This window comes from Phaseolus vulgaris, chromosome 11 (assembly GCF_000499845.2).
Source record: "Phaseolus vulgaris cultivar G19833 chromosome 11, P. vulgaris v2.0, whole genome shotgun sequence".
NCBI classification, from domain to species: Eukaryota; Viridiplantae; Streptophyta; class Magnoliopsida; order Fabales; family Fabaceae; genus Phaseolus; species Phaseolus vulgaris.
Genome location: NC_023749.2, coordinates 35,928,922 through 36,073,100, shown reverse-complemented (window position 1 = coordinate 36,073,100; position 144,179 = coordinate 35,928,922). Strand labels below are relative to the sequence as shown.

Below are 144,179 nucleotides of genomic sequence, written 5' to 3'. Positions count from 1 at the left end.
AACATTTTGTCCAAAACACAACAAGGCAAGGCAAAACCAAAAAGTGGAAACACACCAACACTGCCCGGAGTCCCTCCTCTTCAACCAGTAGTTTTAGTTCTTTTCATTTGACAATATTCACCGTCTGATCAATGACAGTGTTGAAAAAACTTGAAGATCCCACGTCAGGTTATTCTGCAAAAGGAAGGTTTTTGTTGGTGCTCAAGGTTGCTGTCTTCACCTAACCTTGCTTAGCATTTGGGACAGGCAGCATGTCAATGGGGGTGTTTGAGGCTTTTAATGTAGTTGTGGAGAGGTATGAGAGGAGGAGGTTGTTAAGGAGAAAGAGACATAAGACTGAGAAGGACCATGTTGTTTGTTTCAAGTTTTAGTCTATTGACTTGGTTCTGAAGGAGGCAAGTTAAGGCAAAAAGAGTAGAGAATTGAATGCAGAAGAAAAGAAAAAAAATGCTTTGGCGTGTGCTTGGTTTTGCCTCCACACGAAGTTCTTGTGTTTGTTATGTAGAGTTTGGAGTTTGGAGACTATGACACAACGGAACTTCTACATGGAAAATGACTTCCACTCTTTCTCTCTCTGGTGTGTGGGGTTCAAGATGTGGTTGTTGGAGTAAAACTTCAAAAAACATTAATTCCATTCCTTGGAAGAACAATCAATTTTTAAAAGGGTGGCTCATTCTTACTGGTTCTAGGATATTGATCTCTTGCTGAATCTGATAAACTTTTATTACTAACCTTTTTCAATTCTTCTCCCCCTCACTCAATTTTTCTTTAACAATTATTGATACAAATAATAATTTCATATTTAAATAAAATAATAACATTAAAAAAATCATTAAATAAAAATTAATTTTAAATATAAAAAATAATTACTAAATATATTCATTAAGTTATATGTTATTTTAGAAAAAAAATTATTGATTATATTTTATTTTATAAAAATATTATTAATTTAAAACAGATTCTATTATTAATAAATAATTTTTAAATTAATATTTAATTAACAGGCAAGATTTTACCTACTAATTTTAGAATATAATATAGTTAACAATTAACATTTTAATAAATAATTTAATATCAATTTAAAAATTATTTATTAATAATATAAACTATTTTAAATATTAATAATTTTTTAATATTTTAAAATAATATTTAATTTAATAAATATAATAGCTAATATTTTTTATGTAATAATTATGTTTTAGTCTAATGTTTTACAAACTTTTATCAAAATACAAGAAAAAAATGGTTATTTATTCATTTGTTTGTCATTAAAAAAAAACTAACAAAGCAGTTACATAGAATTTATTATTTACAGCTAAAAGTTGTTGGTATACTCATAATCCAGTAGTGAGTAGTGTAGCTGTTTCGATATTATCAATGGTTACATCAATCTTTAGTGACAGAAAGTTATCAGTATTGTTTTCAGTCACTAAGATTAAAATATGTGCGGAACTAGTTAAATTAAACTTGCCTTTATTTAATTCAAAATTTTCTCCAACTTAACTAATTAAACTTAAATTCGATCTGAAATATGTAACATGATATTTTAAGATATAAGGTACATATATTAACATAATCTAAAATTAATTTATAGAATAAAAGAAATATACAAATACAATTTAGACTGAAGATACATTTTATCATCCTTAAAAAACTACATGTTAAATGAAATAATATAGTGTCATAATAATACTAATCATAACCTGAATTTATCTTAATTTTACATTAAATCTAATTCAAAACTATTCAGAGTTCAAGTTGGATCCATGAACAAACATTTAACAATACTGTATAATTATAATTAATTTAAATTTATTACATTCTTGTTAAGCATGATTATGAACTATGAAATCTCAGTTAGTTAGGTTGATATATGATGTCTGTCATCATATAAAAGAAATAATATTAAAAAATAAAAAACACAAGACCAACTTAAACTTAAAAAAGAACTCTATTAACAAAAATTAAATCAAACAAGAAGAAAGTTATATCCTATTAAAAAAACTGTAAGCTAATAAAAGCACGAAGAGAATAAATAACTTAAAATCTATTTTTTCAATCCTAAAATTAACAAACTTATATGAAGAATGATTTGGTATTAATTGATAACTCTTAAGTATTAATTTCAATTATATTATGTAACACCCCATAATTTACATATAACTATTACAATACCGGTTCTACATATTTTCGTACAAATTTACAACATATGGAAATGCAAATATAAAAAAAAAATGATTTTAACGAAGGCTTTCATAACCTCCGTAAAATAACAAAAGATAAGACTGAAACCCAAGCACCCCCCAATTAAAATTGCAAGGAAAGCGCACAGCCAGGATTCAAACGCAATTCCTTCCAAAAACTAGGAAAGGGCTAACCACTAGACCGGAGAACTCCTTTAGTCATATTATCATTTTCATTTAACTTATTATTATTAAGATAATTTATACATATTAATATCATATTAACATCATATTAATATCATATTAACATCATATTAATATCATATTAACATTATATTATATTAATATCATATTAACATTATATTAACAACATTATTAACATTATATTAACATTATTATTATTATAATTAATATTATATTAACATTATTATTATTATAATTAATATTACATTAACATTATTATTATTATAATTAATATTATATTAACATTATTATTATTATAATTAATATTATATTAACATTATTATTATTATTATAATTAATATTATATTCATATTATTATATTATTCATATTATTAATATTTATTAATATTATTACTATTATTATTATTATTATTATTAATATTATTACTATTATTATTATTAATATTATTAATATTATTATTAATATTATTAATATTATTATTAATATTATTATAAATATTATTATTAATATTATTATAAATATTATTATTAATATTATTATAAATATTATTATTAATATTATTATTAATATTATTATAAATATTATTCAAAATTTGATACTGCAAATGTAACCAAAAAATAAACCAAAAAATAAATTATGATGATGTATATATGTGATAAGTTAATGTCACTTCACACACAACTTATTTTTACTTATTGAAATTCATAAAAACAATCTTTAAGAATTGAATAATAATTTCAATTAATGAAGTGCCTTCTAACTTCAATTAATGAATCAACCTCTAAGACCTAAGTTCAAAACATATTTAAATATGTATACCAGTTTAGGCTAAATCACTAAAAAATTTAATTATATCTATTTATTAAGAATTGAGAAAATATAAAATATTTTATTGATGTTTTACAATAAACTTTTGACACTTAAAAAAAATAAAAAACTCTATTATTTTGATGAGATTTTAGAATAAATATTTAGAATTTAACGAAGGTTTTAAAATAAACCTTTGGAAATTAACGAAGGTTAAAAAAATCTTCGTTATTTTATGGAGGTTTTAAAATAAACCTTTGTAAATTAACAAAGGTTAAAAAAACCTTCGTTATTTTGTGGAGGTTTTAAAATAAACCTTTGAAAATTAACGAAGGTTAAAAAAATCTCTGTTATTTTGCGGAGGTTTTAAAATAAACCTTTGTAAATTAACAAAGGTTAAAAAAACCTTCGTTATTTTGTGGAGGTTTTAGAATAAACCTTTAGAATTTAGCTAAGGTTAAAAAACCTCCGTTATTTTGTTGAGGTTTTAGAAAAAACCTTCATTAATTAAATCAATTCCTAAGGTTATATTAACCTCCACTAAATAACCTCTATTAAAATCTTTTTTTCTTGTAGTGTCCTCAGACACCTGTAAGATCATCTGCTCGTGTACGTAGTACAATCATCGCAGTTCAAACACAGCAAGAAAAGCAAGGGTAAGCTAGTGAAAATAGAATTTTATAATATACGCAATTAAATCAAAAGAGAAAACCAAGTTACATGATCAATTTCTCAAATTATACAATCTTCTTCAAATCCCAACATTAAAACAATCACATAGATCTCACATGGATCTACACATCCAAGATATTCAACAAACGTCTTCCGGAAGACCCGTATTAAGTAAGTCCTACTAGAGACTAACACCTGATCCAAAGATTACCAACAAATCCAACAGAAAGGATCATGGTAAGTTCAGTACAACCCAAGCCGTGCATCTCATATGTCACGGTGTGCATGAACTCCCCCATCAGCTTCTCACCACCTGATATCTTAGTCTATGTGACATAGATCATCAGTGAAGCTTAGAGATCTCTGTTACCACATAGACATCAATACTTAATACACAACAAACATCAGTCCATACATTATCCCGACATCAATACTTAACACACAACAAACATCAGACCATACATTATCCCAAATGTATGAATTCAATTTCATACCATTTCGTCATACAATATCATTCAAAAAGTTATCCACAATATTCAAAAGTTTATTTGACATAAAAAAATACACTTTAATACTAAATCATCAAAACCCAATATTTCCACAAATTTAAATAATATATAAACAAACAACCCAATATAAATAAACACACAACATCCCTGCAAGAGAAATTGAATATTGGGACCACGTCCCTTCTGCATTCAGATCTTCTATCCTAGGGTGTTATTAAAAATTAAATTTAGCTTCCCTTACCTCAATTGCTTGCTTTTCAAGCAACTTTTAGAATTTTATTCCCCACTGTTTGGATAAGCTTCAAGATTTACGGGCCTAATGCAAATTATCCAAATAGAACAAAAATTCAGTATATAATAGAATAAGTTGAGAGGATTAAAGTTCTCAACTGACCCCACCAAGATTGATGATTAAATCCTAAGGAAAAACAGAGAACAAAGGATATTTAGAGTAAAAATGAACTTACTTTGTTTAAAAATCTGATCGGGTTCCTTAACTCCTCTGCTACAGCGTGGTATGATCAGATTCTAAAATAGATGAAGTGTGAGAGAGAAAATTAAGAAAGAGGGAGAGAAGAGAATATGGAGAGAGAGAGAGAGAGAGAAAGAGGAAAAATGGTACTGTGGTGGTGGGAAGAATGTTTCTGTTGCTTTTAAAAAAAGCACGCTGTTACATTATCTCCAACTACAAAAAATTTCGTCCTCGAAAATGAACTTACCAATATAGAGATTAGGGTATGATGCTCGTATCTCCTCTTCAATTTCCCAAGTGGAGTCTCCAGATATGAGATCCCACAGTACTTTCACCATGGGAATACTCCTTCCACGAAGTTGTTTCACTTTTGAATCTAAAATTCTGATTGGCTTCACTTCAAATGACAGATTTTCTTTCACTTGGATGGAATCAGACTCTAGAATGTGGTTGGGATCAGGTACATACTTTCGTAGCTGGGATACATGGAAAATATTGTGAATGTTAGCTAAAGGAGGAGGCAAAGCAATTTCATAAGCCACAAGGCCTATTCTCCTGAGAATTTGATAAGGTCCTATGAACTTAGGAGTCAATTTCTTGGATTTGAGTGCTCTTCCTACACCAGTGAACGGTGTAACTCTCAAAAAGACATGCTCACCCGCAGAGAATTCTAAAGGTCTTCTTCTTTGATCTGCATAAGATTTTTGCCTGCTAAGAGATGTTTTCAATCTTTCATGAATCATTTTGACTTTCTCATTGGTTTGTTGTATTAATTCTGGTCCAATTAACACAGTTTCACCATCCTGAAACCAACACAGAGGTGTCCTGCACTTTCTTCCATACAATGCCTCGAAAGGAGCCATTCCTATGCTAGCTTGGTAACTGTTATTGTAAGTGAACTCTACCAATGGTAGAATTTCATCTCAACTGCCCAAATGATCTAACACACAAGTCCTAAGCAAATCTTCTAAGGACTGGATAGTTCTCTCTGATTGTCCATCAGTTTGAGGATGGTATGCTGAACTAAGTCCGAGTTTAGTCCCCAAAGCTTCTTGAAGTGTTTTCCAGAATCTGGAGGTGAATCTAGGATCTCTATCTGAAACTATGCTGGAGGGTACACCATGCAATCTGACTATTTCATCTATGTAAATTTGGGCCAACTTCCGCATAGAGATTCTCAAGTCTATAGGTAGGAAGTGTGTCGTCTTTGTCAACCTGTCCACTATGACCCAAACAGAGTCATGTTTCCTCAAAGTACGTGGTAAGTGGGTAACAAAATCCATTGAGATACTATCCCACTTCCACACTGGAATGTCTAACTGAGTTAACAAGCCTCCAGGTCGTTGATGTTCAATCTTTGATTTCTGACAAGTCAAGCAAGCAGCTACAAACTTGGCTACATCATTCTTCATGCCATGCCACCAATAAGACTTCTTGAGATCTTGATACATCTTGGTCATCCCTGGGTGTAAACTGAGTTTGCTTTTATGACCTTCAGATAACACTGTTTGCTTTAGTTCATTATCCTCTGGTATGCATATTCTATTTTTGAATCTCAAAATACCATCCACTCCTAAAGAGAAGTCTTTGGCTTTGTCAGTATTTAATAAGCCCATGATGTTCTTCAATTTTGAATCTTCCAACTGCTTCTCCTTCACCTTCTCCAGAAATTCATTAGTTATAACAAGGGTATTACAACTGATGCAATTTGAAGACATGGAAACCTCCAAATTCATACTCCTGAAATCTTCAATCAATGCTAACTCTTTAATCATAAGCGAAGACATTTGTATCTTTTTACGACTCAAAGCCTCTGCATCAACATTTGCCTTCCTAGGATGGTATATTAGTTGGAAATCATAGTCTTTTAAAAATTCAATCCATCTCCTCTGCCTCATATTTAACTCCTTCTGATCAAACAAATACTTCAAGCTTTTATGATCACTGAACACATTAAAACTAACTCCGTAAAGAAAATGTCTCCATATTTTTAAAGCAAAGACAACTGCTGCCAATTCTAGATCATGAGTTGGATAATTTCTTTCACGCACCTTTAACTGACGAGAACCGTAGGCAACAACTTTCTTATTCTGCATCAAAACACAACCCAGTCCCTGATAGGAAGCATCACAGAAAACTTCAAAAGACTGATTGGTATCAGGGATTGTCAATACAGGAGCATTAGTCAACCTTCTTTTCAACTCTTCAAAGCTTTTCTCACATTTTTCAGTCCATGCAAAAGGATGATCCTTTCTAGTCAATTGGGTCAAAGGAGCCACTATTTTAGAAAAGCCTTCTATAAATCTCCTGTAATATCCTGCTAACCCGACAAAACTTCTAATTTCTGTAACTGTTTTAGGACGTTCCCACTGAAGTACAACCTCCACTTTAGAGGGATCTACTGATATTCCCTGTGCAAAGATGACATGTCCTAAAAATTGTATTTCTGACATCCAGAAGTCACATTTTGAAAGTTTAGCATATAACTGTTTTTCTCTCAAAATGTTCAGGACGGTTCTAAGATGTTCTGCATGTTCTTCCCTTGTACGAGAATAGATCAAGATATCATCTATGAACACTACCACAAACTTATCAAGAAAAGGTCTGAATATTCGATTCATATAATCCATGAAAATAGCTGGAGCATTAGTCACCCCAAATGGCATAACCAGAAATTCATAGTGACCATACCTTGATCTAAAAGCAGTCTTCTGAACATCTTCTGCTTTCACTGAAATTTGGTGATAACCTGAGCGCAAATCTATCTTAGAAAAGACAACTGCCCCATGCAACTGATCCATCAAGTCATCAATTCTAGGAAGAGGATATTTATTCTTTATTGTTAACTTGTTTAATTGTCTATAATCTATGCATAGACGTGACGAACCATCCTTCTTCTTCACTAATAGCACTGGAGCTCCCCATGGAGAAACACTAGGTCGAATGAATTGCTTCTCCAATAAGTCTTCTAGTTGTTTCTTCAATTCAGCTAACTCTGCTTGTGCCATTTGGTATGGAGAAATTGACACTGGGCCTGCTCCAGGAATCAAGTCTATTGCAAACTCTATCTCTCTTTTAGGTGGAAGTCCAGGAATCTCATCAGGAAATACATCCATAAACTCCTGAACTACAAACATATTTTTTTGTACTTTATCAGTAACTATAGAACAAGCCAAGAGCATAAAACATTTTGCACCTTATTGTATCTCTCTCTCAAACTGATGAGCTGAGATAACCTGCATTCTTTCTAATTTAGGGAAAATTAACTTCTTCCGACCACAATCTATAAGGATATGATTAGCAGACAACCAGTCCATTCCCAAGATAACCTCCAAATCTTTTAGAGGTATACAAATCATGTTGATCTTGTATCTCTGCCCATCTATAATTATTGGACACTCAGCACACATGGAAGAAGTTACTATAATACCTTCTGTTGGTGTAGATACCACCAACTCAAATTCTAATTCTCAGACTGGCAACTTAAGTTTCTTAGCACAATCAAAAGATATAAAAGAATGGGTTGCCCCAGAATCAAACAATACAGATAATTGTGTTCCAAGGATAGAACAAATACCTCTAACAAGGCTATCAGACTGTGAAGCTTCAACTCCACTAATAGCAAAAACTCTGCCAGCAGCTTTGGGTTTTTGATTACTATTTTGTTGTACTTGCTGCACTCCGCCAGAATTTGGAGCTCCCCATTGGACACAACAGTCTTTTGTTGCATGACCATACCTGTGACATCTATCACATGTCACATTTGACACTGGATGAGGGCAAAATCTAACAACACGTGGCCCACCGCATCGAAAACATCTGAAACTAGGTGGTGATTGAGAACTGGGTCTTCCACTGCTATAAGATTGAGGTCTGAAATAAGGTTTCTTTCTATCTTCATATTTAGGCATGCTTTTAGAAGGTCCTCCCACTTGAGGCTTAGCAAGTCTGCTACTACTTTTCAAACTCTCCACTACTTTTGCTTTCTCCACTAGAGCAGTGAAATCTCTAATGGACATAGGAATCACCACTTCTTTAAGTTCTTGCTTCAATCCAAACTCAAATTTTCTACATCTCCAAGCCTCAGTCATGGTCTGGGTGTAGAATCTAGCTAGGTGTTTGAACCTAGTAGCATATTCAGTGACTGAAAGATTTCCTTGTTCCAGCTGCATGAATTCAATTTCTTTTGCATACCTGACACTATCAGGAAAATACTCCTCTAGGAATTTTACTTTGAAGTTCTCCCAAGTAGCTTCTTCACCTTTGTCTTCCATCATTTGCTTCATGCCTATCCACCAGAATTCAGCTTCTTCAGTTAGTACATAAATGGCATAGGATAACTTTCTCTCTTCAGGGCATTGAGTAGCTTCAAAGATTCTTTCTATGTCTCTCACCCACTGGTCTGCTCCATCTGGATTTAGCTTGCCACTAAATTTGGGTGGATTGTGTCTCAGAAAATCCTCCAGACTAAAGGTATGGGGTTGTTGATGAAGCTGAGATGCTTTTGTTGCTAATCTAGCTGTTTCTAATTGATGAAAGGCGGCCTGATGCTGTTGTGCCATAGTAGCACTCTGTTGTTGCAAGGCTGTTGCCATCATCTCTATTGCCCGAGCTAAGTTGGGCATATCTACTGGTGGAGGAGGAGTAGGTGGTCTACGTGCCATCTACTAAGCACATAAAGAATTGGATTAGAAATTACTAAAAATTTTCAACTACATCTTTAAGACAAATTAGCTTCAAAGAAATAATCATACAAAACAAGTAAAAACCAATCAAAACTTATCCCTAAAATGTACTCTAGCGACTTAGAATTAAGATAGAAAATAATCTTGATCTAGTCATGAGTGTGCACCCTCATCACTCTATCAAGATTTTTTTCATTCTTAATACTTTCATCTTTATTCATAACAATTAACTTGACTCGAACACAAACAAGATTTCAAGAAAAACAACTTTGTCAAACATCTTATTAGAAACTTTTAACTAAGTCTTGAGGCTAGACGTAACCAAAAATCTACACGCAGGAGAAACAGAATAAACCCACTACCCTCAGGTTATCCTAAGGATGAACCGCTCTGATACTATTAAATGTAACACCCCATAATTTACATATAACTATTACAATACCGGTTCTACATATTTCCGTACAAGCTTACAGTTTTTCAAAACATTCCTAATACGTGATTAGGACATATGGAAATACAAATATTTACAATATAAGTTTCAAAATCAACGCCTTAAAACTATTCTGATCCTCAGACACCTGTAAGATCATCTGCTCGTGTACGTAGTACAGTCATCGCAGTTCAAACACAGCAAGAAAAGCAAGGGTAAGCTAGTGAAAATAGAATTTTATAATATACGCAATTAAATCAAAAGAGAAAACCAAGTTACATGATCAATTTCTCAAATTATACAATCTTCTTCAAATCCCAACATTAAAATAATCACATAGATATCACATGGATCTACACATCCAAGATATTCAACAAACAACGTCTTCCGGAAGACCCGTATTAAGTAAGTCCTACCAGAGACTAACACCTGATCGAAAGATTACCAGCGAATCCAACTGAAAGGATCAGGGTAAGTTCAATACAACCCAAGCTGTGCATCTCATATGTCACGGTGTGCATGAACTCCCCCATCAGCTTCTCACCACCTGATATCTTAGTCTATGTGACTTAGATCATTAGTGAAGCTCGGAGATCTCTGTTACCACATAGGCATTAATACTTAATACACAGCAAACATCAGTCCATACATTATCCCGACATCAATACTTAATACACAACAAACATCAGACCATACATTATCCCAAATGTATGAATTCAATTTCAAACCATTTCGTCATACAATATCATTCAAAAAGTTATCCACAATATTCAAAAATTTATTTGACATAAAAAAATACACTTTAATACTAAATCATCAAAATCCAATATTTCCACAAATTTAAATAATATATAAACAAACAACCCAATATAAATAAACACACAACATCCCTACAAGAGAAATTGAATATTGGGACCACGTCCCTTCCGCATTCAGATCTTCTATCCTAGGGTGCTATTAAAAATTAAATTTAGCTTCCCTTACCTCAATTGCTTGCTTTTCAAGCAACTTTTGGAATTTTATTCCCCACCGTTTGGATAAGCTTCAAGATTTACGGGCCTAATGTAAATTATCCAAAGAGAACAAAAATTCAGTATATAATAGAATAAGTTGAGAGGATTAAACTTCTCAACTGACCCCACCAAGATTGATGATTAAATCCTAAGGAAAAACAGATAACAAAGGATATTTAGAGTAAAAATGAACTTACTCAGTTTAAAAATCTGATCGGGTAGAAATGTTCCTTAACTCCTTTGCTACAGCGTGATATGATCAGATTCTAAAATAGATGAAGTTTGAGAGAGAAAATTAGGAGAGAGAGAGAGAAGAGAATATGGAGAGAGAGAAAGAAGAAAAATGGTACTATGGTGGTGGAAAGAATGTTTCTGTTGCTTTTAAAAAAAGCACGCTGTTACATATTATTATTAACTATTTATCAATACTAATTAAAGCATTATTATAAAAAATAAGCTAAATAAAATAATTGTCCTCTTAAAATTTTCTTAAGAAATTTATTTGATTATTTCATATCTAGCAGTGTGGTTAGTGATAATCTTGGAGAGGTAGGTAAAAGCCACCATTGATAGATATCCTCTGTTCTTGGTTGACCCATGGATTATAAATATATAGAGCATCTACCATTAGTAATTAAGAAATTTAAGTTTTACTCTTTAATATTTTATGTGGTTCAACATCTATTTAAATTTTATGGGACTTAATGCACATTATAATTAAGTTCAGATTTTTAATTTATTTAAATTTTCGTTATTTCAAGCTAGTGTTTTTTAATCAACTTTTTATTTCATTATTTATGTGTAGTTAACTTTTACATTTATAATAAAATTACTTAAAAGTTGTTTTTTTTTTTGTAATTTTTTGTTAATATAATTCTAACTATATCTATATTTTAATCATTTCTAAATTTTAACCATTACTTTATTTTAATATTAAAAATGTTGCTAATTATATTTTATTTATTAATCATAAAATGAACTGCTAATTAGTAAAAAATAATTATTAATAAGTAATTTCTTTTGAAAAACTAATAAGTGCTAAAACTTTGATAAAATCTTTATATTAACAAAATTAATTTTAACTTATAGAAAGAAATGTATTGTTTTCTTATAATTTATTTTTGGAAGAACTAATAAAAAAATTACCAAAACAAATTTATTATTACACTTTCCTAGAATGGAATAAAAGATTTTGTTATTTCAGACATTATATTGCCATAATTTTAAACATTTGAGAACTAAAATAATTATTTATGAAAAATAAAACCATCTGTTAGTGGCTAAAAGAAATACAATTAATAATAATGAAGTCGTCAATATCTTCAGTCAAAATTTTATTTAAATAAATATAAAAATCATCAATGTCCCAATTCTAATTTTGTATATTTAGAAATCTGCATAAAATTTGCATTTTTCACCAACGACCCTTCTAATGCATAATTGTGATGGCTAAAATAATACTCTTTTTTTTTTCTATTAAAGTAAAATTATGGTAGGATACCTTCATAAAAACATAATTTTGCAATAGTAAAGTTTTGATGTCTTTCACATTCTTTCTTAGGATAAAAGGAAAGATTTTGAAAGTTTACCAAAAAATTAAATGCTACATAATTGGAAATGGGTTGGTGGTGATTTGGGACTTTGAGTTATGTGTTTAAATATTGAATTAATATATGATATAGTTTTTGAGTTTTCAGAAATATTTCAGAATGAAATTACAATATTATTGAGTATAGATGTTAAATTGACTTATTTAATTCCCTATGTTTGGAGAAGAATAAGAAATTATAATATATACAACATTATTAGTTATAAGATTTTATAAATCCAGTAAAGAAAAACTAAGCATTAAATATTAGAAGAATATATCCTTTATGATAAAATTGTCTAAATATAAGCAAGTACTAATATAATATTAACTTATTAAATAAAATTTAAGAATATTTGTAGTACTAATTTTCTTATTATGTAAACAAAAATTCTCAAATAGTTAGTAATATAAGATTTTATTTTTGGTAAGATGTATTATATTGAACATTTATTATTAAATAAAAAATTATGACTACTAGTTTAATTATAATTTGTTTTACTTAAAAATCACTACAGCATAATTAATGCAACTTACTAGAAAATATTAAATTACATATACTTGGTACACAAATTTTACATATAGGATGGGGAAAAAACAATGAACTAGCATATCTTTAATGCAGTCTCTTTACCTACCTCTACTATGAGATTCAACTACTAATGTTGAACAAAATTAAAAATGATTGATGTGTCATTTGCACACATTTTCATGTTAAATAAACAATCCAACATAAGTACTTATCCTACATAGACATCACACCTTAGAAGTCAAAAATAAACAACTACTTTTTTTATTTATAAGGAATGGTTAAGCTGAATTTATAATTCCTTATTATTATTTTTAGTATGACTTTTCAAGTGTAAAAATTAATTAAGTATTAATTTAAAAATTATTTATAAATAATATAAATTGATTTAGTTATTAATAATTTTTTAGTCTTTCAAATAATATTAATTTAACAATTAATTATTTTTTATCTTTAAAATTAATTTTATAATTTTCTAGTAGTAAATTATTTGAGTTTGATTTTTAGTAAAAATATTTCTTAATCAAATTTTACTCTTATCTTAAATAAACTAGATTAGGATAACACGAAAATCTTAGGAAGTATGTCCATAGATAAATTATTTAATACGTTATCTTTGAAAGTTAGTCATGTAATCAAATTCATTAAATATAATGCAATAAATTATAGAAAAAAGAGGCTACTTTAGTATAACACGAATGTTTTAAAATAAAACTTTTTAAAAGGCTAAAAATCTATTTTAATATTAAAACATTTATGATGATCAGATAGGTAAATTTATTGAGATATAATAATTTTCTAAATGTTGATTCATAAACCTATAAATAATTCTAATGAACTTAACTATATCATCTTAATAAAAATTTATGCTTAACTTAATTTTAAAAAACTAATATGTAAGTGAAGTTTACAATTTTTACTTATATACTACAATTTAATATTATTTTTAACTTATATGTGTGATCTAATATAAATAAAATTAGAAAAGATTAAGATGATGATCATATAATAAATTAAAAAGATTTAAGTAACTCTAGAATATTAATTGTTGATTAATGATGTGAATATTTACGTGGGATATTAAAAAAATGTTGCTTGAGGATTGCTATGCTTTAATGTGTTGATGTGCTAACTGAACTGAAAAACATGGATTGCTACTACTAATGAAAATTACAAGACACAAAGTAATTGTACTTTATGAGATTCATCTTCTTCTTACACTTCTTCCTCTTCACTTTACAGGTATCAATATTACATAAATGCTTGACATTTGACACGCAGTAGGACAAAAGTATATATAAATAAAATATAAAATAAATTTAAATTAACATAAAAAATTCTGTTTGCATGATATATTTAATGCTTTTAATCAAATAGAGTGAAAAAACATGATTCAGTTGGACATTATACTAAGAAAACATGACTTATTAGTGCAGTTTAATCTTTAAAAATCATATATATATATATATATATATATATATATATATATATATATATATATATATATATATATATACACACACACACATTTAATTTTAATCTTAACTATTTAAAAATTTATAATATCTACCATTCTACTTCTCACAATAAAAAATATTCTCCCATAATATAATCTCTTTTAACAACTTTCATTGACATAAAATAAAAACTTTTTAGGGCTTAGGATATGCATATGCACACGTGTGATATAGAATCAAAATCTTAAATTGGAACTTTCATTGTAATGAGCCAACCTTTGAAGTCTTTAAAGACACTCCTGAATAAGAGTGTGAATTTGTGGTAAATTGAATTTGCATCCAAGAAATGGTACATAAGGTAAAATGTCCAAAACATATAATTCTTAGACTAGTTTGACCTTGTAAACCACCAATTCTAGAAACACTCATTATTATGACTTCTTTCAAATGATTTATAGACACGTCTACATACCTCCACCAAAAAAAAAAGAGAAAACATAATTTGGGTTATGGCTTTATAAACGGGTGAGTTTTTCAAAGTTTTTCTTATTAAAATAGAAATAGAGAGACTTTATTAAGTGTCTTTAATTAGACAATAGTTCTATTACATTATATTCATACAAGTAATACGATTTGATTGATAATGCACACACATGAAATTAAGTGGATGGAATCATACATATTTTCCCTCACTACTTGATACCAAAAGACCAAAAAACTTGAATGTTAATTAACCTTTAGAGAGTATCTACATTCCTCATCTTTTATTGTTACATTTTTCACCCTCCATTGTTGCACTTATCACTACCATATTGAAATTGGGTCTCATTTGCAATATTTTCCTTTCCTTATCTTCACAAATTCATTTACAAATTTGAGTGAGTGTTTTGGTTTGGAATGAATTGCAAATTGTATGTATAAAAAAATTACAATTCTCTACTCATTTAACTATTTCAATGCTTAAACATAGGAATCATTATTAAAGCTTGTTATGAAAAAGTTCAACCTTCATAATTTTGATTGAGTGATAAAAATAAAAAAGTATAAAACATGGTTATGTTTCATCTGTAAGATGATAATTGTTTCTAAAATAATAGATATGTAAGACGTAAGTATTTCATTTGTTAGATGATATAACACCGTGTTATCTTGTTTTTTGTCTGGTAAGCATTTGTTCATGCTCAGATGATATGCACACAATCTTAAGTTAACATCATACTTCATGAATATCTGTATGCTTATTATATGTTGTAGGGAATGCTTGTTCCTATGTTTAACCAAGAGGATTCGCTTAAAACTTCTATCACAATCAATGTTCTTTTGGAACTTGAGATAAATTTGTTTTTGCTTCACCCAAATCCCTGTCACCAGGTTTGTCATCAAACTTGGAAAAGTATATTTATTTCGTATGTCTGACTCTATGTTTTACACAACTTTAAGTAAATTCACTTTGTCCTAGAAGAGATAAGTATATTCAACTATTGAGATATTACTTAAAAAAGAGAAGAACATTTAATTCATGCTGATTAGGGGTTATTTTTATTTTAATTCTCGACAAGCGGACCGAATCAACTGTAGTACAATTGATAAGAGACATTGAATGCACAAGGACTAAAGATAATCAAAATAGAAATATCGTTCAAAGTGAAGTAAGGATATGATGATTTTGGCTGCATATAATACATTTAATAGATATAATAAATAATTATAAGTAATATATGTAGTGAGATTGAAACTAGATGCAAAAACGAGAATTTTAGATATTCAGAACAAATATTGGGATTGAATCACTTCATAAATCTCTTTTGTTGTTATTACTTACAAATACTTTGTTATTCAAGTTCACTATTTCTTATGACCATACCAAGTTAATCCCTTAATCATGGTTATCTAGAACAACATACTATCATAGTCAATTTCTTGACTTACAATTAGCCTGCTTCTGCATTAAGATGGAACAATTCAATCTAAAAACTCAATTTGGTTACAGACATTGACATACTTGGTTGATTTGAAAGAGTTCAAAATATGAACGTGTTTTCCAACATCATCCAAGTTCTAAAGTCACGATGATTCCTTACATATCAAGCATTAAGCATTCAATCAAATCATATGAATTGAATTTAAAGAAGCATTCATAAATAAACAACTAAGAAATAATACATTGTTCTTCAATCCCGACAACATAAATTTAGCTACTCATGAAAAAGCTTACACAATAACTCATGCATATGAGCAACTTGCAACAAAGGACATGGAGTCTTGAATGTTGATTTCCAGGTGAGGTTGTTCTCTTATGTCATCAATACACCTACATTTCAACCTCCCAATTATGAATCATGACCTCTCTATTTATAGAGTTTAGTGAAGAGTTCCTTGAGATTTTCCATCCACTCAACGCTTAGCCAATCCGCTCAACAGATTGGCTTTCTTCACCTTGAAGAAACCTTTTTAGCTCAAAACCCATGCTAAACTCAACATAATCTTAGATGTATTAACCTTGAAGTATTCTTCTTAGCTTTGCTTCAAGCTTGACTAAGTGAAATCATCTTTATTAAGCATGAAGAAATCTTTTGGCTTTGAATCCTCTCTAAGCCACGCTCAAGCCATTTTGGAATTTTCCTGCTCTTGAAGAAGCTTTTTTCCCTCTATATTAGCTTAAATCCAAGATGCATTGAATTTAAGATTTCTTGTACTTGAAGGAGTTTTTTTGCTTGAATCCTCTTAAATTCGCCCAGCCTCGTAAACTCTACAACTTGATCTTTCTCTAGTTTAGATTCACTCAATGAATTCCTTGTTGCTCAGGGCTTTAGAGTTTCATTAATTCATTTATCTATATTGCCAATTCACTTAGTGTTGGATGCCTACGCTGAAAGAATTGGTCATTCAACTACTCTTTTGTTTTGTTGTTAGTTTCTTCATTTTCCTGCAAGTTTCCATCAATTTTTGCATACCTTTATCTCTTTTTGGGTCAAGCATTTTTTAATGAGAAGTGTTAACTCATGATGTGATTGGTAAAATTTTAAGCACCCTTCCACCTAAATGGAGGGCTTAAGAAATCATGTTAAGAGCGTCTAAGGACCTAGAGGTGACGTCTTTGGAAGAGTTTGTTGGAATCCTTATTGTCTATTAACATCTGTTGCAAAGAGATGCTTAGAAAAAATGAACGAATCTTACCCTTAAGATGGAATAGAAGACAAAGAAGGTGACTCCTACAAAAGCCTATGAAGTAGTAGAAAATGAAGAAGAAAGTTCAATGTTTGATGATGATGAAAGGCTATCCTTCCTTACAAGCAAGTACAAAAGGATGTTGAAGAAGCACGTAAAATATGGAAAGGAGAAGTTTAGGCCTAGAGCATGAAGAGACTACAAGGAGAAGATAATCTGTTATGACTACAAAAATTAAAGACATTTCATATCAGAGTGTCCTAAACAAGAGAACAAAGAAAAGGAAAAGAATAAAAATAAGAAGTTCTTCAAGAAGAAAAGTTTCATGTCTAGGGAAGATCTAGACTCATATAGTTCTTACTTAGATAAGGAAGAAACTCATATAGATCTCATGGCAGATACCACCTACAACTCAGTGTCTAACGAATTAGACTCACACTTTGTCAAATTAGTAGCATACTATGAAATTATTTCCAATACTTCAAGAATTGCACAAGCTTATAAGTTTATGATAAAGAACTTTCAAAGTGAATATAAAGAGATTGAAACTCTTAACAAAACTACTGCATCCTTTGATGATGTTTTGAAGGAAAATGTTAAGCTTGTTCAAACCAACAAAGTTTTGTGTGAAGAAAACAAGGGTATGAAATAGAACCTTGAGAGACAAAACATAAACTTTGAAAAGATAAACACATAAATGTTTTTGTTAAAAGAAAGTCTTAGGAAAAGACATGTTGAATTAGAACATATAAAGACCATAGACGATATGATATTTGAAAATGATGCTTTAAGAAAAGTCCTACCCAATCTAGTATAGGTGGGAAATTCTTGGATATCCTTGTAAGAAATTATAGGAATCCCCATGATAAACAGGTATTGGATATGAAGAAAATGAGTTATATGAAAAGACAAACAAAACTCATGCTTATTTAACTAGAATGCCTTTAGGTGTATTGTCTAGTGGCATTCCTAAGAAACAAACACAAAAGACAACTAATAGCAAATGACCCAAACATGTGTGGGTACCTAAAAAGAATAATTTTGCTTGCGTATATAGTCAATGCCAACAAAAAGACCTCAATCTTGGTACCTATGCTCACGTCACATGACGAGAGAAAGGTATATGTTCCAAGACCTCAAGAGCAAGAAAGGAGGTAGGGTCATACTTGAAGGAAATCAACATGGAAGGATCGTTGGAGTTGGTTGTATAGTTATGAAACCTTTAGTTTCTATCAACAAAATTCTTTAAGTAGACACTCTAAAACACAATTTATTGAGCATAAGTCATTTGTATGACAATGAATGCAATGTTATCTTTAGTAAAGACTAACGTATAGTCAATATAATAAATAAAAAAAATGGGGCCAAAGTATTTACTACAAATAGACAATGCAATCTTTACAAAATTGATAAGTACGAGTTTTCAACTCAAAAGGTCTAATGCCTCATGACTATTAAAAGATAATTGAACTTTGCATAAAAAGAGTGGTCATGCCCTTTTGACGACTATTTTACGGCAAGTATACCGAGTCAGAAGTAATAAATTATCCCTAAGGACGGATATCGAACTCAGAAGAAACAATTATGATATTTCAAGTATAATATTTACTAAATATAAGAATATGTAAAAGTTTGTTTGAAAGATTTTTTGTGTATGAATTTGTAAGAAATTAAATTAAAGCAAAGTAAATGATTTGGGTGAGTCAATTGGGATTGGGGTTCATCTTTCTCACTTGTTTTGTATTTTCAATGAATAAAAACATATAACATTACATTTTGATTGACATTGATGCACATATAAAAATCATTCATATCAATTCCACACCTACAAAATTATTAAGGTAGTCTCCTAAATATTGATTCCTCACATATTTATAAAAACTTCTTATCATTACAAATAGATGTTATAAAGCAATTAATATTTCAGATCTATTCCTAGCATTCAAATTTGTTAAGCATTATAATTTAGGTCAGATTCTCAGAAGTACTTTCCAGTCAAATCTAAGGATCAAAATAATGAATAAAGATTCAAACTTTAATAATAAAATGACAATACTAGTCATCAATCAAGAACAAAATATTATAAATAAATATCACCTCAATACATAAGAGTTTGAACAAATTACTCCCAATCCCAAAGGGAAGAATTAGCCATTCATATTTGTTGAACAAGATGCTTTGATGTTTCCAAATCCAAGAGGAAAGCTTGAAGACCTTGCTGTTGGGTGTGTGTGCGTTGTCTAGTTGTTTGAAACTTGTTAATTCACTCCTTAAGATGATCCAAGTTCATTTGAATCTTTAACCTTTTAAAAAGATGTGTTTTCTAAAAAGCTGTCAAAATTTCAACAGGCTGTTTTTCAAAACAATAGGTTGTTTTACCTTAGCAGTTTTTGAAAAGGTTTTGAAAAACTTGGTTGACTTTGCTGTCAAACCAAAACAATCGATTGTTTTGACAAAACAACTGATTGTTTTCCTGTAAACCTTAACAAAATTCTGTTAAGCGGTTTTAATATGTTTTAAATGATCATAACTAACTTGGCTCCTTTATTAAATACTTTTGACCACTTGGTGGGTCTATATAAAGGTGGTTTTACGCTCCTAATCTCGGAGTAACAGAAAGAGTTTATCAAAACAGTTTTTCCAAGATTTGAAAGAGCTTTGGATCATTCTTAAGTGTGTGGAATAGGATTGGGTTGTAATTTTGAACTTTAAGCTTTGTAATACCCAGGTGTATTCTATTCTCTTCTTCCTTGATTACTGTATTTTTGTAGTTGTGTTGCCAAAGAATGTTGTGTATTCTTGAGGTGTTCAAGATCAACATTCTTGGTGTGGTTTGCCAAAGGTAGTGTGTTTCTTGAGGGGTTCAAGGTCACTACTTTGGTGTGTGATGTGTGTAATCTGGTTTTGATTGCATAGTGGATTACCTAGTGGTTTCTGGGGACTGGATGTAGCTCTTGGTGTAAGAGTGAACCAGTATAAACCTGTGTGTTCAATCTCTCTATCCTTTGAACTCTTTAAATTCAGTTTTATATTTGTGAACTGGTATAAACAACCGATTGTTTCTGCGAAACAACCGATTGTTTCTGCGAAACAACCGATTGTTTTTCTAGTGCTGTGCTTATTTGCTTTGTGTTTTGACAAACTCATTTCTTAGTCAAGTTTTTCTCGAAGTAATTTCATTCTAGACTTAAAAGTTTGCGAAAACCCTCTTTAAACCATTCACCCCCCCTCTAGTTTAAAGTCATACATTCTAACAATATTGGCCACTACAATCATGGAAAGCAAGAAAAGAAGATCCAAGATGTTTCTCCTTGACGACTGCCTCCTCTAGGGTTTTCTATCTCTCAATATCTTCCAATAATGTCTAGGGTTATGCCTCACGCATTCTATTTAACCTAATTGGGCTTGGGCTAAGTGACATCTCACTTAAGCGAGATATTACTTGCTTAAGCGAGTTTAACGAGAAAAAGTTCAACTTCACAGGAGTGAACTTGCTTAAGCAAGTCTTGGGAGAATTTCTCTAGAGAATAAGAAATATCTTTGATGTAAATTAGGGATTGAATTATAACCATTTTATTAATTAAAATCCATAAGTGTCTATTTTTTGTATGAAATTAAAAGTTCTTTCAAATATATAAATGATATTTCTACCCAAAGGCCACCTGAGCTAATACACTTGAACCTTTTTAGACCTACTAGGACTAAGTGTATTAGTTGTAAACTAAATGGTCTAGTCATTGTAGACAATTATACTAGATGAATATGAGTAAAGTCTTTTGTAAATTTATGAAAAGTGTTCAAAATGAAAAAAAGGTTTGTCAATGGTTGATGATAGAAATGATAATGGAAGAAAATTTGAAAATGAAAACTTTAGAGAGCTTTGGAAAAACTATGGTGTTAACCATAAGTTTTGTATTCCCAGAACGCCACAACAAAATGGTGTTGTTGATAAAAGTAATTGTACTGGACATGAGTACTCGGGACCTCGGTCCAGGTATTTGGGGGAGGTCAGTTTGGTGTTTGGGCTCAAGAGGTGAGTCGTGAGCTCAACCTAGATGTTGGTCAACCCAAAAAGGGTAGTTAAGATAAAAGATAAAGATATATTTTATCTATTATCATATTATTCTGAAGATGAAAGATATAATTGTTATTGTTTATATTTGTTATCATATTATTTTGAAGATAAAGAGATATTTTATCTCTTGTGATAATATGCAAGTTAGTTATATATTAATTAATACATGTTAGTTACATATTAATGAATAATTGTTGAGAATAATATTTTTGTCATATATTAATATAAGGATATTAGTATAATATAATTTTTTTAACCTAAAAGATAAGTGTGCGTGGTTATTAAGTTACATAAATACATGCATATAGTTATTGGTTGAAAAGATAAAGTTGTTAAATAAGAGAAACACCGTGAGTAAAGGTGCACACGTAAATAAAATATTTTCATGCTATTAGCACCTGAAGATAAGTGGTGCCCGTTAGCAGGTGGTTGACGTAGAACAGATTCCAGAGGAGACAGATCGAAGCTAGAGCTTGTAACCAAAGCCAACCTGCAAGAAAGTCAACCGGCGAGAACAATAATCATTCTTTAAAAGAAATGAATCAAATGATGTTAAATGATAATTGCATCTTAAAATGTTATTTACTGAAAACAAATTATGTTAGACCCTTGATAAATAGAAAGCCAAACATATTATATTTCCATTCTTTTGGAGTGCAATGTTTTATCCTAAATACTAAAGATAATATAGGTAAGTTTGAATGTAGAAGTGATGAAGGAATTTTACTTGGATATTCTAAAACATCTAAGGCTTATGGAATTTACAAATGTAAAAACTTTTGTAGTTGGGGAAGTCATTCATAGATTCAATGACCATAAGTTTGATAAGAAATTAATAGAGAAAAACAATTCTTGTTGATTTTTATTTCTAGGATCTACAAAAAATTCTACAACACAAAACCGTCCATAAGAGTTGTTAGGTGGTCCAACATGAGACTGGAAGAAATTCCACTCTAACAAAAAAAACCATCCAGTTGATGCCATCATTGAAGATCCATAAGAAGAAGAGACAACAAGGTCTACGTTGAAAGATCAAACAACCATGATTTTTCAAATAGAGCCCAAGAATTTAAATGAAGCAGTAAACGATGAGAGTTGGATAAAGGTACGAAGAGGAGCTAGATCAATTTTAGAAAAAAACAATGTTTGGCAGCTTGTCAACGCATCCAAGGACAAAGCATTCATTAGTGCAGAATGGGTGTTCAGAAACAAGTTGGACAAGCAGAGCAAGGTTGTGAGGAACAAGGCTAGATTAGTATCCAAAAGATACACACAATAAAAAGGTATAATTATACGGAAACTTGTGCTCTTATCACACATCTATAGACAATTGAAATTTTACTTTCATTTGTTATCTTTAGTAAAATGAAGTTGTAACAAATGGATGTAAAGAATGCATTCTTCAATTGATTCATCAAATAATAAGTTTATAGGGAACAACATTGAGGGAAGCATCTTCAATCAACAAAAAGAAAATTGTTTAAACTTTCCAAGGAAGGTTCCTTGGAGAATAATTAGGAGAAGATTACTGATGACTATTTTACGACAAGTCTACCATGTCAGAAGTAATAATTTGTCTCTAAGGAAAAATATTGAACCCACAAGGAACAATTGAATTCTTAAGTATAAGATTCACTAAATAGAAATCTATATAATAAATTTTGTTGATAGTTTGTTATGTATGATTGCAAGAATATAAATAAAGCAAAATAAAGAGTTGTTGATTTAATTAGGAAACCTAGGATTGGGGTTCATCCTTCTCACTCTTTTGTATTTGGAAAAGCATGATAATATTCTATCTTTGATTGATATTGTACCAACCAGTCCTCGGGTGTCGTTGATCGCTAGTAGTGAGAGACCACATAAGCTGGGTTCCACGAGCGGTGTGGGCCAGTGTCTCGCAAGACATGTGAGCCAAGGTGCCGAAGAGTGGTCAGGCATCGGTCACTAGGATGCGCTGATGTGTCCTCGACAATATAGTGAGGGCGATGAGACATCAAACATCAGTGACTCAAACAGGAGAGCTGGGCCACGAGAGGTGGATCCCAGACCACACACCAGTTATCAGTTAGGGAGAAGCCTAGATCACGAGGGGTCCATGCGTGTGGTGTGGATGGCGCGTTCAAGCGTAACACAAGTAAAGAGGCACTGGAAGAGATACGACCCATGGGGGTCACGATCCAAGGGTGAGCTGCATGAATGGCACGTGAACAGCTAGGGCATTCCCAGGACAGATGGCCCCAGAGGTTAGGTGCACAAGTTGGTACTCAGGTGGTCATCCCGTCAGAGGCTGCACTCTAGTAAGGGAGTCTCACGCGCTAGATTGCCTTAAGAGTGGGTGATAGCGGTGTTAAGGCACACCCTCAGTAAACCTAATTATGGTTAGCGGAAATAGTGGAAACCCTAGAGTATATAAAGGGTAGTATCAAACCTAATAAAGGTACGCATAGTTTTACGTGATTGAAACGTAACTTTTACGCTAACACACACACACAGATTACACAGGAGCTTTTCACAACTTACTTTGGTGTTTCCTAGTCCTACAATGACTTGAGCGTCGGAGTGCAAAGGACCTCTAGGGCGCCCTTTGTCTTTTTGATTTCAGGTGTTTGATCGAAAGAAGGCACGAACGAAGGGAGAGATAATTGGGCGTGTGATCATCGTGGACGCACGAAGGCAATCGAGTCAACCGGCAAGAACATTTGGTGCCCACCGTGAGACCCAATTTAAAACGCTGTCCCATTCGCAAGAACGAGAAAAAGATCAAGAAAGATGAGAAACACGAGGCAACGATCTGTTGCACCAAATGGAGGCGAAAGCCTCACCCTGCAACAGATCTTGGAAACGATGCAGGCTCTCCAAGAAACGGTGGCTGCATCAAGAGCAGATCAAGAACGCATCCAGATTGATCTGGCTGCGTCGTTGGCAAGGAATGAAGAATTGCAAAGAACCAACGAGGAATTGCGTAGGGGGTTGCGGAATCAGGGGGAACGTGAGGCGGAAGATCAATAACCCACGACGCCACCCAGGGAATTCCCAATGCCATTCTCTCAGGCAATCATGGAAGTCGTGATACCAACCACGTTCGTGGGGCCTAAAGCCACCTTCACAGGTGTAGAGGACCCAAATGCCCTTCTCACGGCCTTCCATACGCAGATGATGCTAGTTGGGGGATCTGACGCGGTGCGGTGCAAGCTATTCGTGAACACGCTGGTGGGCACGACGATAGATTGGTTCATCAGCCTCCCTGATGGCCACATAACGTCGTTCGCCCAACTTTCTAAGCTGTTCAGAGAGAAGTACATCACGAATTGGGCTCCCCCACCCATTTCTTACGACCTCTTTGACGTAAGATAGTATCAGGGAGAGTCCCTAAAGGAGTTCCTCAACCGTTTTGGGGCATAGGTGGTGAGGCTAAACACCAAGGATAAAACGATGATGATGCACGCGTTCAGAAAGGGCATCGTGCCCGGACCTTTCAGCAAATCACTCATCCAGAACCGCCCCAAAACTTTCGGCGAGATAAGGCGTCGAACGATGGCTCATATCGCGACAGAGGGAGAAGTCAACGAGAAGCGCACATGCGTTGTTCCCATGCACCCACGAGCACCAGGTCGACCTCAACCCCTGAGGGAACATGAGGCAACGACAAATAAGAGGGCTTTAGCGAAGCAGCAGCCTTACGGGCCCAGAAAGCCCCAGACCAAGGGACGCAAAAGGGAGAATGTGCCACCAAGGCACAACTTCGTGGTAGAATTGAAGGACATGATCGACGTTCCCAATATATAGGAGAGATTGAAGATACACGCTAAGTCTGACAAGAAGTTAGAGCCTAACAAGAACGCATGGTGTGAGTTCCACCACACGTTTGGCCACCCCATACGCAACTGCTTGGCGTTGGGACACCAGTTAGACGAGCTGGTGAAGAATGGTTTCCTGAAAGATTACTTGGTGGAGTCACAGGGAGACTAGAGCGTGACCGCCAGGAGGAGATCAGGGACACGAGATACCGATGCATGGCGAAATCCACACCATTGCTGGGGGTTTCTCAGGTGGAGGGTGTACCGCTTCTCAACAGAAGAAGTATGCCCGAGCGGTGATGTCGGTAGAGGCAGATGAGGCCCTTGACGTCGACCTTGTCTTCACCAAGACTAACCTCCGAGATGTCGTCCCCCACGACAATGACCCAGTGGTGATCTCGGTAGTAACCGCTGGGAGGAAGGTGCACCGTGTAATGGTGGATCAAGGAAGCTTGACAGACGTGATGTTCTGGACGACCTTCAACAAGTTGCAGTTGTCTCCTGACCAACTGAGGCCTTATACTGGCTGTTTGTACGGCTTCGCGGGAGATCAGGTGGAGGTACGCGGGCACTTAGAGCTGAGGACCACCTTCACAGATGGTGTCGCATCCCGCACAGAGAATATCAGGTACCTCGTCGTCAATTCCGCCTCCGCTTATAACGTACTGTTGGGTAGACCTACGCTGAACTGGCTGAGGGCGGTGGTGTCGACGAGGCACATGAAGATGAAGTTGCCTGACTTGGGAGGAAAGGTGATTACCATCAAGTCAGATCAGAAGGAGGCTGAGAGATGTTATGAGAACAACCTCAAGACTAAGAGAGGGGTGTTCATGGTTACCACCAGGGCACAAAGTGAAGAAGGGGTCGCCCCATCAGAGATCGCCTGGGAGAGGCGACCCAAACCAACAGGGGAAGTCATGGAGAGGGAGATTGGAGGTAGGGCATTCAAGCTTGGCAAATCTCTAGGCCAAGCAGCACAGGACCAGATCGTCGAGGTCATAGCACGGCATCTGGATGCCTTCGCATGGTCCGCCTCGGACATGCCAGGCATAGACCCAGACTTCCTGTGCCACCACCTCACCATAGACCCCAAGGTCAGGCCTATCCACCAGAGAAGAAGGAAGTTCAATGAAGATAGGCAGCATGTCATTAAAGAAGAGACGAAGAAGTTGTTGAGCGCCGACCACAAAAGGGAGATCCAGTACCCTGAGTGGTTGGCCAACGTGGCCTTGGTGAAGAAGGCCAACGGGAAGTGGAGAATGTGTGTTGACTTCACCGACCTCAACAAAGCATGCCCGAAGGACTCCTATCCTCTACCAAGCATCGGTGCCTTGGTAGACAGTGCATCGGGCTGCAAGATGCTCAGCTTCCTGGATGCTTTTTCTGGGTACAACCAGATCAAGATGCACCCCAGGGACGAGTGTAAGACAGCGTTCATGACAGAGCTATCTTGCTACTGTTACACAGTGATGCCTTTCAGGCTGAAGAACGCAGGCGCCACCTACCAGAGGCTGATGGACAGAGTGCTCGCGCCCATGATAAGGCGAAGTGTGCAAGCTTTTGTGGACAACATGGTGGTGACCTCACAGGTAAAAGATCAACATGTGGTTGACTTAGAGAGCTATTTACAACAATAGCTAAGTACAGACGGAAACTGAACCTCGAGAAGTGCGTGTTCAGGGTGGAGGCTGATAAATTCTTGGGTTTCTTACTCATTGAGCGTGGGATAGAATTGTGTGGGCTTACCACACCACTCCCCAGTCCACCACCAGAGAGACACCCTTCAACTTGGTGTATGGTTCGGACGCATTGATTTTAGTGGAGATCCAGGAGAGCTCGCCACGCTTCCTGAACTTCGTGGCTGAAGAGTCAAACAAAGAAAGAAAGGTGAACCTGGACCTACTGGATGAAGTCAGGGAGGAAGCAAGAATCAAAGCTGAAGCATTGAAGAGAAGGGTGGAGTACAAGCACAGCTCGAAGCTGAAGCCTCGCCAGTTCCAGGTTGTCGACCTGATGATGCGGAAGGCCCACCCGTATCAGCTGGAGAACAAGCTGCCCCCAAGTGGACTAGTCCTTTCAGAGTGACAGAGGCCCTTTGGAATGGAGCGTACAGGCTTGAGACGTCGGAGGGAGGCGCGATTCCTCGTACATGGAATGCGACCAACCTCCTTGCCTTTGAGCGAAGACGAGGTCAGTTTCGAACCCGTTCCCTTGCGTTAGAGGTCTCGAGAATGGGAAAGGTAGGTTCGTAGAGAACACCCCCCCCCCTCGAGTGAGAATGCCAAGGTTGAACAAGATGGTTCACCAGTGAAATCCTCCTCGCCTTTGAGTGAAGATGAGGTCAGATACGAACCCGTTCCCTTGCGTTAGAGGTCTCGGGTGTGGGGAAGGTAAGTCCACGGAGAACACCTCCCCCCTCGAGTGAAAGCGCTAAGGTTGAACGAGGTGGTTCATCAGTGAAATCCTCCTTCATGAGGTCAGTTCAGGTTAGTATGTAAACCCCCGCTACCTAATGAAGAGTATGCGGTAGAATGGGGTAGGGAAGCGTGCTACCTAAGGTTCAAGCGTTTGCCGAGGGCATTGTTGGAAGCATTAACACGAAGTGCAACAGTTAATGATCAGAGACGAAGAACGCAAGTTAAGCGGAATAGAAGAGTAGCATTCAAACAGATCAAGATCGAGGAAGTTAAAACAGTTAAAGATTTGAGGCATCTAAACAAACAGTTGCAAGTAAATAAAGCATTCATAAATAAAAGAGGAATTGTTTGCTGGGAGACCAAATACAGCTTAGGATGGTGGTGCCTTGGGCACAATATGCCCATCCACAACATGATTCGACGTCGCGAAGGGCGAGGCGTCCATCTCAGGGTGCGCACTTGCAACCTGAGCAAGGGCGTCCTCGAACCCCGCAGCGTACGCATCGATAACGTCCTCAATCAGGTCAGCCTCAGCTTTCTTGAAGTTTTCAGCCTGTTGGGTGAGCTCCGCCTCATGTTCCCCCCTTGATTCTGCAACCCCCTGCGCAATAAAATTATTAAGATAGTCAGTCTCCTAAGTATTGATTCCTCACATATTTATAAAAACTTCGTATCATATGTTGATAGCAATTAATATTTCAAATCTATTCCTAACATTTAAATATGTTAAGCATTATCATTTAAGCTAGATGCTTAGAAGTATTTTTCAGTCAAATCTAAGGATCAAAATCATGATAAAACAAGCACTAAGAATAAAATGACAATACCAATAATCAATCAAGAACAAAATATTATGTTTAAATATCACCTTAGTACATAAAGGGTTTCAATAGATTACTCGCAATCCCAAAGGGTAGAATTAGCCACTCATGTTGGACATTACAAGCATGAAAAGCAAGAAAAGAAGATTCAGGAGGATGTTTCTCCTTGACGGTTGCCTCCTCTAGTGTTTTCTATCACCTCCTATTCTCCCAATAATGTCTATGGTTATGTCTCATGCCTCATACTTAACCTAGTTGGGTGTGGGCTAAGTGACTTGTCGCCTAGGCGTGATTAGGCTCGCTTGGGCGAGTTGGACAAGAAAAAGCTCAACTTTTCTGTAGTGATCTTGCCTGAGCGTGATTGGGCTCGCTTAGGCGAGTTCCTCTAGAGTGCTTCTGGCTTAGGCGAGTTGGGGCAAATGTTTTAGCATTCGAGCTTTCCTTTTTCATCTTGTATATTCCCCTTTAGCCCTTTTATCTTCATTTTCGTCCAGAATCCTGAAATTAACACAAATTTGGGAATAAATCGTTCTTATTCATATTATAATCACAAAATATGTAAAAAAAATTTAAATTAATAAATTAGGGGTTAAATTATAGTTATTTTATCAATAAATATCCATAAGTGCTTGTCTTTTAATATGAAAAATTACTGAAATATGACACTTATCAACTCCCCCCAACCTAAAATCTTGTTTGTCCTCAAGAATAGTAAATGAATATAAATAAATCATATTTGAATTTAAATATCAAAACTGCTTTATTCACTAAAGAATAAATTAAGTTAGAAACTTATGTTGCTTCCAACTTTAAGTATAACAAAATATAGATACAATCAACTTCTAGGGGATCATATACTAAAACAATAAAATGACAATTCATCAATGAATTTCTTCTCATATGCTCACAAGTAAGTGTTTCTCTCTATTTTCATTGAATCCTATGAAATCACAGTTTCTTTTCATTTCATCTTGATATCACAATCATATTAAAAACATGAATCTTAAGGTTTTTTACAAGTTTATAATGAGGTTGGGTTTCCAAAAATTATTGGTTTTTTAGATAACAAAATGCACATTTTAAAGAACTAGAACCAACATATATATATATATATATATATATATATATTGAATCTATGTTTTCCTTCCTTACACATGCTAATGGGTAGGAAAATATATCACTCAAGGTTTAGGGTGCAATAATAACAAAAATTCTTGGCTCAAAAAGGGTTATTAAAAAAATGAATTATATTTAAGAAAAGGTTGACTATTTTGCCCTGGGTTCCTAATTAACACAAAGGTATCAATCGTCTTCATGCTCTTTTATGATGTAACATAAAATAAAAATTAAGCAACCACAACTATTAATTTATCAGTAAATCTCTCAAAACTGTTTAAGGTTCACACACTCACTTGGTTTAATTAGTCTTTTCCTTATTGTTTTGCCATTCTATGTTCTAATCAATCATCCTGTTAATTTTTCATGTATCCTAATTTCAACCATATTTGAATATGGATTCAATCATATTTTATTTTCCAATATGCGTCTAATTCATTTCACTGTTTAATATTCACACACAAATTCTGATTAATATTTTTTTTTCCATAATTCAATTTAATATTGCAATTTTTATTATTTAAGAAAAATAAAACTAGAAAACAAATCAATAATAAAATACAAGAAAATTTAAACAACTGAAAAGAAATAACTAGAAAGATAAAACCATGTTTTTGTTATGCTTTAGTGCTCAGTCTTCTCTTCTTAGCAATTCATCCTTCTCATCTACAACTGTAGATGGTTATGCTTCATCTGTTGTATCTGCCCCCTGAATAATATAATTTGTCCCTAGGCCAAGCTACATAAGCTCTAAACTGATTTGGAGGCCTATAGGGGTTAGGTTGCCCTCAATTACACACTTTTGGACCGTCAAACTAACTCAAGCGAGTTGTATCTCGCCCAGGCGAGATTATATTAGTGGAATCTCGCTTAAGCAATCGTTGTCTCGCTTGGGCAATAGTACTCCAGAGAGAATCCCTTTTTAAATTTCTTAACTCGCCTAGGTGAGCTATATCACACATGAGCGAGTTTCCCTACACAATATTTTTTGAAATTTATGCAAAAACATGAATTTATCAACAAAACTCAAAACAAAAAATAAAATCAACCAATAAAAAATAAAATATACTTATTGCATCTCTCAGTAAGCAATCTTCCCCTGTATTAAAAATTTTCAAACCAAAAATATTAAAAGTTACCTCATCATTTTGAGTTCACACTTTCTACATTCCCTTATCAATATCAATAACAACTTTAGTTGTTTTCATGAAGGGTCTGCCAAGTATTAGAGGAACTTCCATGTCTTCTCCTATGTCCATTACAACAAAATCTACGGGAAATATGAATTTATCCACCTTAACCAGAACATCTTCGAACACACCATATGGATACTTGGTTACTCTATCAGCTAATTGTAATGTCATCTTGGTGGTGTTAATCTCCAAATCGCCTATTTTCTTCAACATAGCTAAAGACATTAAATTTAGACTTGCCCCTAGATCCAATAAAGCCTTATCCACAAATAAAACACCTATGGTTACTGGGATAGTAAAATTTTGTTGGATCTTTAGATTTTAGGGGCAAGTTTTTTTTAATGATAGCATTGCAACCAACCTCCCTCTTTATATTCCTTTCATCAATGAAGCTCTTTTCTTTTTTGCCAACTCCTTTATATATTTTTTCACAAGTTGGCCTTTGCTCCAGAGCCTCTGCAAAAGAAATATTAGAATGCAAATTATAAAAAATTGTCTCTCTTTATCTTTTTTTGAAGGAGCATGAGGATATGGTAAATATTTTAAAGGAACACCTTTCCCTTTATTTTCACTCTTTTTTTTCCTCCTAAATCCTATTCTTCTCCCTCTCCATCAAGAAAGCACACTACACCATCCCCTCCTCCTACTATTTTACCACTTTCAATGGTAATTATATTGTGTTGTTCCTTTGGATTGGTTTGTGTGTTGGCTAAAAACTGACCACTATGTCTCTCTGCCAATTGTTTGGCAATTTTTCCTATCTGCATTTCTAAATTTCTGATTGCCTCCATATTGTTCTCTTGACTGGCTAGAGCAGCTTTCATGAAATTTTTCAAGGTATCTTCAAATTTGTTCAATCTTTCAGGAACTAAAGGACAGAGGGGTGGTTATTGTTGGAAATGACCTTGCTTGTTAAATGGACCACTATCTTGTTTCCACCCAAAATTTTGATTCTTATTTCTTTTCCAACCTTGAGAATAATTATTATTGCTTTCCCTGATTGCCCATGTAATCTACTTTTGCTTCATATGAATTATTTTGGTAAGAACAATGACCATTGGGATGATCACCTCCATAAAAAATCATACCTTATTGATTGATTTTGACTCTGAGAAGATTGCACAACTTGTAATTGTTGTGGTAGTTTAGCTATTTGTGGAGCTAATGCCTCAAGTTGTTGTGTCAAATTTTTGTTATGAGCCAAAAGTGCATTTGAAGTATTATGATCCATCATCCCCTTCTTTAGCTCATTTTGTCTATCATTTTGGGCTTGATAATATGTTGATGCCAATGCATCAATAATCTTTGTTTTTTTCTCTGTGTCAATCACCATCATTGTACCACCAACTGTAGCATGTAGAAGCATCTTGGTATCAAATTTGAGACCCTTATGAAAGATGCTCAATTGAGCAATGTCTTCAAACTCATGATTTGGAAATTTTCTCATCATCACCTTGATTCTCTCCCATGTCTCACAGAAGGCTTCATCCGCTCCTTGTTTGAACATAGAAATATCTGAATTTTCTTTAATATAGTGAGATAATGGAAAAAAAATATTTGTAAATTTTTTTCCTCTACATCCTTCCAACTAGTGAGACTCTAATTTGGATGTGATTTGAGCCATTCTTTAGCCTTTCCTGCCAATGAAAAGGGAAAGAAACACATATAAACAACTTCAATACCACTTGATTGAAAGCCCATTACTCCCTCCAATTCATAAAATGTAGACAAATGTGTATATGGATCTTCATGGTCCATTGTTGTAAATTGATGGGAACTGATTTTTATCTCCTAGGCCTTGGTGGTAGAAGGTACTGCAATACTAGAAAAATTCCTTGGCCCCTGCTACATGGCATAATCTCCAAGTGTTCTCTTAGGAGGTGGTGTTTTCTCTTTAGCCATGTTATTTTATTCCTGAGAAATACTAATGGGAAAGGAAGAAGTGATTGAGGATTCTTCTCTAGTGTCTCCTTGTTTTCCTTTTCTCTTTGTCTCCCTGTTTCTTCTAGCTGCCTTTTCAATCTCTTATTCAAATAATAATTGGTCTTTGTTAGCTTCCTTTTAATATCAAATAAGACAACTCACTCAAGGATTAGCACAAGGAATCACTAACAGTAAAAAAATAAACTTTTAAAAATCAAAATTGAAAGCAAATAAAAAAATTCAAAATAAATATGAAAATAAAATAAAACAAATATGTAAATAAAAAAAATTAAAACAATAAAGAAAACAAAAACAATTAAAATATTCACAAAATTTAAGAATTTGTACTCAAAATTTAAATTGTTCCCCGACAACGACGCCAAAAACTTGATGACTATTTTTCTGCAAGTGTACCATGTCAGAAGTAGTAATTTGTCCCAAAGGACGAATATCAAACCAACAAGGAACAATAGTATAAGATTCAATAAATAGAAAACAGGTTTTTTCCTTATAGCAGAAGTTGTCACAGTCAATCATGAACGTTGTTTTTCCTTATCTCATGGTTGCATCTAGATTTGATTGTATCCAGAGTGTGCATCCAAAAAACCTTAAGATATTGTGGTCAGTCGCTCCATCTGTTAGGCGTTCGATGCTTGGTAGAGGGTAAGAATCCTTCAGACAGGCTTTGTTAAGGTTGGTGTAATCAATGCACATTCTCCATTTGCCATTTGACTTTTTAACCATGCCACATTAGCCAGCCAGGTGGTGTAGTGTGCTTTCTTGATAAAGCCAACTTTTACTAATTTTTTTGCCTCTTTTCTTTGCCCATCTTGCGTTTCTTTTGGGCAATAGGTTTGGCCTCTTTGTAGACGGAAAGGCGATGTGTAATGATGTCCGGACTCACTCTGGGCATATCTGAAGTTGTCCAAGCAAACAAATCAGCATTATCAATTAATGTTTGGCTTATCTGTTTACTGTCGTTCGGCTTCAAGGAAGTCCCCATGTGTGTTACATGTTCTTCATCAAGTAGGGATAACGGGCGAAGGTAGTTCGATGCGGGCCTCGTCCAGCCAATGGTCAAAGTCGACCAAAGCAACCATATGCTTTTTATTTGGGGATTTCTTTCTCGTGACCAATCTTTGATCGACCCTCTAGATCCTGGCAAGCGTCCTCTTCTTCCAGTTGATCGTCCGCGCGGCGATGCCCTATAAAGTCGACTAGTTGGTTCGACTTTTATGCTTGCGACTCAACATTCGCGAGTTGTTTTTTGATCAACATGGACAATAACCATGTCACCTACTTTCAAAGGAAAGTTCATTGCAAGGTGTGGAGTGGACACTATTGCTTTCAGACAGTTAATGGACGAACGACCAAGCAATATATTTTAGGAAGTGTTTGCATTTACCAGAAGGTATCTGATTTTTATGGTTTTGCAAAGATATCTACCTTCTTCGAATGTGGTATACAAGTTGATGAAACCTCGCGTGTCCACTCGTTCTCTGGAAAACCCAACAATTTGATCGTCATAGGGTTGGTTTTCTGATTATGGAATCCCATTTGTTTTAAGTCTTCCAGTACAAAATGTCGACCGAGCTGCCTTGATCCACCAAGACCTTGGTGATGGCAAATTTATTGATCTCTACGGTGATGACTATGGGATCGTCTTGAGCAGGATCGATAACAGTAAAATCGTCATCTGTAAAAAGAATTGGGGGAATTCTCGGTTAGTCCTGAAGGTGCTTCTTACGGGCGGAACTGGAACACCCTTCCTCTGCAAATCCTCCAACGATAGTATTTATCTGCCCACACAATGTTTGGGACTTCTTCTTTCTAGAGAAGAACTTCGATGTGATCGTCCCTCCCTTCAATTACTACCTCCGTGCGGGGTTCCGTTGACGATGGTATTTATGACCTCGCGGACGTCGCGTCTCGAACAATCGCTCCACCGAGGACTTTCGCTTTGAGGCCAACCTCGTCGTACAGGACTTTTGCTCCTTCTTTGTTGTTTGATAGGGCGTTGGTCATCTTCAAAACGACATGATCCTTCTCGACCACGTCGTATGTACTGATCCTTCCGCTTTCTGGAAGGGTACCTTTCCCTTTGTGGGGGATTGATACGAGCTCCTGTTTGTTTGAACAAACTTGCGCAAATAATTGACTTATATAAGCTCCTCTATTTTGTCCTTCAGTGCTAGAGTGCCTTCGGTCGTATGTATGAAGTTACGATGGTACCGACAATGTTTGGACATATCGACATTTCTCGGACTTTGTAACTTTTTCAAGGTCAGGAGTAGTTCTGCCTGTAAGGCTTCATCCATGATTTTATCCCTCACAACATTTAATGTGGTATAAGTATGGAACCGAGGACATCGGTTTTCCCTGAATCAGTCAAATCGATCGGTCGTGGATCGGTTTTCCCGATCATTCTCCTTTCCCTTATCTCCTCCACTTTCAGCCCGAAAACTTTTGTGGAAATTGCATAACTTCTCAATTTGCATGAATTTGGTGGCCCAATTTCGCAATTCGTCAAGATTCTTGACCAGTTTCTTTATCAGATTATTGGTGAACTAGCCGGGTTGGAGCGCCGAAATCAAGTGATACATGGCTATTTATGGCATGAAGGTTTTGATGCTTAGAGAGACTTTGCTAAATCTCTCCATGAATGTATGCAAGGGTTCCCCCTTCTCCTGCCTGATGTTGAGGAGAGCTATGGATGACATATGGTGTGGTCGATTTGTTGCGTATTGAGTGTTGAACTTTGCTGATAGAGTTTTAAAACTGTCCACCGAGTTTGGTGGGAGTTAGGTAAACCAACTGAGCGCCCCATCCTGGAGAGAAGTGGGAAGACCTTACACCATACTGCCTTGTTTGTGGTGTAGAGATTCATCTATGTTTTGTAAACATTCAGGTGCTCGTCCGGATTTGTGGAACCATCATAGAGTTTGATGTTGAGTCTCTTCCATTTGGAAGGGAACTATGCCACCATGATTTCGTCAGTAAAAGGATGTCCTTTTGGACCATCATCATCATTGGTCGTGCGAGCCTGCTCGGTTTGTCGAGACGCCTGTTGAGTTTGCGTTCGAGTAGTCACCATGTTTTCCTAATTAGTGTGATTGCCCGACCAAGATTGCTCTCCTCGATCGGTTCCGTTGAGTTTTCGTTTCAATTCTTTGTTCTTCTCTTTGAGAAGGCGCACTTCTTCTTCTTCATCCGTTGATCTTCGATGCCTTTTTTACGCATCTCCTCCATTTCTTTTTTGAGTGTTTTGAAACATGGCAATCTGCTCTTCAGTGATCTGATCGTTGTTGCATGCGTTCCTTGTTGACACCATTGTTGCTTGCTTGAAATTGAATCCTATCTCGGCACCACGGTGGGCGCCAATTGTACCTGTATAGGTAAAGTGGGCTTAGATGTTAGAATATATGGCTTTAAACGAGAGGGGGGGTGAATAGTTTAAAGAGGGTTTTTGTAAACTTTTAAGCATAGAATGAAAATACTTCAAGAAAACCTTGATTAAGAAATCAGTTTTTCAAAACATAAAGCAAAAGGCACAATACTAGTAAAAACAATCAGTTGTTTTAACGAAACAATCGATTGTTTATACCAGTTAACAAATATCAAAACTGAATTTAAAGAGTTAGGGATAGAGAGATTGCACACAGAAATTTATACTGGTTCACTTCAAATCCAGAGCTACATCCAGTCTTCTCAGAAACCCTGAGGAAATCCACTAAGCAATCACAACTTGATCACTTACACAACAACCAAGAGAATGACCTTAAACACCTCAAGAAACACACTCTTCTTGGCCAACACACCAACATCAAGATTGTTGATATTGATCCCCTCAAGAACACACAGCCAATCTCAGCAAACACAGAAACGAAACTTGTTTCACAGAGTACAAGGATTACACTTGTTACAGAAGATAATCTGAAATCAATACAAGCAGAATCCTATTCCACAGACTTTGATCAATCACAAAGTTTCAGCAATCTCAGCTCTTTGAAAAACTCAGAAAACTCTATTCAAAATTCTAGTTTTACAAATCTGTTTTTCTGAATATATTCAAAGATGTAGTTTGTTATCAAATCTTAACAAACTCTTAAATTGCATTAAAAGATTGGTCAAAGCATTTAATGACTGGAGCATAAGCAGTTAAATCATTTAAAGCTCAGTCAAAGATAAAACAGTTTTTCTGTTATGGTCCCAAAACAAACAATCGGTTGTTTCTTCGAATCAATCGGTTGTTTTGGTTCTTAACAGTTCAACCATTTCAAAAACAGTTTTCAATCTTTTCTCAAAACATCTAAGTATAAAGAATCAGTTGTTTCGACAAAACAATTAGTTGTTTTAACTTAGTTTGAAAACATTTTACTTTCACAAAGATTGAGATGCTTATGCTTTAGATTCGATCAAGGGGTGGATTACAATACTCAAACTACCCCAGAACTATACTAAACCAGCACAGCAACACCAAGCACAGCCAAGGCTTCAACATCCTTCAAAGAGTTTGGATTCTTCAAAGCTTGAACACCACTTGGTTCAACATTAGATAGTACCTGGATCTGATTGTACAATTGCTTATGTGTCGATTGTCTCCTTGTTCCTTCCTTCATGTCTCCTCCTCTAACTGTTGGTGCTCGATCGGGGATGACTAGAAAAAGGTATTCCGACGATAAGTAAGTACTCTATGTATATTTGTAAAACTGATTAAAGCGTACCTTACACCTCTGTCAATGGTTTATTTATAATGTTCAATCAAGGGCCTTTGTTATGATGGGTCGAATATTAGTTGTTAACTGATGTGTATGGTGATCCCTGATTTATAGATAGATATATTGATATATCTATATATTTAATATTTGGAGAATATCTTCAATATCTTTCAGTTAATCAGTGCTTAGTTGATTTCTTGGATATGTCACCCGCATTAAGTAGGCATGATTATGACCCATAAAGAATTTTCATAACTGTCATTGCTGTCATTTATTAAGTGATAAGTACTTTAAAGTGTGTTTTGACACGATCGCCAAGTGGATTACTCGTCCGATACCCGTACAATTTACATACCATCTTTTACATAAACTATTTACATATACTTTATTGAAATTATTTAATATTAAATTTATTCAAATAAAATAACATATCTTCTGTTGAACTAGGCTGAAAATTGATAGATTAATATAGAAAAAAAGAAATTAAAAATATATTAATATAGAAAAAAAGGAATTAAAAATCAATTTTCAACGTGTTAAGAAAAATACTTCTTTAGAAAAATATTTTTCGATGAAAAATTCTTGATGCAATATTATTTTGACATTCTCCTTAAAAATTGTAAGAAAACTACATTTTTTTTGTCATTTTGTTTTTAATTCAAACTTCTTACTTTTAAAAAGCGATATTTTATATCATTGAACCCAAGACGTAAATATTATCATATAATAGTTTTGTATACATAATTTTTAATATTAAAAACTTGTAAAATATGCCACTTTTAATTTTAGTGTTATCAAATTAAGAAATTATAATTCTTTAATATTATCTTATACATTATTTAACTAATACAATTATTTTTAATATCAAATTAATCATAGTTCTTGAACCTTGTACTACTTAAGGATGAGTTTGATAGCATGGAAAGAGAGATGGAGAAAATAAAAGAGTGAAAAATATGAAAAGTATTGGAGATCTCACATTACTAGAAATGGAAATATTTCATTGTATATAAGTGGGAGTACAGACCTCATCCCATAAGCCGATTGTATATAAGTGGGAATACAAACCTCACCCCATAAACCGATTTTATGAGATTGAGTCCACTTCGTAACAGAAACCAATCCACACAACTATCTTATAAAAAACCAATGTAATTAAATAGAATGAAAGGCAAAAGATAAGATACAAGGTGGTGCTATTATTTACACTGGATATTACAACTGAATTGAATCCTTAGTAGAAGTGTAAAGTGGTAGAATATAGAAGCATCCTTACTTTCTTTACACATTCATTCTATTAAGAAAACTAAATCCATCAAAGCTAATTATTTATTATATGAATTTATCTGTTATTTACAAAGTCAACTGAAGAATCCCAATGTAATATCCACATTTTGGTATAGCAGTCAAGCCCTTACAACTCAAACTTCTCTATACCTCTTCAACTATAACCAACAAAGTTAACAGCCCCCGGTGCGAAATGAAAGAATATTTCATGCCTATGAAAAGAAAGAAAATTACATTCAATTATTAGCAACCATAGCTCAATTACACATATAAACAGCCAGACTATTGGTCAGTAATATCACAAATATTTGATCGATTTAGTAAATCAATTTAATTATGTCAGAAACTAATGTTTTGACAAATCTATATCAGAAATTAAAATATAACTACTACCTTCAATCAAAATCCCCTTCTTTTTCTTCATGGGGATTCTCCAGTTTCAGGCCTTTTCTGTCACTATTTACAAACATGTGATGAACATCCATCTCTATGTGCCCTCTTCTATTATTTACAGTCTCTGGCCTAGTATCTGGTTTAAGGGTGTTATTGTTATTTACAAGACCCTCTGCTTCTGCTGGAATCGAACCCTCATCCCACTCATTTCCTTCAAAGCCACCATTAAATTCAGCAATATTTCCACCAGAATTAGTCATACAACCAGGAGATCTACTCCCTGGTGAAATCCTTCCCTTTTCAAACAACTTAGAATTTTGATGCAAAAATGGTGCATTCAACTTGTTTTCCACAGCAGGAGTCCTGTAAGAAAATATTTTTTTCATTTATATAAGTAAACTGTCTCCTTGAATGCAGAGAGTTAATGGAAAAACAATAGAAGCTTTTGAAAGTGAGGAAATGTCATTACAACCAAATAATAAAGAGCACGCAATATCCACAGCCCAAACCTTTTGGCCTACCTAATAATAACTAACAAGTAGACTAATTAGTCAATCGAACCTTGTATATTGAAATTTTGAAGTCTGAATAAAGTCAAGAATTGGAACCAAGTCTTTCAACCTAGCTTCTATCACGCGAGTCGGGATCTTTTCAATCTCAAATTCCCCTCCAGAAGCAGCCTTTTCATCCATCATCAAAGTATCCTCTTTAGCCACTGAATGAAAATATATCTGGTCGGAAACAGAATCACATGTTTAAATGTCAAACTTTCAAGCATTATAATGTTTTAAAAACATTAAAAAATTGCATTCTCAAGTTTTAAGATAACACACCTCAGTCTTTGCCCACAATGGTGTCTTAGCTTCATGCATTTGCAGTTCAGCTTCTGAAATATACAAATGATGTTCTTTCTCAGAACATGAATTTAATTTCACAGATACATTCTTCATTTTAGGGCTGATGATATTATCTTTTACGTCCTCCGAATATACTTTATCGATGTCTGAAACTCCATTGTCTCCATAAATGTCGATATTTTCTTCTCCCTCTCTCCAACTATATCTTCGATTTATATTCCACTTCTTGATAGGCTCAACAACTACTCTTGCATCAGTCAGAGGGGCAGACTCATGTGCAGGCACTAATCCAGAAACAACACCTGAATCTTGACAGTTAATTGTCTGCAGAGCATATTGTATCATTGAACCTGTGGATGTAAAGACAAATAGATGATACTTTTCCTTGGAATAGTTCCCATTAACGTCCAAGGTACTTCTGCCTTCAAAATTATGGAAAGAAGAAGCAATAGCCCCAGAAGCAGCACCAGTTACCGTGCTTCTCCATCCATTAGATCCATTCCTAATTCTGCTTACAGCAGAGAGTGTGATCGGAGGACCAGCAGCACAGAAGCTCTGCCGTTTACAAATTTCTACAGCTGAACTACGAGGCCAATGAACTGCTTGATTAGGCATAACATTCAAACCATCTTTTTCTGTTAAACTATTGTCACATGACAGAATATTTACAGGTCCTCCTTGAGGATTTATAGCAAACAGATGGCTAGTGCCCCTTGAGGAACTAATCATAATCCACCTGGTATCAATGCTAAAACTAATATCTTGAATAACCTGAAAAGTCAAACACAGATTTAGAAAAGGTCTCGACCACTTATTGATGCATTTTGAAAATAAAAAATGAACAAGTATTATTCCAAAGAAAGACTGGGCAGGAAGATGAACTCACTGCATTTGTCAAGCCTCGTTGCAGCCTGTAGAGATGAACATAAGAAGGGGCAGCATCAGATGCAGACACTGTCTCATATCCAGGCATTATCTTAAAAACATTAATGTTATGCCCCTGAACAGAAGCAGTCACTAAGATGGTCCCACTAGGATCAAAGCATAAAGCTGAAATGGAACTCTTGTGGGCTTGAAATTGGGCAACGACATTTTTACTGACTATATCTCTTACAATGACCTGAAAGAGAATAATAAGTTATGATAGTAAAATAAAAATATTAACAGTATTAGCATCAGTTGCCATATTGTACAAGAGTAACCAAGACCAAAATATACATGCAAGAATCCAACTTGAGATGATACACAGTGCAAAACTCTTGAGCAATTGAAAAATTGTACTAGACTGTCATTTTCAGAACGACAACTATGTTTGCAACAGTATTTGAGCCAATAGTAAGGAAAGACCAGGTGTGTACAACCAAAGACAGGGAAGATGCTGTCATAGAAGATAATCAAGCACATATGTGTAGAATTACAAGTGAATGAAAAATTATTACAAAGAACCATTATTACCATCCCAACACTTTCCACATCTGTTGAATGGCCATGAATGATTCCATTTCCTTTTGTGCTAGAATTTACAGATTGTATAGAACCACTGTTATCTGGGAGAAGTTCTGAGCAGTAACCAGAAAGCTTCTTGTACCCCATATCTCCAAGGGTCACAATCCCAGCAGCAAGATGCTTGCTAGACTCTTTGGCATAGTGTGCAACCAAGCTCCCATTTGAAGAAAAACCAGGAAAGCTTGCAGAAGGTGTCAAATGGTGTGGACTGACACGCCCAGAAGAGGCTATTACAGCAGGACTTCCACTATAGGCCAGCCATCTAGGACCCACTGCCAGTGGTCCAAATCCAATGCCTCCCGAACCAGGATAACTCATTGCTATAGGATTGGTATGTAAAATATACTCCCTTACTAAAGTTGTGGGAGAAAAACAGTGTATCTGCAAAATAAAGATACCATTAAACATTAGAGTAAAACAAATTTAGAGGAACTTAACATAGATATTAGAAAGTGTACCTGGGTGGAAAGAGAAACAGCAACTACTCGAGAACTACATCTTACAGAATAAACAACTGATCTAAAGTTTAGTGTATGAATATATGATTGAGACCTCATAGAATAAAATTGAACAGTAGTTGGCAGATAGTTTCCATTCACTTGGTCATGGTGGTTTAAAGTGCCCCCATTGCAAGTGGCAACCAAACCCTCACGTATATTGCCTCCTCCTGCCAAGAAATCATTCACACATACAGCCAACAATGGACGCTTGTCTACAAACTTGTCCTCCAGTTTCTTCAATACAGTTGGACTTGGTACCATTTGCATAAAAGAAACAGGGCCATCGTTTCTGGAAACTAGGTCACAGACATTATTTGAATCATCAACATCCAAAACCTGGAAGCCAGACCAATAGCCTAGAAGAAGTACTTGTCTAATAACTTCTCCCTGGCCCTCTAATGTGTCAAACCCAGCCCAAATAACCTATACATATTTGGAAGTAATTGAAAATTGTCACCTCAATCTTAACACCAAATTGAAATATGTAACAAAGAAAAAAGAAAAATAATGTACCAAATTTCAATATTAAATAAGTAACTAAGCAAACAGAAATCAGAGCCAAAAGCATGAAAGGGCAGATAAGAAAATCATATATAGAATACGTCCCTCCTAAACAAACATCCATTTAACATAAGGAAATAAATATATGAAATATAAGAATAGGTGGCACCATTTATACAATGGCAAAAGATTAAAAGGCCCAATAGTTCCAAAACATAAGGATACTTGGTAAATAATAAATTACATAAGAACATTAAATCTATCACACAATACTACCAAAAAGTCCAGCTTTGTTATTTTTACTTCAGAAACTGTCACATTAGAAAGAACTCATGGGTGCATTTGATGGATGTTCAGCGACATCACACACAGAACAGAACAGTACATTTAGTTGAGTAAAAGCACTATGTCTAGTATCTGATGGTTGATGCACAAAACAGTGGAGCTAAATTCTTACAGTGATACTATGCTACAATTTAACATTGCTAGAGTACAGATCTCATATCTGTAATGAGGTTTCTTTGGTAGAACAGCTAATTTGGAATAAATATTACGCATTTCACTATTTGGTGTATAGCTCATGGTCCTCTAGAGGGTTTTTTTCCAACAGATTGTGCAGCTTAGATCCCTTTGTGTTTTTTCCTCCATATTGGTCCACTTATAAGTTAGGGAGAATCCCTAGTCAACAAATTTCATTGTAATGTTTTCCTCTCTTAATTAATTTCTTCTATTAGAAAGCAAAAAAAAAAATATATACCAATTGGATGCCTCTTTCCAATAAATAACCCACTCCTTGATAAGAAAATTCATAAAACCTGATTAGCAAAATACACTTTATGTTTCTTTCTTAATAAAACCTATTCTAAATTTCATCTTTTAAGACATTCTGTTTGACTGGGGGTTGCTATTGAATGAACATTGCAAGCATGCTCAAGAACTTTACAAACTAGAGGCCATATACCCCAACAAGTGCACTCCTGCTGACCTACTGGGATAAATGATGACATCCTCATTGCCATAAGAAATTGCACATATAGATGTTCAATTATTAAAAGAACGTACACGACACTTCTATATGTGAAAACTAGCATGCAACAAATTCAAAATAATAATTATTACTAAAGGAACTGAAAAAAAAATCATAGTCATCACTCATCGTATCTAAAGTATAAATATCTATTCTGTACAGTGCAAGTTTGCACTTCAAAGAGTAAAACTCAAATGGTAAGAGAATCCAATCTGACAATCAGGTGCTTGTATTTTAAAATATCTAATCCGTTAATTCTCCCATATTTAACTTCAAACTCTACCCTGTACACCTTGCATCTGACATGAGATCCTCCCAAGAATGAACTAACAGTAACAACAATTACTCCTCAACTTGAATTGCATAAACTATGTTTGGGAAAACCAAATCCAATTGGACAAGATAGAATGAGCAATAAAAGCAAATAATTAATCTAATTCCAATCCACAAATATCTTATGTCATGAATACAAGGAAGCAAGCTGCAATTCATAAAATTGACAGCCATGATGAGCAAGCAAGTTACTATTTTCTAGTTCCACAAGTTATAGGTCACTCATACATACCCGATCACGGTCAGCAACATCATGCTTATCCAAAATCGATGATGCAAAAGAGGCAGCAGCTGACCGAGCAACGGTAGAAGCACCAGATGAAACAATCTTCAGGTAACCAGAGAAAGTACGAAAGGAGCCGGGAATAAAGCCATTGCTGTTGGTTTTACCACCAGTACCAGCAGCAACACCTCCATGAAGAAGGTGCCGTTGTTTCTGGCCATCATTTCTACTCATCCCCAAAACCAAAGAGATGAAAATAACAGCTATCCACAAACACAACAACAAAAGGGTCACCACTGATTCTTCAAATCCACCCTTAAATTCAATCATCACACCCTTCCTCCACCATCAAGAACCAAAACAAAAAGATCCTCTTTTTGAAAAAATAAGGCAAAAATCAGTTTTTTTTTAACAGATAGATATCCTTAACCTCGCCGAAACAATCCAAATCACAACCACCAGAAAACAAAACTTGCCTCCAAAATATTTCCCCTTCTCCGCGTTTTTTCCCTCGAAACAAAAACACCGAAAAAAACACAACGACAACTAGGGAAACGTTTGGGCAAGACAGAAATTGAAAAATTAAAAACAAAAAGAACAAATTTCAAATTTTTTCCCTTTTTTTCTAACTTTGACTGCAACCCACGAAAATATTAAAAAGTAAAATTCACGGGTTAAGTTACAAATTAAGGATAATGATAAGTATTCCTTATTATCACGAATGAAATAATGATACAAATAGTGGGAAAATAATATGGAATTATTAGTATTAATTAATTAAAAAATATGAGTGACTATTTACTTATACTTGAGAAGATTGATTGCTGATTAAAGCAATGAAAGATAGATAGAATTCGAAAATGAGAATTTAGGGTTTTGGAAAGGAAACCCGGAAATCGCCTGAAAACAGGGAGAGATCAGAGGACAGAGGAAAAAAACAGAAAGGTAGAGGAGAGAGAAAAACAGGATAACAAGGAGCCAAAATTAGATAAAAAAAAATGCATAAATAAAAAGGAACTCCATTCATGGGTTTACGTGTGTCCCTCTCTTTTTCTTTCTTTCCAATATCTCTAATCTTTTTTAATTAAAGATGTTCTTTTTAATTTATCCTGTATATGATCCATTGATGTTAAATTTATAATTTTATATTATAATAACTTGTAATAAATTTTATAAAAATATTTATTGATAAACACATCAGTATAGTTTTATTAAATATAAGTCTATAAAATTCAAAAAACTTATAAGAAAAAAATAAACCACAGATATAAGATAATCAATGTGATTAAGAAAAGTAGGATTGGGAAAAAAAAATATAAACAAACTAAACTATTTTTAATATAATATTTAGAAACTGCATTGAATTTTAATAAATTTCCAAATCTGAAACTGAATTTAGTTTAAATTAAAATAAATGTATTTTTCTTCTCTTCTTTCATAATTTTATTTTCAGTTTAGGATTATATGGTTATAGGAGGAAATATACATAAATCTACAAATGCTTCAAAATCTTTTCAGTTACTTCTATAAAAAGCTTTCATGTTACTTATTAGGGAATTGATTTCTTTGATTGTTGTAAAACTGTTCAATCTTTATAAAATAAGGCGTTGTTAAATTTTTTAACTATGGAATTGAGTTATTTTTTTGTTGTTCTTCATGCTCGATCAATCTTTTTTAGTTTTTTTTTAATCCTTGTTTTTTTTTCTTTGTTTTTAATAAATGGTGATTGGTTTTCTATCAACATTTTTTATTGACATTTTCGATCTTTATTTTTTATCTTGGATTTTGATCGATCTTTTATCTGTTTTACTCTTTACTTTATTATTTTTTTATTAAGAGTGATTGGGTTCATTTTTGTTCTTCCTTTACTCTTCCATTTTACTATTTGTTTTTGCTCAATGTTGCTTTATTGTTATGTAACTTTACGATCCCTAAAACTTAAATAGATTAAGGTGAGTTTTCAAAAGTTTTCTTTTATTTTAATGTTTTTGATTTTATGATGCAATTCTTCTTGAGTGTTGGATGAAATTGATGGAAGGTATTTTAGATTTGTGGAGGAAGCATTGAAAGGTCATGGAAGTTCTTGGTTTGGGCATGAGATTACAAGATGTCAAGGTCAAGGAAGAGGTTAGGCCAACTTCCTTAAGCATAGACTTGGATAGGGGTGCTCAGAATTTCAAAAACACAATTTCACATATCAATCAAGTCTATAAATTTAAAGAGGGGAGTCTCTTATTTATAAGTTAAGGAGACTCCTAAGATAACTATTGAGTTCTCAAAATACTCTTCATTCCTAGCATGCCATTTGAAAATCCCAAGTACAAGAAACTCTTCACTCATGGGTTGACACATGGCATGAAATGATTGGAGAGTCCTTCATGAGGCGCCTAGCTTAGACTTTAGGAGAAGCTTGAAGTGTCATTCTTTCTAAGGAGAAGGCGCCTAAGGAAGTCTTATCTGAAGAGAAAGATATTCATATTCTAAAGTTGGCTCAGAAATACAAAGCCAGAAAATACTATTCTACTATTTACATTTTATACAAAAACTAAGGCAGATATTATCTTCTGCATTCTTCCAAGTTGATCTTCTACTCGTAGTTGATAAGAATTGTGGCTTTAACAAGGATGGTCCACCATCAATCGTTACGTAACTTTACATCTCCTAAAACTTAAATAGATTAACGTGAGTTTCCAAAAGTTTTCTTTTATTTTCTGAGGTTGTTGATTTGTGGGTTTGATTTGATTTTTTAAGGAAAGGGATTTTAAGTTGTGAACATTTTTAAGAGCTTCTAAAATGTATGGGAGGCAATTTAAACATGTAAAGGAGTGTGAAAAAATAATATGTACAAACCTTAAAGTGTTAAGGAACACTCGTTCTGCTTGGACTCTTTTGGAAAACTGAAACACACCCATTTGAGATTCATTTTCAAAATTTCTTTTGTCCAATTGGTCAACTCATGGTAGGCTACAAGAATATTATATAAGGTATGAATGGACTTTGTTTTCTTTGGTTTCCAAATTGTTGCTTTGTATTTGAGACAATGATTGATTGATGTATTGGCATCATATCATTGGATATGATAAAAATTAGTGTAAATTCATAATTCACATCCAAACTAGAGTTTAGATGTTGAATACTGATGAAGAGATTTGTTTATTTCCCAACAACTAAGTCATGCAAAGTTGACTTAAGTAGTAGTACCACCTTAATATATTTATTAAACTAACTCGATAAATATTAGTAGCAGTACATTCAAGTATTATATTTGTTGTGACATACATGAATGCCTATGTTTTGTAAGTTTTTTTTCTCATCCAACTTTATACATATTATAATTGTCACTTTGCTATTGATATTTTTTATGAGCAAAAAATTAAAGCATTGCTAAATCATAAATGTTATGCAACCTCAATATTAAAATAAATATGATGATGAGGTATGTGCAAATCATGATGACAATGGTAGTAGTAGAAATGACCTTACTTGGAGGTTCTTTGGAGTCAAAAATGGATGAAGGTGTGGTGGAGATGTAATGAATAATGTAGGGTAAGTTTTCTTTTTAAGTATTAGTAAAAGATATTTTGGTCATTGCAAAACATGTATAGGGTGTAGAAAGAAACAACCCACTTAGGGTACTTGGTGTATTAGACAATGATCTGTATTTTTTTTAGTTTTGTTTCCTTTATTTGGCAAAAAATAAAAACTTGGTACAAGCTTTCATGAAAGAGGTGGTCAAAAGACACTACAAAAAAATCCGTATTATCTACGAATTTTTATCCATGGATCTGAGTCCGTAGGTAAATTCATCATTACCTACGGACATTACATACGAACAACATTACCTACAGACATTACCCACAGATTCTGAATTCGTAGGTAAATTCAGCATTACCTACCAACTATTACCCACGGATCTTATTACCTATCAACTTTTACTTACGAATCTCTATTACCTACCAACTATTACCCACAAATCTTATTACCTACCAACTTTTACCTACAGATCTCTATTACCTACCAATTATTATCCACGAATCTCTATTACCTACGAACTATCACCTACGAATCTCTATTACCTACCACCTATTATCATAATAATTATATACATAATACTAAAAATATTAATATAATATGAAGAATTATAAAATCATAATTCATAATATTAATTATATTTACTAATATTAATAATATTTATTAAAATTTGATAATATTTAATAATATTTGATAATATTAATAATATTTGATAATATTAATAATATTTGATAATATTAATAATATTTGATAATATTAATAATATTTGATAATATTAATAATATTTGATAATATTAATAATATTGGATAATATTATAATATTAATAATATTTGATAATATTAATAATATTTGATAATATTATTAATATTTAATAATTTTAATAATATTGATAATATTTAATAATATTGATAATATTTAATAATATTGATAATATTTAATAATATTGATAATATTTAATAATATTGATAATATTGATAATATTGATAATATTGATAATATTAATAATATTGATAATATTAATAATATTGATAATATTAATAATATTAATAATATTAATAATATTTAATAATATTAATAATATTTAATAATTTTAATAATATTAATAATATTTAATAATATTTAATAATTTTAATAATATTAATAATATTTAATAATTTTAATAATATTAATAATATTTAATAATATTGATAATCTATACTTATATATAAAGGGGATTTCCCTCTTAACTGCTCTTATTTTTTTTTTCCTGTTTTATCCTTATATTAATATTTAATTTTATTATTGTATTATGGTCATTGTATCATTTCTTATTCTCCTCTTAACTGCTCTTAATTTTTTTTTCATTTTATCTTTACTTAATAATTTATTGTATTAATTTTTATTTGGACATTTTATAATTTCAAAAATTAATAAAATAATATTTTAATTTTAAAATTTATTTTATTTGTTAGTATTTAACTGGAGAGTGGAGAGAGTGGAGAGATTGATTAGTTACTTTTCTGTTTTAAAGATCTTCTTCTCTATTAAATAAAAAATTAAAGATATTTGTAATATTTTGTGGACCACTTTAGCAGGAGAGTGGAGATTTGGTACGTTACTTTTCTGATTTAAACTAATATTCTTTTTTTATTAAAATTGTAGAATTTTAAAATTGATTTAAGAAACAAATTTTATGATTCTCCACTACACATAACCCACGTATCCTACTTTCCACTCTCTCTCCTATATAGGTACATACTTCCCACTTTCTCTCTCCACTACACATAACACATTCTTTTTTTTACCATACTTCTCACTTTCTTTTCTCTTTCCTTTTCACTTTCATGTAAAATCATACTTTCATTTCTTTGATTAATCTTTCTGAAACCCTAATTTGACATTTGTTTCATGAAATTGTAATTGAAGTTTGTGACTAGAGAGAACGAAAAGACTCAAAAGTTGCGCGCTTCATCACAACAATAGGTAATTCTCTTTATATGCATTTCAATTTGTAAAACACTAATTTGTCTTCTGAAATTGTGATTGAAACATGTGACTAGAGGGATAAGAAGGACTCAACAAGAGGAGACAAAGGTACAAGATGAAAGTCATCATAATACCCTTTTTGGTAACAATTTTATGGATTTAAATGAAATCATACAGAGCATTAACTAAACTATATTCTCATTTCCTCATATTTTACGGAAAAGTTAATTCCAATTTGATTTTTAAGTTTTTTGTCATCACCATTTCTTTATCTTTGCTCTTCCTCTACATTTTCTTCTTTTAGGTTTTGATTTTTGAAATCATCTTAACTTTTCATAAAGTTATGATTTTAGAGACCACCTTCAAAATAGGTTCTCTCACCACAAAGCATTATGTAGAGAAGGTATGTCATCGTGTTCTTAAATCTATGTTTTACATGTTATACTAATATTTTGTTTGTTTTTTATTTGTTAATTGTAGAGAGTTAATATTCATAGCAAAATAGAGGAATCAGAGAAGGATTGTCGCGCTCACTCCCCCAATCGTAAGGTTCTAACACGAAGGAACATTAGATTTGGGTGCGAAAGATGGGAACAATTTAAACGAGTCTCTATACAGGTCCAAGAGTCCAATGAAAAATATTATTGGTTGTTTATAGACCTAATGAAAAATATTGGTTTAATTCCTATAATTGATAAAATATTAAAAATTATTAAAAAAATATGAAACTCAAATTCTATTTAATTATTTTTTCGGTTGCGTTTGTAGTTTTAAATAAATTTTAACTATTACCAAATACATATATTTTTACCCATAATTAATAAAATATTAAAAATTATAAAAAAATATGAAACTCAAATTCTATTTAATTATTTTCTATCTTGAGAGACGGTTTTGAATTCAAATAGTAATTTTGAATTTTAAATTTTGAAAATTCATCATTCTCTTTACCATATGTAACTTTTAATTACCGCTCTCCACTATTTTATTAACCTACTATTTAACTGTATACTCTTTAACTTCTCATTTTAATGTTATTAAGAGAAATTGTTTTTGAAGAATAAAAAAATACTAAAGAAAGAGAAATAAAAAAATGTGGATACACACTACTCTTTAACTGTATACTCTTTAACTTCTCATTTTAATGTTATTAAGAGAAATTATTTTTGAAAAATAAAAAAATACTAAAGAAAGAGAAATAAAAAATGCGACGTCAGTGCCTGTGTTCCCGCTAGTATTGATAATATTAATAATATTTAATAATATTGATAATATTAATAATATTTAATAATATTGATAATATTAATAATATTTAATAATATTAATAATATTATTAATATTATTAATATTAATAATATTTAATATTTATAATATATAATAATATTAAAAATATTAATATTTAATAATATTAATAATAATAATATTTAATAATAGTTAATAATACTAAAAATATATAATAATTTTAAGAATATTTATTAATATTAAGAATATTTAATAATATTAAGAATATTTAATAATACTAAGAATATTTAATAATATTAAGAATATTTAATAATATTAAGAATATTTAATAATATTAAAAATATTTAATAATATTAAGAATATTTAACAATATTAATAATAATAATGATATTAAATATATGAATAATGTTATTAATTTTTATTTTATTAATTATATTAATATTGATAATTATACTCATAAGTATAATAATAAGCATAACATGACAACAAAACTTGACTAGTGTAATGGTTAAAGATTTTATGGACATTCCTATGTATAGCATTATTATAGATTGGAAATACTTATGAAAGTCTTTATTTTCAGTTTTTAAATCATTTTCTTTTAGTGGTAATAAATTAGGTTGAATATGTATATTTGTTTTAATTTTGTACTTTTAGTTAATTGGATCATTGCTTACTATTTTGGGCATAATTTTTTATGTGGATATTATTTTTGGATAATTTAAATTGTATTGGACTATGCTTTTTTAGGCTTTTAAAATGTACATATGATTTATTGGATTGGGAGTCTTATACTATTTTCTATGATTTTTTTGAAGTTGAGGAAGATTGCTATATTTTTGTACAAAAACTCATACGAAATCAATTCTCCTTGTTTTAACTTAAACTTTTGTATTGGGTTTACAAACCTAGTCAAACCCTATATTTAAATCCATGTTTACTTCAAATTAATAAGCATATATATATATATCCTAAATGTTCTCTAAGCATAAAGACAAAAATCATTTCTTTAGTTTTTCAGTTTCAAAAATTATCTCTTCATCTCCTTTTCTTTTAAATTTTGAATTGCATCTTCCCCTTCTTCTCTCATTTTAATTTTTTTGTTCTTCATCAATGGAGAACTAATCCTTGAGGATCAATTTACATAATCAAGATCAAACAATTCAAAATTGAGTTTTTTTTATCGATCGTTGATGTAGAACTTAGGAGGTTAATATGATCTTGATTAACTTAAGAGATGTTAGAGAAGAAAAAATTTGTGGAAGCATGTAACCATGGTGATTTAAATTCGTATGCCACCAAAAACTCGTGAAAAGTAACTTTTAAATCAAGAATATTTTGCAAAAGAAATTAGAAAATGGATTGAGACAAGAGAATGGAATAAGAACACACCATATTTAATCCAAGAACTAAAGGAAAAGTGCAAGGAGATTCACTACTTGAGAAAGCTTCTCAAGATAAAAACCAAAAACAAGAGAAGAGAAAACTCAAACTCTCACAAACTCACAAAGGAGATTTTCATTCAACTCTAAGATAGAGAGAGATTTTATACAAGGAGTGGAAGAGAACAAAAATGAGTTAACTTTGCTAATTAAGAGTTAACTCCACTAAACGTGATTATTGATCACACTCATTTAATAGTCAAACTAAAAACAGTTCAACATAGACCGTCTAATGCAGTGCTAAATCGTCTAACATCAAATAGATAATAATATAGAGATGGTTAGATGACTCCAAGTCGTCTCGCAATGAACCTAATAATAAATTCATTCAATTAGTGTTCAAAACTTATCTGCAAGTAAAATGTTAAAAATAATAGTAAAATACAAAAAAGGGGTTTAATAAACTTTCATAGAAAAGTAAAGTAGACAATTGAAAATATAAAAGAACAGGTTGAATCTCAAGCTTTTTCAACAATAAATTCTTCATGAGTTTATAAAATGTATAATTCATTCAACTATCTAATCAAGATTGAATTGACGAAACATGCTCAGCCAAAATAATGGAATCTAATTAATGAAACATGTGTCCACTAATTCATTCAATACCTTACTAATCTCCATGCATCTACTCATAAGATTTTTAATCTTTTACCTCTTGAATCGTGCACCCAAGAGTTTGTTCCAAATAATGCAAACTAAAAAAAATCAATTAAAGACAAAATTGAATAATCAAGATGCATTCAAATATAATTCTCAGAACATAAATCAAAACTCAAAAAGACCAAACCTTATAGCGTAGTCAAATATCGAAGAATAAAACTTTAATTGCACAAAACCTTAGAATTCATTGTGAAATTACAAGAGAATCAACCCAAGAGAGTTTAGTCTTCCATGCGGAGGAAAAACGAAAGTATTACAAAGAAGAAAACTAAGAAAACTATGATGCTTTGTTTTTCGAACACTGTTATGTAAAGATTGATGATTTCTCCTTTGAAGATTGCATTTTGTTATATGTTTCTTTGCTCCAAAGATCTCCATCGGTTCATATATTGTTCACAATTTCTCAATTTCCAACGTTCTAAAATTCTCGAATTTTGTTTATAATTTTATCACGAACTCTATTTCTTCATATTTTTGTAGAAGATTTGCATCCAATTTTGTTTGAAATATTGTAGATTTTATTATCTAATTCTTTTACTCAAATTTTGTTCCCCATTTTGATTCAGAGAAGCAACTTGGACTTTGCTTGATCAAACCCACTCGCAATGATAGACATTTCCATTAGACCGACCATTAGACCATGTACTGGACCGTCTACTCCGTGTAACCACCAGACCGCCTAGCTAGTCTGTTTATTGCTACTAAAGGTCCAAATTTACCAGAAATAATAGTTAAGTCCAAAATAAACCTAGTTAGATGAATCCTATTTGAAATAATGGATTTATACATTATCTTAGTCCAAGACAACTATGATTAAAGGTTCTATATGAGTAAAATTATTCTCATCAAATACCCTCACATTATCCTTTTGCACTCCTAGGTAAAACACTTTATAGACTCACAAATGATTAAAGGAAAACAATACAATCAAATGAAAAAAAATTACAACAAATCCTAGGAACTCATCATACCAAACATGATATAATTTCAAGAAATCAAAGAATCAAGACAAATGTGAATGGAAATTCCTATATTTTAACACTCAAGTAGGTAACTGAAATGAAAGGATGAATAAAAAATGACAAAACTTTGACTAGCTAGGGACTCTCCAACTCTCAGGTGTTTAGATTTATATTTACACTCGTCATTCATGCAAACAAACACTACCATATGCTTAACAAGACTCTAATATTTACACAATTGAAAAACATGCAACCATAAATGAAAAAGACTTCATAAGAGATGTAATGGGGCCAAGATGAAGGTAGGTAAATGAAGGAAAAGAAAAAGGCTATAGGCTCAAAGGGGCTAACAAGTGGATTATCATAAAAGGTAGGTTAATAGCTTAAATTTATTGAAGAACGCCTCAATAATATCAATCCATGCACGTAAAACATAGTTGCAAACACAAAGAATCAAACTAAGTTCTAGAGTATAAGCAAACATGAGTGAAAACATACTAAAAAAACATTATATGGTCTATCAGACTCAGCTAAATGAAGAGATGTTCATCCTAGAAGTCTCCCCGAATAGGATATGCATCTTGCTCCTTCCCAATGCGGTTGAGATGGTACACAATGAGATTACACACACCATTTCTATTTTGTATCTCCAAATAAAATTCTTGAAGTAGCAACATCCACCAGATCAACTTGGGTTTGGAATATGTCTTTTTTAACAAGTAATTTAGAGCAACATGGTCAATGAAAACTGTTAGAATGTATGGCTTTAAACTAGAGGGGGGTGAATGGTTTAAAGAAGGTTTTCGCAAACTTTTAAGCCAAGAATGAAATTACTTCGAGAAACAATTGATAAGGAAATCAGTTTGCCTAAACACAAAGCAAAAACAACAACACCAGAAAAACAATTAGTTGTTTTGCAGAAACAATTGATTGTTTATACCAGTTTGTAAAAATCAAAACTGAATTTAAAGAGATTTAAGGATAGAGAGAATGCACACAGAGGTTTATACTGGTTCACTCTAAACCCAGAGCTACATCCAGTATTCTCAGAAACCACTGAGGAAATCCACTAAGCAATCAAACCTAGATCACTTACACCACAACCAAAGAAGTGACCTTGATCCCCTCAAGACACACACTTCTCTTGGTCAAACACACCAACACTAAGAATGCTAATCTTGATCCCCTCAAGAACACACAACACTTATCAGCAACCACACAAGGTTCTTTCAAAAGATACAAAGGATAACACTTGTTACAGAACGAATCTAAAATCAATACAAGAGAAAATCCTATCTCACACACTTTGATCAAACTCAATCTCTAAGCAATCTCAACTTTTCAAAATCTCAAAAACTTGTGTAAAACCCAAATCTGTTTTACTGTATTTAAAACAAAGTTGTTTGTTGCATAATCTCAACAAACTATTAATTGCATTTAAAGATTGGTCAAAGCATTAAAAACTAGAGCGTAAACAGTTAGAAAAATATTTAATGCTCAGTCAAAGCACAAAACAGTTTTCTGTTATGGTACCAAAACAAACAATCGATTGTTTCCACGAATCAATCGGTTGTTTTGGTTTTGACAGCAAGTCAACCATAAAAACAGTTTTCAACCTTTTCTAAAAACACCTAAGTATAAAACAATCGGTTGTTTCAACAAAACAACAGGTTGTTTTTCACTTAGTTTGAAAAACACTTTTCTTTTAAAAAGATTGAGAATGCCTATGCTTTGGATTCAATCAAGAGTGGATTACATATTAAATCTACCCCATATCCTATCTAAAAGGACAACTCAGCAACAACAAGCACAACTATCATTTCATCATCCTTCAAAGGGTTTGGATTCTTCAAAGCTTGAACACACTTGGTTCAACAATCTCCCCCTATTTGATGAAGACAAATCCCTGATGCTTGTGTTATACCTTATTGAATCTGAAGTAGTTTTTGCAAGACACAGTTTTAAGCAAAGCATAAAACTTCTGATATTTGGTTAGCACAAAAACAAAAACAGAAATTCAAAGCATAATATCAGAGCAAAATATAAGAGCAAAAACCTATAATGTTTCACCCATACAATTGTTTTGCAGAAATTAATAATAAAAACCAAACACAGCATAAATCTCCCCTATTTGTCTTCAGAAATAGACAAAAAAAGAAGAGATAAGAAAAGATAATTGTTCTTAATACATCAGATTTAAAAAACAGAAGTAGAAAACAAGAAAAGCTGATGCAAACACCAAAAACAATCGGTTGTTTCGAGATATCAACCAGTTGTTTTTCCTCTTCATTCATCATCAGCATATTGAAGATAAAAAAAATGGTTCTGGACTACCTCAATTTGTTCATCCAAAGACATGAAGCGTGCATCCATGTTGTTAAACCTGTTATCAATGCTCTGGAAGTTGCTTACACAAAGATCATGGAGATTCCTTTGGTTCTCCGCAAAACCATCAAGCCTATTGACCATGTATCTCTCAAAAGAAGACATGGTTGGCATTCCATCTTCATGATTTCCAACACCAGCACTTGGTCCAACATCTTGATGTGTTTCAGGTTGATTTTCATATTGAAAATCCATATCAGCGGCATGTTCACCTTCTTCAAGATCAGCAACAACACTTGATGAGGCACCAAGGTCACCATCTTTGCTTATCCATTTGCCACCTATTTTGGTGAATCCCATTTTGCTGAGAGATCCATTGTTCAACTCTTGAGTTGACTTGACCAACTCAGATGTTTCATCCTCCATATTCACTTCAAAATACAACAAAAATTTAGAAATCAAAACAACATATGGATAGTGATAGTCACTTAACCTCATTGCCTTTTGCATGTGCTCTTTGATTATGTGGATCCAATTTATTCTGATTTTCTTCATAATGCAATAGATATACACCAGGTCCTCCTCTGTAAGAACAAAATGATTGCTCCCCTTGGAGTTAGAATCCAAGTCTGAATAAGGGCCAACAACCTTTCATCAAGCCTCAAGCCACCTATCGAACAAGTCCTAACTTGAGCATTTTGGTTCTTCAAGCAGCTTTTGTAGTATTGGACTTTGTTGAAATCCTCCACTACACCAAGGTTACCCTTGTTGAGTCTGAGGCCAGAGTATTTTAAACCAGCTACTGCAGTCCACACACCATATGTGATCTCCATATCTACACCCTTCACATGAGAGACAAGGTTGTTTCCCTCAAATTTGAGATTTGTGTAGAACACTCTAATCAAATCTAGGTAGATATTCCCCTTCATCTCCAAGAACTTTCTGAGAGATTTATCTTTGAGCAGCCTTCTGACATTATCTAGCTTTTGGCTTTTCAGCCAATCAAAGCAAACAACTTTGGGGTTGTTTATCACTTTGGTGCTAGTCTCAAACCTATACCTTTCAATAAGATCATTATCTCCAGAAAACCATCTTTCCAGCCTTCCTCCAGACCTTACTGCTCTGGTTTTAACTCTTTTTGAGGTGGGAGGAGTTGATTCCATGATGGCAGAGAAGAAACAGAGAGAAGCTCACACAAGAATTGCAAGAGATGTTGCAATTGGTTGTTCTTGTGGAAGAGATCAGTTGCAACAGATTTTTATAACAATAACAAAATCATAAAGTATTCAATGACATGAGTGGGTACCAGATTTTCAGAGAGAGAAGACTTGACCATGCCCTGCACAGAAAACATCAGAAAAAGCAGAAAATCACATGGTCATCACATGTGATCTTTGACTAGTCATAAAAACTCTTAAATTTTCAAGATTTTGGAATATATTCCTTTATGACTGTTGTAACTTCTTTCTGAGCGTGATCAGCTTTCAACACAGGTTCATTGACCAAGGATTCTTTCTTTAATTTGATCTGCAACGGATAGAAATTCAGAAAAGAAATTAAATTGATTTCTCCACAGTGCTGTCAGACACAAAACAATCGGTTGTTTCGAGGAAACAATCAGTTGTTTTTCTACAGCAACAAAACTGATTTTGAATTTTTAAGCATGAGCAAACAAAATTCAAAGCAAATGAAATTAAACATTTTAAAGAAGATATTTAATCATGAAAAAGAACTTAAAATAGGAATTAAGAACAGAGATAAGGAAGGTCTTATCCTTTATGTTGTTCTTTCAATGAGTCATGTGCTTTGTGATCAAGAAGCCTCATTTAACTGTTGAGGGCCTTTGGACAAAACATTGATTCAGCTTCAATGTTGGCCTTTTTCTTCCAAGAACTTGATCAGATGACTCAGTCCTTCACACTTCTTTAGATTTCCTGCACAAACATGAGTTCAAGCAACAAGATTTGGCCCTTTCACAAATGTGGGTCCAATTGATTTCTTTTTCTCACTTGGAACCTCACATCCTTTAGGAATCCATTTCATGAAGCCCCTGGGAACAGAAAACTTTCTTATTTTGCAGAATCTAACCAAATGACCATTTTTCATGCAGTAAAAGCATGTAACAACCGGTTGTTTCGACTTAACAATCGGTTGTTTTTCTAGCTTTCTTGAAAAACTTTTTGAAAACTTATCTTGTTTGTTTTGTGGATTAAAACCTAAACCAACTTTTCCAAAAACAAAATTTTGAGATGCCAAGACATTCTCAAAGTTAGATTTTCCCTTCGAAAGCTTATCCACAGTATTAACAAGATAATGCACTTTTTTTTTCAAGGTTTTCACAATTTTCGCAAATGAGAGTGTCACACTTGCAAGAAGAACTTTTGAAATGTGTTTCCAGATTTTTGAAATCCTTTTTAGATTTTTCAATCTCTTCTTCAAGTGCCTTCACTTTCTTTTCCAGTCAGCTGTTAAGTTCTTTCAATCGATTGTTTGAAAGAACCAATCGATTAGCTTCATCGTGAGTTTCTTGAAAAGCTTCAAGCAATTCACTATAATTTTGTTCATTTAAAGAAGCACAAGAACTTACTTCACTTGAGTTGCAAGATTCATCATCATCTTCAACAATCAAACAGATGTTTGCTCTCTCTTCTTCACTTGATGATGATACCTCATTCTCATCCCAAGCTATATAGGCTCTCTTTGTCTTGCCCTTCTTTTCCTTGTAGGTAGGCTTTTTCTCCTTGTTTTTGTTTGGGCAATCTGCCTTTATGTGACCTTGCTCACCACAACCAAAACAAGTATAGTTATTGGAATTAAAATAATTGGATTTCTTGTTTCCATACCTATCTTTGTTGTTGTCCTTGTTGCGGTTCCTCTTCAAGAATTTGCTAAACTTTCTGGATAGCAAGCTAAGGTTTTTTTCATCACTATCATCGCTAGATTCTTGTTTGCCTTTGTGCTTGGAAGCTTTTAAGGCTATACTCCTTACGTGCTTGTCTTTGCTTTCTTGAACATTGAGTCGATTCATCTCTAACTCATGTTCCCTAAGCTTGCCAAACAAAGAAGCCATACTCAAGGATGTTAGATCTTTAGATTCGGATATAGTAGTTACCTTAGGTTTCCATGCTCTATCAAGACATTTCAAAATCTTGATGTTTAGCTCTTCCCTTTCAAAGGTCTTGTCAAGGCTCATGAGATGATTGATGATGTGCGTGAATCTTTTCTGCACTTCAGCGATCGTTTCACCTTTGAGCATTCTGAACATCTCATACTCTTGGACTAGAGTATGCTTCCTTGCTCTCTTTACCTCATTTGTACCTTCATGAGTTACCTCCAAGGTGTCCCACATTTCTTTTGCTGATTTGCATTGAGAGACCCTGAAAAACTCATCTGAATTCAAAGCAGAGGTTATTATGTTTTTAGCAATGCAATCGAATTTGGCCTTCTTGCTTTCAGAATCAGACCATTGAGACCAAGGCTTTTCAATGGAAGATCCATCTTTTTCAAACTTTGGGATAAAAGGACCATTTTCAATTGCATCCCAAATACCTTTGTCAAGAGATTCCACAAAGATTTTCATTCTCACTTTCCAAAATTGGTAGTTCAAACCACAAAACAGAGGTGGTCTGTTGATTGATGCACCTTCCCTAAAAGGTAGTCTATCATCCATTAAAAAACAGTTTTAGGATCACACTTGAATAAATTTCAAGAACCAAGCTCCGATACCAATTGTTAGAATGTATGGCTTTAAACTAGAGGGGGGGGGGAGGTGAATGGTTTAAAGAAGGTTTTCGCAAACTTTTAAGCCAAGAATGAAATTACTTCGAGAAACAATTGATAAGGAAATCAGTTTGCCAAAACACAAAGCAAAAACAACAGCACCAGAAAAACAATCGGTTGTTTATACCAGTTTGTAAAAATCAAAACTGAATTTAAAGAGATTTCAGGATAGAGAGAATGCACACAGAGGTTTATACTGGTTCACTCTAAACCCAGAGCTACATCCAATCTTCTCAGAAACCACTGAGGAATCTGTTTGGATTGAAAAACAATGTGACATTTCTTAAGTTTTTTGGTGTATATGAACACATATTTTTATTTAGATTCAAGTTCTCCATTTGATAATATACTTAATGCTTAATGGTGAGGAACGACCATTGAGGCCTTTAGAGCATGAATGAGGTTAGAAAGTCAGTTCATGCATCTAAACCTTATCAAATCAGCCATAGATCTTAATGGCCAAAATGTTGGAGTTGAGAATATAGTTGAACGGTTTCATCTTAATGCATAAATAAGCTTGATTGCGGGGTGGTGTGATACGACCAAAAGATTCTCGAAATTTCTTCTCACCAATTTCCCTTTGTCTTTTCCAATCTTCTCTTCAAAACGACCCTGTTAGCCGACTCGGCCTGCCCATTTGTTTGTGGGTGTTCTACCGAGACGAATATTTGCTTTATTCCGAGCTTTGTGCACAGTTTTCCCAATTGTTGGCTAACGAATTGGGTTCCATTTTCGGATACTAAGTTCCTCGGAATCCCAAAGCGGCACACAATATTCTTCCATACAAAATTCTGAACTTTGTGAGCATTTATTTGCGCAACCGGATCAACTTCAATTCAGTTAGTAAAGTATTCAATGGCGACGATGAGGTACTTCATCTGACGTATGACTAAAGGGAAAGACTATGGGTTGTAAATTGATCGCAACTCCTCTACTAGTGCATGGGACCAATTAGCGTGCTTCTGGCATTGCTCACAGCGTTAGATATATCTTTCGCAATCTTACTTCATTGTCGGCCAAAAGTACCCTGCTCAGATGACTTTCAACGAGAGAGATCACCCACCTATGTGGCTGCCACAAACACCCTCATGAAGCTTAGCCATTATGTGGGTGCATTGGTCTCCACTTACACAAGTGAGGAGTGGGTGGGTATAACCATGGCGAAATAGGTTCTCGTCTATCAGGGTATACCAATCTGTGTTCCTCTTAACAATTTTTGCCTCTGCAGCCTCATTAGGAAGTAATCCATCAACAAGACAACGCTTATAAGGTGTCACCCAAGTTTCTATGATGCTGATATGCAAAACCTCAAAAGATTCATCTTTAGGTAGCTCATGAATGGTTATTCTTGGGATTTTTAGGGTTTCTTGAATCATCGATCAATGCCTTCTCCCTTTCTCTAAGCTAATATTTAAGACCTTTAGATGGTTGACCTTGGACAACCTTTTAGTGGTCATCCTGGGTGATTTCTGTTGATCAAGAGTGATCAAGAGCTTTGAAGAATCCAAATCCAAGGTGTTTGATGAAAGGCTGGTGTTGCTGCTGTGTGTGGGTGGGATGGAAATGAAAATGACCCTTTTATTCCTAAGTTTGAAAAGGATGATGTTTTTATTTAAAAACCTTGGTCCCAATGGACTGATGCAGAAAACAAAAAAGCAAAGTTTGATTGCATTGCAAAAAATATTATCACCTCTGCCTTAAATTCTAATGAGTTTTTTAGGGTCTCAAAATGTGAATCTGCTAAAGAGATGTGGGATACACTTGAAGTAACTCATGAGGGAACCAATGAAATAAAGAGAGCAAGGAGAAGAAGTCAAGCAAGAAGGAAAAGAAAGCAAAATAAAAAAGAATCCAATTTGTGTTTGATGGCCAAGGAAGAGGATGATGCAAGTAGTGTAAGTTCTTGTACTTCTTTAAATGCTGAAAATGATAGTCAACTTCTTCTAACTTTTAAAGAAACATATGAGGAAGTTAATCGTTTGGCACTATTGAACAACCGATTGAAAAGGTTGATTAACTGGCTTGAAAACAGAGTCAAGGCACTAGAAGAAGAGTTAGAGAATTCAAAAACTGATTTTGAAAATCTAGAAATGCTTTACAAGAACTCTTCTTGCAAGTGTGACTCACTTGTTTGTGAAAATTGTGAATCTCTTGAAAAGAAGGTTCACTACCTTGTGAAAACTATGGATAGGCTTTCAAAGGGTAAATCCAACTTTGAGACTGCCTTGGCATCTCAAAATTTTGTTTTTGGAAAAGTAGGTTTAGGTTTTAATCAACAGAGCAAGAAAACTGAGTTTTCAAAGTCTTTTTCAAAACTGCCAGAAAAACAACCGGTTGTTACATGTTTTTATTGCATGAAGAGAGGCCACTCAATTAGATTCTGCAATATTAGGAAGTTTTCTATTCCTAAAGGTATTTTGAAATGGGTTCCTAAGGTTTCTGAGGTTCCTAAGACTTCTACTAACATCATTGGACCCAAATTCATAAGGGGACCAAATCTTGCTTCTTAATCTTTTCTTGTAGGTATCCTTGGCAGCCAAGAATCACTTTTGGGCTTGAAGAATGACTGCTAAAAGGAAGAACATCAAGAGCAGAGTCAATCCTTGTACCTATACTTTTCATTTGCTTATGTCTTGCAAAGGTCTTTGAAAGTCAAGAGTCATTCTAGGCACATGCACAATGGTTGCTCAAAAAGAGGATCTTCAAGAATAAAAAGAGTGAATCTTTTGGATTTCTCTTTGTAAAGTATGAACATATTGCATACTGCTCTTTTCATCGCCTTAAAAGGTGATTACTTGGTTCTAAAAATATTCTCTTTGCTGTCACAGAAAACAACCAGTTGAAAGTACAAATCAACCAATTATTTTGCCTTTGACACCTCTGAATGAAGCAGCTATAATTGCTTATGAATGGTTAAATATGTTTCTGCTTTTGAAAGCTAGTTATTGGTCAAATATGCAATATGTATGCCTTAGAATCTGGCCATAAGGGTATATGTCTATTGTTTTCTTGGAAGTTCAGTGCTTTTTATGAATGGCATCTTCATTGGCTATTCTTCAACTAGCCATGCATATAGAGTCTACAACAAGAGACTCATGATTGTGGAGGAGTCTGTCCATGTGGTGTTCGATGAAATCATTCATAGTTGTTAGAATGTATGGCTTTAAACTAGAGAGGGGTGAATGGTTTAAAGAGGGATTTAAAAAAACTTTTAAGCCTTGAATGAACTTTCTTCCAGATTTAGTTGATAAAGAATTCAGTTTGCCAAAACACAAAGCTAAAAGCACAACACCAGAAAAACAATCGGTTGTTTATACCAGTTTACAAAAATCAAAATTGAATTGAAAGAGTTAAGGGAGAGAGAAAATGCACACAGAGATTTATATTGGTTCACTCTAAATCCAGAGCTACATCCAGTCTTCTCAGAAACCACTGAGGAATTTCACTAAGCAATCAAACCTAGATCACTTACAACACAACCAAGAAAGTGACCTTGATCCCCTCAAGACACACACTTCTCTTGGCCAACACACCAACACTAAGAATGCTGATCTTGATCCCCTCAAGAGCACACAACACTTCTCAGCAAACACATAGAAGAAAGTTGTTCAACAGATACAAAGATTACACTTGTCACAAAAGAAAATCTGAAATCAATACAAGCAGAAATCTTATCTCACACTCTTTGATCAATCTCAATCTCTAAGCAATCTCAACTCTTTGAAAAACTCAGAATCTTGTTGTTCTAAAAAAGATTGTTATTTCTCAAATCTGTTTTTCTAAATTTAATCAAAGATGTTTGTTATCAAACCTTAACAAACTTATTCATTGCATTTAAAGATTGGTCAAAGCATTAAAGACTGGAGCGTAAACAGTTAGAATCATTTAAAGCTCAGTCAAAACAAAAACCATTTTTCTGTTATGGTACCAAAACAAACAATCGGTTGTTTCCTTGAATCAATCGGTTGTTTTGGTTTTAACAGCTCAACCATTTGAAAAACAGTTTTCAATATTTTCTAAAAACATCTAAGTATAAAACAATCGGTTGTTTCGACAAAACAATCGGTTGTTTTTCACTTAGTTTGAAAAACACTTTTCTTTTTAAAAGATTGAGAATGGCTATGCTTTGGATTCAATCAAGAGTGGATTACAAAACAATCTACCCCAGATCCTAACTAAAACAGCTCAGCAACAGCAAACACAACCAAGCCTTCAACATCCTTCAAAGGGTTTGGATTCTTCAAAGCTTGAACACCACTTGGTTCAACAATAGTGATCAGGGTTCTAAAAAGGATTATGCAGAAGAAGATGAGCAGAACATCACCTTGGAGAAGTTGGAATCCTGCCCAAAAAAACAACCGATTGATTATGCGAAACAACCGGTTGAAATTCTGCAACAGGAAGAGCTGCCAAAGGAATGGAGAATTTCAAGGGATCTTTCAGTGGATAACATCATTGGCCAGATCCAGAAGGGTGTTTCTACACGTAGTGTTGTATCTAACTACTACAAGCATATGGCTTTTGTCTCACAAGTTGAACCTAAGTCAATTAAAGATGCTCTCAAGGATGATAAATGGATTGTTGCCATGCATGAGGAATTGCATCAATTCACAAGGAATGATGTCTGGTTTCTTGTTCCAAGGTCTGACCAGATGAACATCATTGGATGAAAATGGTTTTTAGAAACAAGTTGGATGAATCGTGGGTAATTACAAGGAACAAGGCAAAGCTTGTGGCTAAAGGTTATAATTAAGAAGAAGGCATAGATTATGGTGAAACCTTTGCTCAAGTTGCAAGATTAGAAGTTGTAAGGTTGCTGCTAGCCTTTGCTTGTATGAGTGGATTCAAATTGTTTCAAATGGATGTTAAGAGTGCTTTCCTCAATGAAATCATCAATGAAAAAGTCTATATTGAACAACCACCGGGCTTTGAAGATCATCAACATCCTAACCATGTATACAAGCTGAAAAAGGCGTTGTATGGGCTTAAGCAAGCTCCAAGGCAATGGTATGAGAGACTTAGTAACTTTCTTTTATCCAATGGTTATGAAAGAGTGATGATTGACAAGACTCTCTTTATCAAGAAGTCAAATTATGAAATTATCTTGGTCCAAATCTATGTTGATGACATCATTTTTTGTGCTACCAAAGATAGTTTATGTGAAGAATTTATGGCTGCCATGCAAGGTGAGTTTGAAATGTCTATGATGGGGGAGCTTTCATTCTTTCTTGGACTGCAGGTCAAGCAATCCAAAGGTGGAATTTTCCTATGTCAATCAAAGTATTGCAAAGAAATTCTTAAGAAATTTGAAATGGAAAGTTACAAAGAAGCTAGCACACCTATGCCTTCAAGCTATTACATGGATGTTGATGTTGCTGGAAAAGGGGTAGATCAAACAAAATATGGAGGATTAATTGGTTCCTTACTCTATCTCACAACAAGTAGACCGAATATCATGTTTGTCGTGTGTCTTTGTGCAAGATTCCAAGCAAATCCAAAGGAATCTCATCTCAAGGCTGCAAAACGAATTCTCAAATATCTTAAAGGAACAACCAATGTTGGTTTATGGTATCCTTCTCACTTTCCTATACAGTTAATTGGATATTCTGATTTTGATTTTGCAAGATGTACGCTGGACCGAAAAAGCACAAGTGGCACTTGTCATCTTCTTGGATCAAGTCTTATTTCTTGGCATAGCAAGAAACAAGCTTGTGTGGCTCTTTCCACTGCAGAGGCTGGATACATTGTCGTTGGAAGTTGTTGTGCACAAATTCTTTGGCTCAAACAACAACTAGAAGATTTTGGCTTAAAGATTAGCAAGGTGTCTTTGCTTTGTGACAATACAAGTGCTATAAATCTCACCAAAAATCAGATTCAGCATTCAAGAACAAAGCACATTGAGATTCGTCATCACTTCATAAGGGATCATGTGAACAATGGAGATTGTGAGATGAAATTCATTGAAACAAGATTGTAACTTGCTGATATATTCACAAAACCTTTGCCAAAAGACAGGTTTTTCTTTTTAAGAAATAAGTTAGGTATTCTTGATTCACAAACTCTTTCTTAATTCTGTTTTTATCTCTTCCTAATTCTATTTGTGAAGACAAATAAGGGGAGAATATGATTTCTGTGTTGTCTTAAAACTGCTATAGCTCTGATTGAAGTGTGTTTTAGTTTCTGTTGCATATGCTGGTTTTGTTTTGGTATTGCAGTTTTGGTAGTTTTAGCATTGTTTGTGGCTGGTTTTTCTACTCTTGTGGTTATGCATAAAACTAGTTAGTGTGTCATCATAACCTGCTATTAGAGATGCTCTGGGTTTGTATAGTTTTTGTTTTGCAGGTTCTGTTTCAAATTAAAACAAGACCAACACAAGCAACCAGGGATTTGTCTTCATCAAATAGGGGGAGATTGTTGATTAAGAGTGATCAAGAGCTTTGAAGAATCCAAATCCAAGGTGTTTGATGAAAGACTGGTGTTGTTGCTGTGTGTGAGTGGGATCTGGGTAGATTAAATTGTAATCCAATCCTTTGTTGAATCTAAAACTGATGTGAATTAAAACCTTTTTGATGTTTTTCTAACCAAGTGAAAAACAACCTGTTGTTTTGCTCTTAGAGCTTTTTGAAAAAGGTTGAAAGTTGTTTGACTTGGTTGACTTTGCTGTCAAACCGAATCAATCGGTTGTTTCGTGATTTCAACCAATTGTGTCTTTGAAAATCCTAACAGAATTCAGTTTTGATTGGTGAATCTGTCTTAAATGATTTCTAACTGAATACGCTCCTTCTTTAAATGTTTGTAACCAACCTTTGAAAGTATATATAGTTTGTTATACGCTCCTGAAAGGTAAGAAACAATTTTGAGAATTCAGTTTGACAAATTTGATCTCAAGTTTTCAAGATTCACATCAAGCTTTGGATTTTCAAGTGAGAATGGAATAAGATTGCAATTGTATACTTTTCAGATGTTCAAGATCAACACTCTTGGTGTGGTTTGCCCATGGTAGTGTGTTTCTTAAGGGGTTCACGGTCACTACTTTGGTGTGTGGTGTTTGTAATCTGGTTTTGATTGCTTAGTAGATTACCTAGTGGTTTCTGAGGACTGGATGTAGCTCTTGGTGTAAGAGTGAACCAGTATAAATCTGTTTCTATGATTCTTTCTTTCCCTGATCTCACATATATCTATTTTAAGTTTTTTTATTAATTGTTGATAAAAACAACCGGTTGAATCGCAAAAACAACCGGTTGATTTTTTGTAAATCAATTATAACAGCTTTGTGCATTGCTTTCCTTAGTTTCTTTCTCTATGATTCTTCATTGGCTTTCATTATACCTTCAAAGTTTTCGAAAATCTTTTATAAAAAATTCACCCCCCTCTTGTTTAAGGTCATATATTCTAACAATTTCAAGGTCTCCTGGATTACCGACCTTTGCCGAACTCGTTTCCCCGAGCTAGCTAACTTAGACACAAGTATGCTTGAGAGTTTTACTCTTTGGGAACATGAAAGAGATCTAACACAGAGAGAGCCACTCTTAAGGTTCTTACATACCTGAGGTATGAGGCTAGCTGCGGGTCCTTGGCTTGATACTCGCTTGTGACTTGCCTGGTTACTAACAATGAATCACTTTTCACCAACAAGCATTAAGCACCCAAATCCTTGGCCAGTTCCACTTCCTTGTTGGTTGGAGGACCCATCAACCGAGAGGACCCATTGGAAACCGTCAAGATCGGGCTGGGAGTCTTTGGATGAAAGCTCTACCATAAAGTCTGCATATACCTGGCCTTTCATTGGCCCTTGTGGTTCATACTGTATGTCGAACTCGGACAACTTAACCGCCCAACATACCATTCGTCTTGCTATATTGGGCTTTTGGAGGACTTTATGGATGAACAGGTCGGTCTTCACAATCACAGTGAAGTTTTGGAAGTAATGGCGAAGTCGCCGAGCTGTGAATACCATAGTTAGGGCAGCTTTCTCGATAGCTTGATACCGAGTCTTTGGTCCCTGTAGCACCTTGCTTACGAAATAGACTGGCTTCTAGATCTTATCTTGATCTTGCAAAATGACCGAGCTGATATTCATGTGGGTGGTTGAGGCTACTGCACCCAGCCTATAAAAGAAGGGTCGCCCCAAAAGTAAGTCGTATGTAGAGGATGCATTTACGACGAAGTACTTGACAATAATCATTCTGGTTGCGTTTTCATCTGAGAAGGTTGTCCTCAGCTCAACGTATCCTCGTACTTCCACTTGGTCTCCTGCAAAGCCGACTAGACAACCATCATATGGCCTTAGCTGATCACGGGATATTTTCAAATTTGTATATGTTTTCCATAACATCACATCGGTCGAGCTTCCTTGGTCGATCAAGACTATGTGCACCTTTTGTCCTAGCGTGACAACAAATATCACCACTGGATCATCCTCATGAGGGAACACATCCTTCAGGTCGGAACTTGTGAAGTAGAGGGAAGGCTCTACAGGGCGGTCAGACCTCCTTGCATTCAGGGACATCACCACTCGTGCATATCGTTTGTGTTTGGAGACTGAGTTCCCACCTCTAGAGAATCCTCCTGCGATGGTGTTCAAATCCTTATGGATTGGAGTTTCATGTGTTTTATCCACGGTCGTAGCTTCTCCTCTTGGTTCGTCCTGGTTTGCCTCGAGATACTCCTTTAAGAAACCCTTTTTGACTAAATTAGCTAGTTGGTAACTGAGGGCTATGCATCATTCAACACTATGCCCAAATGCCCTGTGAAAGTCACACCAGACATCTCTACGTGATCCCAAGAATCGATCTATCTTTTTGGAAATCTTCAGCTTATCAGCTATCCCTGGCATGCTTAAAAGCTCTTTACAAGATACTCGAAATCTAGGTCTGGTCGACGTCTCGTCCCTGACCTTTGTCTTAGGCTCATCCTTCTTAGCAACATACGGGACATACCTCGGATTCGTTCTCTTCTTAGTGGGTGCTTCATTACTCCTCATGGAACTCGACTGCTTTCCTTGTGCCTGGGTTGCTTCAATCGTGAGTTGCCATTCTTCCTAAGCACGACCTTTTCGCCCTCGATTGGGTGGTAGCTCATTCATGAACCTCAGATAACGTCTTCGCCGGATTCCTAATTAGTGATTGCTGAACGAGCTTGTTGTCATCCCTTGTACGAAAGCGGCGACCACCATCCTTTGAGCATCCTTTGAGAATGCATAGAATTTATTCAAGTATCCTTTGTGCGACTCCCCTTTGCTCTATCTGGCATTGAATAGATCACACAATCGTGGGGGGTTGACCTTATTAGCCGAGAATTGATCTTTGAACATTCTAGAGAACTGAAGGAAAAAGGTTATGCGTCCATATGGGATCCCAGTAAACCATTGCAGGGTTCTCCCTGTGAATGTACCCATGAGCATCTTACATCGAATTGCATCATACCCCCAGAGATGATCATTTGTGCCCTAAACACCTTTAGTGATTTTCAAGATCTTCTACACTAGAGAAAATGGCGATCTTATTTGTGATGTAATGGGGTGGCATTGGCTCGTCCATAATTTGCTGAGTGAATGGCTTGGGGTCATCCCTCGATGAAAAATTTGGGGAACGTTCCCAGGCGGGACGTCAACCTTGGTGGTGCAATCTCCTCTGTAGTCCTTCATTGGTCTTACGCAACTCTTCATTGGCTTGTGCATGCTCCTCCATAGTTATTCGGGAGGCCTCAACCTCTCCCTCAAGGTGAGCCTGAAGGCGCTCCTGGTAAGCTCGGGCTTCTGCTTTGCCTTGGCTTCTTCTCGAATTCGCTCTTACTCTCGTCGATATTCTTTGTTTGCTTCTTGGAGAGCCTCATGACCTCCATGATTTGTTGCAAGGCGGGTGCCTCGCTTCCTTCAGATCCCATCGTTCATTGCCTCGTGTTTCTCATTACGTGGAATGCTTAGTCACAAATGTGGGTGGGATTAGGTTTTATCGGGCCCTACAATGGGCGCCAAATGTTCTCGCCGACTACTTTGGTCGGTCTCCGAGATGAGCTCCACTTTGACTTGTCTCCTCGTGATGCTCTGAGATGCTGATCTTTAGGACAAAGGGGGCTCTACCTATTGATCACACTCCGACGATCAAGTTAGTGAGAGTATTCAAACTATAAAATCTATTTCAGCTTAAAGTACTCCGAAAAAGCGTACCTTTACTTGGGGTCTCAAATCCTTTTATAGACATTCCTTAAACGATTTTCATCAACCAGAATATTGTTTCAACAAGTGAAATATAATCTCAACAACAAGAATATAATTTCAACAATAAAACATTATGTCAACATGCACCTTTATTTCGGGTGCTATGCCACATTATTCTCAACATCTTTTAAATATATATACATATATATATATATACGCTTTAATGAATTTTGCTTATTCCTTCTGCTGTTTTTACTTAAAGTATCTTCTTCGTGTAGACTACCAAACATCTGGGTCGACCTCGTAACGTGTTGTTGGGCCCATACCTCCCCCAGGCCGAGCTGGGTATAACTTTATCTAACCGAGCTTACTACCCTTAAGTGCTTGAGCCAAGGACCTGAGCACGTCTGGGCAGTACAACTGATATACGATTTGAAGGAATATAATTTGAGTTTTTCAAAGAATTTCTTTCACTCATTTTGATCCATCGAGATTTAAAGAAAATTAAGGATTTGATAAAGGTTGTGTTGTTGTTCCCTTGTATGCTTTTACTAAGATTTAGTAATTACTTTTCAATCTAATTTTGTTGGAGTATTTCCAATATTGTATTTCTGATTGTCTTTATTGGAGGGTTTCCTATGTTTGTCATGTAAAGTATCAAACTATCAATCACCCATTAGACTAGGAGTCTAAGATTTTTTATGATAACAAAACACTCTAACGTTTTATATGTATAACCTGTTGAACATAGGAGCTTTGATGTGTCAAATCCACATGAAGCCTGAAGTTGTGATGCTTTTTGGTTTGGGTTTAGATTAGGTTGTTTAGAATCTTTGTTAAGATTAGTTTGTAATCTTACACAAAGCTTGATCAAACAGTTTTAAAAGAAACAAAGTGTTTTTCCAAGAAAAGGGAAAACAAACCGGTTGAATCATCGAGATAATCAGTTGTTTGTCACTTAGCTGGCTTGAGGTTTTGGAAACTGTATTTTGAATTAATTATGCAACTACTTGACTCATTCAACAGGTTAAATTGTGATTTCAACTGGTTAAATGTGTGTTTTCATAACAGATTTTTGAAAACTTGTTTTAACTGATTCAGTGATTAAAACTGCCTTAAACGGCTGCATTTCAAGTGCTATAAATATAGCCTCTCTTTCAGAGAAAAATACACATTCAAATACAACAAGTATTGATACAAATTTGAGATCAAAGAAAGAGATTTGTTTTTGAAAGGAGTTTTTCAAAGTGCAAGATTGTTGTTCAAGCTTTGTTGTGGTAACAAGTTCTAATCATAGGAGTTTCGTGTATTGTGCAAATTCATGTGTTTTCTATCATTGTTTAGATACTTGTAATAGTACTTCCTTTTAACTGTTGTGTGTGTTTGAATTCCTGTAAAGATAAAGGTTTTTCTATCTTGAGGTGTTTGATATTTCAAAGACTGTGAGTAAATGTTGTAGGTTGCAAGGTTACCTCTTTGTGTGTGTGTTGTAATCTGGTTTTGATTGCTAGTAGAACTCAGAGGTTGTTTTGAGAACTGGATGTAGCTTATGTGTAAGTGAACCAGTATAAACCTATTGTATAAATCTCTTTTTCTCTCAAACTCTCCATAACTGTTTGATAAATTCATTTATGTTCCTAGTATAAACAACCGATTAAAACGAAGTTTTAACCGATTAAAATTATGTATGTGTTTTTGTTGGATTGTTTTGATTGCTTTCCTTAAGTGCTTATCTAGTTTGTTTGATAAAGATTCATTCTAAATCAAGTCTTTGCGAAAATCTTTCATAAAACAATTCACCCTCCTTTTGTTTAAGCCATCAATTCTAACAATTGGCATTAAGAGCTAGGTTCTTGAAAAATACTCAAGTTCCTATTTTTTGTTTTTCTGAAAAAAAGTTCTATATGGATAACATGTTCTCTTTTGGGGAAGGTGCTTCTTTGAATAAACCACCTCTGTTTTGTGGTAAAAATTATTCGATTTGGTGCATAAGAATGAAGTTCTTTATTTAATCATTAGATAAGGAAATTTGGAATGTTATTTCAAACAATGCCCACATGCATATGCCTAAAAATAACTATGCATCATCTAAAAAAGAACACCTTGACTGTATAGCAAAGAATATAATTGTCTCTGCTCTAGATTTTGATGAGTTGCTCAAGATTTCAGAATGTATCTTAGCTAGAGAAATGTGGGATACGCTTGAGAAAAATCACAAGAATCCAATGAGTGCTTTGGTGGACAAGGAAGAATCTTCTATTGATTCATCTTCTTCAAAAACTAAGATGGAGGTTTGTCTCATGGCAAAGGAAGAATATGGATCAAACCAAGTATGTACATCTTCTTCCAACAATTGTGAAAATTATTTTCAACTTTTTGATGTTTTCCAAGAAACTCATGAAGAAGCTAAAAGATTAGCCGTTTTAAATAACCGGTTGAAAAATGAAAACAACAGGTTGAAAGAGAAAATCATAGTTCTGGAAAATGATTTTAACCATTCAAATGCTGATTTCAAAAATCTTGAACTGATTTATCAAAACTCATCTTGCAAATGTGATTCAAGTTTTTGTAAAAATTGTGAGTCCCTTCAAAAGAAAGTTGTATATCTTGTGAAAACAGTTGATACAATTTCAAAAGGGAAATCAAATCTTGAAGATGTGTTAGCATCTCAAACATGTGTTTTTGGGAAATCTAGCTTGGACTTTAACCCTTAAAGCAAACAAAGTGGATGTTCAAAACCCTTTTCAACTTTTACCAAAAATAATCGGTTAAAAAGTCAAAACAACCGGTTGTTTGTTGTTTCTACTACATGAAAAAGGACCACTCGGTTAGGTTTTGTAAAATCAGGAAGTTTTCTATTCCCAAAGGTATCCTGAAGTGGGTTCCTAAGGATCCTAAGGTTCCTTGGAAACATATTAAGACTCATGAACCCAAATTCGTAAGGGGACCAGATCTAGCCACCTGATTTTAAATTTTGCAGGGTTGCTTGGAGAGAAAACAACACTTATGGTATCTAGATAGTGGTTGTTCCAAGTATATGACTGGAAATGCATCCAAGTTCATCAACATTTCTCTCAAACAAGATGGGCATGTAACCTATGGTGACAACAACAAGGGAAAGATTTTTGGTAAAGGTACCATAGGCAATGAAAATAGCTTGCTTATTCATGATGTGCTTTATTTTGAAGGTTTGAAGCATAGCTTGCTCAGTATCAGTCAACTCTGTGATAGAGGATATCAAGTCACCTTTAGAGGTTGGTATCCTTTTAACTAACATTATTCTTTGTAGCATTCAACTTGTTATATTTAAATTAGCACTCAACTTGTTATATTTAAATTACCTTTCATAGTAAACATCTTTTTCTTATATTAACAACACCAAATTTAACATTCAATTTGAGAGAATTTTGGTTTGTTGAGTTAGGATCTTCATGCATACGTGAGTAAATTGTTGATGGCTCCAAATAAGGTATAAATTGTTGCGCTTTTTTATGATAATAATGTCTTATCTATGGTTATTTTTTGTGAGTATCTTTTAATAGTCGTATGTAGAATAAATGTTTTGAAGTTAAATGGTTATATGAAAGACTTAACTTGATTTTTCTTATGGTCTAATTGCTTGATCTAATTATCACATTTAGATAAAAAAATATATTAATTTATGAAAACTTAGTATTATTTGTATGATTAAAATCAAAGAACGTCTTATAAAGATTAGTACGAATGTTTATGTTTATTGGATCAAATAACTGAAAACTCAATCCAATTCAAACAATTTCAGTTAAGTTTTCTTTGTGATTGAGTTAAATCTAACTCAATCTTCTCAAAATTACATTACTAAATTCTATATATTGAACTTGAAACTAAACCAACCTACCAAAGCTGTGAAATAATAATATTATTTAATTTATTCCAATATTTTATTAATTAAATGTGTACTTTGAAATAATAAATTATTCAATAATTCAAATATTAAATAATATAGTCTATTTAAAAAGATTATTCCAAAAAGGAATCTACAAAACAATGTTATGCAATTACAAATTTTAATAAAAGAAAAAAAATTGCAAGTTTGTCTGAACCCATCTTTGTACAACATTATTATCAATGTTTAATAAAATTGTCTAAGAATAGATTATCTCGATCTTAATATCAATGACATTCAAGGTTAAGTCCGACTAGATAAGAAATTATATAAAAAAATATTAATTTGCAATAATATAATTTTAAATAGTTAACACACTCATTAATTTCTAAATTTTCCATCTTTATTAAATTTTCAACCAAATAACATTTTTTTATAAATATTTTAAATTTTATAAAAATAAATCACACTACAAGGAACAGTACATATAGTCTTCGCCAAATACAGACTCAAATGTTGGATGCTAAATGTCTTTTAGCGTGGACATAACTTGGGCTGGCTAGGGGAAGCTAAAAGACTGAACTTTAATCTTTATGCAAGGGATTGTAGCTATTGTTGTAGGCTTAACGCTCTTTAGTTTGAAGTTAGTAGAGATAACCTAACTCTCACTGTTAGAGTCATTTTATTTGCCGCTAAGAGCAAGCTTTCCTCCTAAAATAGAGAGGGACAAACTCTCACTTAATCTAACAGCCTTTTACAGGGTTCAATTGTTATAATTGGTAAGACATATGACATTTCATCAGCTTGATACGGTAATTTATTTGGTATATGGTCAACTTCGACATAACACCTTGTGGTTTTGTTGTGATTTGAACATAAATCTCTAAAAAATCGACTTACTTCAGCAAGTGCAGTACACACAAATTCAGGCAATGACCGAAATGCAATTGGGAGTAAACGCTCCATGAAAACATGACAGTCATGACTTTTTATGCCATGCGAATTTCCTTTGTCAGGATTAGCACACCTTGCAATGTTAGAGGCATAACCATCCGACATCTTTAGCTCGATTATCCATTTCTAAATTTCTTTTGCATCTTTGGTTGTGAACGTGTAATTAGCTTTTGGCTTTGCTAACTTCTCGTTTTGTAATTGCACCAACTCCAAGTCTCCACGTAAACATAATTTAACAACATCCATTATTGTCTTTTCATTATCTTTGGTTTTACCCTTAACATCCATGACAGTGTTAAACACATTGTCGAAAAAGTTATTTTCTATGTGCATCACATCAACGTAAACAGAATTTAGCAACATCCATTCTTGACTTTTCATTATCTTTGGTTTTACCCTTAACATCCATGACAATGTTAAAGACATTGTCGAAAAATTTATTTTCTATGTGCATCACATCAAGGTTATGCCTTAATAAATTTTATTTCCAATATGGAAGATCCCAGAATATGGATCTTTTTGTCCAATTATGATATTGTCAATGGCCATGCACAATTCCAAATGGACCATCAATTACATTCGAAAAGTCACAAAGAAACTCCGATAATTGCTCCCCAACCAACAAATAAGGTGGACAATCCAGTTCAACTTTACTTTTGAGGAACCTCCTATGACTTTCCCTGAAAGGGTGACTTCCTTACGAAATAAGAGTGAAATGAGTTGCAATGGAAAAACTGTGACAATGAAATTGAGAGCAATAGTGAAATGTACCAATTGTGATAATGAAATTGAAAGTGAGAGTGCAATTTGTGTGAAATGAGAGACAATCGGGAGAGTGAAAAAATGACACAACACAATGTGAGGAATGAAAAAATTGGTAAAGTTACATTGCACATATGGTGTACCAGCACAATGTGAGGGGAACAAATTTGGTAACATTTCACTTTTCTACATTGTTCTACTTTCATTACCACAATACTTTTCAATTATTAACACCTTTTTTATTATTATTCTCAATCCACCATTCATTCATTTTATTATTTAAAGGTAAACTAAATATTATATACCTTCTTTTATATTTTTATAAAACATTATTAAAAAAGTATTATTAAAAAAATGTAGTTAAAAATGAATGGTAAAATACAATAAAATTAGTAAAATAAGAAAAAGTTTTGGGCACTTTAACCAACATAAATATTTTTGTTATTATAGCACTTTTTGGTGTGAAGTACAACGCATTGCTTATTGCTTGCTTTAATTTCAAACTTTCGTGAAAAAGTTAAATATAAGGAGGAAAGAAATTATTGACATGTGATGATAAAATATATAATGTATATTCTTCTACTACCTTTTTAATTGAACTCAAAATACCATCAATGTAATTGTTTGGTATAAAATGAAAAGATAATATTAAATTTAAGTTGAGAAACAAGAAGAGTGAGAAGAAGATGAAAAGTATTGATGGAAATGAATTAAAAATGAATAAGTGAGAGAGATGAAAGTTGTTTCATGCTATGCTAACAAGAGAAAAAGTGAGAAGAGGGTTCACCTTTGCTTTCCCATTATATCATTACCACTCACATGTTATCCTGTCCCACACCACATCTTAGTCCGGAGACGGTTCAACCAACCTTCAATCTTCGCATGTAGCTTTTGCATGTGTCGGTTTCCTTCACACTATCTTCTTTGCTTCTATTTGTGTTCGTTTTGTGACTCATGACCCACGCTTTGGTGCATGTGATTTTTTCAATCATTTGTGGACACTATAGTGCACTCTGAGAGTGTCTACAATGTATTGAATTTGGTATGTAAATCACCTTTTTCTTGTAGTGTCATCTTCTAAAAAATTTCATCCTAACGTATTAATAAAGAAATTAAAACTTACAAATAAAAAAAGGATCCAAAAAGAAACTACATTATATTCACTAGCGAGAACACATGTGCCCTGTGCATCTGTATTTTTTATCTTTACTATTATTATATGTATATTTATATTTAAATGAAATATGGATTTATGTGTATCCGTATGTATGAGAGACACAGAGAGCATGACAGACACATAAAGAACCATGAGAGTTATGTTATTGGATTTCAAGAGATTTGGGGAAGAAGAGAGATAAAGTGAGAAAGAGGAAAAAAAAAACAGTGATAAAATCCCAAAAAATTCAAATGGGAAAGCAACAACCGTATGTAAAAATTGAAGGGATATATTTTAGAAAATTAAATTAAAAAAATAAAAAATACTCTATATTTAAAACTGCTTCTAATAAATGTTTTAATGTTTAGAAAAAAAAAATAAGAAATGATTCAATATCCATAATATAGTAATAAAATTAAATATTGATATCAGAATAAAATAGAAAAAAATTTGAAAGCAGAGAGAATATATTTTCATAAAACTTATTTCCCTCCAAAACTCAAATGAATCCCATTTATATATTCAATCTCATCCCATAAAACCATAAAATTGAAAAAAAAGAGTAGTTTTTATACCGTGAATAAATGATACCATTAAAAATAATTAACTTTTAATTATGAATTCAAAATAAGTTTTAAGTGATTAAACATATAATATTTGGAATTTTAATCGGACAGAACTAACTTTCGAAGGGCCCTACCGAATCTTGACCTATAACCGCTTTTAATCAAAACTCTCTTCTCCCGCTAGAACTTAACTAACTCCCACACGCACGTGCCACACGTATCTCCTTTCCCCTCTCCACTGCAAGTGCACACACAATCTTCCGGCACGTGGTTTTGCAGCATCAACCCACATTTTTCCATTTTTCTCTCAGAAAATAACCAGAAAGAATCCAAATTCTCTCTGACCCGAATGCTCCGACCCAAACCCGTTTAATCAACGGCTTTTTGGTTTTCCTATTTTCATTGCACACTACAGTGCATCGCGATCTGTGCAATGCTAACATTGTCAATGACGCTTCTGTTATAACCAATTTCTCGAAGAATATATTTTGAAGCTTGTCGTTCGGGGCTTTCCCGAAGCTCGATTCGAACCAGGGACCGAAGCTCAGGCATGGAGTCGATCATGGCAAAAGCTCTGGAGTACACTCTCAAGTACTGGCTCAAATCGTTCACCCGAGACCAGTTCAAGTTGCAGGGTCGCACTGTTCAGCTTTCAAATCTAGGTCAATTCTAAATATCATTTTCTCTTTTTTTCTGTTTGTCAATTTTGAATTAGGGTTTTTGATGATTGGAATTGGTGTCGATTTTGAATTTTGAGTTTTGCGTTCAGATTTGAATGGAGATGCGTTACATTCCAGCTTTGGATTTCCACCCGTGCTCAGTGTCACCACGGCCAGAGTTGGCAAATTGGAGATCATGGTTTGTCTATTGTCACTCTCACTAATTAGTTTTGCTCTTTTTGACGTTGGTTCCTCAGAATCACAATGCACAAGTAAAATGAGTCTAGAATTAGGCACTGCTGGTGAATTTGGTAGTTCTGTGAAAGCAAATTTTGTTTCATAAAATTGGCACCACTTGTAACTTGTCCCCGAACATTGCCGATCAGTTAATTTATTCTCTGAATTTGATAACCATCGCCAATGTGGTTTTTGAAGTAAAATGAGGGATGAAATTGATTAGTGTGAACTAAACTTAGGGATTAAAATGACTGAGAACTTCCAATGTTTTAAGGATTAAATTGATGGGTCTTAATAAGTGGTCTGGGCTTCGAGTCTTGGTTGTCACTTTGAGTATGGATTAAACGATGTTGGGGGAGAATACTCACCTTCTAACTTAAGGTCTTCATAAGTTAAGTTTAGTCATTACTTCATGGGATGATTAATCTATAGAAATTCTGTGTTTACCAAAAAAAATAAAATTGATAGGTCTTTTTTGCCATTTGGGGACTACAATTAATAGTGTTATTATAGACTATAATTAATAGCAGTTTCCAAATTCATTCTTTTTTGCCATTTGGGGACTAAAATGACTCATTATTATAATTTGAGAGACAAAAATGACTAGTAATTGTAATTTCTGGGATTAACATTGATGTTTACTTCAGGCAAAATGGGTTGATAAATGTTGTAGCCTTTAGTGATCAATTAAATTGAATAGAATATTCTATTTGTTGGACTCATCAATTGTATGTATTTCTAATTTTCTACAGTTAAGTAAGAGTTCTTTTTATAAATAACAGGGAGTCCTCACAGATAAGTTTTTTCGGCTATGGGGAGAATAGAATCTAAATCAATCAATTTGATTGGTTCAATTTCTTTATCTTGTATAAAAAAACCATCAAACCCAAACCAAGCCAAACAGATAAAAAATAAGTCGGTTGAATTTGATACCTAATTTAATGTCTAAGTTTAGACCTTATAAAACATAAAAAAAAGTAGGGGACATAAAAGGAAAAGGAATGGTAAAAAATAGAAAAGAATGACTGGGTTGAGTGACAAGGTTGATTGGGTTTTCAAATATAAATTCTAAGTAATGAAGGTCCGCCCTTGTTGGTTTGGTTTTGGTCAAATATAATCAAAGAAGATAACTGAACCAACTTAATTGATTTGGTTCAGACGTTTAGGTTGGTTGGATCAAACCAAACCAATGAATGCCCCTTAATAATACATAGAATATTAGTAATTTCTTTTACTTTCTTTGTTTTTTTGTGGTGCGTATTCATTTTTCATTATTAATCATTCTGGTATGTTGCTTTGATTCCAATATTTCTTTTGCAAAATCCTGACAATTAAAATTAAATTAAAAACATTTTTTATAACTGTAATTAGTGAAAACATTTTGGCTGAAAATGAACACACACACAAAAAATCAAATGCACAATTTCTTTGTCTTGTTAGGTCCTTTGTTTACATATATATATATATGTATATATATATATATATGTGTGTGTGTGTGTGTGTATGTATACATATGCATTCAAATGAATTTTGTATGGTTTCTTAACAAGTCCAGGTGTGTGTTGCTTTATAGTTGCCGTCTATGAGCAATGTACAGACAGAGCCGTTCATCGTGCAAATTGATAGGCTAAATTTGGTTCTTGAAGAGAATTCTGAATTTCAGCCATCTGAAAATCCAACCAGGTAGTGAAATTAGTGTCTTGCCAAATATTTTGTGAGGAGTCTTGTTGTAGAGTGATGCCTTTGCTGTTACTTATTTAAGTTCTTTTTTTTCTTTGCTTTTTACAGTTGCACGACATCAAGTTCCTCCTCAAAAGGTAGCGGCTATGGTTTTGGGGATAAGGTTTGATTATTTAATCTCTAATTGTAAATTATTTGCATGAGCGAGTAACATCCATGTACTATATTAATCATGCAATAGTTGTAAATTTCTCAACAGATTGAGGAGACGAGAAAAACAATAACACTTTCACTCAGTTGGGAGGAATTTGATTTATTCACTTCATGCCTTCAGGGGACTTGTCATTTTTTCCCCTTTTCCTTGTGTTGAAGTTGTTGCCAATTTCCTCGAGAAATTTCACTAACATGAAAAATAAGAGTAAAATACAATTTTGTCTCTGAAAGTGGAAATCTGCATTGATTGGTCTCTAAAAGTTTTCATGTATACAATTGTCCCTCCATTTCTTAACTTCATGGCCAAGAATTCCTTTCAACATGAACGTCATAAAATTGTGGATTAAGTTAACAATTTTAGGGACTAAATAGCCATGAAGTTGACAAATTAGGGTCGTAAGTTGACAGAAAACATGATGCAATCCAAGCTTGTGGTTGGATGAACTCATGGAGTGGCAGAGAAATTGATCGGAGAGGTGCACCGAAAAGGAGAGGAAATGGTGATGTTTGGAGCAAGTTTGAGGTGCTATGAAGAAGAAAGAGATGCGACCAACTTTCTTAGGATTTTACTAGGCCTAGAAGGCTTTATAGCAAGGGAGATTTGGGAGAGAATGAGTTTCGAAATCTGAATACTTCATTCATTAATTGCAAATCTGAATACATGAGGTTTATTTGAGGTATTTATAGATGAAGAGAGTGAGGGTAGCTTGGCCCTTAAGCAAGCTTAACTAGGGTGAGGTTTGGTGACTTAAGGATGATCGTGTATGTCCTCTTGAGATGCTTTAGAGACCCTTGTGTGACAAGTGAGGGTTTCCAGAGTGTCTTTGATTCATCCACAAAATAATCTTAAAAGTAAATCAAAATACAAGTCCTATACATGATTATTCTACTATTTATACACAGTTCTTCTGTCTTTATTCTTCTTGTGTATGGTGGCTTGGATGACCATCCATCAAGCTCCCCCCTTCAAAAGGATCTATCCTCAGATTTGATTAAAGTGCCACCTTATTTCTAAAAGATAGCAACCATAAGTAGAATTCAAAAGAATAAAGGTTGATAGGCATTTAACAAAGTAGAAGAAAAATAGACTTACCTCTTTTTAAAGAAGATTGAAATATGGCAAGAGATTGGAGTGAGAATGATACAACAAAAGTATTATAAAGAAAGTTATAGGCAAGAAATAATCTCTTGTTTTTCAATCGTATGAAGTTGCTTAATCTTTTGATTTAATTGTTTTATTTCAAGCAAATTTTCACATGGTTTTGCAGAGGAATTGATGCTTTTGTTTGATGCAGTCGTAGACAAAGATTTGTGAAAAGTGAAATGTCTTTGTAGTTGGTTTTCCACTATTTGCGAAGCTATGGAAAAACTAGCCACAAGGCTATTTCCTCTAGAAGATGAATTTTTTTTAAAACAACCGTAGTAAACAAATGTATTTTGAAAATGCATAGGTTGTTATAATAAAACATCACAAGTTTCTAAGGGCACAATGTGAGTTAAACATTTTTACCGTAGTGTCCTGAAGAAGGTTGGACTTTCACTTGTTGACGCACAACTAAATCCCCATCATTTTTATGCCAAAAAGGTTTATAAGATGGAAAAGGGGCATCTATGTTGTGTTTCAACATTTGAATAAACAAAGGTATAAACTGATAACTATCCATAAGAGAAAACCTTAGAAAAATTTGACAGGTATTATGAAAATCATTTTCTCTATGGAGAGTATTAAGTTGATTAACATTCTTAAACAAAATATTTGAATCAAGGAAAGAGTTGGAAATAATATGAGCAATACTAGTACTAGACTCCTCTCCTTTCTGCTCAATATTAACCTACTCTTTAGAAGATATCTCTATTTCTTTCTTTTCATTTCCTAGATTTGTAGGAGGTTCTATGGTTGGTGTATCTATAATTTGAGGTACCTCCTTTTGAGTGTTTTTAGGGATGGAGATACTTGTTTCCTTGGAAGAGATTCTAATTTTTCACTAAATTCTCTCTCTATGTGGATATAATCTTTTTCTCCATCTATAAATTTATGACCTATTGTAATAAATTTCTTTAGATCCTAAAAAGTAGGCTGAGAAACAATAGGTTCAGAAAAAGATATCTTGTGATAAGGTGTAGCCCTAGATTGTGGTTTGGGAGAGTAACTCTCCCTCCTGTAATCTTTCCTAGGGTAAGTTGAGCTAGGATATGTATCCACAATATGGGTGTTTTGGAAGACCTCTTTTCTTGGAGAATAGGGTTTCTTATAAGGTTCGTTGTTTGGATAATACCCTTCCCTTGTAAGCTTTCTCTATGTTTACTTTGAGACCTATGTGTTTTACTTTCCTAAGATTGATTATATTTTGTAAGCATTTCTTTTATCTCAGAAAGGTTTCGATTGGTTCTGTCCAAAGATGAAAGTATCTTATGATCACCCGTAGTTAAATTTGGAAAACTGAAATATTTTCACAAAAGATTTAAAATTTGAACTAGGGCGAACAAAAATGTTTTCACAAAATTTTAGATATTTTTTGTGAAGTTAATCAAGGAATCTAAACAGAGAAGTCTTCAAGTTCACTCCCCAGGAATGGGAGGTGAGTCACAATGGACTACTTAAGTACCAAGGCTTTCGTAGCCAGAGTTTACCTCAAATAGGTCTCACAAAAGTCTCTCTAAGAAACTTCAAAACAATTTGAAAACATAAAAATGTGTGTGTGAGTGTGTCAATGAACTTAAAAACCAAAGAAAGGTTAACTAAGCACAAGAAAAGGAAAACCTTAAAGTATCACAGAGACGTAAAAAGGCAAAGAAAATAAGAAAGGAATAATACGGAAAAAGAAAATAAAGGAATAAATGCAAGTGTAATGCAAGACGAGTCCTATGGTAATAGTGCAATGAGCACTTAGAGCTCACTAACACACTATCACACTAATGTACGAAAATTATTACAAAGTTTATTGCGATTTTCGTTGGAGCATTTTCCCAAACAACTAGAGAAATTAAAGACAATTATACAAGAAGATACAAGTACACAAAATTGTGTGATATTAAAAAATTACAAGGCTTGAACATACGGTGTGAGGTGAAAAATCTAAAAGTGTATAATTTGCTCCTTGAAGTGAAGTACTCTGAATTTTCTTTGCTTTGTTCCTTATTTCTACTCTTGATAAGGAGTCTTGAAGACCAAAGTATTATGCAAAAAATAATGTTGTGCCAAATCACTCCTTGATGCACCACTTCTAGCACCACCCACTCACCAAAATGTGCACCATTGGAAGCCAAGAAAGAAAGCAATAAAAGCTAAAATTTGGAAAGCTAAACTCAAGAGGAATAATATGAGACAACAGCAATGGAAGATCAAGAAAGACAAGCAAAAAAGTTAAATGTACTAATATTAGGACACAAAATAAGGATAGGACTTGGAAGGTTTATTATAGGAAAAATAAAAAATAAAGGGTGGTTAGTAGTAGTTAGTAGCGGTTAGTAGTAGTTAATAGCGGTTAGTGGTCTTTAAATAAAGACCAACCGGTTTAGTGAAGGGTATGTTTTTGTGTAATCGTTTAGTAGACAGGGAAAATCCAATTTGTTACGAACCAAGAAAAACACGCCCAAAGATAAGCCCAGAACACCAAAATCTACTGAATAATTCTTTTTATTATTGATTCTGCACTTTACATTCATAATGCCCACAAAGGAAAAGATTATTCCTTTTACACAGGATTTCCCTGTCTACCAAACGATTACACAAAAACATACCCTTCACTAAACCGGTTGGTCTTTATTTAAAGACCACTAACCGCACTAACCGCTACTAACTACTACTAACCACTATTAACCGCTACTAACTACTACTAACTGCCCTTTATTTTTTTTTATTTTTCCTATAATAAACCTTCCAAGTCCTATCCTTATTTTGTGTCCTAACATTTTTTGTTTCTACTGAATAAAAAAATGCTCTAAAAAAGATTACAAAACAAAAATTCTAGGGTGGACTGGCACAGACTGTTCCAAAATTTATATGAATTTTTCCACAAAACTTGAGGCTGAAATTTTTATGCTATGTTCTGAACTCAACAAGGGATAATATGCAATAAATTTGAGGCTAATTGGATCTGTATTCACGGAGAAATAAATGCAACAAGTTGATATAACCACAAGCAACTTTGGAACAATTATGCAAGCTAGATCTGGCAGAGTGTAGTGTAAGATTTATGGTAATTCTTCTACAGAAAATTTGAAGATGTTATTTTCACGAGTGATAGGTAAATATGAATCATATTCAGGCTAAAATACCAAAGGAATTAGGTGCAGTAAATTGAAAACCGAGAACTACAAGTGCACTGAAACTATGCGTGATACAGCAAAAATGTCCTGGCTTTTGTGATTTTTTTTTTTTGTAGTTGAGATTAGGATGTGCCTTTTTTACTGGATGGTGTAAACATGTTAAGGTTCATACAGAAAAAAATTCACAGGATTTTAACAAGATCAGAATAAAATTTTGGAACAAAGTGACTTAGCTGGATGAAGCTTGGCCGTGGGATCTTGGTGTACTCTGATCCACCTGATGCACTCCTAGCTTGTGGTTGGATGAAGTCATGGAGTGGCAGCGGAATTGATTGAAGAGGTGCACCGAAAAGGAGAGGAAATGATGAGGTTTGGAGCGAGTTTGAGGTGCTATGAAGAAGAGGTGTGACCAACTTTCTTAGGATTTTACTAGGCTTAGAAGACTCTTTAGCAAGGTTGATTTAAGATAGAATGAGTTTCAAAATCTGAATACTTCATTCATTAATTGCAAATCGGAATACATGAGGTTTATTTGAGGTATTTATAGATGAAGAGAGTGAGGGTAGCTTGCTCCTTAAGCTAGCATAACCTTAGTTAAACAAGCTTAACTATGGCAAGGTTTGGTGACTTAAGGAGGGTCGTGTATGTCCTCTAGAGATGCTCTAGAGACCCTTACTTGTGTGACAAGGGAGAGTTTCTAGAGTATATTTGATTCATCTACAAAATACTCTTGAAAGTAAATCAAAATACAAGTCCTATACATGATTATTATACTATTTATACAAACACTTCTTCTGTCTTTATTCTTGTGTATGGTGGCTTGGATGGGCCTCCATCAAAAGGACTAGTTAATTTGTCCTGAAATTGACAGATGCAGGGACTAATTTGTATGCACGCAAAATTTTAGAGACCAAATCAACATATAGGTTTCTCCTTTAAGCATGAAATTTTATATTGACTCTAAATATGAAGATGTAGCCAGAGATAATTTCCTTATAATAGGGAGATGTTATTATTTATTTGACTTTGTATAGAAAATACTAGGTTAAGGGTTGGTAGTTTCTTGCAAATGCCATTCACTTGTCGATTGATATAAGTATTTAGTTTTAATGTTGTAATTTCTATTCACCATGGGCAATCACCAGATTGCAGATGGAATGACTGTACAGATTCATACAGTTAATTTGTTACTTGAAACTCGTGGAAGTGCTTGTTGCCAAGGAGGAGCAACTTGGTAAGTTATTTTTGTAGGTGCTCTCAATTGGTAGCATCTTCAGTTTATATATGCTCTACATTCACTGTCATTATTATTGTGGATTTCTATAGATTGAAAATTGATATTACTCTATTAGCATAGATGTAGTGGATCATTCTATGGGGTAACATATGGCTAAAACCAGATGTACTATATCTGTTTGACAAAGAGACTTCTGTATATTTCACCAAAAATCTATATATAAGCATGCCTGTTCCCCTGTCTTTGGTCGTAGGACACCACCTATGGCATCTATCACCATGCACAACTTTTTACTGTATACCACAAATGAAAGCTGGGAGGTAACTTTGATGATACTCATTCTTGTAATAAAATTCAGGACACTCGAGCATGGAATTTATTGTTTTTTTATTCTGTTATCAGGTTGTAAATCTTAAAGAGGCACGGGAATTCTCCAGTAATAAGAAGTATATATACGTTTTCAAAGTACTATTTCATTTTTATTTAAGAATTATACATACCCTTCCATTTTTTTTAGTTTGTGCTTGTAACCTGTATTCAATTGGTTTGAGCCTTTTTCCATGAAAATTCACTTTTATTTTGAAAACAGTTCACTTCTTAAGAATTTGAGTGCGTTCAAGCTTTTGATGCAAAAACAAAATCTAAAGAACGAAAGTTAAATTCCTGATTATTATGAGAAGCTTCTTGAAAAAATCTCTAAATATATTATACCAAACAAAAATATCTTCTGTGAAATATAAATCATACTTTTATATACATTCTTAAAATCATTTATTTTCTCAAAATTTTAACCAAACAGAACTTTATTGGGAAGATTGACTTGTCTTTCTATTTTTCTTATATATTACATTTCTCCTTTCATTAGAAGATTTTCATTTATGCTTTCATTAGAATGTGTTTGTACTACATTTCTCCATATCAAGGATGTTAAGTTATATTTTTATTATCATCTATTAATTCTTATTTTCCCCTCCCTCTCTTCAGAAACTAGAATGGGAATCTATGTCTTTTGATCTTTTGCCTCATCCTGACATGTTCACGGATGCTACTTTAGGCCGCTCTCAAGAGGGAGAAAACCTAAGAGACGAGGATGGTGCAAAGCGAGTATTGTTTGGAGGAGAGCGTTTAATAGAAGGAATTTCAGGAGAAGCATTTGTAAGGAATATAGTTCCTCCAATCAGTTTTAATGAATATTCTTTTTTCCTCTAGATTTTATCTGTCATGAATCATGAAATACAGCTTGAACTTTTTGTTACTAGATCACAATTCAGAGAACTGAGTTGAACAGTCCATTTGGACTTGAGGTTCAGTTACATGTCACTGAAGCTGTTTGCCCTGCATTAAGTGAACCAGGTAACTAAAAGAAGATTTTCCAGGTTTGTACTATCCATACTTAGTTGATATAAAAAATCATAGATGTGACTTGAAGTTTATAAAACTTATATCAACAGGTCTGCGTGCATTTCTTCGCTTTAAAACAGGATTATATGTCTGTCTAAACAGGGGAAATGTAGATTTAAAGGCTCAGAAGGTTTCATATTGCCTTAACTACTTCATCCTTTGAGCAAACTATTTTTCAACTGAATTTTATTGATAACATAGTAATATCATTGTGTGTTTCATCAATCATGACAGCGATCAACTGAAGCTGCAAGGCATTCTATTGTCTCAATTGTCGTGGACCATATATTTCTTTGCATTAAAGACTCTGGTATGTCTTTACCTATTGTTATCTCAACTTGTATCTCCTTTAATCATTTTAAACTATTTTATAGCTATTAGTTTTATATGTAAACATAGTGTGAAAATAATCCTATAGTTGGCATTAACTTGCAGAGTTCCAACTTGAGCTTTTAATGCAGTCCCTCCATTTCTCTCGGGTACTTGACAATGTTATTGTGCAGTTCATTCTTCTTCTTCTTCTTTCTCTTGGGCGTTCCCTTGTTCTGAATATTTTGATATTAGATTGTTAGGTATATGTTAAAAGTACAAAGAACTGACCCATTTTTATATTTAGAACTAGACCATGCACTGACATAATGTTACGAGTACATGCTCAAGCTTTCTAATCAAAAGGATTCCTATTTTTTACCGTAATTAAACAAGGAAACAATAAAATTACAAAGTGTTAGAATATTGTATTTATGTTAGAATTATGTAGAAATAGTAACCAGTCAACATTAAGCCTTGTCTAAATCTCACAAAATTATAAATATAATTTGACCTTTTCTTTAGTCGATGTGAGATCTTCAACTTAACTCTTTGCATCGAGGATTGGACGAGCTACACAATTGTGAGTGGTTTGGTAGTGGACTGATAACAAGTAACATGATAGGCCTAACAATTATTTGCTATGATAAACTTTGCTACCGATTTGTTGTGCATGAGGGGAACCATAGACAGAGAGATATTCAACAAAATAGGTCACGAGTCAATCATATAAAAGAACTTGACACAACTTTCTACCCAAAACATTAATGCAATAGGTTTGTAGGTATTTCTAGTTATATATTATTCATCTTGCCCGTTTCAATTTTGAGACTCCAACTCAAACTTGACTCCAACAATTCTCTATTTGTATTATTAGCCTAAAAAAGAGTAATTGAATATTTTGTAATTATGTTTTCTCTCCTATAAATTGAATAGTTCCATTGTGGTCTAAACACATGGAATTTATTATATGCCTCCCTGTTTCTTTCTTTTCAACACGGTATCTTACCTATAGTCCCACTGTTCATAAGTATAGTTTTTTACAAATTGTGTACATTTTTTTCTAGTTTCTATGTTTTTCTTTCCTTGTGTTTCATTGTTCACCGTTGCGACTTTTCGGTGAGCTTTTTCTGATAGTGACCACCATTGCTAGCATCACCTTGCCATCTAACAACTAACTCTGACAACCACTCCTCCATCGAATGACTGATGCACCCCTCATGGACCCAAACCCTTCTCAACACATTTCACTCTTTGTCGCCACCTCCATTGCATGTGATGATGCATTTGGCGAACTTTTCAGCAGATCTTTATAACTAGACTTACCTTATTGTGTTGCTTCTAAATATGTGGTCCTTACATTCTGACAATGTTTGTCTTATGTCTTTTATTTGGTTAGATATCCTTTATTTGACAGACTATTATTTGTTTGGCTAGCTATTCTCTATTTGGCTGGCTATTCTTCATTTGGCAGATTATTCTCTGACTGTTAATCACATTGTTTTATTATTTCTCTCTCTTTGAGATTGATCCATGACGATTTTGAAACCTAATGCATCTATTTTCACCAACTTTGTCATTGCCCAACTATCTACACAAGTTGGAATTGGAGAATCTTTAGACCTTTTTCATGTTGTTAGCTTTGTATGGCTCACTTGTATAGTACTCTTATGTTATCAAATTTTGTTAGGATCTCTTTCTACCCCTACTAAAAATATTTCTTGATACTCTTTGCTTTGCATTCGTGCTAACGCAAGCACTACTCGACACTTAATCCAACACATGTGCCATCTACCCTTGTTGACTCTTCAGCCTAGATCTCACACTGAGCTGATTGTGGTTGTTCTTGTAGAAATAATGGTGATAATAGATCATGATTCAAGTGTGACCATTGTCACAAAATTTGTTACAACAATGATTGTTGTTATGCTTGCATGGTCAATCCCTTAAAGTTGCTAATGGGGTAAACTCTGCTTCTACCTATTTTTTTACATAGTTTACTCCTCCAAAACCTACTTTTACTCTCAACATAACATTGACAATCTTTAATGATTTCCTTCAATGATATGGGAACTGTCAGGCCTTTGGTTATACTACTTTTATTGCGCACATTGTAAATTCTTTTGTTGGCATCTATCACTCTTTAGGCTCTCACATCCTTGATTTTGGGGTTATTGATCATATGTCTAGTAATAAATCCTTTTTTCTACTCTTTCTAATTTTGGTTATTTATCTTTTGTCCTCCTGACAAATGGTTTTCAAACATGGTCTCGAGGTGTTTGTATTATCCATCCTCTTCCCTCTTCCTATCACATGACTTCATACCATTTCTCTCTACATGGTATTCAAAACCTAATCCAAATTTGTGCCTTCCTCCCAGTGGACACATTATTCATTGTTGCCATTTTATTTTTCCAAAAATTAGGTCTCACTTTGCTTTTCGGCTACCCCTTTCGTTTTACATTATTTTTTTTCATTTTTCCTCCTCCTCCCTACCACCTCCTCCAAGACAAACATTGCACCGCCTATGATAGGACTCCTAGACATCAACAAGATGCTTATAGGCCTAATATACTTGAGAAAACTAAAAGGCCCGAAATATGGGAAGTCTACACTAGGAGAGTGTGACCCAGTAGTGGGGGAATGAGAAAGAGAGTGAGGCCCAGTAGTGGAGGGAATGAGAAAGAAAGTGGAGCATAGTAGTGGAGGGAATGAGACAGAGAGTGGGGCCCATAGTGGAGGGAATTTTTTTTATTCATTTAGTTTCTATTAGATGAATTTATTTGATTTTTATATTTAGTTTTATTCTATTATAGCAAACTACCAAACCAGATGATAATATTTTTAATAATAATCATATTGAAATTAAAAATATAAAATAACCTTAAATATCATAGTTGAATATTATTTTAAAATATATAATATATTATACTATAATTAATTTTTAATTTGTTACATGTTTTATTTTTTATATTCATAAATTAATTTCTATTAGATGACTTTATTTGATTTTTATATTTAAGTAAATTTTTTATATTTAATTTATTTTTGTTATAGGAAATTAAGATGAATATACCTAATCAAGCTATTGAACAAGAAGATGGAACAAAACTTTTATGGAGATATGTTTCAATGTTAAGAAAAACTCCTAGTGGTGCAAATAATATGATCAAATGTAGTTTGTGTGATTTCTCATTCAATGGATTTTACACTTGAGTAAGATTTCATTTGTTAAAAATTACAGGAGAAGTTAGAATTTGTCCAAATGTGATTCCGTTAAAACTTGTTGAGTATAAAAAGTTAGACAATGAAGCAACATTGAAAATAGAAAACTCAAAGAAAAATAAGGTCCCTCTACCACCTATATCTGATGAAGGAAATCCGAAAAACAATGGTATTAATCGAAAAGTCAAAGGTTCTTTACAAGCTTCTTTCAATATTCAAGTGAGAAATACTTTTGATTGTGAAATTTCGACGATGTTTTATATATTATTAGATATAATTAGATATTATTAGATATTATGAGATATTATAAATATTGTTAGATATTTTATATTAATGTAATGGGCTTAGCCCATATGTTTATTTTCCTATATAAACATAACCCTATGTGTTCAATATACACAAGGGATTTACCCTATTCTTTCTTTTCCTTTAATAGGAAGTAAGTAACGACAAGAACAATGATCGGACACGACATCACCAAAACCTTTCTAAGTTCCTTAAGGAAAATGGAGTTGTTCATGAATTAACCTATGTGAACACCCTCAACAAAATGGGGTTGCAGAAAGGAAAATTCATCATCTCCTTGAGGTTACTAGAGCTTTAGTCTTCCAAATGTCTGTTCCTAAATCTTACTTGAGGGAAATAAAAATCATCAAATGCATTTTTAAGGTCAGACGCATTGAAGGCTTTGTCTAATGCACTTTGTCTGACGAATTGTGTCTATAGCTAGCACAAAGCACACATTAATAGGTTGACATTGTTAAAGGATGTATACAAGATCGTCTAGCTTTTGTTAACATGAAAACTCCTTTGAAGAGCCTTTACTCAAGATAGACTATCTAGATAGGTGTAAGATCGTCTAGTGTCTTGAGCTTGCAACAATCCAAAACCGAAGAACAAAACAAGTTGCAAATTAAAAAACACAAATGGATTTTTGAAGAGATGGAAAGAACACACCACCTTAGTTAGAGAACCAAGGATAAGTGCATTGAATATTTGATGTTGAAGAAGCTCTCCAAGATAAGAATCCTTGTAAAATAACCTTCTACTTTTAAGAGACTTTGAACTCTCACAAATTAGTTTGTATTCATTAACCAAGTGCACCTTTTCCAAGAGAAGTCATTTATTTATAGTGGATGAATTCGACCACTTATGCTATAGAATGGGTAAGAAGCAATGTGAATACAAGACTAATATTTACACTAGTGTAAACATATGACTAATGGTTACACTAGTGTGAACAAAAAATTAGGGAACCTATGTACTTTTTGGAAGCCCCATGTGATGATATTGACATATGAAGGACGTTACAACCTTCACATGGGCTTGAAAGTGACATGTTGAAAGAAATTACAACCTTCATATGTCTTGAAAATGACTTGTGGAGGAAGTTACATTCTTCATATGTTTTGAAAACGACCGTTGTAGGAAATTACAACCTTTACATGTTACCTTTCATGCTTTGACAGTTTCATGGTCTTGAATTTTTAGGAGGTTTTGGGACATTCTTGAAGCTAGAATATTATAGAATCTTCTAAAATTTACAGCGTACTTTGCCTTTTAATCTTTTCTTCTAATCTTTTTAAACTTTCTCTTAGAAATCTCCCTTGAAATTTACTCGTTGTTTCTTCCCTTTGTTTTTCTTAGCTATTTTCCTTGTGGAAACTTCTTGAAAAGCTTAACCCTCTTCAAACTCTTCTTTTCCTCCTTGCTTTGCTTCTATTTCTTCTATGGTCAGATCAATTTGTCTTTCTATCAATTGGACAAACAATTTCTTTTTACATGGTGATTTACTTGAGAAAGTCTACATGGTGAAACCTTTGTGCTTTGTTGTTAAGGGGAAGTTTTTTTGTCTTGTATGGTATTAAAGAAAAAGAAATAATAGGATAAATCCCTGGTGTATATTGAACACATAGGGTTATGTTTATATAGGAAAAGAAACCTATGGGCTAAGCCCATTACATAAATATGAAATATCTAACAATATCTATAATATCTCATAATATCTAATTATATCTAACACTCCCCCTCAAGCTGGTGCATATAGATCATATGTACTCAATACAAATGTAATCAATCCTAGCTCCTCGTAAGGGTTTAGTAAAAATATCTGCTAATTGATTATTTGAATTAACAAACTCAGTCTTGATATCTTCCGATATAATCTTTTCTCGAATGAAATGACAATCAATCTCAATATGTTTAGTCCTTTCATGAAAAACTAGATTTTAGCTAATATGAAGAGAAGTCTGATTATCACATAAAAGTGTCATTTGAATGACCTCTCCAAATTGCAATTCTTAGTAACTGTTTAAACCAAATAAGCTCACAAGTAGTCGAGGCCATAACTCTATATTCTGATTTTGCATTAGATCTCGCCACAACACTTTGTTTCTTGCTCTTCCAAGAGATTAAGTTATCACCAATGGAGACACCATAACCGGAAATTCATCTTCTATCAGATGGCGATTCTGCCCAATCAGCATCTGAATAACAAACAACTTTAGTATGGTTATTATGACCATATAACAAACCTTTTCCAGGAGAGCCTTTAATGTACTTCAGTATACAAATGACTGCATTCCAATGATCTTCATATGGAGAATTAAGAAATTGACTCACCACACTGACTGCAAAGGAAATATCAGGACGAGTAACAGTGAGATTCTTTAATTTTCCTACTAATCTTCTGTACTTCTCAGGATATGAAAGAGGCTTCCCATGATTGGGTAGAAGTTTGACATTGGGATCCATGGGAGTATCAACAGATTTCGAATTCATTAACCCAATTTCCTCCAAAATATCTAATGCATATTTTCTTTGAGAGATAACAATATCAGTATTGGATTGTGCTACCTCAATCCCCAAGAAATATCTAAGCTTGCCAAGATCTTTGGTCTGAAAGTGTTGACAAAGGTGTTGTTTTACTTGTGAGATGTCATGGTGATCACTGCCTGTAAGAACAATGTCATCAACATATACTACAAGATAGATACACCCAGCACTCGAGTGACGATAAAAAACTTAATGATCGCTTCACTCTGAGTCATACCAAATTGTTGAACAACATTGCTAAATTATCCAAACCAAGCCCTAGGAGACTGTTTGAGGCCATATAAGGATTTGCAAAGATGACATACAAATCCAGAAGACTCCCCTCGAGCAACAAAAGTAGGAGGTTGCTCCATATAATTTTTTTCCTGCAAATCCCCATTAAGAAAGACATTTTTGACATCCAGTTGATAAAGAGGCCATTGTTGAAGAGTAGCCATGGCTATGAATAAGCGAACATAAGCCATCTTTACCACTGGAGAAAAAGTATCACCATAGTCTAAACCAAAAATTTGGGTATAACCCTTAGCCACAAGACGAGCTTTGAGACAATCAATAGTACCATCATGACCAACTTTGATAGCAAAAATCCACCAGCAACCAACAACAAATTTCCTAGTTGGTAAAGGAACAAGTTCCCAAGTTCCATTATTCTGAAGCGCATTCATTTCATCAAGCATGGCCTGACGCCAACTAGGATGAGCTAAGGCATCACCTACAGATTTTGGAATGGATATAGAAGAAATAGACGAAAGGCAGGTATAAAAGGGTTGAGAGAGTCTATGGTAACTCAAAGCAGTATAATGTGGAAAGCGATTATGGGTAGAATGTATACCTTTACAGATAGCAATAGGAAGATCAGGTTCAACTTTCGGAGCCGGAAGGGGACGAGGTGTTGCCACTAGAAGAGAGTCATCTGTTGGACGATGAAACGTTTGACGACGACTATACACCTGAAGAATTGGTGGCGGTGGTGAATCTTTAGGTGCACTAGGCACAACAAGAGGAATATTAACTTGATTCGATAAAGACATAGAAGGAGAAGGACAAGACTTAAAGTAAAGGGAAGATTCACTGAAAATGACATCTGCTGAAATAAAAAAACGGTTTAGAGAAGGTTTGAAACATTTATATTCTTTTTGTGATCTAGTGAACCCTAAAAAGATACATTTGTGTGACTTAGGAGATAATTTATCTAGACCAGGACTAAAATTATGAACAAAGCATATGGAGACAAAAACTTTGGGAGGTAAAGAATGGAGAGGGTCATGTGGAAACAAAATAGAATGAGGAATTTTGTCATCTAAAACTGAAGATGGCATGCGATTAATGAGATAACATGCACTAAGAACAACATCACCCTAAAAACGCTGAGGAGCATCACCATGGATTTACATAGTACGAGTTGTTTCAACAAGATGTCTATTCCTGCGATCAGCTACCCCATTTTGTTGAGGTGTATAAGCACATGAAGTTTGATGAAGAATACCATGAGAAGCCATAAAATTTTTAAAAGAATGAGAAAGATACTTACGTCCATTATCACTGTTCAAAATTCGAATGGAAATTCCAAATTGGTTTTTAATTTCATTGTAAAATATTTGAAATATAGAAAACAACTCATAACGGTTTTTCATCAAAAACACCCAAGTACATCTTGAATAATCATCAATAAAAGTAACAAAATATTGAAATCCTAAATTAGACTTAATACGACTTGGTCCCCAAATGTTAGAGTGAACTAAGGCAAAAGGAGATGAAGCATGTTATGAGACACTACTAGGAAAAGAACTACGAATGTACTTCCTTAATTGACACGACTCACGCGATAAACTAGATATATTAGACAAACTTGGAACAAGCTGCTGCATCTTGGCAAGACTAGGATGACCCAACCGAGCATCAATGAGAGATGGAGAATCCATAATCGCGCCAACATGTGCAAAGATCTATAGTTGATAAAGTCCATGAGACTCACATCCGGTGCCAATCATCCGTCTCGAACTCCGGTCCTGTAAAGAAACAATATCTTTGGTAAAAGAAATAACACAATCAAGGGAACGAGTGAGACGACTAATGGATAATAAGTTAAATGGAGACCCAGGGACATAAAGAACATTATCAATAGAAAAAGAAGGAAAAAGATTAATAGTACCAACACCATGTGATGGTACCCTATATCCATTGACCATGGTAACCGAAGGTAAATAACCCGTAGTAGATATGGAAGAGAAAAAAGATTGATTACCAGTAATGTGATCTGTGGCACCTGAATCTAGAACCCAAGGGTCAATGGAAGTACAGTGAGTGAGCCAACATGAGATGTACCTGAATGTGCAACAAAAATAATGGAAGGGTTCTGACGATCCTCATACCATTTAAGAAATTCTTTGAAAATAGCAGTTTGGCCTGGGTATCAAATGAAGTGTGGTCCAAAGTAGAAGGATGCATAGGAGCAGTTTGGGCAACCGCAACAAATTTAGGAGGACAACCATGTAAGGCATAACATCTGTCAATTTTGTGACCAAGTTTGCCACAATGGTCACACTTGTGACGCCCTTTTCCCGACGTGTGAGGGCGAGTACGATCAATGGCAGCGGCAGAAGCCATAGTGGATGCGGAAGTGGAAGAGGGAACAGAATAAGCCATAGAGGATAAGGAAAAATCCATTCACCGGTCAATTGGCGGCAACAACATAGATGAAAGCTCCGACGGCGATTCCAACGAGATTCCTGCGAGATTCCAGCGGCGTCTCTGCACGAGATTCTGGTGGCGGCTCCGTGCGAGATTTTGGCGGCGTCTCCGGCGAACCGCTGGGCGGTGGCTAGAAAATTCTAGTGAATAGTGGGTTCACTAATTAAAATTGAACCCTAACCCTATTCTCTAGATACCATATTAAAGAAAAAGAAAGAATAGGATAAATCTCTTGTGTATATTGAACACATAGGGTTATGTTTATATAGGAAAAGAAACATATGGGCTAAGCCCATTACATAAATATGAAATATCTAATAATATCTATAATATCTCATAATATCTAATTATATCTAACATATGGCTACTATGAAAATCTTAATATGGTATCAAAAGTTATCATAGTGAGGTTAGTTTGGTCTATTATGTCACACACTATCGGAACACCTATAAATATATGGTCTCATGTTTGAGATGTTCGATTTTTTACATAAGGTGATGTTTTGGATATCCCACGTCCACTAGACATATGAACAAATGGTATTAGGCTTATAACCCACACTTTCTAAAATTCTATATTCATGTTTTCTCCCTTATAAATTGAGTATTTAGAAAGTAAGGGGAACAATCATAAAATAGTAAGTTGTACACAATACATATGTTCTATAAGTGAGTTTTTCATGATAAATTTAAATCTTTAGTTATCAACTAACTATTCGTAAGAAAATACCAAGAGAAATAGAGCTTGTTTTAGTACTTATGTCATTTGATGATTTATGCTATGGGTTTGCATATTTTGCAAATGTTGATTTGAAATGCTAAATGTCATTTACAAATGCACTTCTTGCTTGTTTAGTCCCTTTGCCATGTCATGCCATGTAATGATGTCTAGGTTCTATTGGGAAAGAATCATTGTTTGATTTATTAACTTTGCAGGTTAGCCTCTCTGAAGGAGATAATGATAGTAACTTGACCAGGATTATAGTTGGAGGAGTATTTTTAAGGTTTGTCTTTGTGCTCTACTTGTATAACTACTTCTTAAAGGATTAAGTGGTTTGTTTGTTTGCTTCCCCATTCAACATTTTTGGAGATCCCACATCAACTAGATATTTGACTAAATTATAGTGTATAAGTGGGTGCAAACCTTAGTAGATTTTGAGGTTGAGTTATGGTTAAATTCCATTTTCTAAGATGGTATTAGATTGTATCCTAGTAAGCTTTATTGTGCCTATCATGTCACCCATTATTAGGTCACTATCGGACCATTGTTAGACCACTCATAAATATTTATTCTCACATTCAAGATGCCTAGCTCTCGACGTGGGATGTGTTAGAGATCCCACATAAGTGGGTAAAAATCTTACCTTACAAGTCAATTTTTGGAAGGTTGAATTAAGTTTAATACAACACATAATGCAAAAAACTAGAGCATGTCATATTTGGAAGGAGTTGTTATATAGCCTATTCAATTATTCTTAATAGTTGTAATGACAATATTTTATTCTTAGTTTACGATAGTTATTTTTCGTGGAAAGTTCCACATTGCCTTCTTCAATCCTTCTAGTACAACTTTTATAAGTTGAAATCTTACACTAGTTTAATACCCCACTCTGGAAATCACAAGATCGACTCTTGCATCATCAGTAGAGTTGTCACACACCGCTATGTGCCAAGAGTATCGATGTGTGGAGTGCTTGCACCTTGCCTGTTAAAGGCAACTCTATGCCACCACAAACAAGGTTGTTGGACTTCCTAAGCCCTAAATGTCTCATTTGGCTTTGATTTGAGAAGATTTGGATTTTTTAGTTCTTTTTCCAAACGTGTTCTCTTTGTCCCATTTGTGTTTTTTGATTTTTTTTTCCGTGTCTGGTATTTGAGCCTATAAAAAGGAACTTCATCATTTGAGATCAATGATTGGATCAATGACTAAGTCATTTGAATCATATACCTTGTCCATGAAGAGTACACTCAATATATTGGCCCTACATTTCAAGATGTTTGGATTCTTGATTCAAGAGCAATTAATCACGTGACTTTTCCTAAGATCTTCAATTCGTATGTCATCATGACTAGAGAACAACTTCATGCAGTTGCAAATGGTGATAATGTACCTATATGCGAATCTCGGAATATAAATTTAGAATTATCTATTGTATTAAAGAATGTTCTATAGGTCCCACAATTGACCGTCTTCTCTCTGCAAAATCTTATAAAAGATTTAAAGTATTCACTTTTTTCTCTTATTGTGTATTTGAGGACCTTGCCACGAGGAAGATTATTTTAAATACTAAGGAGCAAACTGAGTTGTATTTGTTGGAATTCAATGACCAACACAAAATAGAGATCATAAGCTAACAAACAACATAAAAAACATGGGCTAGTTCCCAGATATGGCTTCACAATAGAAGACTTGGACATTCCTCATTTAACCTTATCAAATCATTGTTCCTTCATTTGTTTACTAAAGAGTTTATTGAGTCTTTTAAACGTAATATTTTTCACAAAGCATCACCATACATCCTGTCCCATCAGTGACAAAAAGAGTAATTTCCCATTTCACTTACTTAACTAGGATGATTAGGGACCTATTTTAGAATCTATTTCAAGAGCAAAATGGTTTGTTACATTTATTGACAATTGTACCTATGTCACATGGACATACATTATGAAAAGTAAGTAAATATGAGATCCTTCAAATATTTGTTAATTCTTTTCGTCTTATACAAAATCAATTTGGAGAAAACATTAAAAGTATTAAGTCTGATAATGATATTGAATATGTGTTAGGTTCCCAGACAGAAAACCCAGAATTCCATCCCAAACACAGCAAGAAGAAAGAAAACTCTGTTTTATTACAGTGCAGAACAGAACACCCAAAAGGGTTACAAAGGAGAATAGCTCCTTTCACACAAGTTAATTCCTGTCAACTTCATACAACAATCCAGATTCCCTTCCCCACAGCAGGTTGGTCATTATTTAAAGACCCCCTCACCTCAACTAACTAAACCAACAACTAACTAACCCGCTCAACCTTTATTCTTAAATTTCCAGTTGAAAGGAATAGAAAGAAATAGAAGGAATGTATTTCTAATGTGTCTTACAAATGTGATTACAGTCTCTATTTATAGACTGTTTTACAATCTACTTAAGGAAGGAAATAATAGGTAATAAAAGACAATTATAATGGTTGTTTAAAGCTGTACAAATCAAATCAAATCAAATCACTAACAAATCTCTCCTAATAAATATAAATGGAATCTGCACTTAATTACAGCATAATTCTCCTGATTATGCAACACTCCCCCTCAAGTTGGTGAATGTATATCTATCATTCCCAACTTGCAAGTAAGATCTTCGAATTGTTTTGTGGGAAGTCCTTTAGTAAACATATCTGCCAATTGTAGTCTTGACGGGATGTACTCCGTGGCTATAAGACCATCATCCAACTTCTCCTTAATAAAGTGTCGGTCTATCTCTACATGCTTTGTTTGATCATGTTGAACCGGATTGTGTGCAATACTGATAGCAGACTTATTATCACACGCCAAGCCCATAGGAGCTTCATATTTTATTTTAAGGTCATCAAGTATGATCTTCACCCATAATAGTTCACACACCCCTTGAGCCATGGCTCTAAATTCTGCCTCTGCACTTGATCTTGCAACTACATTTTGCTTCTTGCTCCTCCATGTCACCAGATTTCCACCCAAGAACATGCAGTAGCCTGTGGTGGATCTCCTATCAACAATCGATCCTGCATAGTCAGCATCAGTATATACTTTCATGGATAAGTTTTCCCCTTTTTTGAATAACAATCCTTTTCCTGGGGAGGCTTTTAAGTACTGAAGAATTCTATCTACTGCCTGTGAGTGTCTTTCCCTTGGATCATGCATAAATTGGCTAACCACACTAACTGCATAGGCTATGTCTGGCCTAGTGTGTGATAGATAAATGAGTTTCCCCACAAGTCTTTGATATTGTGTCTTCTCCACTTTTGGGTTTTCCTCATCATTCCCAATCCTATGATTTTGCTCTATTGGCACTCCAGTGGGCTTACAACCCAACTTACCAGTCTCTTTGAGAAGATCAAGGATGTATTTTCTTTGAGAAATAAAGATGCCCTGTCTTGAGTAAGCAACTTCTATCCCAAGAAAGTACTTCAGCTTCCCAAGATCCTTCATCTCAAATTGAGCAGCTAGTCTCTCCTTCAAATTTTGTTTTTCAATCTCATCATCACCTGTAATAATCATATCATCTACATAGACCAAAAGTAGAGTGAGTTTACCATTCTGAGAATGTTTTATAAACAGAGTATGGTCACCTTGGCTTTGTCGGTACCCCAAAGATACCATAGCTTGAGTAAACCTTCCAAACCAAGCACGAGGTGATTGTTTAAGACCATACAAGGCCTTCTTAAGTCTGCACACCTTATTTTCTTCATTAACATTACCATAACCCGGTGGAATCTCCATGTATACTTCTTCCTCCAAGCATCCATGCAAGAAGGCATTCTTAACATCAAACTGATGCATATCCCAATCAAAGTGCGCTGCCAAGGAGAGAATAATTCTGACTGTATTCATTTTTGCTACTGGAGCAAAAGTTTCCTCATAATCGATCCCATAGGTTTGAGTGTACCCTTTTGCAACTAACCTTGCTTTATATCGATCCAACGTGCCATTAGACTGATACTTCACTGTGTATATCCACCGACAACCCACTGCCTTCTTATCCTTTGGTCTCTCTACAATCTCCCAAGTCTCATTCTTTTCTAATGCCTTCATTTCTTCATTCATGGCTCGAACCCAGTTCTCATCCTCTAAGGCTTCTTGTACTAATGTAGGGATTCTAATAGAATCAATAGCTGAAAGAAAACTCTGGTGCTGCATAGAAAGTTTTTCTGTAGACACAAATTGAGATATAGGATATTTGGCACAAGATCTTTTTTCTTTTCTCAAGGCAATAGGTAAATCATCTAGGTTAGTTTTATTTAAAGTGTCCTCAAGGGTCTCATAGGTATGGGTTCTTACCTCCGGTTCGGACAATTGAAGTTGCTGTTCGATCAGGACGGGTTCTTGTTGCCTTCGTTGGTATTGTTTCCCAAAGTATCTGTCCTCATTATTCTTCTCTGGTAATGATGTTGGCATAGGGTCTTTGTCATTCTCCTTAAGAACGGAATTCTGCAACAAAGGAAAAGGTGGCAACTCAAGGTCCTCAGCTTCTTGAATACTCTCCCCCTGAAGCTGAGAACTAGGAAAGAAAGACTCTGTTTCATGGAAGCTGACATCTTTGGAAATATAAACTTTACGACTTTGAGGATGATAACATTTGTACCCCTTTTTGTTGGGGGCATAACCAATGAAGACACATTTGATGGCACGAGGATCTAACTTACCTCGATACGGGCTATGAACATGTACAAAAGCTGGACAACCAAAGACACGACTCTGAAGACTAGTTAACATGGGAATAAAAGGATAGAATATGGTCATAAGTTGAATAGGAGTAACACCCTCTAAAACCCGAGAAGGTAATCTATTAATTAAATAAGTGGCAGTCAGGACGGCTTCCTCCCAGTAAGATTTTGGAACAGACATTTGGAAAAGTAAAGCTCTAGTTACCTCAAGGAGATGACGATTTTTTCTTTCAGCAACCCCATTTTGTTGAGGAGTGTCCACACAGGTTAATTCATGAACAACTCCATTTTCCTGAAGAAACTTTGAAAGGTTCTGGTTGACATATTCTCGTCCATTATCAGAACGTAATCTCTTAATTGGACTTTCAAATTGTGTTTGAACCATTTTGTAAAAATTTACAAACAAGTGAAAAACTTCAGACTTATCTTTCATAAGGAATATCCAGGTAACGCGAGTACAATCATCAATAAATGAAACAAACCATTTTGCACCCGAGATATTAGGAATAGATGAAGGTCCCCATACATCAGAATGAATAAGATCAAAAGGTTTTGAACTTCTATTATTATTCGAAGGAAAAGTTGTTCTATGGTGTTTAGCAAACTGACCAACATCACAATGAAAAGACTCAACCGATAATTTTGTAAATAAAACAGGAAATAAGGATTTTAGGGTACTAAAAGGAGGATGTCCAAGACGTCTGTGTTGAAGCCATATTTGAGAAGATGACCAAGATTCAGTGCCTTGCTGAAGACTAGAAGTGTGTGCCTGTAGTTTAGCACATTTTTTAGTTTCTTCCTGTTGTAAGTAATATAACCCGCCCTGCTCTTTAGCAAGTCCAATTGTCTTCCCCGTGGCAAGATCCTGAAAAACACAATGGGAAGGAAAAAATGTCACTGCACAATTTAAATCTTGGGTAATCTTATGAATTGACAAGAGGTTATTAGATAGGTTGGGAACATGAAGCACATTTTTTAAAGGGAAGGAAGGTTGAAGGTGGATATTACCACGACCAGTAATGGGGGTATTGGAACCATTAGCTACAGTAATATGTTGGTTATAAGACAAGACATTGTAGGATGAAAAATAAGAGGAATGAGGTGTCATATGATCAGTAGCACCAGAGTCTATAATCCAGATATTCTCAGTACCAGAAGCATTAAAGGATAAGAAACTAGAACTCTTACCACTCATGGTTAAAGAACAAGAGCTAGTCTTACTAAGAGAGTTCATGAGAGCTCGTAAACGTTCCAACTCTTCTTTGCTGAGTGAGGGGACCTCCTCTGCTATTTGAGGGAAAGGTAAGGTCGTACTTTCAGAGTCAGATGATGCTTGATTAGCATGCCTTTGTATGGTACCTTTGAATCCTCCAATACGTTCCAAGACCTTCTCCTTTCCATGAAGTTTGAAGCATCTTTCCTTAGTATGACCTGTCTTTTTACAATAACTGCACCAACGATCTTCACGATTAGCCTTTGTGGGAGGCTTTCCAAATGAAGGAAATGAACCTTTTATAGGTCCCTTGCCAGTCGCCATAGCTGAACTATCACCAGAGTTGTTAGTACTTAGAGCTGAACTATCAACGGAGTTGCCCCCATCCAACATTACTAACCTCCGAGTTTCTTCCCCTCGTACAATGTGAAAAACCTCTGAGAGAGAAGGGAAATTTTCCTTTCCCAAAATCTGAATCCTAATTGGATCAAATTCAGGGTTTAATCCAGAAAGAAATTTAAATATGCGTACCCTTTCAAGAAATTGTGTTAGTGCAATACAGTCATCTGTGCACTTCATCTTCAAATTTTGATATTGATCTAATTCGATCCATAAACCATTCAACATACCATAGTAGTTTGTTACTGAAAGGCTCCCTTGGCTGGTATGAAAGATCTTGTTTTCTATCTCGTACCATGCTGCAGTATCTTTTTTCATGGAGTATGTTTGACAAAGGTTTTCCCAAATCTCCTTAGCAGTGGAGAAGAACATACAATTTCGGCTAATCTCTGGCGTCATAGAATTCCATAACCAGGTCATGATAAGAGAGTCTTCATCGTCCCAGTCTTCATATTTCGAATCAGTTTTGGCTGGAGGGTTCCCTTCTAGGTGACTCAATTTCTTCCTTCCTTTGAGAGTAGCACGAACCAACTGGGCCCATTGCAGGTAGTTGTTTCCATCGAGACGATAACTGCTTTGCAACATCGGCAAATCATTGGAGCTAAGAGAGGTTGTGTTGTTAGTTGCCATTGGTAAGAGTTGACCGAAATACGACAAAACTGGAGGTGATTTTTGTTTGAAAAAAAATGCTGGAAAAAAAAAAAATTTCAGCAGCAGCGGTCAACGTCGGAGGTCGGCGTCGGAGGTCGGCTACGTCGGTCGGCACGTCGGTTACGTCGGTCAGCACGTCTGTCAACGTCAGTCGGCAGCGGCGGTCGGCTACGTCGGTCGGCAGCGGAGGTCGGCTACGTCGGTCAACGTCGGGCAGCAGCGGAGGTCGGCTACGTCTGTCGGCAGCGGAGGTCGGCAGCGGAGGTAGAGGTCGGCTACAGAGGTCGGCAGCGGAGGTCGGCAGCGGTAGTATTTGCAGCAATAAAGGCTGCCTAGAAAAGTATTTGCAGCAATGAAGGCTGCCAAAAAATTGTAGAAACAGAGTCTCCCAGATCAGGAGCTCTGATACCAAGTTGAAAGGAATAGAAAGAAATAGAAGGAATGTATTTCTAATGTGTCTTACAAATGTGATTACAGTCTCTATTTATAGACTGTTTTACAATCTATTTAAGGAAGGAAATAATAGGTAATAAAAGACAATTATAATGGTTGTTTAAAGCTGTACAAATCAAATAAAATAAAATCACTAACAAATCTCTCCTAATAAATATAAATGGAATCTGCACTTAATTACAGCATAATTCTCCTGATTATGCAACATTTCCTTCTCTGATACACCCTCCAAGTGTTGTCTTTATTTTCCTGCCTAACATTACTCCTTTCTACCAAAACAACCTTGTCCTCAAGGTTGAAATCAGGAAACTGCTCCTTGATGATAGCCACATCCTCCCATGTAGCAGTATCATTGTCCCCTTCCTTCCATTGAACTAAGATTTGTGGAACGCGTGCTCCTTGCATTCTTACGTCACGTCTATTCAAAATTTCTCTTGGATAGAGGTTCGCAGCGTGTCCCTGAAATTCTTGAGGCAAATTCGGATATATTTGGTGTTGTCCCACTGCCAACTTGAGTTGAGACACATGAAAAATCGGGTGTATTCGAGCTTGTTCTGGTAATTGTAGTCGAAAAGCCACCGGACCCACTTTTGATATAACTGAAAAAGGCCCATAATATCTAGCTGCCAGTTTAGGATGCAATCGACTAGGCATAGATAGTTGGCGATGCGGACGAATTTTCAAATACACCATATCTCCTACTTTAATTGGGGAACTTTTCCTGTGACGATTAGCGAACTTGGACTTTTGATCCTGCGCTCTTCTTAAATGAAATCTGAGTTGAGTCAGGGCCTCATCCCTATTCATTAAATCTTGTCCTACCTCCTCCACCATTGTTTCCCCTGGAACAAAATGAGCCAGAGAAGGAGGAGGTCGTCCATACACCACTTCAAATGGTGTACACCTTGCTGCCCCATGGAAACTGGTGTTATACCAATATTCCACCCAAGGAAGGAAAAGTACCCACATTTTGGGCTGCTCTGAGCTAAAGCAACGAAGGTATGTTTCTAACGTTCTATTCAACACCTCAGTTTGACCATTCGTTTCTGGGTGATACGCTGAACTCATCCTCAACGTTGTCCCCTGCAACTTGAATAATTCCTTCCAAAACAGACTTAGAAACGTCGAGTCTCTATCACTGACAATGGAGGCTGGAATGCCATATAATCTTAGCACCTCTTTGGCAAACGCTTCTGCGACTGTTCTAGCCGAATACGGATGTTTAAGAGGAATGAAATGTCCATACTTACTAAGACGATCCACTAACACCAAAATCACATCCTTCCCGCCTGATTTAGGTAGTCTCACAATGAAGTCCATACTCATTTCTTCCCAAATTACTTTTGGAATCGGCAACGGTTGGAGCAACCCGTGTAGGGAGCACGCTTGATACTTGTCCTGTTGGCACACCGCACAAGCCTGGACATATTCCGTGACAGTCTTCTTAATGCCCATCCAATGCAAGGACTGCGCTATTCTTCTGTAGGTTCGGAAAATCCCTGAATGTCCTCCCATAGGTGTAGTGTGGTATTCTTGGAGCAGTTTGGGAATCCAACTCGAAGATGATGATAAAACTATCCTGCCGTTGTAATGGAGTCTTCCATTTTCCAAGGTATAATTCCCATGTGACTCCGATTTGCTTCTTAATTCTTCCATGATTTTCCTTAAAGTCGGATCTTGCTGATTTTCTGCCTCTACTAATTCAACATCCCGCCAGTAAGGCTTGGACAACACATTGATCTCCACCCCTCCATCCTCTTCCTCTTCCAACCTTCGAGATAACGCATCTGCCACCTTATTAGATGCTCCCAGTTTATACACAATATCAAATTCATATCCCAACAATTTGGCTAACCAATTCTGTTGGTTTTGAGTGGTGATTCTTTGTTCCAGTAAATACCTAAGACTCTTCTGATCCGTGTAAACCGTAAATTTCCTGCCTATCACGTAAGGCCGCCAATGCTGAATTGCTAATACCAAGGCTATTAATTCCTTCTTGTATATAGATTTTGCCAACGAAGTCTCCGCTAACGCCTTGCTGAAAAATGCTATAGGTTTTTTTATTTTGGGACAATACCGCTCCCAACCCAGTGCCTGAAGCATCGCATTCAATGCAAAACGGTTGGCTGAAATCTGACATCAGTAACACCGGAGCATTAGTGACCACATTTTGTAACTGCTGCATGGCATTGGTACTATCCTCTGTCCACTCAAACTTCCCCTTTTTCAACAACTGTGTTAAGGGTCTCGCCGTTCTTCCATAGTTATGGATGAATCTTATATAATAACCTGTGAGGCCTGAAAAACCTCTCAACGCCTTCACTGATTTGGGCGTGGGCCATTGCATTATTGCTGAAATTTTATGAGGATCCATTTGAACTCCCTCCCCTAAAATTACATGGCCCAGATACTGGACTTCTCGTTCACCAAACTCGCATTTTTTGTGATTTGCATAAAACTGGTGCTGGATGAGAGTCTTTAGAACCTGTTTCAACTGTGTGACATGCTCCTCCCAAATTCGGTTGTATATCAAAATATCATCGAAGAAAACCAGCACAAACTTCCTCAAGTATGAACGAAGAATGTTATTCATGGTGCATTGAAAAGTAGCCGGAGCATTAGTTAGCCCAAACGGCATAACTAGCGATTCATAATGCCCATGCTGAGTCCGAAAAGCACTCTTTTGTATGTCCGATTCATACATACGAATCAGGTGATAGCCAGCCCATAAATCTACCTTAGAGAAGTATTGTGCCCCATACAATTCGTCCAACAATTCCTCTATTACGGGAATCGAAAATTTATCCGAAATTGTTGCCTTATTCAAGGCCCTATAATCCACATAGAACCTCCAGCTGCATCCTTCTTTTTTACTAGGATCACAGGACTCGAATACGGGCTGTTGCTGGGTCTGATTATCCCTGCCTTCAGCATTTCGTCAACTTGCTTCTCTATCTCTGTTTTTAGCAGATGTGGGTACCTATACGGTCTGACATTAATCGGATCTATCCCAGCTTTAATTGGGATTTTATGATCAATCTCCCTGTTGGGTGGCAATTGCTTGGTTTCTTCAAAAACCCCTGCACATTCCTTGAGAACATCTTTTAATTCGGTTGTTTGCTTCCCCGTCAGCCCCACAATCTTCCTGTCACTCTCGGTATGATATGCATTGGGCTGGTCAGCGCTCTCTAGTTCCCATATGAGGGACACTGCTTCGATCTCCGTCTCCTTGTTTAAAGCCTTAGGAGTCACCAAGGTCCTAGATAACTTGGGATCTCCTCTAATTTGCACCTGCTGGCCGTTAATGCAGAAATTCATCGTCAACGTTTTCCAATTGACTTTCACTTCACCCAACGTTGCCAACCAAGCTACTCCCAAGATCATATCCACCCCTCCTAACTCAAAAAGGAAAAAGGTCTCTTCAAACCTATAATTTCCCAGCTTCACCTTCACGCCTTGACAGCACCCACTTGCTCCTTTCTTATGGCCATCACCTAACCTCACATTATACAATGGTGTGGACTCAATTGGTAATCCCAATTTGCTAACCAACTTGGCCGATATGAAATTGTGGCTAGCCCCACTATCAATCAATACCAATGCTATACTTCCCTTCACTTCCCCTTGTAACTTCATGGTGTTGGGTTGTGTTAAACCCCAGCAGAAAAAATGGATAAATCCATCTGTAGACACTCCCTCTCCTCTTCTTCTTTTTCCAAATCTTCCTCAATCTGTCCCCACCCACCATGGTTCACCTCTCTAGGGTCTCCCTCATCTTCTACGCAGATGAAAACCCTCAAATCCTTTTCTGGGCAGCGATGTCCGGGACCGTATGTCCCTCCACAATGGAAACATCTTCCCTCTTCCCTTCTTCTCACATATTCGGGATAGGGAAGGGTCCTGGACCCCCTGTTTCTGGATCCTTCTCCTGGTCGAAACTCTCTATTGGAAGAAGAAGACTCCTTCCTTGCTGTGCTAGCCAAACTAGACGAGACTGGCCCACTATTCCCCTTATGCAAATCTGTGCGGCCTGTTATCCCGATGCTTCCTTGATATCGCCCAAACGACGCATTATTCCTATGCCCAAAACTGCCAGTTTTTTATTCCCTGAAGGACTCCTCAACATCCAGCGCAATCTCCATGGCTCTCATCAATTCTTTGGGGTCATGCGGTCTGATTTGGTTACGAATCTTGGGCTGTAATCCAGCAAAAAAATACCCCAACAGCTGTTCCTCCCCTGTCTGAGGTGCTTGTGACACTAAAAGCTCAAAATCTTAAATGTATTCATCAATTCTTCCATTCTGTTTGATCTTTGCCAGCTTCTCAAAAACAGAACTTCTCTCCTTTCCCCCAAAACTCCTATTCAGCGCCATGGAAAACTCTTCCCAAGAAGGATTCTTGGAGTTCTTTCTCCAAAAACTGAACCAAGGACTGGTGCTTCCCTCCATACTGATGAAGGCCAATTTTAATCTTTCCCCAATTGTCACATTCTGCACCTCAAAGAATTTTTCAGCTCTGGCCAGCCAACCCATTGGGTCCCCGCCCTCAAAAACCGGTAACTCCACTCTCCTACCCCATGACTTCATCTCTCCTTCATTCATCTTTTCCCATTGGCTATCCTGTCTTGATGGTTCCTCCACTCTTTCCTCACCATTCACCGAACTCTCTCCCCCTTCCGACCTTCTATCTCCTTTCTTGAGATCCCGCAACATTTCTTTGATTTCTTTCAACTCCAGCATGCCTTCTTTCAACCCCAGAATTTCTGCTCTTATTTCAGAATTCCATTTCAATTGTTCACTGGTAAATTTCTCTACTGCTGCCATCCTCTGTTCCATCTTTTCTTCCTCACTCTCTGTTTTTTTAGATCCGGCAGGTCGGACCAAGATGTTAGGTTCCCAGACAGAAAACCCAGAATTCCCTCCCAAACACAGCAAGAAGAAAGAAAACTTTGTTTTATTACAGTGCCGAACAGAACACCCAAAAGGGTTACAAAGGAGAATAGCTCCTTTCACATAGGTTAATTCCTGTCAACTTCATACAACAATCCAGATTCCCTTCCCCACAGCAGGTTGGTCATTATTTAAAGACCCCCTCACCTCAACTAACTAAACCAACAACTAACTAACCCGCTCAACCTTTATTCTTAAATTTCCTTCTCTGATACACCCTCCAAGTGTTGTCTTTATTTTCCTGCCTAACAATATGTGAATCATGAATTTTTCAAAATTGTTTCATTATGGTATTGTTCATTAATTAACATGTGTTAACGCTAAAAAAAGGGGTTATAAAAACAAAAAATCATCCTATTTTTCTAAAAGTGGTTAGAGCTTTCCCTTTTCAAGATATTTGTGAAGGTATAAGAGGGCTCTAGAAGGAAGGTTAAATAGAGCATAATAGTTTATTTTGTGAGAGCACTAGACTTTTTAGTGTTTCATCTAATCATTAAGAATAATGCAAAAGATTTATACTAGTTCACCCTAAACACTTGGGTTATGTCCATTTTTACTTGAAGAAACTCTTAAATGGTTCCACTAGTAATTTAATCACAAAGCTAGTACACAAGTCAATCCTAACTATCACAAGTACACTCCTAACTATCACAAGTACACAAGTCACTCCTAACTATCCCGTTTTAATTTTTCATTGGGATTAAGAATTCCATGTATTCTTAACTGTCGTTTCTGATTACAAATAGCAATGAACAAGGTGAACCTAAGTAATAACTCTCATAAAGAGGATATACAATGAAAGTTTCCTTCCAAGGGTGTAACTTCACTGAATGAAGGATCTTACAAGGTTTTCTCACTAACTTACAAAAACTAAAGGTAAAGAATATAGGCTCCTAGGCGTTTGTAAGAAAATAGAATTGTAGTTGTGTGTTAGGATGTCTTTGCTACATTCATCTCCATCTTGTACTTATAGTTACATGAGAATATGACTATAATAGTGCAATCTTCATCTTGATATTATTGAATAATTTAATATCATTTTTTAATCTTGATGTGCAAAATTACTAGAATTAACTTGATTATAATCTTATACGTCTGCACACATGGAAGATTGTGTTTCCTTTTATTCATGTGCTCAATATAAAAATAAAAACAAATATTTTTTTTAAAAATTTATTTTAACATCGTGTGATGAGCACACTTATTGTTTCATATATATTTTCTCCATATATTGCATAAATAAAAGTCATTGAAAATATTTATTCAAATATAATCAATTTAATCGTAAAGGATTCTAATTTAGATTGTTGTTTTCGAACAATTATTTTATAAATAGAAATAAGATTAATTGCATTACTATGTTTCCTTTATTAATTATGTTATGATCGTTAGAATGTATGATTTTGCTCAAGTATATTTTGAACCTAGTTACTTATTAATTTTATTTAAAGATATGAGTATGAATATGATGATATATTTAAAGCAATATCAGTCATTTCAATTCTTAGTTATATTTATTGTATTCAAAATTCTTAATGCGGTCATGGAGTGCTCCTAAACTATTATGAGATTAGACATTTCGTCCCCTAAACCAAACGAGGAGAAGTTGTGTTAGTTGCCATAACATGTGATATGATAGATATAGGGGGTTGATATATTTTTGAGTTTTTCTTTATAATTTTAGTTATGCTTTTTCTAATTAAGTAGGTTGAATTTTCACTAAGTTTCGGCTGGCTCAAATCACAAGAGAAGATGACCATTCATATTCTCATGGTAGGGAATAATGATGCTTCTATTAAAAATTAATAAAAGAGACAATTAAAACACTAGTGGGAATGAAGTGATAATAAAGGCTACTATAATGGGAGTTAATTCCTAGTAGACATTGAAGACTATTTCCTTAATTCCTAGTATTGTTCCCCTTCTCATCTTTCTTAAGTGTAATATCAATATGCTTCCCTAAATTGAATATCAAAACAACCCCCTTTCTATTTCTCATCAATAGGTTACCTACTTGTGTCTTAAATGACGTTAGTTCTTTTGAGTCTCTATTATCTCTTGTTCCCTCTACCCTTCTAGAGTCAAGTCTTTGGATGTGTTGCTTTTGTTCACTCTTATAATCCTGATTGCAATGGATTAGATCTTAGAGCTTTTGAATGTGTATTTATTGGTTATCCTTCTAATTAAAAGAAGTACAAATGTTATCATCTTGAGAGCCATCGTGTCTTTATCACTATGGATGTCACTTTTCATGAAACAAAATTATTTTTTGTCCGTCCTTTGCTTTATATGGAGAAAACACTTGAAGCAGATGAACTCTTTCCTATCATTACTATATTTATCTTTGCAAGTGACGAACCACCACAAATGGATCAAACGAACCCACAATAAGAAAGAAGTAGACAAATTCTTTAACAAAAAATATCAAAGAAGGAAACAACCCAGTTTAACTTTAAGAAAAGTTGTCTGATTTGGAGGTGATGACCCCTAAAGGTAACAATAAGGAGGTAAATGTGTTAAATATCCTACTTCTCAATAAGTTTACACTGACAATCTTTCTAATAAATATTGAAGTTTTATTGTTGTCATTAATGCCATAGTTATTTCTACTTTGGTTTAAGAAGTCATGAAAAGTGAACATTGAACTCAAGCCATGAGAAAGGAGATGAGTGCATTAGAAAGAAACTCTCAATATGCGAGATTGTTGATAAACCAAGAGACAAAATAGTTGTAAGGTGCAAATGGATGTTTATAGTGAAATAGAAGCCACATGGGACAATAGACAAATATAGAGCTAGATTGGTTGTAAAGAGATATATACTCAAATTTATTAAATTGATTATGAGAATACATTTTCTCTTGTAGCAAAGATGAATACAATTCCAGTTGTTTTTACTCTAGCAGCTCGTTTTGGTCGGTATTAAAACAATTGGATGTGAAAAAGGTCTTTCTTCACGGAGCGTTGCGTACAAGGAGATTCCTTCAAGATTTGAAACTCATAGTGGAAGGAATAAAATATGCCTCCAAAAGAAGGTCATATATTGTCTTAAGCAATCTCGAAGAGTATGATTTGAGTGATTACGTAAGTAATGATTTCCTTAGTATACAGGCAAAGCCAAGAACATAATACTTCATTCATAAGGCACTCTTACATGTAAATTCACTATATTGCTAAATTTATGTGGATGATATTTATCGCAGGAGATGATGAAACAAAGAAATTGACATTATAGGAAAAATTGACAGTCCAATTTGAAATTAAAGATCTAGAAAACTCAACTATTTCTTTTGAGTAGAGGTTTTTTATTTTAAAAAGGGATTTTCGTCTCTTAAAGAAAATATGTATTTGGTCTTCTAAAAGAAATAGATAAGTTGAGATTTAGAACTTCAGGAGTTATTGAACAAAATCATTAAATTGGAAGTCAAGATTGGTGGAAGACTTATTTATCTATCCAACACGAGGCTAGACATTGTTTATGTAGTTAGTGTGGTAAGTCATTTTATGCATGATCCAAGAGAAAGACACATGGAAGCAGTTGGCGAAATTCTTCAATACTTGATGTCAACTCTATGAAAGAGGTTTCTATTCAAGAAAGGAGACACTTTGACCCTGAAAATATATACTGATATAGATAGACATAGACTATGTAAGTTTTGTTACTAACAGAAAATCTACCTTTGAATACTTTATGTTTCTTGGAGAGAATTTGGTGACCTAAATAGGCAAAAATTGATACAGATTCTCATTCTAGTGCCTTGCTCAAGGTGTGTGAAGGACTCTGGATGAAAATAATTCTATATGCCTTTAAAATAAAGGTTGAGATTCCTATAAAATTGCATTTTAAAAATTAGTCAGCCATTGACATTGTCCATAATCTAGTAGAACATAATATTACCATACATATTCAAATTGATAAATACTTCATAAAAAATAATCTTAACACAGTTGTTGTGGTCACAACCTATTTTCCTGCAAGAACAATGAACATTTTTATTAAAGGGTTTTCTCAGGGAAACTTCCAAGATCTTATAGAAAAATTGGGAATAATTTATATTCATTTATTAACTTGAGAGTGTGTGTTGTAAATAACATATTAGAATAAAAGTATCTTCAATATCTCCATAATGATTAGGAAACAAAACTTCAAAATCTTTCTATTTATTTTAGCATATTTATATTTTCTTCTTTTAAAGAATTTGATTCTTAAAAATAGAGATTATGAAAATATAATTTGCATGATGGCTATCAATAAAAGAATTCTTTATTTCTTTACATAGTTAAAATTATATTATGTAACCAAATTCTACCATTTGTATATTGAAATGCAGGGACACCATTTCATTTCCTCCATGTACCTTAGTGCAACCATCAATGCAATCTGTCCCAGCTGATGCTTTCCAAGTACCATCATTTGGTATTAATTTATGAATTTAGTTCTAATCCAATATGAACATTTGATAAATATTCTTTTTTTATTTGATTTCAGTTGTTTTCAGGATAAAAGAGTTGTTTGGATTTTGAAGTTATTTGTTTGAAATTGTTAAATGTATTTTCAATATATGGGTGTAAGCCCATCTCTTTGTAATATATTTTTTATAATCTTACATATAATATCTTCCTTGTTGTACTCAACACACAAAATTCACACATAGAATCTAGAGCCTAGTGAATCCTTGTCGTTCTAATGATCCCATTGTTCATCCAATGATCCCATCGTCCATCGGTGCCAATTTTTTTAGAAAATCGTTTTTCTCTTTTTGATTTTAGGTCTTCTTCCCTCGCTCTGCCTTTTTCCAGCAACTCAACCACAACGTCACAAGAGTCACGATAATCAAAGCTTTAACGTGCATGCATGTGACTTGGCAACTGCATCATCTATTGTTGGAGATTTCACATCGACTAGTGATAAAGACATTTCATAGTATATAAGTGGGTGAAAACCTCACCTTATAAGCTAGTTTTATAAGGTTGAGATAAGCTTAAAGTCCACTTCTTAATATGGTATCAGAATCATTTAGAGTTTATCCTAGTGAGAGTTTGTGCAATGACATTTGTGTTGGGATTTGGGAGTAGATCCAATTAGTGTATCCCAATTGTACGCAATGCCTCTATGGTGTTTGTAAGAATCTTCTAGGTATCATCGCCCCTCGACGCCTTGATGGTCATATTTGAGCAAGGTTCATGATCTTCAACATTACTTCAATGAATTATTGTCTCCTAGTGCCACTCTTACCCAAGAACTCTCGTGATCACATTCTTAGGTCTCCAACTATGCCCACATTAAAGTTTACTTGGTCTACCTTGTTCTATGTGCCATGTAAGTTACCACTCGACATACCTACTTTGGTCAGCCTGGTGATTCCTCTACATTTCTATCTCAACTTGATGACCTCAACCACTCTTGCAAACCAAGCAGAGGTCGTCCTTGGTGTGCTCATTGTCATAAACTTGGTCACACCATTGACGAATGTTATGCCATATGGTCGCCCTCATGGGTTGGCTATTGTTGTTGTTACTCAGGTTACCTCCCTGTTCCACCTGATTCTAGTGTCCATTTGTCTAATAGTTCTGGATCTTCGACTCTCTTTCATGATTTCTTAAAATAGTATGAGGAGCGTCAAGTCTCCAGTTCCACTACTTCCAATCTACACATTGGCTCCTCATTTGTTGGTCTCACTCACTCCACTTATCTTAGCCCTTGGGTTCTTGACTCTCATCCCAGCGATCATATATCTGATAATAATATTTTTCATCTCTTTTTACTTCTAGTCTTTTACACTCCACCTGATGTCATGGAGTTGGTATTGTACATCTTTTCCCATCTCCCTCATTTGACAATGTCTTCTATGTCCCTAGGTCTACATCTAGTTTATTATCCTTTCACCCACCATGGTTGGAGATAGGCCATGCTTGATGATTTGTATGCTCTTCAAAATCGTGGTACTTGATATCTTGTTTCGTTGCCTCTTGGAAAATTTGTTGTTGGTTGTTGATGGGTCTTCACAATCAAGGTTTGCACTTGGTATTTCATATATGCAAATGGTTATATGGCTAAAGTACATTAAAGGAGCCCTAGGAGAATTTTTGTTATATGAACACAATAATCATGCTTACGTTGTGGGATACTCATATGCAAATTTAGGAAGTCTCCCAATAATAGGAGATACAATTTTAGATATTATGTCTTTATTAGTAGCAAATTGATATCTTGGAAAAACAAAAACCATAACATAGTCGCAAAATCTAATGTAGAATTAGAATATAGAACTATGACTTTTGTCACTTATGAACTTATTTGGCTAAAAAAACTTGTCAAAGAAGTGAGATTTTGAGAGTTACGCAAATGATTCTCATAAATGAAACAAAATGTACAATTGAGGTTGTGATGAGAGAGAAAATATATTGGGGATCTTAATGAGTTTGGTGGATATCGAATAAGTCAAATAGTTGAGAGATAATGAAAAATTGTGTAGCAATAGAAGGGTTCTTCAATATGAAAACCAAAAAGGATAGTGAAAAATAAGTTTTTTAGGTTACTTAATAAATTAAAGGTGTTTTAGTAATTTAAAACAGGGATGAGTATGGGAACATATATGAGACAGATAAAAAATCGACTATTACTCATACCCATACCCATGCCCAGACAATGTGAGGATTCCTAAAATTGGGACGAGTTTGGATTATGGTGGTTGACGAAGCATGCTCATCTATAGTTTAACAAGGCCTCCATGAAGTTCTGGAAGGTGAATCCAAGTTTGATGTTGCAAAGACTGAGAAGGACAAGAAAATGCTATTGAAGAAGGCTCATAGGGAGATTGTTCTTATCCTTGATGACAAGGTATTGAGATAAGTCTCAAAGGAGAAGACCATAATGGGATTGTGGGTGCAAATCCAAAGCTTTTACATGATGAAATCTTTGGACAATCATCAATATTTGAAGCATTGATTGTACTCATACAAGGTGAGTGATGAAAAAGGAAATTTGCAAACAATTGGATGAGATAAGTTGATTCTTGATCTGGTGAATATTGATGTTCAAATTGATGATGAGGATTAGGCATTGTTATTGTTGTGTTTGATGCATGATCGTTTCAAGAAAGCCTTATTATTTGGTAAAGAGACTCTCTCTTGAGGAGGTTCGGGTAGCTCTGAGCTGGAAGGAGTTAATCAAAAATTTGGGCGTTAAGTTGTCTAGTGTTGAACACGAACAAGGAGCAAGGGAAAGATCATCTACCAATGATGGCAAAGGGAGTAGAAGGAGGTTGAATTTGAGGTCTCAGAATGGTGGAGGTGCATAAGATATTATGTTTCGATTACAGGATAGAACATCACACTAGAAGGTTTTGTCCTGAGAGACAAAAGAAGGTTAACAACCTTGATAGATCATCTGGATCTGGTAGGCTATCTTGCTTTCATAGATTGTTTAAGTCTAGTGAAGTAGCGTTGGTGGAAGACAATTATGATTCATTAGTCTAGTGTGAAGTAGTACTAATAATTGTGTGTTAATAATGGATTTGGTTGCTTATTCCACATGAAACCTAGCTGTCTATGGAGAACATGACAAAACTTGAAGGAGGCCCAATTCATCTTGGCGATAACAAGTTTGATAAGATAATTGTAAATGGAACCATTAAGTTTCATTTACACGATGGAACTGAGAGTGCTTGAAGAAGTTACATTTGTACCTAGCTTGAAAAGTAACCTTATGTCCCTTGGTGAACGTGAAAAGAAGGGATATGTGTTTAAAGCTGATGAGAGGATCCGTGGTAGTGGTGAAAGGTGTAAGAAAGAATGACTTGCATGCCTTGGAAGGTGCCATAGTATCTGGTTCAGTGTCTACTACTGAGGAGATCGTCTTGTCCAAGACTAAGATATGGTATAGAAGGCTAGGTCAAGTAAGCGAGAAAGACTTAGTTGAGTTTCAAAAAGAAGGCTTGTGTTTGGCGCTGACAAAGTTCATCAGTTGAGACTTTGTGAACATCATGTCAAAGGTAAAGCTTGCAAAGTCTAGTTTAATGTAGCACAACAAAGAACGAAGGGCAGTTTTGACTATGTTCATGCTAACCTGTGGGCACCGTCTACAACTCTATCACACTCTTGTGTTAGATACTTCTTGTCAATGGTAGTAAAATCTTGTCAAGGTTTCTAGACCATCTAACTTCATCAGACCATCCAATAGAAGATGTGAGTCTTATTGTATATGTGGTGGTTAGTCTTTGTAGACTGTCTAGTTTCTTAGCTTTTATTGAGACTAGCATTGTTCACATGTCTTCTTTGTATATTTAGGTACATCTCACAAAAGTTAGTTACGATAGTTATGCACTTTAAATAGGAAGTTGTAATAACTTAGATTTGTTGTTCAATTGTTACACTGTCCAAGAGTGAGTTGAGCGAGAGTTCATTGTAAGAGAGAAACTTTGAATTATAATCTCAATGGTATTAAATTCTATCGTCCACGTAGACTGAAGGTCATTAACTCTTGAATTCAATTAAATCACGTTACTTTTGTATGTTGATTCTTTCTTGTTTCTTCCTTTGTTTACCTTCTACCGATTTGTTCAACGAGGTCTTTTCTTTGTTATTCTTTTGCATTTATGTTTCATAGATACTCTTGCAGTGAGTTTGTCCAAATCTTTCCACATCAGTAACCAAGTTTCCCTTCATATTGTCTCAAATCCAATATTCATGAGAGGACCAAACATATTAAGATATATTGTCACTTCATTCATGAAAAGATTGAATATGGAGACATTACTACTCTGTTAATTCCAATGATTAGCTAGCAGATGTCTTCACCTATTCATTGCTGAGTTTTCGAAGTGATTATATTTGTAACAAGTGTTGAGTGAATGATTTATATGCACCAACTTGAGGAAGTGTGTTAAATGTATTTTAAATATGTCGGCGTAGATGATCTGTGTCCATGTAATATATTTTGTATAATGTATATATAATATCTTCCTATAATCTATATATAATATCTTCCTTGGTTTTTCTCAAATACAAGGGATCCACGTGAATATCCATATTATATTCTCACTGGGACAATAGCTGAAATCTGTATAAAGTTTTTTTTTTCCAGGAAATAATTAGATTTTATAAATCTGAAACATTGTAGCTTATGATTATTGCCAATAATCTTTGTTTCCTTTCAGCCCTTCGTACATACCTTTTTTTCTCATGTAAAAGCTGCTGTGTTTGTTGCTTCCAAACAAAATGTAATCTTAGAGCTACTTTTCAATAACATAATTGACTAGACATATAATTGATTATTGAAATAATTTAATTTTTGTAGATCTTCCAAACACATCCTAAGTGTGAAAATTGTATACTACTATTACAAAGTGGACTTTAAGCCTAACTCAACCCCATAAAACCGGCTCAATGGAGTGAGGTTTGCACCCACTTATATATTATTAAAGGCTCTAATCTCTAGTCGATGTGGGATCTCCAACACACCCCCTCACGCCGAGACTGCCAACTCGTGCGTGGGACTATATATTTTGGGTGGTCCGATAGCGGCCCGATAGCGGGTGGCACGATAGGCCCAACACAAACACTCGCTAGGATAGGCTCGAAATGGCTCTGATACCAAGTGGAAAGAAATAGAAGAAATATATTTCTGAGATATATTACAAATGTGATTACAGTCTCTATTTATAGACTGTTTTACAACCTAATTAAAGAAAGAAATAATAGACAATGAAAGCCAGAAATAATGAGTGTTTAAAGCTGTACAAATCAAATAAAATCAAATCACTACCAAATCTGTCCTAATAAATATAAAATGGAATCTGCACTTAATTATAACATAATTCTCCTGATTATGCAACACTCCCCCTCAAGTTGGTGAATGTATATCTATCATTCCCAACTTGCAAGTAAGATCTTCGAATTGTTTTGTGGAAAGTCCCTTAGTAAACATATCTGCCAATTGGAGTCTTGAAGGGATGTACTCAGTAGCTATAAGACCATCATCCAACTTCTCTTTAATAAAGTGTCGGTCTATCTCTACGTGCTTTGTTCGATCATGTTGAACCGGATTGTGTGCAATACTGATAGCGGACTTATTATCACATGCCAAACCCATAGGAGCTTCATATTTTATTTTTAGGTCATCAAGTATAATCTTCATCCATAAGAGTTCACACACCCCTTGAGCCATGGCTCTAAATTCTGCCTCTGCACTTGATCTTGCAACTACATTTTGCTTCTTGCTCCTCCATGTCACCAGATTTCCACCCAAGAACATGCAGTACCCTGTGGTGGATCTCCTATCAACAATCGATCCTGCATAGTCAGCATCAGTATATACTTTCATGGATAAGTTTTCCCCCTTTTTGAATAGCAATCCTTTTCCTGGAGAGGCTTTTAAGTACTGAATAATTTTATCTACTGCCTGCAAGTGTCTTTCTCTTGGATCATGCATAAATTGACTAACCACACTAACTGCATAGGCTATATCTGGCCTAGTGTGTGAAAGATAAATGAGTTTTCCCACAAGTCTTTGATATTGTGTCTTCTCCACTTTTGGGTTTTCCTCATCATTCCCAATCCTATGATTTTGCTCTATTGGCACTCCAGTGGGCTTACAACCCAACTTACCAATCTCTTTGAGAAGATCAAGGATGTATTTCCTTTGAGAAATAAAGATGCCCTGTCTCGAGTAAGCAACCTCTATCCCAAGGAAGTACTTCAGCTTCCCAAGATCCTTCATTTCAAATTGAGCAGCTAGTCTCTCCCTCAAATTTTGTTTTTCAATCTCATCATCACCTGTAATAATCATATCATCTACATAGACCAAAAGTAGAGTGAGTTTACCATTCTGAGAATGTTTTATAAACAGAGTATGGTCACCTTGGCTTTGTCGGTACCCCAAAGATACCATAGCTTGAGTAAACCTTCCAAACCAAGCACGAGGTGATTGTTTAAGACCATATAGGGCCTTCTTAAGTCTGCACGCCTTATTCCCTTCATTAACAATACCATAACCAGGTGGAATCTCCATGTATACTTCTTCCTCCAAGCTTCCATGCAAGAAGGCATTTTTAACATCAAATTGATGCATTGCCCAACCAAAGTGTGCTGCCAGGGAGAGAATAATCCTGACGGTATTCATTTTTGCCACTGGAGCAAAAGTCTCCTCATAATCGATCCCATAGGTTTGAGTGTACCCTTTTGCAACCAACCTTGCTTTATACCGATCGAGTGTGCCATCAGACTTATACTTAACTGTGTATATCCACCTACAACCCACTGCTTTCTTATCTTTTGGTCTCTCTACAATCTCCCAAGTCTCATTCCTTTCTAACGCGCTCATTTCTTCATTCATGGCTCGAATCCAGTTCTCATCTTTTAAGGCTTCTTGTACCGATGAAGGGATTTTGATAGAATCAATAGCTGAAAGAAAACTCTGGTGCTGCATAGAAAGTTTTTCTGTAGACACAAATTGGGATATAGGATATTTGGCACAAGATCTTTTTTCTTTTCTCAAGGCAATAGGTAAATCATTTAGGTTAGGTTCAAAAGCAGTATTTAAGGTGTCCTCAAGAGTCTCACTGGTATGAGTTCTTACCTCCGGTTCAGACAATTGAAGTTGCTGTTCGACCAGGACGGGTTCTTGTTGCCTTCGCTGATATTGTTTTCCAAAATATTTGTCTTCATTATTCTTCTCTGGTAATGATGTTGGTGCAAGGTCTTTGTCATCCTCCCTAAGAACGAAATCCTGCAACAAAGGAAAAGGTGGCAACTCAAGGTCCTCAGCTTCTTGAATACTCTCCCCCTGAAGCTGAGAACTAGGAAAGAAAGACTCTGTTTCATGGAAGGTGACATCTTTGGAAATATACACTTTACGACTTTGAGGATGATAACATTTGTACCCCTTTTTGTTGGGGGCATAACCGATGAAGACACATTTGATGGCACGAGGATCCAACTTACCCCGATAAGGACTATGAACATGGACAAAAGCAGGACAACCAAAGACACGATTCTGAAGACTATTCAACATGGGAATAGAAGGATAGAATGTGGTCATAACCTGAATAGGAGTAACACCCTCTAAAACCCGAGAGGGTAATCTATTAATCAAATAAGTGGCAGTCAGGACTGCTTCCCCCAGTAAGATCTAGGAACAGATGTTTGGAAAAGTAAAGCTCGAGTAACCTCAAGGAGATGACGATTTTTCCTTTCAGCAACCCCATTTTGTTGAGGAGTGTCCACACAGGTTAATTCATGAACAACTCCATTTTCCTCAAGGAACTTGGAAAGGTTTTGGTTCACATATTCTCTTCCATTATCAGAACGCAATCTCTTAATTGGACTTTCAAATTGTGTTTGAATCATTCTGTAAAACTTTACAAACAAGTGAAAAACTTCAGACTTATCTTTCATGAGGAATATCCAAGTAACCCGAGTACAATCATCAATAAATGAAACAAACCATTTTGCACCCGAGATATTAGGAATAGGTGAAGGTCCCCATACATCTGAATGAATAAGATCAAAAGGTTTAGAACTTTTATTACCATTGGGAGGAAAAGTTGTCCGATGGTGTTTAGCAAACTGACAAACATCACAATGAAATGACTCAGCAGACACTTTTGTAAATAAAACAGGAAATAAGGACTTTAGGGTACTAAATGGAGGATGACCAAGACGTCTGTGTTGAAGCCATATTTGAGAGGATGACCAAGATTCACGACCTTGCTGAAAATTAGAAGTGTGTGCTTGTAGTCTAGCACCCTTTTTACTTTCTTCATGTTGTAAATAATATAACCCGCCCTGCTCTTTAGCAATTCCAATAGTCTTCCCCGTGGCAAGATCCTGAAAAACACAATGGGAAGGGAAAAATACCACTGCACAATTTAAATCTTGGGTAATCTTTTGAATAGACAAGAGGTTATTGGATAGTTTGGGAACATGAAGCACATTTTTTAAAGGAAATGAAGGTTGAAGGTGAATGTTACCACAACCATTAATGGGGGTAGTGGAACCATTAGCAACAGTAATATATGGCTTACCGGATAAAGTAGTGTAGGATGAAAAAAAAGAGGAATGAGGTGTCATATGATCAGTAGCACCAGAGTCTATAATCCAGATATTTTCAGTACTAGAAGCATTAAAGGATAAAAAACTAGAACTCTTACCACTCATAGTAAAGGAACAATAGCTAAATGGCTTACTAAGGGAGTCCATGAGAGTTCAAAACCAACTTTTTTCAGATTGGCAAAATTTGATCCTGTTCACGCACAAAAAAAAAAATCCGCCAGAAAAATTTTCCGGTGGCGGTTTCCGGCGAGCAGTGGCAGTTCTGGCGAGCGACGGAAGTGGTGGTCGGTGGTGGTGGTCAATGGCGGTGGCAGTAACGGTCAATGGTGCAAGGTGGTGGTGGTGATCAATGGAGAAAGGATAAGGAAAATAAAAAGTTGCAGCAATGAAGGCTGTCCAACAAAAAAAATAATTGCAGCAATGAAGGCTATCAAGAAAAATGATTACAGCAATGAAGGCTGTCAAGGAAAATTATTACAGCAATGAAGGCTAAAAAAAAAAAAATTGCGGAAGCAGAGTCTCCTAGATCAGGAGCTCTGATACCATATTACAAAGTGGACTTTAAAACTAACTCAACCCCATAAAACCGGCTCAATGGAGTGAGGTTTGCACCCACTTATATATTATTAAAGACTCTAATCTCTAGTCGATGTGGGATCTCCAACAACTACCATCCATTGACGTATTGTAATTTCATTAGAAAGTTTGACTGGGATAACAACCATCCATTACCTAAGAAGTTGAATGTTTTTAATTATGTCGCAACATGATTTTATGATAATGTAAAATAGTTTTATGCTAACACTGGATGCAAATGTAAATCTTTATTAGTTGATAGTTTTAGAAGAATATATCATTTTAGCAAGTTAACTATGTTTTAATTATTTTTTTTATTCTGTCTTTTGGCAGCAAGAAGCTTTTGCCCTTCAATATATCCACTAGGAGAACAGCAATGGCAATCAATCGTGGGAACTCCTCTAATATGCCTCCATTCTGTTAAGATCATGCCTTCTCCTCTTCCACCAACTTTTGCTTCTCAAACTGTTATTGATTGTCAACCTCTAATGGTGCGTGGCTTTGTGCAAGTTCTTTTAACAAATGGTCAGGTTGTGCATCTATTTAAATTTTTTATGCCAATTATGTTATTTTATAACATTTCTTTGTTTCCCAGATTCACCTCCAGGAAGAAACATGCCTCAAGATATCATCATTCTTGGCTGATGGTATTGTTGTCAATCCTGGTGACATTTTACCAGATTTCTCAGTAAAATCTTTTATTTTCAATCTCAAGGGTCTGGATCTTACTGTTCCTTCGGATAAGACTCATCTGGATATGTCTAAAACGAATATGAACAATACAGTGAAGAACTCTTTTGCTGGAGCAAGGCTTCGGATTGAAAATCTTTTCTTTTCAGATTCACCCTCATTGAAACTGAGAATATTGAACCTAAAGAAGGATCCTGCTTGCTTCTGTCTTTGGGAAGATCAACCGATTGATGCCAGTCAGAAGAAGTGGACTGCTGGAGCATCCCAGATTACTTTATCTCTGGAAGCAACTACTGACAAGCTTGGACATCAGAGCTCTCTCGGATGGACATCTGGATTGTGGAGATGTGTTGACCTAAAAGATGCTTGCATAGAAGTAGCTATGGCAACTGCTGATGGTAGTCCATTGTTAAAGGTTCCTCCTCCAGGGGGTATCGTGAGGGTTGGTGTTGCTTGTGAACAGTATCTATCCAACACTTCAGTTGAACAATTATTTTTTGTCCTCCATCTCTATGCTTATTTTGGGAGTGTTAGCGAGAAACTAGCCATAGCTGGAAATAATAAACAATTGAAGGATGTCAGGAACATATCTTTAGATGGAAATCTGATGGACAAGATTCCCAGTGACACTTCTGCAAGTTTGAAAATAAACAATCTCCAACTTCAATTTCTTGAGTCCTCTTCTGTGAATTCTGAGGGAATGCCTCTAGTACAGTTTGTCGGAGATGATTTGTTTGCTAGTGCTACTCATAGAACTCTTGGTGGTGCTATTGCCGTTTCATCCACATTAGTTTGGGAGAGAGTTCAGATAGACTGTCTGGATTCTGAAGAGCAATTCACATGTGAAAATGACTCATATTTTAGTACTAGCGAAAATGTTCCCACAATAAGTGATAATGGACACCCTAAACTGAGACCTGTTTTCTGGGTGCATAACAAAAAACATCTACATAATGGAAATGTTCATTCATTCCCCTTTCTGGACATACGTATGGTGCAAGTCATACCATTTTGTGAAGTAGACTCGGAGTCACATACTTTAAATGTCTCAGCTTCTATATCTGATGTTCGTCTTGGTGGGGGAATGAACTACTCTGAGGCCCTCCTGCATCGATTTGGAATACTAGGGCCCGATGGTGGTCCAGGGAAGGGTTTGTCTAAAGGGTTGGAAAACTTACAAACTGGACCATTGGCAAAACTTTTTAAGACAACACCTCTGATTGTTGATAATTTAGAAAATGGTATAAAACAGTCTATTCTCATTTTCCGTTGCTGGTGTCACTGCTTTATATATAGTAAATTTTTATGTCATATTCCTCGTGTTTTGTTTGTTACTTTAAAGTATAGTTTTCTTACAAACATTTACGCCAGTTGAAACTACGAGAGAAGGGAAACGTACCAGCTTTTCAAACTTGAAGAAGCCAGATACCGTGGATGTAACTATAGAGTTGAGAGACTGGTTATTTGCTCTTGAAGGTGCACAAGATATGGCTAAAAGATGGTGGTTCTCAACCTATGATGCAAACAGAGAAGAGAGGTGTTGGCACACAACTTTCCATACCTTGCGAGTAAATGCAAAAAGTTGCCCAAAGAAGGCTCCAGAAAGAAAAGCACAATCACAAAGAATACAACAATATCCTGTGGAACTGGTTACGGTAAAGACATGCATCCTTCTTTCTTCAAAATTGATCCAGTGTGTAAGTGTTAAATGTATGTGTAAAGTTTTGTTCACATACATGCATGATTTCATTACCCTTAGCTGTTGGGCGGCAACTTTCCATATACTGTGAGTAAATACAAAAGGTTTCCCAAAAAATGTTCCAAAAATAACTAAAAGTATAAGAAGATAGGCTTTTCCACCATTAAGTGAACCAATATCCTATTAACTTTCACTGTCTTAGCTGACAGGCTGGTAGGATTGACTATACTTGCTCAAAGGCAAATCACCAACCAATAGAGATATAAGTAAATTCCACCCTTAAGTGGCCAGTAGTTATGTAGTTGTTAGAAGTCTGTCAGTCTATGCAACGGTAATTGAATTAGTTTGCTCAATCCCTGACCATAAATACCTTACTTAAGGTCATATTTGAATAACAGACATATAGTTTTTTTTTTCTTTCTAAACTCTAAATTCTCTCTAACATGACCTTTAATCAGTTTGTAGTAGCTAAAAGTCTGTTTGTCTCTGCAACTATAACTAAATGCAGTTGGCTCAATCTTTGTTCAAAAATACCTTGTTTAAGCTCTCATATATGCATACCAAACATAGTTTTTTATTCTCTTTCTAAACTCTAAATTCTTTGTAGCATGACCTTTAGCATAATGTCTAGAGCTTGAAACCTTTTATGATTATAAAAATAAGGAGTTGAACCTATATAAGCAGTCCTAGAGAAACAGAACAAGAGAAACTTAATTAATTCTTGAACAACCGAATGAAATGAATATTACAAGGATTTATAGTGTTTGCATTGTTTAGCAGCTGTTTTTGCTACCGCCTAGCACCTGTTAGCTAAATATGGACAAGTGTACACTAACATACAAGTAAACAACTAAACACCATACACTAACATACAAGCAAAAAGTTGGACAACTGTACACTAACATACAAGCAAAAAACTGGACAGTTGTATACTAACAACTCTTACTAACATCCCCCTTGAACTCAAGGAGAAGATCTGTCAGAAGAAAATTTGTTCACATTGAGTTTACTGCGAACAAACGTAAATCGAGTTGAAGATAGCACCTTTGTTAGAACATCTTCCCATAGATCAAGAGCAGGAATATGATAAATACAGAACTACTTGGCCAAAAATGGATACAACACTTAGATGGAGTAGTGTAGGAAATATGCAATTTTGTGAGTAGTGTAGAAATCCATGATAGTTCAGTAGAGGTTTGAGCCAAACTTCTATATTCTAACTCAAAAACAAACTTGTTCTGAGTTAACTCAAAAGCAAACTTGTTCTTAAAACAAACTCGGTAGACTTGTTGTAAACTGGTGAACTCGCTTAAGGTTGTTTGAGGTCGCTGCGTTGTGATTGTTCATCACGTTCGTTGTTGCTCACCTCTATTCGTTCTCAGTCGCCTCACCTTTGTTCATGGTCGCGTTCATCGAGTTCGTGCTTGCCTTTGTCTCATTTTCAATCGTTCAACACTCATGTTCATGGTCGTGTAGTGGTTGTGCGGTGGTCATCTGGTATTAGGTGAGACTCTTGGTGGTGTTGGTGCTGGTGCGATTTTTGGTTGCTGCTAGAGATTATTTTTTTAATTGGGGAGATTAGGGTAGTAGATTGGGAAAATTTTGTTTTAATTGGGGACATTAGGGCAGCAAATTGGGGAAATTTTGGTTTAATTTGGGAGATTAGGGCACCAAATTGGGGAGATTATGGTACTATATATATATATATGCTAGGGAAATTTTAACTGGGCAGATTAGGAAAGAGGAAAGTGCATATCTCATTCACTACTAAATTTTTTTTTATGGGAAGTAAATTCTTACGAGTTTACGGTTGTGTCTCTACTATGAGTTTATGGAGCTCTCGTACATTTATGTAGACTTTTTAAGTTTGATAACCTGAAAAAAGTTGCATGAAGCTTTGTTGTAATCTCATGAAAAACAAAACCATGGACTTAATCCTTTTGCCACCAGTCATGCTTTATATTTATTAATTGAGCCATTTACATTCTCCTTGACTTAAAAAACCCATTTACAACCAACAACTCGTCTATTAGAGGATAATGTAATTAATCCCATGCATTTTTTTTTTTGCACGAGAGCATCATACTCTTGCTTGCTGTATTGTAGCCAACCAATCAGCATCTTTTTGCGTAACACTTGTTGGTTCCGAATGAGAAAGAAGAAGTGAAAGGGGAATTCTATGTTGAACAATACTAGATTTGGACCTAATCTGCGTAGGGTGAGTATTAAGAGGAGGTGTTGTATTATGTACAAGTTCAGTATTTACAGTAGGTGCAGTAATAGATATAGACTAGATGAAGATGACTGTTTTGCAGAATTAATAGGCACATAAGGAAATGAAGTAGTGTCAGACGTTGGAGGTGGTGTAAGAAAGAGATTTAAATTAAAATACTCAATGAGATCTTTAACAGTATTGGGAATATGAGGAAAAAGACGAGAATAAGGAAATTCATGTTCCTTAAATCGAACATCCTTTGAAATGGAAACTCTTCCATTGGATGATAGACAATTGTAACCTTTGTATTTGAGAATATCTCTGGAAAATACACACCTCAAATTTAAAATCAAGTTTTAAGAGAATGATAAGGTTTTAAATGAGAAAACAAGCGCATCCAAAGTACATAAGAAGATTGAGAATTTATTATACAATTTTTAGATACCAAAATAATTAGTTGCAACAGAAACTAAATTAGATACCATTTTGAAAATTAAAAAAAAAAATTGGTTTCTAAATTAGTTTCTATTATTGTTAAATAGTTTCTAAATTGGTATCTAATTAGTTACCAATGTTTTAATTACTAATTATTTAATTTTTTAAATTTGGTTGTAAAAACATTGGTTGCTAATTAGATACCAATTTATAAATCATTTAAAAATAATATTAAACTAATTTAGAAATCAAAAATTTATTTAGTCCCTAAAATGATCTATAATTTAGTCATTATAGCAACTAATTATTTTTTGTCTCTAAAATTACTTTTCATTTCATGATTTTTTGCAGCAAGCTAAGCACATACAACTTATATGCTCTAACTGAGAGGAATCTTATAATTATAGAAATAGGGAATTGATCCTATATAATCAAGAATTGTTATTATTATCACAATAAGCTGATAATACTATATATTAAGAATATCTAAAATATATATGTATTATAAGGAACATTTCTATTTATTTCCCGTATTATACTTTTTAGGAGAGGATATCAAATCTTCTCTATTTATTATATTAATCACTTTTTTTTCTGATAAAAAAAATAGTAATCACTTTTTCTTAATATAAATAAAACGCGTAGTGTCTCAAAAACATACTAGCTCAATATTGTTTCTCTTTTCCCTAAAGTTTAACAAATCCAATCCACAACCTTGATTTCTAGCAATCTTCCTTGTCGAGCAATTCATGCTTTGGATCCAATTACATTCTCGCGCACAATTAACAAGAATCTTGTCAGAAAATCACTAGAAATGAATCAAAAATAATTAGTAGTACTGTTTGCGGAAAACTGATCTACCCACTTGGGGTCATTCTCGTTAAATAGCCATTAGGAGCTTTACAGCAGACAATTCTAGGAGACATTACAGATATTTAGAGTAATTTACAGAAAATTGTTTATGTACAATATAATGTCTAATTAAATAATAATTGTGACAGCTTTAAGGACATTAACATTCCCCCTCAAATTATGATTATTGATCAACCAACAACTAGTTGCCAACAAGGAACCGATGCCGTTGTTTTGTTTGGTAAGATATGTGTTTGGGAAGATAAAAACTACTTCTCCCTCTTTAGTGTAGATACAAAATGGATACTTGGGGAAGCAACAACCAAACAAAAGAAAATGGAGCAAATTAGAATAAGGACATTAAGGATTTTTAATATGGGAAAACTTTCTCAACTTGAGAAACAAAAATCCATGAACCTAGTCTAGAAAATTTTTCCACTATGAAAGTAGGATTACAATATTTGTTTCTCCCAACAAGGATGAAATATAATATCTCTCTAGCCTCTCACTAGGATTTCTAATTTCACACTAAGGTGGATAACAACTCTCTCATTTACTTTTTATGTTTTTTTATCACTAAAAAATAAATAAATTAAAAGGGAACACTTCAGGGTGTCTCAACCCTTATACAAGAACCTACACCTACTACATCTAGCTTTTGCAAAGTTAGGGGTTATATGCCTTAAGCTCTTTTTCCTTGTTTTGCTTTCTTCTCTCGTTAAGTCCTTTTGAGATCACTATGCTCACTCAAAAGAACTCCAGTTATATTTACTTTCTATGTTGCTCTTCACACTTGTTTGTCTTTCTTTTCCTCACAAGTTTCCTTTGTATAGAGAATGAGAGGAATACTTCTTCATAAAGAGATAGTGGATAATTAATGTCTGTCACATTTTCAAGATACCTTGAAAATACTATCTTCAACTTTCAAGGTTGAACTTCATAGTTTTCAAGAGAGATATATTTCCAAGACTTTGAAATGGTCATCATTGAATATATTCAATGGATCAATTATCAAGATTCATGGTCACGATCCTCATTAAATTAAGGAGAGATTCCCAACAATATAAGCCACATGAAGAAAAGTAGAAATATACGGAAGAGTTATTATAGGAAAATAGCTAAACGTAGAAGGAAATACGAAAATATCAAAGATATAATGAGTTGTATGTACGTTATCTTTTCCTTACTTAAGAAAAAAAGTAAGTGTAGATACAATTCTAGATATTACTAAGTGTACACACTTTTGGTTCATTTTATCAGTTTATCTTATTGTAATATTACATGAAAATTATTAAATAAAAAAAATTTAGAGATTAAAAATGTTTAGTTCTTGTATTAACTAAACTAGATATATTATTTTAAAGACTACAAAAATTATTGACATCTAAATTAGTTTCTATTATTGATAAATAGTTTTTAAATTGATATCTAATTAGTCACAAACTCTAGAAAATATTTATCAATAATAGAAATTAATATAAATATAAATAATTTTATTAGTTTCTAAAATACTATTTAATTTAGTTAATATAATAACTAGTTATTTTTATCTGTAAAATTAATTTTTATTTAATAATTTTTACTATTAAATTTGTCCTTTGTACCTTTAAAATGTTGGCACAACTTGCAGGTTGGGGTTCAAGGGTTGAAGATCATGAAGCCTCAGACCGAAAACGACAATTCTTCATCAATTATAACTGTAAATGGAGTAAAAGAATTGAGTGACGAAGTTGAGGGAGTTGATGTTGAAGTAGGCATGATATTATGTGAAGATAATGAAGATGATGAAATGGTTAATTGGGAAGTGGAGAATCTAAAGTTTTATATAAGACAAGCGGTAATGCTTCTTTGCCTTTGGTATTTAAAGTAATGTAGTGATTGAGTGTGTTTTATTGAAAGGTGATGTGTAATGAAGATTTTACTATACAGACTGAGACAGTTGTGACGAAGGAAGAGGTCCAACACCTCACTTTTCTGTGCAAATCCGAAATTGATTCTTTGGGACGAATAACGGCTGGAATTTTACGGCTCTTTAATCTAGAAAGTTCTGTCGGCCAGTATGTAATTGACCGCCTTGGCAATCTAGGTACGCTTCCTGATTTTCTTCTCTATACAATGCTTTTAATTAGGAATTAATTTAACTTAATTTACCAATTACCAAGTGCTGTCATTGTTATAAATCTTAGAACTGCATTTTGATCGATTGGGTGGACATGGATTTCAGGTTTAACATTCTTCATTGGCAATGAATGGTTGGTTTTGTATCCATGTCATTAAGATTAAGAGAGAGTGCATATTTCTTTTATTTTATTTTTCTTACTTAAATCAAAATAAAAAGTCTGAATATGTACACTCGCTCGTTCTACATAATGTAAAATAAAAATTCAATAAAGACTAGAATAAGAAAAAACAAAATAAAGGCAACACATATGTACAAAGAGAAACATCTAAGAATTAGAAAAGAGAAAATTAATATTAGCTTCCTTCTAGAAACCTTGTATCCATATCCTTTGTTAGCCCCCCGCAAACTGAGGAACAAATATTGATAAGACCCAACTTGGAACAAATACTCTTGAAAGATTAAAGTCTTAAGGCTTTGATATAAATGTTAGCCAGTTGCTCTGTCGTAGAAATGAGAAGCAAATATATGAGACTCTACTTCAATTTTTCCCTAACAATGTGATCATCTTTTTTTATGTGTTTTGTACGCTCATGAAACACAAGATTACTTGTTGAGTCATTGTCACAATACAAAAGTGATGGTTGCTCAAAAGGAACTTTGAAATCTTGAAAAAGAGAAGTTAGTCATTGAATTTCACATGTAACAGTGGTCATTACCCTGTATTCACCTTCACATGAACTCTTTGATATTGTTCCTTGCTTATTTGATTTCCATGATATGAGAGAATTTCCAAGATACACACTAAAACCAATCATTGATTGTCTTGAATGACTACATGTGCTCTAATCACTATCACAAAAGGCTTTTAAATGAGCAAAAGTGTTGGAAAAGAAAAATACATCAAGATTCGGAGCTCCTTTAACATATCTGAAAATTCCAATTGTTGCATTATAGTGAGCAAGTGCAGGTGTAACAAGAAATTGAGAAAGTTGTTGCACATAAAAGGTTACGTCAGGTCGGGTATTAGTGAGATACATAAGTCTTTCATTCAATCTTCTATAGGCTTGAATATTTGTGAAAGGAACACTTCCAGTAGAAGATAATTTTGCATGATAATCAATTGGAGTAGGTGCAAGTTTGCAGGCTAAAAGACCTGCATCCAATGTAGTCAAACTCGTAACTCGTACGAGGATCGGGAAGGAGTTAAAAGATCGTAACTCGAGGATCGTAACTCAACTCATAAGAGTTACTAACATATGAAAAATAATATTCAATACATAACACAACTGGAAACAGTTTCATAAATCATAAATTGTTCATACAAAAAACAACTAAGTTCACAAATATCTAATACAATTAAACTATCCAAGGAAATCCTTCATATTAATTAAAGGATAATCATCATTCTCTTCTACAAGATCTTCATTTTCATTAATGTTATCTATGCCAAGACCTTCATCATCCGCAGCAATTGGAGGAACCTCCAAATCATCCATAGGTTCAACTTCTCCAACTTCATCCAAATCATCCATAAGTTCAACATCATTTGCTTCATTATCTTCCACTGTCCATTCTTCATCAGAGGCAAGCTCATCAATGTTGTAGTTTTTTGTGTTCCTAACATCCTTCCTCTTCATCAATCTTGAATTAGCCATCACAAAGACTACATCATTCATGGTCTTCTGGTGTAAACAATTTCTTTTTTTCGTGTGGACCTAAATAATTATAACATCATAAATTTATCCCTTCATAAATTTTAATTATAAAATGAACTCATAAATTTAAATGCTTACCCTTTCAAATGCACTTCAATTGCGCTCACACCCGGATGAACTACAAGTCAAACCCAAAACTCTAACTGCAAATCTTTGTAGTTCCGGAAGTGCATCACCATATTGTTCCCACCACTGTGCTGGAGTTTTTTTTTTAGTGCACGTTGAGCTATTTCACTACCCAAAAATCCAGATTTGCTCTTGAAACCCTCAATTTGGGCATCAATCTTAGTTATCTCATCAATGTCTCCTCCCATCCTCTCTAAACATTCATACATCCCCCGTTTCACCTCATAATCAACTTTAAAATCCGGATGATAATGCAAAATGGGATTTAGATAACGGCCTGCAGCATGTAATGGCCTATGCAATTGGTTGTCCCATCTTTGATCAATGATTTCCCAAAGTGGAGTGTAACTATGTAAGATAAAAGTAAATAAATAAATATAGAAACAAAATTTATATTTCTAAAAAAGATTAGGAATGAAATAAAAGTGAAAGGTAATTAGTTATTTACCTTTTACTAACTCCATTGAAGAGACTTTGTATCTTCTCTTTAGCAAGGTCCATCTCTTCATAAATAAAACCCATGGCTGGTTTTTCATCAGAATCCACCATGCGCAACACCTTAATTAGGGGAAGAGCACCCCTTAAACAATTCAAAATATTTGACCAGAATCCCTTATTCAATACCGAATTTTCAACAAGCCTTCCATGTCTAGTCTTTACACACTGACTAGATTGCCACTCCTTAGATGTAAACATCCTAATAAGTGATTTCTTATTCTCATTTAAACATCCCAAAGTTAAATAAGAAGTGGCAAAACGAGTATTAGCCGATCTTATTAAATCTATCCCTTCAGTATGTTTGTGCAACAAGCAAATAAGACTAGTTCTAGAATAGATATAGGTTGTTATTTTCTTACCATTTGATATAGTCTCCTGATGGAGTGGTATTTTCTTCTCAAAATCTTCCAACATTAAATCAATGCAATGTGTTGCGCATGGTGTCCAATACAATTTTCTTCTCTTTTGCATTAAGAGATCTCCAACTACTTTGTAATTTGCTGTATTATCAGTTACAATCTACATCACATTATCTTCCCCAACCTCTTTAACAACATCATCCATCATCTTGAAAATTTTGCCAACTGTCTTAGATATGTCAGAAGCATCAATTGACTTCAAAAAAATAGTCCCCTTTGAACTATTTACAAGAAAATTAAGTATGGTTCTTCTCTTCCTGTCAGTCCACCCATCTGTCATTATTGTGCAACCATATTTTTTTCAACATAATCTATGTTCTTCCAATATTTGATTGGTTTTTTCAACTTGTTGCTTCAAATATTTCACCCTGATTTCATGGTATGATGGTGGCTTAATTCCAGGGCCATGTTTGGAAATCATTTCAACCATTTTAGTGAACTCTTCACTCCTTGCTACATTAAAGGGAATAGCATTGTTGTAGAAAAATAAAGAAATTTGTTGACATGTATCTTCCCTCTCACTTTTCTTGAAGATGGAATTGATAGTAGTTTGACTTCCTCTTCTCTTGAAAATACTTGATGACTCACCCCCCACACTCTCTTCTTGAGAAGGTCTTTTTCTAAAATTTTCAGAATCACTCACATAGCTTTCCAAGTCTACTTCGAACATAGATTTTTTTATTAAATTTTGCTGCAGCATAGAAACAGTACCCAACATTAAATTTTTAACTTCTTCTGGAACAGCAAGACATGCTCCAACATTTTTTGAAGTGCATGCAAGATGATGTTTTAGCCTATAGATACCCCCAATTAAAATCTTCTCACAATATTTACACTTCACGTTTCTTGATTTCCCATCAATGGAAATACAGTGATTCCATCCAGGGTCCTTTTTTTGTACTGTCCCCACCTCCTGAATCCATAGTAGAAGGCACTGTCTTGTAGAATAAAAAAATAGCATGTGATGGAAAATGAGAGAGAAGAGATGAGGAGAATGTTCGCGGAGGAGGCGACGCGAGCAGAGCGGCGGCGTCGCGAGCGGAGGAGGAGGCGGCATTGCGAGCGAAGGAGGAGGAGGCGTCGCGAGCGGAGGCGGAGGTGGCGTCGCGAGTAGAGCAGCGGCATCGCGAGCAGGGGCGTAGGCGGCGTCGCGAGCAGAGGCGGAGGCGGTAGGTTTTGTTCTGTGTTGTTTAGGGTTTCTAATTTTTTTAGGGTTTCACTCTAAAAAAACACACATTGGGCCTCTCTAGCCACATTGGGCCGCACTGGCCGCATTGGGCCGCACCAGACTAAAATAAATTAGGGATTTTTTAGGGTTAGGTTGTGCCGCGCCACAGTGCGAGGCGACTCGGAGACGGCCTCCGAGGCAGCGAGGCAGCGAGCTCCGCGGCGATGCGGTGCGATCCGCTCCGGCACCGATCCGTCATGCGAGTCAACTCGATTTTGGCTCCAGAATCGCTGAATCGTACATTTTTGCGAGTTTACTCGCGATTTTGACTACATTGTCTGCATCTGTTAACAATTCTAGTGTATTTTTCCTTTGATTCCCCATTATCCCTTTCTTACTTCATGATATTTCAAGACCAAGAAAATATCTTAAATTCCCAAAATCATTGATCTTGAATGTTTGATTCGCTCAATCTCCTTTTTATCATTTTCTGTCAATATTATATCATCCACATACACCAATAATGTTGTAAAAGATCCTTCAAAAGAATTAATGAACAAGAAATGATCATTCATAGATTGAGTATATGCCATAGAAAGCAAAACTGATGACAATTTGGCAAACCACTCTCTGTTGGCTTGCTTAAGGCCATAAAAAGCCTTTTTTAATTTACAAACTTGTCCTGGTTGAGTAGAAGTCAATCTAGAAGGAGCAACCATGTATACATCTTCTTTCAACTCTCTATATAAAAAGGCATTGTTTATGTCTAATTATTTCAATTCCCAATCATAGATAGAAGCTAGAGAAAGAAACAACCTTATGGTGGTCATCTTTGCTATTGGAGAGAAAGTATCAAGATAGTCAATGCCTTCTGTTTGTGTGTATCCCTTTGCTACTAGTCGTGCTTTATATCTTTCAACTGTCCCATTAACTTTATATTTTATTTCGATTCAACCTATGGTTGTTTTTTCCTTAGGCAAAAGAACAATCTCCCATGTTTGATTTGACTCCAAAGAAGATATCTCACATTGTATAGCTTTTCTCCAACAGTCATGTTTCACAGCTTCAGAATAAGTGTTTGACTCAACATGGTGTGAAGAAAGAGACATAACAAGATATGTGTAAGAAGGTGGTAAATTGTTATAAGACAACAAGATTTAAAGGATATTTAACTCTTGAAAATGTATTGGAAACATTAAGATTGCAACGATAGTCCTTTAAATACTTAGGTGGTTTTTTTTATTCTGGTACTCATTCGGACAGACTGGTCTGATTCAAAATTTTGTTTTGTGTCGTGATCTACATTGAGGTTTTGGTCTATATGGGAACAAACTTCTTTTGGAACCTCAATTTCTGACTTACAATTATTATTACTGTTATTTTCAGCATTATCACAATGTGCAAGAATGGCTTGTGATGGCTGACTCAAAATAGGTTGATCTTCAGTAAAAAAAATTGATCATGAATGTAAGGACTGTTAGTTTCATTGTTAGTATCTTGAACCCTTTCATGTGGAAAAACATTTTCATAGAAGACAACATCCCTAGACACAAAAATTTCTCTGGATTGAATATTCGACAGAACATATCCTTTTGTTTGGAGTATTGACACATGATGTTTGATGCACTATTAATTTGTTAACAAATAAATTAGTCATAAAATATTCAATCTCATTATCACTTATTATTTGTATTGCTATCTCAAATTGTGTTAACAAAAACAACAAAAATTTCCAAAGTCTTGACAACTTCAAATTTTTGTTTTAAAAGAAAAATCAATGTGTACCTCAAATAGTAATCAACTATGGTCAAGAAATATTTATGACCATGAATTGATGGTATTTAGTATGGTCCCCATACATATATATGAATCAATTCAAAATATTTTTTAGATTTAGATGTACTAATAGGAAAATAAAGTCTTTTTTGTTTTGCAAAATAACAAACATCACAAACAATAGATTTGTTATATTTAACAAAAGGATATTTAGTCATCATAGCATCAATACATTTGTTTGAAATATGTCCTAATAAATAATTTCAAAGGGTTTCTAGATCACTAGCACCAACATTAACAATATTGATGGTATGTGCATATTTGATGGGTTTGATTTAAAGTTTTTAGGATGGAATCCTGAGTATATAAAGTTTATATCGCATCTTAGCTGAACTAATTATTTTTAAGTAGTTCTTGTTCTGAATGTGACAACCATTAGAGTCAAAGGTAAGAACACAAGATTATTATCAATCAATTTTGCTACTGAAAGAAGATTAAAAGTGAAACAAGGAATATACAAAACATTGTCTATGACATGATTTTGATTGAAAAAAACAGTTCTAGAATAATTGACAATGACTTGATTTCCATTTGGTAACTAGACATAAATTAGACTAATTTGATTATATGAAGAACAAATGTGGTCAGTAGCACCACTATCAAGAATCCAAGAACTGAAGGAAGAAATAAATTTATTACCAATTTGTGTTGTCATGTTGGAAGGAATAATAGAGACTTGATTAGAAACATTACCACTGGATTTGGATTGTTGTAAAAGAGCTAATAATGTTTGATACTACCCAGGAGTATAATCAATTTGTTGAGACTGCACTTTTGTATTTGAACCTTCATGATTTTGCTAATCATTATTATAATCTTGTTCGAAAGAAGAAATCATCTTCTGATAATCAAAAATATGAATTATGTCTCGTGAGAACCTCTCCTTAAATGATTTCATATGTCAAAGACATTATCCATACAGATAATGTTTTGTAGGATGGGTGGAGAAACAACCTTGAGCATTCAAGAAACAATCAAGATATTGGCTTTGGCTCTCATTTATTCTCATTTATTCTTTTTTGATAATGCTATGATGATATGCAGGAAGTGAAGACATTGACAAGAATTTGTGTCCTGAGAAGCCTAGCATAGATGGTAGTGTTTCTAGCCAAGGCCTCTCTCAGTTACAAAACCCAACAAATGAAAGTCCAAGAAAAAGTATGGAACAAACAATAACTTTGCTTGAGGAAGCAGTAGCTGCTTCACAGGCTAAGATTACTGATTTGATATCTGACATTGCTACTTCTGAGTCTTCCTTTCAGCACCTCACTGTTATCAAAGAACTCAGTCAAAAAATTGAGTCCATGCAGGGTTTAGTGGTGCAATTGAAGAACCAACTTTAATACACCACTCATGTGCAGTTAAATTTTATACTTTTCATAGTTCAGAAATTCTTTTGTATATAGCATAGAAGATCATAGTTTGAGTTTTATACGAGATGAGCCAAAGTGAAGGCTCTGCATTTATGCATTATTAAATTTTGTAGCGTTAAAGCATCACCGAATGGGAGAAAAGAATGCCATTTTGTTCGCCTGAATTCAACTTTGTCAAAGAGTTATTGATAGCTACAAAGATATATATTGGATAAGTTTAAATAAACTTCTTCATGATATTTGTTGAAGAAGAATATAAGAATATGAAATAAGTTTTTTTTCTAAGTTAAAAGATTACCTTTTATAACTAGTTATAAAATGAGTTTTAATTTATGTATTAACTATTTAACTCATAAAGAAACTTATTTTTTCTTATTTTTTTAAAGTTCTTTTAGAGAAATTTATTCTAACTTATTAAGAAAAACACATTTATATTTTTTTTTCTTGTATCTAAACAATCAAGGTCCCCTTTCATAATGTAAATATGTTTATAATATATATGCATGTAAACAAATATTAAAATAGGGTAGGATAAGTAATAAAAAATAATATACCTTAATTATTTTAATTTCCCTTAATAAATTTTTATAATTAAATTTTGTTATTAATTAATGAGTATTTTTTAATCTTACAAATCTTAAAACTTTTCATGTTCACTCGGTTGATCATCATAAACAACGTTAATAACTAAAATTTTCTCTGCGAGATATCGAATTAATTTTTATTCATATTTTATTGAAAGCATGAGCAAACCTGCAGGATTAAAATTAATATATGATGGTAAGACATGGACATGATACTTAAATGAAGATAATCTTCACCTTGTAAATATGTTCATGTATAATCTTCAACTTGCATGAATCTAAATATTTTAAACTGAATACTTTCGCAGAATACATTGAAAATTCATATATAAAATATGTAATTGCCTTAAACATGAGATGTTTAGTATAAAAAAATATTAAATTTATAGAAGGGAAAATATAACTTGTTTTTTTCTTATATTTTCAAATTAATGAATTCACTCCATTAATTTTTGAAAGTATGTGATTTTAATATTTTTTACATTTAAATTTAATGTATAGTGACAGTTATTTACCACAAGACTAAATTTACACAATTCTTTTAAATCTAACTTTTTTTAATATTTAGTGACGTTTTTTTATCGTCATAAAGTAATTAGAAAAGATTAAATTTATACATTTATTTAAAATTGAAAGATTAATTAGTCAATTTTTAAAGTATAGGTATGAAAACCAAATTTAACGAAAAAAAATATATAAAAAACACATTTAACCCTTTATGTACTTGTTATTAAATAAATCTAAGAGTTAAGAAGTATCTTCATGATACAAAATTGGAATAAGGAAAGGAGAAGGTGAGATAGGTCTTTGTTCCTGTCGGTTGACCCAGAAACGTCTCTATGCGTCTACGTCACCCTCACGCTCAGAATCCCTGCGCTTGCACGTGTCTTCCCTCTGTTTGAATGCCTGAAAACACAAAGACAAACGGTGTCCTAGAGGCCGTTTGCACTCCGACGACCAAGTCAATCTTAGGGCTAGAAAACACCAAAACTGTTTAACGTAAGATTGTATGTGTAAGCGGCGCAAAGAATAGTGTACCTTGCTAAGTTTGTTACTTCCCTTTATATAGACTGAAACTAGGGTTTCCACTGTTTCCATTACCCAAAATAGGCTTCCTGAGGGGGTGGGCCCCAGCGCCGCAGTTACCCACTCTTAGGATAACCTAGTGCGTGGGGTTCCTTAACTAAAGTGCAACCTCTGACGGGATGACCACCTGGATGCCTCCTCGTGCACCTGGTCTCTGGGGTCACTCGTCTTGGGAGCGCCTTAGCTGTCCTCGCGCCATGCATGCAGCTCGACCCTTGGAACGTGACCCTCAATGGTCGTATCTTTCCAGTAGCTTTATACTTGTGTTACGCCTGAACGCGTCATCCACTCCACACGCATGAACTCTCGTGACCTAGGCTTCTCCCTTACTGATAACTGGTACGTGGCCTGGGATCCACCTCTCGTGGCCCAGCTCTGCTGTTTGAGTCTCGATGTCTGACCTCTCACACTGCTCAGTGGTACGTCGGTACATTCTGGTGACCAATGTCAGACCACTCTCTGGTTGCTTAGCGCACGTGCTTCGCTAGACACTGTCCCATGTTGCTCGTGGGACCCCGCTTACGTGGCCGCAACATCACTAATAGTCAACGACGCCCGAGAACTGGTCAGTACAGTCTTTATTAACAAAAACCTAGATCATATTAATTTTATGAAGGTGAAGTAACACAACTTTATTAAGAAAACATTATAAACCTAGAGTAATTATATGTAAGCTTTGAAACCAATGTTATTTTATGGGGGTTTTAAAATCTAAGGTATTTTACAGAGGTTTTGAAATCCATGAAATTTTACGAAGGTTCTAAAACTCACAACATTTTATGGACACTCTTAAACTCATGGTACTTAACGGGGATTTTGAAAAACCTCCATTACCCAGGGAATAAGTTCCCAACAGATGGTTTAACAAGGAAAAGTGTAACCTCGGATAAATGATTTAAGAAAGGTTTTAACCCTTGGTAATATAAAAATAAACCTCCATTAAATTATTTTTTTTCTTGTTAATATCAATTTAATTATTTTAAGGGTTAAATATGTTTTTCATCCTCGTACTTTAACAAGAAATTGATTTCCGTCCTTGGTCCAAACTTTAGACCTTCGCAGTGTTAGTAGTGTGAAAATGATTGGAATGAGGCATGTTCTTGTTGGCTCACCTGGATTAGGTCTTGGTGGTGGATTTTGTGCTAACTTTTCTTTTCTACTGTTGCTGCTTCGAGATGCCTGAAATCCAAATGAAGGGAACTCCACCTGTTGACAAGACTAGATCAAGTTAGTAAGAGCATATAATCACTGTCCATATCAGAAATATTTTAATATAATTATTTTTAATATTTTAAAAAAATCGTTTTCATATTAAAATATTTATTAAAATTTTCATATTTTCCTTTCTAAGTGCCTCCATCACTTTCATGTTCTCCAATAATTAATATCAATATTCTAATTAATATTAATGTTTTAATTAATATCAATATTATAATTAATATTAAAACTGGATCTTAAAATTATACTTAATATTATAATTAATATTAAAACTGGATCTTAAAATTATACTTAATATTTATAATTAATATTAAAATTGGATCTTATAATTATAATTTACATAAATATTCATATTTATAATAATTATAAATATTAATTATAATAATTATTATAATTATATGATCATGTTTTAATATAAATAGAAAATATTAATTGTAATATATTTTTTTTAAAATATTATAAACATCTTTTATATTAAAATATTTATTTTATCGAAAAAATAAAGTTAAAATTAGATTTATTACTTAAACTTTTATCATTTCGACATTCAGTCATGACGTAAATGTTATAATATATTATAATTCTTTAAAAATGTTAATTAAATTATATGAATAATTATATAATAAATAAGAAAATATATATTTATTCTGTTAATTTTTATATGCATAATTTTAATTTATATTATGCATGTATTCTAAATAATATAATTGTATTTAAATAGTTATTTAAAATTTAATTTTGATCAAAATATAGATTTGTTTAGTATTTTTTATAGCATCAAAATTACATTATAATTATGTCTAATGTTTTAATTTACTCTAATTTATAATAGGAATGTATTTAATTTATCATTTGTTTTAATTGAAAATATAAGGTATTTTATTTTTATTAACATTTTTAATAATTAATAAATATAATGCTACTTTAAAAATGATTTTTTAATTATTATTAAAGTAGTTTCTATTATTAAGAAAAAAATTATAAAATAGTTTCCTATTATTTTTAAACTCTAAATTAATTAATATTTAATTTTTTTTAATGTTTATTTGGAGTGTAAATTTATGGTAAAGGAAGATTCTCATAATATTTTCTTCATAATAAAGTAATTATTATCTATATATATATACCTATGTTTTTTAAAAACTTCATATCAAATTATTAATTAGGTAAGGAAGGAGTGCATTACACTAAAATCAGATTAAGATGAATATGTTCTCTTCAATTCTGTTTGTTCTGCTTGTTCTCTCCATTGGGATGGGTATGTTTTGTTTTCAATTTATTTAAGCATTTCAATCTTATAATTTTTTGTCTAAGGTTGGTTGGTTAATATTCTGTGTTTGTGTATGATGTAGAAAATGAAGGGCCACTAAAAATGATAGAGGCAAGATTTTGTGACGTAACATTACACGATTATTGTGAAGCAGAATGTTTTACAGATTGCCCCAAAAAATACGGAAAGAAAGCAATGGGTGTGTGTAATGAAACAAGTCAATGCATATGTCGATGGGAATGCTAACTGTTTCACATCCTTTTGTGTTCACTAAATTCAAAGAAATAAAAACACTCTTTTCATTATTCTGTCTTTTTATCTCTCTTTATTTTCTGCTTAGGAACATAAATATTCTTCTCTCTGTTTATATTTTCAGTTTTCTATCTCCAATAAAATTGACATAAAATACTTAATGATGACTATTTAAAGTCATAAATTTGTTTTATAAATAATTTTTCAATTAATAATTTTAAATACATTATGCAGTAATAATGGATTCCCTTTTAGACTCGTTTGAATGATGAGTTATTATATAATTAACTTTTTTCAGTAATACTAATTGGATTTACTGTTATTTTCAGTATGTTGTTTTCTATCATACAATTTCTAAATGTCATTTTAAAAATTAAAATCTCAATAAATATAATATATATATATAATGGCAGCTTCTTAAAATTAAGACTTTATATATAATTCATATAAAAGTAAGACTTAAAATAAAATTATTATAATTAATAAATAAATAATTAAAATTAATATATAAATAATTACGTAGTCAAATTTTATTGTGATCTTATAATTATTATTATATTTATTAGTATAATTATCAATATTTATATAATTAATAATATAAATATTATTAATATTATTAATATTATTAATATTATTAATATTATTAAATATTATGAAATTTTATTAAATATTAAATATTATGAAATATTAATAAACGTTATTAAATATTATTAAATATTATGAAATATTATTAAATATAATTAAATATAATTAAATATAATTAAATTTTATTAAATTTTATTAAATATTATTAAATTTTATTAAATTTTATTAAATTTTATTAAACATTATTAAACATTATTAAATATTATTAAATATTATTAAATATTATTAAATATTATTAAACATTATTAAATATTATTAAATATTATTAAATATTATTAAATATTATTAAATATTATTAAATATTATTAAATATTATTAAATATTATTAAATATTATTAAATATTATTAATACTATTCATAATATTAATATTATTAATGTTATTCATATTATTAATATTATTCATAATATTATATTAATATTATTAATTTTATAATGTTAGAAGTATGTATACCTATTAGTTATGATTATTATTATTTAGGTTTAATTACCTTTTTCGTCCTTATATTTATAGTCTATAGTCAATTTGGTACCGTGGTTTTTAAAAAATTCAATTTGGTCCCTAAGTTTTTCTAAATGTATTCAAAATGGTCATTTCTGTTAAATATCACCAAACGACATTAAGTGGTGCTTATGTGGCAGACACGTGTAAATTACGTGGATGGTGCTTACATTACTTTAGTGAATACTGAATTAGGGTTTAGATTATTCAAATTGGGGATTTCGAATTTCTGAT

At 34.2% G+C, this 144,179-nt stretch overlaps 6 protein-coding genes, 1 long non-coding RNA gene and 1 other non-coding gene across 8 annotated transcripts in view; 4 read left to right on the top strand and 4 right to left on the bottom strand.

Moving 5' to 3' along the window:
- LOC137832164 (probable galacturonosyltransferase 12) overlaps positions 1–363 on the bottom strand; it is a 3,851-nt gene extending 3,488 nt beyond the window's left edge. Inside the window, exon 1 of the mRNA XM_068640196.1 lies at positions 1–363. This exon is cut by the window's left edge and continues 206 nt beyond it. Within this exon, the coding sequence (XP_068496297.1) occupies positions 1–5 (5 nt within the window). The 5' untranslated portion in view covers positions 6–363.
- Positions 364–25,805: 25,442 nt separating this feature from the next.
- LOC137806363 (uncharacterized) lies at positions 25,806–27,230 on the top strand. The gene has a single exon (XM_068606423.1). It carries the CDS (start codon positions 25,806–25,808, stop codon positions 27,228–27,230), a length of 1,425 nt encoding a protein of 474 aa, XP_068462524.1.
- Positions 27,231–32,561: 5,331 nt separating this feature from the next.
- On the top strand, positions 32,562–32,663 carry LOC137812041 (small nucleolar RNA R71). Its single transcript, XR_011081226.1, has one exon. It is a non-coding gene; the product is annotated as a small nucleolar RNA R71 (small nucleolar RNA).
- A 6,429-nt stretch (positions 32,664–39,092) lies between these two features.
- LOC137820269 (autophagy-related protein 18f-like) lies at positions 39,093–45,433 on the bottom strand. Its single transcript, XM_068624254.1, has 8 exons — positions 44,418–45,433; positions 42,283–42,747; positions 41,774–42,205; positions 41,205–41,438; positions 40,295–41,089; positions 40,023–40,192; positions 39,462–39,824; positions 39,093–39,280 (listed from the first exon to the last, which is right to left on the bottom strand). Exons 1-7 carry the CDS (start codon positions 44,736–44,738, stop codon positions 39,464–39,466), a joined length of 2,778 nt encoding a protein of 925 aa, XP_068480355.1. The 5' UTR covers positions 44,739–45,433; the 3' UTR covers positions 39,093–39,280; positions 39,462–39,463.
- Positions 45,434–77,971: 32,538 nt separating this feature from the next.
- Positions 77,972–138,526, top strand: LOC137819395 (uncharacterized). The gene is made up of 20 exons (XM_068623232.1): positions 77,972–78,440; positions 78,548–78,636; positions 80,248–80,357; positions 80,463–80,517; positions 85,982–86,070; positions 86,327–86,393; positions 86,476–86,538; positions 87,058–87,228; positions 87,333–87,426; positions 87,525–87,604; positions 87,709–87,784; positions 87,910–87,953; positions 97,471–97,538; positions 113,945–114,030; positions 123,576–123,733; positions 123,838–125,173; positions 125,304–125,587; positions 130,764–130,970; positions 131,063–131,219; positions 138,062–138,526. The coding sequence occupies exons 1-20, from the start codon at positions 78,329–78,331 to the stop codon at positions 138,358–138,360; spliced, it is 3,645 nt and encodes a 1,214-aa protein (XP_068479333.1). The 5' UTR covers positions 77,972–78,328; the 3' UTR covers positions 138,361–138,526.
- On the bottom strand, positions 107,357–108,431 carry LOC137819403 (uncharacterized). The gene has a single exon (XM_068623243.1). It carries the CDS (start codon positions 108,300–108,302, stop codon positions 107,490–107,492), a length of 813 nt encoding a protein of 270 aa, XP_068479344.1. The 5' UTR covers positions 108,303–108,431; the 3' UTR covers positions 107,357–107,489.
- On the bottom strand, positions 132,977–133,922 carry LOC137819409 (uncharacterized). Its single transcript, XM_068623256.1, has 2 exons — positions 133,545–133,922; positions 132,977–133,444 (listed from the first exon to the last, which is right to left on the bottom strand). The coding sequence occupies exons 1-2, from the start codon at positions 133,790–133,792 to the stop codon at positions 133,096–133,098; spliced, it is 597 nt and encodes a 198-aa protein (XP_068479357.1). The 5' UTR covers positions 133,793–133,922; the 3' UTR covers positions 132,977–133,095.
- A 3,920-nt stretch (positions 138,527–142,446) lies between the features above and the next one.
- On the top strand, positions 142,447–142,853 carry LOC137810725 (uncharacterized). The gene is made up of 2 exons (XR_011080957.1): positions 142,447–142,536; positions 142,631–142,853. It is a non-coding gene; the product is annotated as an uncharacterized lncRNA (long non-coding RNA).
- Positions 142,854–144,179: the final 1,326 nt, after the last annotated feature.

What these genes read in the sequence shown, in the direction of transcription:
- LOC137806363 (XM_068606423.1), top strand. Translation starts at nt 25,806, where the DNA reads ATGCATGGCGAAATCCACACCATTGCTGGGGGTTTCTCAGGTGGAGGG.
- LOC137820269 (XM_068624254.1), bottom strand. Translation starts at nt 44,738, where the DNA reads ATGATTGAATTTAAGGGTGGATTTGAAGAATCAGTGGTGACCCTTTTG. An exon ending in ATGTGGAAAGTGTTGGGATG is followed by an intron (nt 41,439 to 41,773) that starts GTAATAATGGTT and finishes ATTCTCTTTCAG; the next exon opens with GTCATTGTAAGAGATATAGT. An exon ending in CATTGTGGGCAAAGACTGAG is followed by an intron (nt 40,193 to 40,294) that starts GTGTGTTATCTT and finishes GTTTCCGACCAG; the next exon opens with ATATATTTTCATTCAGTGGC.
- LOC137819395 (XM_068623232.1), top strand. Translation starts at nt 78,329, where the DNA reads ATGGAGTCGATCATGGCAAAAGCTCTGGAGTACACTCTCAAGTACTGG. An exon ending in GCTATGGTTTTGGGGATAAG is followed by an intron (nt 80,518 to 85,981) that starts GTTTGATTATTT and finishes GGCAATCACCAG; the next exon opens with ATTGCAGATGGAATGACTGT. An exon ending in AGTATATATACGTTTTCAAA is followed by an intron (nt 86,539 to 87,057) that starts GTACTATTTCAT and finishes CCCTCTCTTCAG; the next exon opens with AAACTAGAATGGGAATCTAT.
- LOC137819403 (XM_068623243.1), bottom strand. Translation starts at nt 108,302, where the DNA reads ATGAAGTTACAAGGGGAAGTGAAGGGAAGTATAGCATTGGTATTGATT.
- LOC137819409 (XM_068623256.1), bottom strand. Translation starts at nt 133,792, where the DNA reads ATGTTTACATCTAAGGAGTGGCAATCTAGTCAGTGTGTAAAGACTAGA. An exon ending in TTCAATGGAGTTAGTAAAAG is followed by an intron (nt 133,445 to 133,544) that starts GTAAATAACTAA and finishes TATCTTACATAG; the next exon opens with TTACACTCCACTTTGGGAAA.